Source organism: Humulus lupulus, chromosome X (assembly GCF_963169125.1).
Source record: "Humulus lupulus chromosome X, drHumLupu1.1, whole genome shotgun sequence".
NCBI lineage: Eukaryota > Viridiplantae > Streptophyta > Magnoliopsida > Rosales > Cannabaceae > Humulus > Humulus lupulus.
The window spans coordinates 2,934,519-3,078,697 of record NC_084802.1 but is presented as its reverse complement, the minus strand read 5'-3'; the positions used below and the strand labels follow the sequence as shown (position 1 = coordinate 3,078,697).

The window sequence follows — 144,179 nt, the reverse complement described above, 5'->3', positions numbered from 1 at the left end:
ACTTGGTTCTGCTTGTGTGGGAGTTCAAAACAGGTTTTGAGGTAAGTTTTGATCACTGAACTTAAGCTATGCTCTGTTTTCGTTTTAGCTTTTCAGTCATGGGTTTTGATGTGGAAAGTGTGAATCAAAGGGGGTTTTAGTGTTAGTTTGATTGGGGTTTGATGTGAGTAAGCTAAGGGTGTTGTTTGGGGGTTCAATTATATGTTTGGAAGAGGTTTTAAGATGGTTTGAGGGGCTGGTTTGAGAGGGAGAACGCAGGGTTAAAATCTGGTTCGTGTGTGGCCGACTAGCTGATCTGGGCTGGGCGCCGCGGTGCAGCAGGGGTGCGCCGCGGCCCTTGGCGTTTGGCAGGCAGGGAGCCTCTCTGTTTGGAGGCGCGCCGCGGCGCAGCAGAGGGGGGCCGCGGCCGTTAAGGCCAATTTTGCTAAAATATGGTTTTTAGCTTGGGGATTCAAGCCATAGGCCTCGGGGTTGGACCTAGTACCCGGTTGGGTAGTATTTGATGTCTCGGGGGCAGGGATTTGGTTTGGGAACCCTCGGTTGTCATTTTTATTAATAAATTCTATAATTTGGTTATGACCAGGTGACCGTCAAGGATTTTAAAGGTTGATCGTTCTCAGGGGTCGTTCACATAATATTCTCACTCGAACCAGAGGTAAGAAAACAGTGTATGAATACAGTTGCACCCTGTATAGAGATATGGCATGTATGGTTTGATATTTGAGGCATGCTGGTTGATATATGTGGACATGGATTGCATATTAAATGCTATTGAACGCTGATTACCTGCTTGAGACACTGACTAGTCAGGGACCGACTCTAAAGTCGAGAATCATGCATTGAATGGCTCTATAGCATTAATGCCAGACCGACCCTAGGGTCGAGAAACTTACAAGCGCTTGCCTGGTCTACGACCAGATGACTATAGCCAAGGTATATGACCCCGGTGACCGTTTGTCGCGTGGCTAAGGGACGCTGTCCATAGTCTCGACTCTAGAGTTGTGAGGAAGGTTATGTTGGTGACCAATCACCATGCACCTGTCCTGAACAAGCTTATGAAGGAAATCACCTATCAGTTAAGCCCTGGTGACCCTATCGTCACATGGCTAGAGGGAGCGATGCTCATTACTGTGACTTTTGGCTATTGTCACCTATTTGTGGGACTGATAGTCCTGAATGGTTATTATGATCGTTGTTGATATTATATCATGTTTTATTATGTTTTCTTGCTGGGCCTTGGCTCATGGGTGCTATGTGGTGCAGGTAAAGGAAAGGAAAAGCTTGGCCAGCCTTGAGTGGAGAGCTTGGGCGATGTAATGTACATACAGGGCCGCTTGACTGCCACGGTCAAGGAGTTCTTGGAGGGACTAGGGGTTTACCCTATTTTTGCCGCTTAGGGCGGCGGGAATTGTATATTTGGAACTGTAGCAACTTTTTTGTAATACGAACTTCTTGTAAACATTTTAAAAGGCTCATGAGCAGTTTATTTACTTAATGAAATGTACCCTTTCCTTTTTATCGGTTTTTCACCTTAACCTGTTAATGGTACCTAGATCACGTTTTTAACCAAAGGACTCGGGTAGCGAGTCAAATTTCCAGTTCACTGTTCACCGTAACTGTTCTGGGGTAACCAGGGCGTTACAATGGTGCTTGGTGTTTGAGGAATTTTTTGAAGAATTATAGGCCATAGATTCAAGGATTCAAGGCTGGAACTTGGGAGGCTAGAAGCTTGGAACTCAGGGAATTAGTTCAGAGGTTTAATTAAGAACAGAGGTAAGACTTTAACTTGATCATTAAGTTTGAATTTTGCTGGTTTCATTAGAACTTAAGCTTGCATGGGGTTTGATCTTGTTAGCTGTATTTGAGTTGAATTTGGGTGTCATGTGACAGTATGAGTTGTTTAGAGGTTTAGTTGTGATGATTAGACTGTGGGAATATAAATTCTAGACATAATTATGAGTTTAATGATGATTGAATTACGAGAATTGGGGTTTAGGCTCGAAGAAAACGTAGGAAGAATGGTGATTTTCTGGGTTTGGAGGCTCGAGCCACGACCCTGTTCTTCAGGCGTCGCAGCCCGTGTGTGTCGAAGAGGCTGGAAGCCTCTGTCTGCCCAGGCGCGCCACGACCCAAGGATTGGAGCGTCGCAGCCTGTGTACCTCAACAGAGAGGCATTTTGCCTCTGACTTGAGCTCGTTGTGGCCCTTAAGAACCTGGGTCGCGGCTCAAATTCAAAATAGTGGCTGTTTGAAGGTTTTTGGCTCGGGAACCCAAAAGTTAAGGCTCGGGAAGGATTTTTACCATCTGGATTGGTAGAATCCAAGGTCCCGGAGGCTAGAATTATGTTATGAAGTTATTGAATGGATTATAACTTGATGGATGACTTTTATGAATGTGTTGTGACTAGGTTTTCAGCGAGGCTCGGGTTAAAGGACTGTGCTCGAGATTGCAGTGCTCAAAAAGCTTGGGACACAGGTAAGAAAACGGTTGTACTCATAGAGCACGGTGTGGCCCTATTGTTTGTATTGCAGGGCCTGCCCCTATTGATTGGATTGCAGGGTGTAGCCCTATTGTTTATGTTTAGTATATGTTTAAATATTTGTTGATATTATGCTATGTAGTACATGTTTGTGAATGAACGTCGAAGGCCGGGAACGGCAGGAAGCCGAGTACGGTAAGGGGCCGGGAACGGCATTGAGCACGCGGAGTGCAGAGCCGAGTACGGCAAGAGGCCGGGAACACGAAGTGCAATCCATTAAGGCGAGACCCACCTAGGATGCTGAAGTCATCCTCTCGGTGAAGACCGCGAACCCAGGGCCTGGTAAAGCGTCTGGGACGGCATGGCCGCTATGTGTTTAGCATGTTGGCTGTTTTGTTATATGTTGTTGATAGATATGCATATGTTATTTGTTTTGTGTTGAGTTTTCTTGCTGAGTTTCGGCTCACGGGTGCTCTATGGTGCAAGTAAGGGCAAGGGAAAGGTCGACAACCATGAGTACGGAGAGCGTAGAGCGATGGGTACATGTCCAGCCTACCTGGCTGCCACTGCTGGGGTTTGGGAAAATGTTATGTATTGACCTGAATTTGTCGCCTAGTTGACCCTAAATGTATTTTGAGTTGTAAATATTTTCTAAACCGTATTTTGGGATCCCAGATGTTTAATTTTTAGTATTTCTAATGAATGACCACATTTTTATATTTAATGCTTGTAAATGATCTTCAACACAGTTTAGCTACTCTTTTAACCTAAAAGCTTGATTAGCAAGTTAATGGTACATTTTAAACTCACTTAGTAACAGCTCTAAGGAAGTAGGGCGTTACACAGGTGGTGGTAAGGACTGCAGTCGCAAGGGTCGTGGGGGTGGCTGGGATCGCGGAGAGGGTGGATGGAGACTGGGTACACAGGGGTTGGGGTCGCATAGGGTGGCTGGGGGCTGGGTACACAGGGTCGGGGTTCATAACAATTTTTTAATATAGCATTTGTGGTAGTTTTCCACTAATCGTTTGCGTCAGTGGAAAATTGCCACAAATGCCACAAATGTCAAATTGTTTTGCATCATAGGATTTCGCGTCAGTTTCAAAACTAATGCAAAAAATCAATTGTGGCAGTTAGGAACTGTCACAAATGACCATTTTTGTAGTAGTGAGAATTCATGAGTAATTACCACTTGACATCCAAAGACACCTTGTATTTTAAAATATAGTGCAATTACTTAGATATGTAATTACTACCCAAGTAATTACACGATTTAGTAATTACACAGTTGTTTTCAAACACGCTCGAGATTAGGCCATTTTGAAAAATAATACATAGATACTAAATAATAATTAGTTTCTCACAAGAATCATGAGGTTCCATTTAAAAAATAATTGATAATTAATTAGTGGAGTTACACGTGTTCTTATTAATGGCTTAATATTCTTTCACTTGTTTCATGTAGGACACTATACTGCAATATCTCCCCTCAAGACGATGGCTATTTTTTGCTCACCAATCTTGAATCACCGGATCACAAGTGACCCGAGCTTATGCCATTTTGAAAAATAGTTGAAATAATACATAAACACTAAATAATAGTTTGTTTTTTACAAGAATCACAAGCTTCCATCTAAAAACTAATTGGTAATTAGTAAAGTTACCCATGTTCTTATTAATGGGTCAATATTCTTACACTTGTTTCATGTGAGACACTATACTCCAATATCTCCCCTCAAGATGGTGGCTATTTTTTGCTTACTAATCTTGAATCACCGGATTACAAGTGACCTTTTTCAACTCGCACATTATTATTTTTGGATCTCAGGTGTCTTTTTGCACTATGCGCATCTCATGCAGCTTAGCTTGTTTGGATCTCAAGTATCTTGTTTCACTATGCAAATCCCTTGCAGCTTACTTTTTTTTTTTTAATTCAGCTCACTATTTGGATTGGTATGAATCGAATGTCCGCTAGGGATATGACTCATGATAACATGACAATAATCATGAGTTTCCATCTAAAAACCAATTTGTAATTAGTGAAGTTACTCATGTTTTTATTAATAACTCAATATTCTTACACGTGTTTCATGTGGGACACTATACTACAATAGTTTCCTAAAAAATTGGAGAATTTTAAAAATTATTATTATCTCAATTAATTAAAAGCTTAAAAAAATTATAACATTATTATTATTTTTTAATTTTAGGTTTTTAATTAAATAAAATTATTTATATTTTTTATTTTTATTTTGGTACTTGATCTAGCAGTAATTTTAAGAAAGTTAATATTAAATTTGATTTTTATTTTTAAGATATGATATATATATTATGTAATTAATAATTAAAATTAAAGTTGATGGGCATATGAATCCATGAATGATTATTCTAAAGTGCAATAATTAAAGTTGACTGGCACATGAATCCATAATAGTAAAAAATATACATATAATTTTCTTAACCTCAAAATCTTTGAACTATATGTATATATATTATGAGATTGATTCAATATTTATATTTATATATAGAGAGAAGTTCTTTGGTGCAGGCGTACGGAACAGGCGTACGGAACAGGCGTACGGAACACCCGCACTTACGATTTTTAATATATATTAGTTTATTATTATTATTGTTATCATTAAGGTTTTTAATATATATTAGTTTATTATTATCATTGTTTTTAATATATATTTAAAGTTTAAGTTTTGTTGTAGCCAGATTTTAGTCAGATTGTTGTCAGATTTTATTGTATCAATTAGTCAATGTTTTGTATCAATTAATCAATGTAGTCAGATTGTATTAATTAGTCGATGCTTCTATCTCTGCTTTTTTTTCTTTGATATATATGCTACATGTAAGTGAATACCTGTATAGCTCAAGCTGAGAAGAAGAAAATATCGCTAAATAGAAAAAGTCTGAAACTCAATACCTGTATAGCTCAAGCTGAGAAGAAGACAATACATTGAAAATGGAGAATGAGACCAAACCCATTTCTCCAGAGAACTTACGTTTGAGAACAAACAAAATCATTGCAAATTGTATCTGGGTTAACTTACGTTTTTGTCTCACGGCTGAACTTTGGAAAAACAAAATACAATGAAGAAGAAAGCATAACAGGGGATGGGGATCACACCCACTTGCACTTGGTTCTCTTACGTGTAGCATATATATCAAAGAAAAAAAAGCAGAGATAGAAGCATGGACTAATTAATACAATCTGACTACATTGAATAATTGATAAAATTAAATTTGACTACAATCTGACTAAAATTTGACTACAACAAAACTTAAACTTTAAATATATATTAAAAACAAGAATAATAATAAACTAATATATATTAAAAACTGTAATAATAACAACAATAATAATAAATTAATATATATTAAAATCCGTTGGTGTGGGCGTTCCTTACGCCTGCACCAAAGAACTTCCCTGTATATTGCGTACTTGGCAAAACGTTTATTTTCATTACTCATATATATTTAGTAACAAATAGAAAGACCGTTTTTTAAATAAATAAATTTGAAAACTGTATTTATGAAGAGAAACTTTCAAAATAATTACAAAAATTAATCATTTTTTTTTTAAATTTCCTTGGGATTATTAATTATGCATGCAAGTTTTTTTTTTTTTGCATTATATATTTAAGTTGTTGCCCATGTCCCAATGACAAAATTAACCATTACTAGGTTTACTTTTTACCATGCATGTAAAAAATAAAAAATAAAAATAAGAAAGACAAAATAACCGGTTATTAATGAAAAATAACAATAAATTGGAGAAATTTCTTCAAAAAGAAAAAGAACAAAAAAGTAGTTCTTTTGATAGGCCCTGAAACCACACTTAACACGATTTCTACTGTGTTAATTAAAATTGTATTTAAAAATTCATATATATTTTTTTATAAAACCTTTATTTTATGGAAGGTTTTTTTTTTTTTTACAAAAGAAAAAGAAAGAATCTTTTTATTGAGTTTTAATAATTAAAATTTTATATTTCTATATTATTGATATTTTAATAATTGATTTCCTATTTTAATAATTGATTTCCTATTATTGATATTTCAATATTTCTATATTATTGATATTTCAATAATTGATTTCCTATTTTATTTTTATTGTAATTAATAAAAATAAATAAATATATTAAAGTATTTTTTTACTCTTGAAAAGTCCTCTTAAATTATATAACAGTAACTTAAAAATTTTAAAATTTTACTTGTCTTCTACCCTCGAAAAATAAAATTAAAAATTATGTTAGCCCAATAATATAACAAATTATTTACATTTATGAGTTTTTAGAGAAACAAATTGAGTTTCTAAACTCTAATTGGAGTTGGGTTTAGTGGTGTTATATCAAGATGGTTTTCATGATGTGTTAGTCATAATTGTAATTAATAAAAATAAATAAATACATTAATTTTTTTTTTTCATTCTTTGAAAAATCCTCTGAAATTATATGTGATGAGAATTTAGATACATGTTATACTGATGTTTTGTATTTATTAGGAGAAAATAACTATTTGTGCCTAACATTATTGATTAACTAATAAATACTATATTCTATCTCTTTCAAAAAAAATAAAAATAAATAAATACTATATTCTAGATTCTAGAATATGCTGGTGTGTGCATGCATATGTATATATAATTTGAATATTATAAATTTTTATTTTTTTTTTTTTTTAAAAAATCTACAACTAGCTAGGTGATATGATATCCCCTGACACAATGTACCTAACCTTCTTTTGAGAAAAAAATAAATATGGCAATGTTTGAGAAGGACAGGTGTGACTGAACATATTCCCAAAATAATTAAACTATAAAATATTTAGTTTATAATAATACATTTGAGTTGATTTGATTTTACTACTTCAAATAAGACATGCAAATAATTTCAGATATTAATTATTGAAGTGGTACGAAAGCTCTGCCTACTTTGGATGGACAAAGAATATTGATGAATTTCATTAAAGTTTTCTCATATAAAATTAACTTTATTAAAGTTTTCTCATCTTTTCAATCATATAACAAAGTGAATTTAGTCACTTTATTATTATAACCTGTACGAACGATCATATACTTTGTAAATAAGTGTTCGATTGAGTTTATTACAGAAATTAACGTACGACGAAACTGTGACTTAAATAAAAAGTGTAAGAATGGGACTTAAAAGTAAAAAATAAATTTGATGGGGCCAAAAATATATTTTTTTAATAACAAAAATTGGGGACCAAGGTCTCCCTTTTTATGCAAGAGGATTCGTTTCTTTTACTTGAAATTGACAAAAGGCAAATTTGTGGAGAAAATTCAAATAAATATTAGTGTTTGTGTAGTATATCACATTCCACAATATATCAACATGTAAAGATATTCCTTAAAAAAAAACATGATAATATTCAATTTATAATCCATCGATGTGATAGGTCCCTTTTGTTTTTATTTTGTTTTGTAAAGATAAAAGACTTACTTAACTCAATAGTTAGAGTATTGTTTTAGTACGGCGAGAGTCATTAGTTCAAATCCAATAATATGTAGAACTTAATAGATAGCAACGTCACTAGTATATAATGAGCTTTTATACTTATTCGCTTTTATTGATTTTGTATATATCATCCTACTTTATTGAATTTTCTAATTTCAAATTAGTTCGTTGCATTAGAATTTGATTATACTTTATTGGATTTGATTCTTATGTTAATTAGATAAAATTGCTAGGATTTTTTAAACACTTAACCAACATGCATAAACAATAATATTTCATAGACAAATCCATAATCAAATCATACTGTAAGTGGATAATGAGAAACCCTAAAACATGTTTCTATAAAACATTTGTTAAATCAAAGAAGAAGATAAATATAAGAGCGGAAGTACTGACCTGATGTCATTGTTGGAGATTGCACAGAAAGTTTAGATCTTCTTATATGATACATATTTTTGTGAGAGAATAGTCTCTCTTTTCTTTTCTGTTAATGTGATTACTGACATAATAGAATAATACGTTTGTGTAGAAGACCACAATCTTAATAGATAATTAGTGGTTTCCAATTTTGCCTATTATAAAATAAAAAAATTCATTTTTCATTTTCTACACATAATATACCACTTACAAGTTTACAACCCATCACTTAACCTTGGTTAGATCCCTTTAATTTGGGTCAAACTTTCATTACTGCAAAATAAGTTATTGTGTCACTTCCCAACTGCCAAAATTGATCTTTTGCGTCACTTTTAAAAGTGACGTGGATCTCATGACGCAAATCTGCGAAGCATTTGCATCAGTAGAGAACTGCCACAAACGTAGCATTTGAGGCAGTTCTCCACTGACACAAATATCAAATAATAAAAAATTATTTTAAATGTCATATATCCTAGTTTTTGTATTAGTATAAGATATGAATATGAAAATGAGCTTGAACTATTTTCCTTATTGCCTAATTTTTATTTTTTTTGCAAATAAAAAATAAAACCCAAATTGGTACAAAAATACATATTCAAATTTTAACAAAGACCAATTTATATTTGGTTTGAAAATAAAAAATAAATCTCAAATTAGTGCTAAAATACATATTCAGATTTTAGCAAAGATGCATATCCATTTAATCACCATTATTTACAAATTTTATACATTAATTTGATACAAAAAAAATAGAGTTTTCTTATGCAAAAATTAAACAAAAAAAGACATAAATATTTACAAACTTATATAACACCCAAGTCATATCTCCACCAAGGCACCACAACAATGAAGAACAAACTCTCCATGGCAACCTGCAACAATCCCTCTGCAGCGTCCCAAATTTGGTAATAAGGCTTAGGGTCTTGATTAGCGTGTCGGGAGGACAATAATTGATTTAATTACGTTAACATATGAATTTGATGATTATGTGATTAAAAATTCATATTTAGGTGAATTAAATATGCATGTTGGTCTCATTTGGCTATTAGGGGAATATTTGTAATTTTAGCCCGTTAAGGGCATAAATGCAATATTTGTGTATATTATGATTGATACCACGAGTGAGTGATAATATATTTGTGATGCACGATCCGAGACGGTTCTAGAGAGCAGTTTAGCTAGATAGTCACAACGAGGTCGAATACCCGGCTCGAGAGGAGCCTGGAGGTATTTTGGGAATGTAATATGTGTTCGAGATTTATCGAGTAATGGGTAGTAATTTAGCAATGATTTGGACATGTCGGGATTAAACAGAGATTTATAGGAACACTCGAGGAACTAGCGGGACTTGACAATTGACGAAATTTCCCTTGGTAGCACTTGAGGATTAGGATAAGCTTAAGGGCATTTTAGACTTTTGACTAAGGTTGGATATACACTTAGATGGCTTGAGAAACCACTATAATTAAGTAAAGGACAAGCAACAACTCTCAACTCTTTCTCGCCATCAATTTTCTCTCTCTCTTGGAGACTTAAGCAAGCTTTGGGAATTCAAGCGGTTGAGGCTGAAGCTTTAGAAAAACTAAAGTTTGAGGCAATTGAAGTTAGCACAAGGTCGAATCTTGTACAGAGGTAAGCTCTTAAACTTGATCTTCGTAGTAAATTCTGCTGGGATTGGAGGTTTGCATGAGAGTTTAATTTTAAGTTTGATTTTGGATGCTTGATGAGTGTGAGGAGTTGTTTGTGTTTCTGCTGTGATGTTTAGGTTATGTGAAAGGGAATTATAGGCTTAAATCTAAGTTGTGTTTATGATTGGGGAGAGAATTTGGGGCTTAGGCTCGAGGAAAACACAAGAAATAGTTTGATTTTCTGGGTTTGGGGGCTCGGGCCGCGGCCCTGTTCTTCAGGCGCCGCGACCCGTGTGTGTCTAAGAGGCTGGAAAGCTCCTGTTTTCCTAGGCATGCCGTGGCCCATGTCCCTTAAAAGAAAGTCCTTTTGCCTCTGACTTGAGCACGTCGTGGCCCTTAAGGGGCTGGGCCGCGACTCAAATACAAACTAATGGTTGTTTGAAGCTTTTTAGCTCGGAAACTCACATGTTAAGGCTTGGGAAGGATTTTACTACCCGGATTGGTAGAATCCAAGGTCCCGAAGGCTAGAGTTATATTTCGAAGTTATTTATTGGTTTTGAAATTGATGGATGGTTATTATGAATACGTTGTGACTAGGTTTTCAATGAGGCTCGGGTTAGGGGACTGTGCTCGTGATCGCGGTGCTCAGATAGCTCAGGACACAGTTAAGAAAAATGTTGTACCCATAGAGTAGGGCGTGGCCCTATTGTTTGTATTGCGTAGCATAGCCCTATTGTAACATCCCCAATTTGCTAATAAGGTTTAGGGCCTTGATTAGCGTGCCTGGAGAGCAATAAATGAATTAACATGTTAATATATGAATTTAAATGAATATGTGATTAGAATGCATGTTTAGGTGGAACAAATATGCATGTGGGCCCTGTTTGTTTGTTAGGGGAAAATTAGTAATTTTAGCCCGTTAAGAGTATAAATATAATATATGATATTAATTATTGAAGTGGTACGAAAGCTCTGCCTATTTTGGATGGACAAAGAATATTGATGAATTTCATTAAAGTTTTCACATATAAAATTAACTTTATTAAAGTTTTCTCATCTTTTCAATCATATAACAAAGTGAATTTAGTCACTTTATTATTATAACCTGTACGAACGATCATATACTTTGTAAATAAGTGTTCGATTGAGTTTATTACAGAAATTAACGTACGACGAAACTGTGACTTAAATAAAAAGTGTAAGAATGGGACTTAAAAGTAAAAAATAAATTTGATGGGGCCAAAAATATATTTTTTAATAACAAAAATTGGGGGCCAAGGTCTCCCTTTTTATACAAGTAGATTCGTTTCTTTTACTTGAAATTCACAAAAGGCAAATTTGTAGGGAAAATTCAAATAAATATTAGTGTTTGTGTAGTATATCACATTCCACAATATATCAAATATATCAACATGTAAAGATATTCCTTAAAAAACATGATAATATTCAATTTATAATCCATCGATGGGATAGGTCACTTTTGTTTTTATTTTGTTTTGTATAGATAAAAGACTTACTTAACTCAGTAGTTAGCGTATTGTTTTCGCACGGCGGGAGTCATTAGTTCAAATCCAATAGTAGGTAGAACTTAATAGATAGCAACGTTGCTAGTATATAATGAGTTTTTATACTCATTCGCTTTTATTGATTTTGTATATATCATCCTACTTTGTTGAATTTTCTAATTTCAAATTAGTTCGTTGTATTAGAACTTGATTCTACTTTATTTGATTTGATTCTTATGTTAATTAGATAAAAATTGCTAGGATTTTTTAAACACTTAACCAACATGCATAAACAATAATATTTCATAGACAAATCCATAATCAAATCATATTACTGTAAGTGGATAATGAGAAACCCTAAAACATGTTTTTATTGAACATTTGTTAAATCAAAGAAGAAGATAAATATAAGAGCGGAAGTACTGACCTGATGTCATTGTTGGAAATTGCACAGAGAATTTAGATCTTCTTATATGATACATATTTTTGTGAGAGAATAGTCTCTCTTTTCTTTTCTGTTAATGTGATTACTGACATAATAGAATAATACGTTTGTGTAGGAGACCACAATCTTAATAGATAATTAGTGGTTTCCAATTTTGCCTATTATAAAATAAAAAAATTCATTTTTCATTTTCTACACATAATATACCACTTACAAGTTTACAACCCATCACTTAACCTTGGTTAGATCCCTTTAATTTGGGTCAAACTTTCATTACTGCAAAATAAGTTATTGTGTCACTTCCCAACTGCCAAAATTGATTTTTTGCGTCAGTTTTAAAAGTGACGTGGATCTCATGATGCAAATCTGCGAAGCACTTGCATCAGTGGAGAACTGCCACAAACGTAGCATTTGAGGCAGTTCTCCATTGAGACAAATATCAAATAATAAAAAATTATTTTAAATGTCATATATCCTAGTTTTTGTTTTAGTATAAGATATGAATATGAAAATGAGCTTGAACTATTTTCCTTATTGCCCAATTTTTATTTTTTTTGCAAATAAAAAATAAAACCCAAATTGGTACAAAAATACATATTCAAATTTTAACAAAGACCAATTTATATTTGGTTTGAAAATAAAAAATAAATCTCAAATTAGTGCTAAAATACATATTCAGATTTTAGCAAAGATACATATCCATTTAATCACCATTATTTATAAATTTTATACATTAATTTGATACAAAAAAAAAATTAGAGTTTTCTTATACAAAAATTAAACAAAAAAAGACATAAATATTTACAAACTTATACAACACCCAAGTCATATCTCCACCAAGGCACCACAACAATGAAGAACAAACTCTCCATGGCAACCTGCAACAACCCCTCTGCAGCGTCCCAAATTTGGTAATAAGGCTTAAGGTCTTAATTAGCGTGTCGGGAGGACAATAATTGATTTAATTACGTTAATATATGAATTAGATGATTATGTGATTAAAAATTCATATTTAGGTGAATTAAATATGCATGTTGGTCTCATTTGGCTATTAGGGGCATATTTGTAATTTTAGCCCGTTGAGGGCATAAATGCAATATTTGTGTATATTATGATTGATACCACGAGTGAGTGGTAATATATTTGTGATGCACGATCCGAGACAGTCCTAGAGATAAGTTTAGCTAGATAGTCACAATGAGGTCGAATACTCGGCTCAAGATGAGCCTAGAGGTATTTTGGGAATGTAATATGTGTTCGAGATTTATCGAGTAATGGGTAGTAATTTAGAAATGATTTGGACATGTCGGGATTAAACAGAGATTTATAGGAACACTCGAGGAACTAGCGGGACTTGACAATTGACGAAATTGCCCTTGGTAGCACTTGAGGATTAGGATAAGCTTAAGGGCATTTTAGACTTTTGACTAAGGTTGGATATACACTTAGATGGCTTGAGAAACCCCTATAATTAAGTACAGGACAAGCAGCAACTCTCAACTCTTTCTCTTCGTCAATTTTCTCTCTTTCTTGGAGACTTAAGCAAGCTTTGGGAATTCAAGCGGTTGAGGCTGCAGCTTTAGAAAAACTAAAGTTTAAGGCAATTGAAGTTAGCACAAGGTCGAATCTTGTACAGAGTTAAGCTCTTAAACTTGATCTCCATACTAAATTCTGTTAGGATTGGAGGTTTGCATGAGAGTTCAATTTTAAGTTTGATTTTGGATGTTTGATGAGTGTGAGGAGTTGTTTGTATTTCTGCTGTGATGTTTAGGTTATGTGAAAATGAATTATAGGCTAAAATCTAAGTTGTGTTTATGATAGGGGAGAGAATTTGGGGCTTAGGCTCGAGGAAAACACAGGAAATAGTTTGATTTTCTGGGTTTGGGGTCTCGGGTCGCGGCCCGTGTGTGTCGAAGAGGCTGGAAAGCCCCTGTTTTCCTAGGCATGCCGCGGCCCATGTCCCTCAAAAGAAAGTCCTTTTGCCTCTGACTTGAGCGCGTTGTGGCCCTTAAGGGGCTAGGCTGCGACTCAAATGCAAACTAATGGTTGTTTGAAGCTTTTTAGCTCGGAAACTCACATGTTAAGGCTCGTGAAGGATTTTACTACCCAGATTGGTAGAATCCAAGGTCCCGAAAGCTAGATTTATATTTCGAAGTTATTTATTGGTTTTGAAATTGATGGATGGTTTTTATGAATACGTTGTGACTAGGTTTTCAATGAGGATTGTTCTCGTGATCGCGGTGCTCAGATAGCTCGGGACACAGTTAAGAAAAATGTTGTACCCATAGAGTAGGGCGTGGCCCTATTGTTTGTCTTGCGGAGCATAGCCCTATTGTAACATCCCCAATTTGCTAATAAGGTTTAGGGCCTTGATTAGCGTGCCTGGAGGGCAATAAATGAATTAACATGTTAATATATGAATTTAAATGAATATGTGATTAGAATGCATGTTTAGGTGGAATAAATATGCATGTGGGCCCCGTTTGTTTGTTAGGGGAAAATTGGCAATTTTAGCCCGTTGAGGGCATAAATGTAATATATGTGGAATATATGATATAATGATGATATAATTGTGATGCACGTGCCGAGACGGTCGTAGGGAGCTAATTAGTTTAAAAGTCACAGCGGGATAAAATACCCGGCTCGGGAGGAGCCTAGGGGTATTTTGGGAATTTTGTAAATTTAAGTTTGAGAATTAATGGTTAGTGGTAATTGAGTAACTTGAGTGACCATTGGTAACCATTAAGAGTAACAATTTTAGATGAGAGAAATAGTAGATTTGTAAGAAAGGTGAAATGTCAAAAATGCCCTTGAGGTTTAGTTAAGAAATGAATTACATAGAAGGGTCAAATAGTCTTTTGGCGGAAATATAGATAGCTTCAGCTGAGGGAAAGAGTTTTCACGATGCTTTATGCTAAGTGTGACTGAAGTTAAGCTTTGGAAGGCTAGAAGAATCAAGAAGGAAAAGGAAAACTAAGGGCAAGAAGAAGAAAAGAGGGGAGCTGAAATTGGGGAAAGTCAGGAGGAGAATCAAGAGGCTTGAGGCAACTAAAATCAAGTATAGGCTAAGACTTGTTGAGAGGTAAGAGTTTATTCCCTGTTTTGTTAAGTTTCAAGTTTGATTTCTAGAAAGTAAGCATGAAAATTTAAAGATAGTTGTGGCTGGTTTTGCTTGGGAATTCAGCTTGGTTATCAGGAGGAATTGGTTTAAAGCTGGGATTGGAGAGAGTTCAAAATCAAATTCTTGATTGAGGTAAGGGTTCTAAGAACCTTTGAATTTTCGTTTCTGGTGTGGTTTAAGAATATTGAGGCGTGGTTTAAGTTTTTGGCCTACTGGTTTAAGTTTCTGAAGTTTGAAACCTAAGTGTGGATTTTGGGTGTGATTGTGTGTTTGACCTTGTTGTTGGTGTTTATAGGTTGTTAGATGGTTCATTTGGGGTTTTAAATTGATTTTGTGGTTTAGGTATGTGTTTGGGTTGGATTTGAGGTGTTTTGGCTCAGGGAAAATGCAGGGGAAAACCCAAAATTCTGGGTTCGCGAAGAGGCGTCGCGGCCCTGTTCATTGGCACCGCAGCGCAAGGCTGCATCAGGAGCTGAGGGATTTTCTGGGCACCGCGGCCCTCAAAGGGTAGTGCCGCGGCGCTAGGCTATTTCTGGGCAGGGAAAATTTGCATTTTTTTAGGGCTTTTACCCGAGGGCTCGGGGGATGTTTCCGTTGCATTGTTTTAGGAAATTGGAGGTCCCGAGAGTACGGGATTGATCCCGGGAAGTGGTTTTGGATTAGTTAGCATTAAAGAGTGTTTTATATGTGTTGTGACTAGGTGTTCAGAGAGGCTCGGGATAGAGGACCGTGCTCGTGACCTTGGTGCATTGAGAAGCTCGGGATACAGGTAAGAAAATTGTAGTACCCGTAGAGCGGGGCATGGGCCCATAGTGTTGTTGTAGGGCACGGCCTTATATTGTATTACCTGTTAGGGCGTAGCCCTTGATTGAATTATTATATGTTTGAATGATGTTTGAGTTATGCTATATGTGTTTATAGTAAAGTGAACGGCAATGAGCCGGGAACGGCAAGGAACCAAGAACGGCAAAGTGCCGAGAACGGCAGTGGGGCCGGGAATAACACTTAGCACGTGGAGTGCTAATTTTTAGGGTGAGGCCCCAATGGATACATGGGATATCCTTACGGTGAGAACCGAAATCTCAGACTTTGGTAATGCTTCTGGGACGGCATGGTCGTATATGTTTAGTCTGATGGACTGTCTGTTTATCTGTGGATTATCTGATATAATGATTATATAAGATGCATATGTTATGTGCTATATGAGTTTTCTTGCTGGGCTTTGGCTCATGGGTGCTCTATGTTGCAGGTAAGGGCAAAGAAAAAGTCAACCAGCCATGAGTATGGAGAGCGTGAGGCGGCGCGTACATGTTTGGCCTGCCCGACTACTTTAGTTGGGGGCATTTTGAAAGATGGTTGTATTAAACTGTGATTTTGATGGTTAATTATCTGTAAACCTATTTTGAGTTGTAAATATTTTATAAACCATATTTTGGGATCCCAAATGTAAAACACTTGAAACTTTCAATGAAATAGGGTATTTTCAAAGATTACAGCCTTGACTTTTGTTCTAAAAACCTCGTCTAGCGAGTCAGCTGCACATTTAAAACTCACTTAGTGACGGCTCTAAGGTAGTAGGGCGTTACACCTATTGTTTGTATTGCGGGGCATAGTCCTATTGTTTGTATTGCAGGGCGTAGCCCTAATGATTGTATTGCAGGGCGTGGCCCTAATGTGTTATATTCAGGATGTGTTTAAATATATGTTGATATTGTGCTATGTGATGCATATTTGTGAGTGAACGGCGAAGGTCGAGAACGGCAGGAAGCCGAGTACGACAAGGGGTCGGGAACGGCATTGAGCACGTTGTGTGCAGGTTGTTAGGGCGAGACCCTCCTAGGGTGCTGGAGCCACCCTCTCGGTGAAAATCGTGAACCCAAGGCCTGGTAAAGCGCCTGGGACGGCGTTGGCCTATGTGTTTAGCCTGCTGGTTGTTTTGTTATAAACTGTGGATTACTATGCATATGTTATATGTTTTGTATCGAGTTTTCTTACTGGGCTTCGGCTCACAGGTGCTCTATGGTGCAGGTAAGGGCAAAGGAAAGGTCGACCAACCATGAGTACGGAGAGGGTGGAGCGACGGGTACATGTGCGGCCTGCCTGACCACCACGGCCAGGGTTATTTTTGGGAAAATGTACTGTAATAGTTGTTTTGTCGCCTAAGTCAACCATATGTATATTTTGATCTGTAATGTATTTTCTAAACAGTTTTTGGGATCCCAACTGTAAAACTCTCTAAGATTTCAATGAACAACCAAATGTTCTATACTTAATGTCTTTAAACAAGTTTTGATACAGTTTAGTCACACTTTTAACCTAAAACCTCAATTAGCGAGCTAATAGTATATTTTTAACTTACTTAGTAACGACTCTAAGGAAGTAGGGCGTTACACCCTCCATAGCCTAGATTCGAGCCCCTCCATGGAATCCTTCTTTATATCAGCTTAGGGAGGTATTTCTTTTTCCCCTTATCCTTCTTGGATGGACCTTTAGGCTTTCCCTTAGTTGCTATGTGAGCATTTTGTCCTTCCTCCATCAACAACCTTTCTTATTTCTTGTACACACATGTTTATCAGTTCATTGATACTCCACTTGTCCTTATGTGTGTTGTAGGAAATTTTGAAAGGCGTGTATTGGGAGGGAGGATTGTTAAGGATGTAAAGAACCAAGATTGAGTCACGTATCACCACATCGAACTTCTTCAGTTGTCCAACGATGTCTCTCATTTTGGTGATGTGCTCACGTACGCCTTTAACTCCGGTGAGCCTTGATGATGAGAACTGCATGATGAGAGTGTTGCAAATGGGCTTGTCAAAGGTGTCGTACTGCTCGTCGATGGCCTTAATCAAGTCTTTGACTTTTTCATGATGCTTCATTGATCCACGCATTCCTACAGTAATCTTTGTCATAATGAACATGATACTCAGACAGTTGGATCGTTCCCATTTGTTACGCAGCGCGATCTCATCATCAGTGCTGGTCTCCTTGATTGTAGCAAGTTCATCATTCGTGTTCGCGTAGTTCATGTCCGTGCATCCTAAATGGAATAGAACTGTCTCCTTCCATATTTTGAAATTGTCACCCTTAAGCTCATGAACTTCGGTTAGGATGGCAGCAAAACTAAAGGTGGATTGAGAAACTACATGAATAGGATTAAAAACTTAAGAATATAAAGAATTGAGGCTTAATGAAACCATGTTTTTACCAATGTATAAACATGTTGGATATGAAATATAATTAAACAAAAATTGCATGTGAGCTAAAATTTTAATTTAATAAGATTGAATGTACATTATGTTAGATTGATCAAACAACGGAAAAACTTAAGGTTTGATATTTCTATCCAAATAAATTTTATGACAAAACTATTACATTCATTATCACAATTCTTGTGGGTAGATTAAGAAAAATTAATTTAATATAATATCCTAATTAATTATATAAACATAATAAAACCCATGTGGGGTAAAATTATTATATCTATATAACCAATCACAATTTATGTCCATTATGTGGTCCTAATTAGCTTAATATATAATTTTATATAATCAAAGATGTTGTGGCTACTCTTAATTATTTAAAACTATATGGTTCACTAGACATTATATTTTAGGCTCTACTTAATTCCTAATAACAATTATGCAGCAACATAATAGGCAATCACTAAGAGTGCTCCTAGTGTGGTTGTCCGAAGATCATTAAAAACTATTATAGATTGAGCATTGTCTCTGTTTCATGCTTTCCCATGTTAACCACAAAAATTGTTTGTGTATTATTCATAACTTAATTATTCCATCTAACTAATTATTCTAATTAATGAGAGAATATTTTATGAATCTTAATGTGCTAAATATTTGTTGACGCGATTCTTCGCCAACAAGTAATTATACGAATAAATGGGATGGATTAGTGCTAAATAGTAAACCGTAATATGAAAATATTTATATTCCAAACTGGCGAAATTAGTATTGTGGGAAGAATATCACTCATTTCATTTTAGGTGGTTCGAAGGTTAAAATCATTCTAGTCCACCAGTCAATATTATTGATATCTCTCGAGTATTCCTTACAGAGTGTTTCTTTACAATAAAAACGCCGTACCCCTTGCAACGCCCAGGGTCTCAATATTTATAGGGAAAGGATATCTGGGTGTTGGTAAAGGGGTTCATCCCGTGACCTTCTTACCCACCATGTCATCTCTGTGACACTTATGATTAATTTCTAAAACCTGACAATGAGGTGTTGTCTAATCAATAGGTAAGGGGAGATAATGGGCCGCATGGCCCAAACCAGTCGTGGCGTGCCTGAACACGTACGTTTATGCTGCGTGTCCGAGAATTCAGGAATGGAATAGACACGTGATGTCTGATATGTGCACGTTTACATTGTGTGGTAGCCTTTATAAGGACTCGAGTGTCAGGTCTATGTTGCACCTCGAGCTCGATATAGCGCCAACTCGTGATATCTACACTGCTGACCCACTGCCTTCGAATGGACTATTAACTCTCTGATTAGCTTCGGGCTAGGGAAGCGGAGACTTGTAATAGCAGCTCTGGGTGGACGATTTACACGTGCCAGACTGAATTATGCAATTTTCCAGCTCGCTAATAACTCGTGGATATTTAGGGCGTACATTAAACGACGGCCAAAGATAGGCTAGGCCATTTAATGCGATTCTCGGAAGCCAGACCGTCGCCAACCACAGTGTTCCACGTGTCTAGTACCAGCGCAATGGACAGGACATGAAGAGTCGAAAAAGAAACCTAAAAGCCCTCGATGTGGCCATAGATGACGTCATGTGTCACGAGCAGAGGCTTGGGGGGCAAATGTACGCCCTAAATATCCACGAGTTATTAGCGAGCTGGAAAATGGCATAATTCAGTCCGCCACATGTAAATCGTCCACGTGGAGCTGCTGTTACAAGTCTCTGGCTCTCTAGCCCGAAGCTGATCAGAGAGTTAGCAGTCCATTCGAAGGCAGTGGGTCAGCAGTGTAGATATCACGAGCTGGCGCTATATCGAGCTCGAGGTGCAACATAGATCTGACACTCGAGTCCTTATAAAGGCTACCACGCAATGTAAAAGTGCACATATCAGACATCACGTGTCTATTCCATTCCTGAATTCTCGGACACACAGCATAAACGTGCGTGTTCAAGCATGCCACGACTGGTTTGGGCCATGCGGCCCATTATCTCCCCTTACCTATTGATTAGACAACACCTCATTGTCAGGTTTTAGGAATTAATCATAAGTGTCATAGAGATGACATGGTGGGTAAGAAGGTCACGGGATGACCCCATTTACCAACACCTAGATATCCTCTCCCTATAAATATCAAGACCCTGGGCGTTGCAAGGGGTGGGGCGTTTTTATTGTAAAGAAACACTCTGTAAGGAATACTTGAGAGATATCAATAATATTGACTGGTGGACTAGAATGATTTTAACCTTCGAACCACCTAAAAGGAAAGGAGTGATAACATTCCCACAATACTAATTTCGCCAGTTTGGAATATAAATATTTTCATATTACGGTTCACTATTTAGCACTAATACATCCCGTTTATTCGTATAATTACATGTTGGCGAAAAACTGCGTCAACAATATTATTTAACTAATCTATATGTTAACTATAAGCTCAATATATCTAACACAAATATGGAATATATCATGCATTTAAAACCATACAATCATACATATAATATCTCAAAATTATTTGTACTAATAATAAATATTGCATGAATTAAAGCATAAATATACTTACAAATTAGTACAATAATCTACATTTATATATATGATAAAAATAAATCCAATAATTCCATACATAAATAAATGGCAGAATTAATTTTAAATACTTAATAAGGCAATAAATCAATTACACAATATTTGGTAAATTAATTTATAATTATACTAAAACTTAATTGTAAAACATTAAATGTAATTACATACACAAACTAGTACAATTATTATTATTGCATGCTTAATAAATAAAATAAATCATGCAATAAACATACCAAATAAAAAATTTACACATTTTAATTAATTTCCAAATAACAAATAAATTACCAAAAATATGCATAATTAAAATAAGCAAAATTTAACAAATTAAATTTATTGCCTCAAATAATGTAGAAATTAAGGAAAAATTAAATTCCAAAAAATATTTTACAAAACTTTTACTTTTTCGGAATTTTTCTTAATTGAGACTTTTTTTTAAATTATGCCTTGGGGAAAATGACATGACTCATCAAATGATGGGTCGTTTTCTTTGTTGTAGGAGGAAAACGACATGTCGTTTCCCCCCATCTCCTTCCTTCAACCGGGTCGAATTGACCCAATTTTCTGTACTCGGGTCAGACTAACCCAAAACCAAAACCCGGTCGGAAATAGTCATTTTTTACGTCGAAAACTTGAATTTTCAGCACAAATCAAACAGAAATACATGTCTAAAGAGATTCATGACATTTGTTTGGATAAAAAATAACTAAAATTTGATCATTAATATCAAAAATTAATTTTGGCTATAACCGGGTTCTAGAAGGTTTCAACGACTTTCAAAGGTTTAAAAACTCATTTTTTTTATGCATCAAAACATTAGAAAACATACACTAAAGAGTTTCTAATGATATTTAGATTGAAAAATAGTTTTGAATAAAAAAAAAATTATCGTGTGTCTATGAACGTAAATTCAGAAGTTTTCATGGGTGTATAAAATAATTTTTATGCAAAGATACATTATAAAACATAAAATGAAGGTCTATAATGTTAATTAGATTGAAAAAAATAGTTCTAATCATAATGAAACAATTTTTCAACTCATGGGCAATATATAGAAACCATACACAAATATATGTATGTGTATATATGAAGACAACATGCATATATAAATTACATATAAATATATATACCGAATATATGCATATAATAATATCAAGGGAGATGTAAGCTTGAGTCTTGATACCAAATGTTAGATAATTTATATCTTGATGCATTAACAATCCTAATATGCAGAATAAAATTGTATATGATTGTTATAAAATAAAAGAGATCGATAAATTATACCTCCAGTCATTGATTTGATAACCTCGATCTAAATGTTTTATACCTGCAAAAGAAAAAAGGAAAAAAGTATTAGAGAGGGTAATGGACTTCCAAGCTCCAAAGCCGGCCCTGGGCATAGGCAGGCCAAGCCTGTGCCTAGGGCCCCCAAATAAAAAGGCCTCAATTTTAAAAAATGCTATTTTTTTCTATACAAAAGGCCTTGTAATTTTACAAAAATACTATTTTATATATAAATATTGTAAAAATACCAAAATTTTCCTTGGCCCCCAATGCTCACGGGTCGATCCTACCAAGCTCTCACTATCTGTTTAGAAGGAGTATGAGAATGAGCAATGAATTTTGGGATCATAATCCTATATTTATTTTATATAGGTGAGACATTCCATCAAAGTCTGTGCCATTATTAATATCAGAATATTTAACATTCAATAGAATATGAAATATTTGGTAACTCAATATTGAGTAACTACTTTAAATGCTGACCTTATTGAGAAAATCTATCAATTAATCTCAATATTGACTTCAATTATAATTAATTAGAATTATAATTTTTAGTAATTCTAATAAATATAATAATATATTCTAACAAATTATACATTTAGTCACATATGTAGGCGTAGATTATTTTCTAATAAAAATAATAACATTGGTGTTAAAGTTTTAAGAGTTATAAAATCACTTTCGTATCTAAAAAAGATAATTATGTAAGATTATAGGATTTATACAATATATTGTGTATGATAAGAATTACACAAAAACAATTTTTGAATTTGAATATTGAAGACAAAAGAATTTATCATATTAATGTGAATTAGGTTACAACTAGAAAATATAACCGCATTCCGCGCAGTTTTTTGTAATTATTAAAACATATATATTTTAAAATATTTTTTGGGAGACTGTGGGGTGGTGATTCATTTTGACCATACTCGTACAACATGTTCTTTATATAGACACGTGAAGACATCTTGACCATAATTTTTTATTTCATGATGGTGTTCACTGTTATTGTATAGCGAACCTCCTGTAGATTTTTTAAAAATTCTGACAAATTTTAAAGTACTGAAAACAAAGTTCAAAAAGTTTGTTGTACATTTACTTTTATTTATTATTATTATACGCTTTGCGTAGTTCAAGTTTTGTCAAAATATTAAAATAGAAATAGATAAATCTATTTTTTGAACACTATATTTTGGCCGATTACTCATTTTGATTGTTTATTTTTAAAAATTAACCTGTGGATCATATATTTATTCAAAAGGTAAAATTATTTATAAAAAGTAAATTATATAAATATATATAATTTATGTTTTCTATAAGGGTTCACACCATTTTGAACATTGTATTTTAGTTGTTTACCAATTTTGACCATTAATTTTTTTTTTTAAATTAACTTGTGGACCTTGTGTTTTGTCAAAAATTAAAAAATAAGAATTGTAAAGATAGATTATTTGAACCACATATAATTTGGTTGATTACCCATTTGAATATTTTATTGTTAAAAGTTAACATTATAAATAGATAGATTTTATTATTATTATTATTATTATATGTAGATATTTTTATCTATTATAATTTTTATTAAAATAAAAATGAGAAAATAATTTTTAGATTGTAAAATGTTAATTATAAAATGATATAATAAAATAATTTTTTAATTAAATTAATATGTATATATATTGATATTTTCAATTGTTAAGATATTTTAGAAAATAGAAAATGAATAAAAAATTAGATTAAATGAGAAAATAGAAAAAGTGATTTGAAGAGATTTTAGAGTGCCACATACTTAGTTTTAAAATTGTAAATATTGTATATAATATTAATAAAATCTGGTTCACTATTTTTTTTAAATATATATTTATAATCGAATGAATTATAGTTCTATATTATATATAAATATTTATATTAATAATTTTTACATATATATATATGACATCTAAATATAACATTGACATAGTTATATATTTACATAATTACATGACATATATATAAAATAGAATAATATTTAAAAATAAATTGATAATAGAAATAAAATAAGAATAGAAAAAGTCAGTAGACAATAATATATCTGCATCAACTATTTTTAGATTCTAATATATCTCGCAATGTCCTTTGGTGAATTTGATGAAGAAAAAAAGCTCCAATCACTTGATAAAAACAAACTATCACACAAATTTATAAAATAAAAAATAATAATATGCATGTCTTTATTATTTTTAAATAAATACGATTTAATTATTTAAATTATCATAAAATATCTTCTTTTAATTAATTAATTAATTTATTTTTGTTTAAGTTTATGTTTGTTCTAGTTTTTTAATGTGGCAGTGACAACAAATGATTATATATTATATGTTTAATATAATATTAAGTTTGATTAAATTTTATTTAAGATATAAAATATAAGATTTTATTATTTTTAAATAATTATCATGGTAAAATATCTCTAAAATATCTTATTTTAATTTGTTTAATTATTTATTTATTTAAGTTTAAGTCATGTTTATAATCTACTGTTAAATATAAGAATATTATGTTAAATATAAGAATATTCCGTTAAAGTTAACTGAAAAAAATTAAAAAACTGTTAAAACCAAGAATTTCCGTTATCTACACACTTTTTATATAGAATAGATATAGATTAGTGCCAACCTTGTGGTAAGTGGGGCCTATACAAAATGTAATACTTATCTAACTAGTATATATCTATTTATAAAGGCACCATATTTATAAATGATTTTTTTTTATGCATATCTTTTTTTACTTTTTGTTTTTATTCTTTTCCATAATCTTAAAAAAATAATACGTAATATGCATGTTTCAAATATTTAGGCAAAAAAACTATATATAAGTAAAAAAAATATTTATACATATTAAATCTTAGAGGGATATAAACCTATGAGGATGAAAAAAATATTAAAATTAACTATAGTTGGGCCTTTCTTTCATTTTTTTAAAAATGCCATTTTTTAACAAACTTAACATGATTTATGCCACTTTTTTTGTTCTTTTTTAAACATACTAGATTCATTGATTAATCTCACAAAGCAACAACAATAACAAACATAAAATGATATTAACCCAATAAATTCCGAATTAGTAGAATAGAGATTTTAAAAATATACCTCAAGTTGAAGGTTAAAGTAAAACAATGTCATCATAAAAAACACTACATTTGTTAAGACTTGAAAATATATTATTTATTATCCGCAACCACTAATTAAACTTTTAATAAACATTAGAAAACAATACTTTATAGTTCAACAATATTATTCATAATAGTGTATAACGATATGAATAAAAATAAATATATATATATATTTGAAAAGCTATGCTTGAAAAGTATGATTGGATATGACTAACTAAGAAATAAATATAAAAGAATAATTGTGTTGATGATTTGTGAACAATAAATTATAAGAAAATAAATTAGATACAAACTCGTAACTTTTTTTTAGGGATATTTGTAGCGAAACTATATAAAGTTTGGAGTTTGTATGGTCCCAATCTTTTTTATTTCGGGGGAAAAGTATTCAATGTTAGTAAAATAGTAGTTTTGTCAATATTGAGCCGTTAACCATTGTTAAGAAGTGACTAGGACGACACATGTCACTACTTAATTGGGTAATCCCATTATTTTAAATAATTTTAAAATAGAAATAGTTCAAATGCATTTTAAAATACAAAAATGACTTAAATTGATTTTGAATTTTAATAAATAATTAAAAACTAAACAAAATCTAAACTAAAGCAAAACAACTTTTTAATAAAATAGATTAAAGTCCGTTTTTTAGAAAAAAAATTGTACAACCCTTCGTTCTTCTTCTTTTATTCTTCAAATCCAAGTCTGTATAATTCTTGTTCTTCTTCTCTTCTTCAGATCCTAGCCCGTAACCATCCTAACTCGTTCTTCTTCTTCAGATTCATTTTTAAACAAACAAAAAAAAATAATTAAAAAAAAAAACAAGATCTATGATCTCAAGTGAGAAAGGGAGAGATGAAGAGGGGACTCACAGTGGTCGAAGACTAGTTTGGGCACGGGAATGGTATAACGCTCCATGTCACTGTGGCTGCTTCTTGGAATGGCGACTGGCCCTGCAAACCAACACAAGTCTTTCCAGTATGCTTTGTCTTCACTCGTACGCTTCCTGGGAAAACTTCCTAGGAGGTCACCCATCATGAAACTACTCCAGGTCAAACACGCTTAACTTTGGAGTTCTCAAGTGATGGTCTACCGAAAAGAATATGCATTTTGTTGGCATAGGTAGTACCCATCAATCCATTTAAGTCATCTTCAACTATGTAATCTCATACCTACACAGTCTTAGAATCTTCACACTTAACCTTCCCCAGGCGGTGTGAGATTGCACAACTTTTTACCTGGTCTTTCTCCTTGCGGATCACGAGATTCTGACTACACAAATGGGGCTCGAGCGACATCGTCGATGGGGCTTGGGCTTATGCAAGGTCATGGCTCGGGGCTTTTGTGAGGTCGACGAGGCTTCTGCAATGTCGACGAGGTGAGGTTAGGTCGTTGTAATCGTGATAGATATAGGACGACGTCGTCAGAGGTCCGTGGAAGCTTGCCAGCAGCTTCAAATATTGGGTTCTATTTTTTTTTATTAGGTATGAATTTGGGTGTGTTAATGTTTGATTTTGAGTTTGAATGAAGATTAAAATATTGATTTGTATACATTGTGATGTGTAATTTTTATTTGGTTGGATTTTTATTTTCTGAAGAAAAAAAATTGTGCTTTGCTTGTGGGAAAGAGAAAATAAGAGAAGAAGAAGAATGAGAAGAACACATTTATTTATTTTTAATCGATTTTTTTAAAATAGTTTGTATTCATTTTATCTTAAAATGATTTTTTTATTTTAAATTATGAGATGGTCCAATTAGATGTTGGCACATGTCATCCCAGTCATCTCCTAATGCGGTTAACGACTCAACAATTATGGAATTACTACTGTACATACATTGAATACTTTTCTTGCGAAAAAAAAAAACTCTATGCGCGTACAAACCCCAAAATTAGAGAAGCTTTGCTGCAAATTTCTCTTTTTTATTTACTATATATTGGATAAAATAAAATTATCATTTCCATAACACCATGAAATTTTCCAAAAATTTCAATAATACCATTAAATTTGCCAAAAATTTCAATAATACCAATATTTAAAGAGTGTTGCTATTTGGCCCTTTAAGACGCCCAACACCATACGAGGTGACACCTCATAATTGATTAGCGATACTCTATAATACTTTTTAAATTTAAATATATAAAACCTGATATTAAATTACACCAATAACAATAGGTCACCTCCTTTGTAGTGTTGGGCATCAGTGTTGTCGCTTAGCAATTCTCATATCTAAACCCTTTTCAACTCGTGGTGCCAAACGCAGCCTTACAGTACTACGAGAGGAACAGTGTCGTTTCCGTTACTAACCGCCTTAATTAACTAATAATAATATGCTTATTATTATCACAATTATATCTTAAAAATCTTCTCATAAATTGAAATTTACTTCAAATATTCAAAACATTCTCTTCTCCCCAAGCCAATCCCAAAATTTATTATTTTCAATCTCTCTCTCAAATTTCATGATCCAATTTTCTTGTTGACTTCATCCATGGCGGTCCGCTTCAAATTCAGAAGCTCCTTGACCTTCGACACCGTCGATATCGACGGCCGACCTTCAATTTCTGTGCGCGATCTCAAATCCAAGATTATTCGCTTCAAAAATCTCAATCTTTGTCAAGACTTTGATCTTGTTTTATCTGATTCTCTCACTGGTCAAGGTCAATTATTAATTTTTGATTGTTTTTGTATTAATACATATCCAAGCCCTAGTTTGGTTCATAGGAATTTTGTGTTTTTGATTTGGGTTTTGGTTAATTGCAGAGTACATTGATGAGAACTTTCAAATTCCGGATGGTTCAAGTGTGATAATCAAGAGAGTGCCTGCGGAATCGGTTCAAGCAAACATGTACGATTTTGGGCATTCGATTAACTTTCTCCATTAGCTAATTTCTTATATTTTACTTTTCCTCATGATTGCCTTATGCTTTTAATGTTATCAGTGCTGGACCTCTCTCTAATCCACATGAGAATCTTCGGATGAAAGAAACCTTGAAGCTCAATCCATCTAATTCACAGGTATTTTTGCACATATGTGATACTATTTTGCCGTGTTCAAGTTTGACCCATTTTATTTCATTACTAGTACCACGAATTCGAATAGAATCAAACTTAGTATGAAGGCTGTGAACTATGAATTCGGGTTCCATTAGCAATTTTATGGCGATTTGAATACTTGGGATTCTCGAGCTGTTTTAGGAATTTCAGACGAATGTAGTACTGTTCTAGTATCTGAAACAGTAACAATTTAAGTCTAAGGAAATAAATAAGTGTCGATCTTTGTATTTTTTTTACAAGTTCGAGTAAACATGTCTGTCAAAGTGCAAGTTTCTTGCTTCACTTTTGATTTTGTTATCATTTTTTACTTTAACAGAATGTTGAGACACTCGACTTTGATGACTTTGGGGTTGATTTGTATCCTGTTGAGGCGACCTTATCTAGTTCTAATCTTGATGTGAAGAGGGCTTGCATCAATAGTGACCCTCCGAAATTCGGCACTGCAGCAATGTATACACACGCTTATATACACGTTTTGCGAATATTCTTTACTTGATATTTCAAACACAACTAAACTTCTTTTTTCTTTTTACTAATAAACTGTTTATTTGCATTCAGATGTTCTGAGTCTCCTTTGAGAGAGTGTCAGAAACTTGATGCAAGCGATCTCAGTGATGCTGTTCCAGGATGTATGTTATATTCTTATTTGTCTTTTGAAAATCTCTATTCTGGTACAGATCATTATTTAGTAACCTGTAAATTTGTTTTTAGGTCCTGCCAATGATGGAAACGAGGGGGATTCATTTCAGAAAAAGTTGGAGCCAAAAGTTCATAATGAAATGAAAAAGTAGGATAATTTTATTTGAATATTTATGTGGTCTTAGAAAATAACAATACAAATTGTTCATATTGTGTTTTTGTGTTAAGAAACTGATTATATGAGCCATTTGGAAATGGTAGGGTGGATAGCAACAAAGCTCGAGCTTTGCAAGATGCCAATCTGCCTTCAGAGCTTAAATGCTCCATCTGCAACTTATTTTTTAAGGAAGCAGTGATGATTCCTTGCTGTCAGCATAGTTTTTGTCAGAAATGTATGTGTATTTCAATGCCATTTGTCTTTTAATTGCACAATTTCAGTCCTCTTTCTTTTCATTGTCCTTAAATATACAGATTACTGCAGAATTGTTGAAGTTTTATATAACCCGTGAAAAATGCATGTGAACAATTGCTAGCTGAGTAATTAAAGTCATCTTTGTGATCTTTCTGAGTTTGGTTTCAGGCATTTATCAAGTGCTTCTTGATAAGGAAAGTTGTCCAAAATGTTTTTCTACCAAATATGGAGTACAAAATCTCTTGCCAAATGTTTCTCTTAGGCAAGCAATTGAGCATTTTCTTGAGTCTCAAATTTTATCCACTGATTCAGGCAACGAGTGTCAGCGATATGCTCCTGGTAAGATTCTTATACGTGTTGAAGTGCAAGTGTTGTCAAAGTCTGAATGGGAACCACAATAATAACTTACTGTTTAACTCTTGGCATGCAGATGGAGAGTCTGGAATTCAAGCCAAAGATGTCTCATGTGGTGTGTCCGTATTCCAAAGAGCATTAGAGTTGCCTCACTCTCCCTCTGAAACTGGGAGGGGATCAAATCATATAATTGTAGAATCCCCTAGTAAATCAAAATCACCATTTAAAATAAATGTGTACAACCGTTATGGAAGCAATGATACTTTGAAATCACCTCCTTTGTTACGCAAGATGAAGCATATAGATAAAATCGGACCTGGGGATGTGGTGGATTTTGATGATTTCCAAGGAGAAAGCCAGCCCGTGCTCGAGGAAGGTATCATGCTATGGATTGCTTTAGTTTATTAATTACTGAAATTGTTAATTGTCATATATTAGAATTTCTCATTATTACTACATTCAAGTGTTACCTTTTGCTCAGAATTTTCTCTCCGAATTATTTATTATTGTTCCAGTATTTGGCATATAGAACAATTCCACTTCATGTCTTTGAGCTCTAAGGTATAATTTTATTTATGACAGTGCCTGCAGCTAAAACTATGGTGAAGAGAAAGAGAGAAAGCTGGATTGATAATGAAGGTAGGATCTATATTTTTAGCGCTGCAGATAGAATCTTAAACCATTTCCTGTATGATGTAATAAATTATAACTTTTCAGGTGGACATAAGAGCATTGTAGAGTCTGCAAAACACAAAAAGGTGGGTTGACAATTTGTTTCTACACCTTACTTAAAAGTTACATCAACAACTAGATGTTATGTTTAAATAATTTCTAAAATTCTTTAATCCATATTCTCTCTATTTTTCTTATTTGCTTATCTTATGTTTCTGCTTTGTATGTCACGAGATTCACAACTTATGTGCTTAACATCAAAGTTACCTTCATGATTTTTTCTGTTATTTTAAGCGAAACCAGATATCTGAGAAAAGAAATCAATCTGTGTATTATACATTAAACTGATTCAAATCTATCTTGATAATATTAGGGTGCCCGAACATGCTACTTTTGTGGTTCACCAGACCATTTCATTAGAGATTGCCCAGCTGCTATGATAAGCGCACGTCCTATGCTTCAGACAGGTATCGAGTCGATACCTTGCTTGAATATCTCATATTTTAGACTTGAAGATTTGTTAATGCTCACCTATTTTGGAAATTGCAGGAAATGCCATGTTTCCGGGGGCTATGCCAAGCTCTATGCCATACTGGAATGGGTCTTCTGTGCCTTATGTGAGGCCCTATGGAAATCTCTATGGCAATGGTGGGATGGTACCTTTTAATGGGAGGTTTTTCCCATCTACCCCTTTTGCTGTTCCTACCTATATGTCATCAATGTATCACCCCATGCCTGCTTTTGGGTAAGGTTCTAATCTGTTCACTAATGTTTTTGTAAGTTGTTACTCATAACTATTTATTTTGAAATAAGACCACTTAAATAATTTTGCAGCAGGTGCATGAGGATGGGAGGTGTAGCACCTTCAGTAGGAACTATTGAAAACCATCGTGCAAGTCATCCTGAGTTTTTGGGTCTTCAAGAACATGAAAAGAGTCGAATGCTTTCAAACCATAATTTTAGGAGGTAAGTATTTGTGGTTCTTGGATGCATGCAATGCAGGTACCGTATGTGCTAAATGACTAATATTTTGAAATACAGTTGAATTCCATGGGGGCTATTAGGAAAATTTGACTCACTTTTGGGTTTTTGACATATTAAATGACTATTTCCCAAATTATAAACATGTTTCATCAAATTATCAACCTAGTTTGTTAACATGGTTTAAGATAGACCTTACCAGTTTATCAAATTTTAACTTAGTTTATAAATATGGTTATGATTTATCCAATTATGAACGCGTTTTGTTAATTTCGAAACTGAGTATCATTTACCATACCAAAAGTGGGTCTTTCCTTCTAATATCCCTTTCATATGTATTGAAATCCTTATAATTTATTTTAGTTTGTTGAATATATATGTTTTTTGTTAGTTTGGATTTGGGAAACATGTTATGAATTTCAAGATGTAATGTTATGCACTACCCTTCTCCAGAGAGCTGTCTCCAACTGGCAACCAAACTGGAGACTTTGATGAGCTGAGTCGTGTTGGTCACAAAGAAACACCCTATGATCATAAACCTCGTGAAAAGATATTGAGCTACTCTGCCGACAGCTCTACAAAAGGTTGTCAGAGGAAGCATTATCGCTGTAATCACATGGATGATGACCTCCGCTCAGTTGGTGAATATCACCAGAAGAACACTCATTCCTTGGTTCGTGGTAGAGATCAGAGGCAGAATCATCGGTCAGAGAAACTAAGTTCTGAAGTTGACAATCTGCCCTGTAGCTCCAGTTGGAATGGAGATGAGGGGGAAAAGCATCATTATAAGAGCTCGAAAAGGCATAGTGGGGATAGGGAGCACTCTAGCACCAGTCGGAATGATGATGAGGGAAAAAAACACCATCATAAAAGCTCTAAAAAGCACGATGTAAAAAAAGAGCATTCTAGTGCTGATTTTGGTCGGCATCACTCTCATGCTAGAAACAGAAGTGATTTAGATAAAAAGAGTAAAGAGCATGATGTGAAAAGGCACAATCATAAACATCACTACTTAGAATCCGAGTTGGAACAAAGCACTTCCGATGATCAGGTGAAGCAACAAAAAGAAGCCGAGCGAAGTTTGAAAAAGTCCAAGTACAAATCAAAGTGCAACAACATTGAACCAAGTAACGAGCGGTGGAAAATGATCAGCGGATCAGATGAGGATGGTTCGGAAGAATATCAATATTATAGGCGAAAAAGAGAACACTGAAGAAAGCTAGCTATAGGGGATGATGATCCCCAAGGTAATCAGTGTATATGAAGGACATTTTCTACAATTCCCTGATCTCTCTGGTACACTCTTTTCTGTAGGTATTTGTATAAATTTGGTTTTTCATCATCTCTTATGATTTTTTATCTCTCATTAAACTAGAAGGCGATGGATTAATTAGGGCATTTACTATATACAAAATTAGATTCTTTCTGAGCTAATATGAAATCTCTATTGGTTTTGGTGATACAGATGTAGTACAGCGGCTGTTGGACAATTAATTATTGCTTATGTATTTGTACTAACTTATTAGTCTTCACTTTTTTTTAGCTTGAGATGTTGAAGATAAGCCAGAATTAACCAGTGCAGCATTGATATGTTGTACCATTATTGGGTACGGATGCTTTATGCTGAGATCCTTGCACAGGTGAACAAGGTATGCTTTCTTTTCAGACCCAAAAAACACCAATTTCTTGTATCAATTTTATATGCCAACTGATGTGACCAAACATCTTTGACTTCATATAATATGGTTTACTCTATGAGATATAAAATCATGTTATATCGGTTGGTGTAAAAAAAATTGGTACAAGAATTGGTGTCAACTATTACTCTTTTCTATTTTATCAACTCATGAGAGAGTGTCGAGTCAACTGAAATTTTCATTTATGCTCGTCTTTACTGAGCTGAAAAATCGATGATGGAGACGAGTCTTCATATAGAAAGTGGCAGCAGTGAAAAATCCTCATATGAATCGGAAAAAAAAGTATATGAATGAAAAATCCACATAGGCACAACACGTGACAAAATATGATTTATAAGATAGGTTTTATAATTGGGTCTCATCTGATCTGACTTGACATGAACAAGTGCACGATAGTTGGAGATGATAATCACAATTAGGAATACTAATAACAGTAATAATATATTTATTTGTAAACTATATTTAAATATTTTTGAAATATAATATTACATAGTTAATCGAGTATTTGGGAGAACAAAAAATATGAAGATATTTTATGCAAAGCCAAGAGCAACATTTAGAAACAAGTTGTTGAAGGTTAGAGTTAGGGGTGGTTGTTTTGAGTAGTTGAGTTATCTTAAAAAGTGTAGAGGGGCTTAAAATGAAGGTAATATTAAATTCTTGTGTACAAAAGAGTTCACTTTATTTGGGACTTACACAAATTATTAACTTTACTCTCTTAAAATTTGAACCAAACATAGGAAGAGTTTTAGATTCTCATTCCCACTTTTACTTTACTTCATACTAAACATCCCTTAAGGTCTGTATAATACGAGGGTTAGATTTTGTGCGAATGTGAATGTCAAATTTTTTGTGAATTTATTTTTAACAGTTTGGGATTTGTGTTTCCAAGTGAGTCTCACTTTTTAGCTTGATTTGATGTACTTTCTAGCTTGATTTGATGGTAATCTTGATCCTTTTAAACACTCTTTCATATTCACTTAATCTAAACCTCTAGCATGTTTCTCTCGTGTGATCAACCGTCTTTGCTCGGATACTTCTTTTCTCTCATGCAAGATATAATATTGTGGCAATGTCTTGTATAAGGAAAACAAGAGACACAATTGGACTTTTGTGCAAGAAAATTTTGCTCTTCATGAGTTAGCACTCATCAATCATCACATGGTCATTCAATATAATATATGATAGGGCAACATTATGAGTAGAAGGTAACTTGTCGTGCTTTTGGTCTTTGATAAGCCATCCACATATTTTGGAACCCATTCAGGTTTGGGTTGAGATCGGGCTTTGCCTGTATTTTATGTGGGACGAGTTAGGCTGCCCTTTATCTTTCTTACCTAGAGATGCAAATAAATCTTTAAACGTGGGTTGGCCCAAATTCGTCCTACCCACATTTGAGGAAGACGTCCAGCACAACCCACAAATATGGTCCATTTGGGTTGTGTTGTACCTTACTCGTGCTGATTTGTTTTGATTTGTTTTTTAAATTTGAGTTCAGGAAAAAAAAAAACATAAAGATGAGAATTTGAATCTTCAAGCTTCAACATCATTTTTAATAGTTCAAAGTATAAGCATATATTAAATATATATTGGTTTAAATTTTTATACGTTTTTCAAAAATACTTTACACTTATTTATATTATTAATTATTAATATTTGAACAAACTAATAAATATTTAAATTTGTAACTAGTAAATTTTAAAATAAGTTACTATATTTTTAATTTATATTTATAATTATAAATATATAAATTCATAAAGTTATATTAGTTTTTTTATAACCATGTTAATTTATATATAAATAACAAATAAATATTTATTATTATTAATTTTAAATTATCGGGTTTGATTATGATTTTTTGTTATGTCGTGCATTTGGGTTAGTCCGTTTTCACTTACTTTTCGTGCTTGACATCTAGGGCTAGCACAACTTTCAACATTGTGTTGTGCCTTACTTAGACCTTTATATTTGTGTCGTGTAATGATTTTTGTGCTCGACATTTAGGCCTAGCACAACTTTCAACATTGTTTTGTGCCTTGCCTAGGCCTTTATATTTGTGTCGTGTAATGCTTGTACTTTCCGAACTCGCGCTAGGTTAAAAAAATGAGGAAATTATATTTTATATGAGTTTTTTTAATAGAGTTTGTAAAAATATAATTTTTTTTCAAAAAAAATTATTCTAGGATTTTTTTTTCTTAAGAGTTTTCACTTTTATGAGTTTAGTTTTTCATATTTTTGTATAAAAGTTGGTTTATGAGATAGTTTTACTCTTAATCAATTTTTTCATATTTAGTTAGTTAGCAATTGTATTTTCATAATTTGTTTTTTTCATTCAAATTATGAAAATTATAATCCCTACCAATGGCATAAAAGTCATTAAATATGACCTACATTTACAATTGTAGAAGTAATAACTTGACCCATAGTTTATTGGACCCATGTGAGGCTGGGTCGGGATCAAATATGACTTATCTTGTATTGTGGTTGGACTATCCTTTATTTTTATCACTTTTTTAAAAAATAGTTTAAAAAAATTAAAACAAGTTTATGGTGTCGTAAAAAAAAAAAATACAATTTTAATCTTGCTTTTAGCTAAATGCCATATTTGACTATTTTTTTTATAAAAATCCCTACGATATTTCTGTTTTATAAAGTCTATCATAATAAACATCTTTGTTTTACTCAATTTATTAGTATAAAACTTTTATTAACTCTGTTTTAATCAATATATTATTATTAGTATAATTTTTTTTGTAACTGTAATAAAATAAGGATAAAAGTATCTTATAGAATAAATATTTGGCCAAAACTTTAGTTTTGGAAAGTTTGTTTTTACTACAATCGATGGAACATTCTCAATTTACACACTAATTATATTTTATGATGTGTATTAAATTTCACCTATACAATTATAATTAATTTGATTCTCACTTAAGTTAAAAATATGTATAAATGAGATTTAATACACATCATACTGTATAATTAGAGATAGCGTGTAATTAGAGTTACAGTCTATAAATTGAGTGTGTAGAATTATTCTATTTTTTATTTATAATAAATTGCAATTATAGTTTGAAACATATACTAAATAAACATATATACTAATTCATGAGTAAATGAAATTAAAATATCTGGAATGTATACTGTTTCGGATTTGAAATTGTATTTTTGAAATAAAAAATTTAGAAAATGCATTTGTTTTTTTAATAAAAAAGTCTTTTTAAGATATATTTTTCAAGTATCTATTTTAAAAGTTATATTTTTTATTATTTATTAACTATTTCAATAAATTTTGCCTAATTAAAATAGTAGTATTTTGGTGTAATTTACACTGGATTTTTTTTTTTACTATGACAACTTAATCCAATTATATGATGGTCCTGTTTTGCTAAAAAAATTGAAGCTCTTTTTTAGCTTCTAGATTAAAAATCTCCATTTGGAGGTGTTTGGGTATAAAATAAAAAAGTCATTTTTAATAGGTTTATATTTTTTTGGATCATGTGTTTTGTTTAATTACTTGTTTGGATTCTGTGTTTTAATAAATTATTTTTTGGACTTTATATTTTATAAAATGGTTCAAATAGACTTCTAAATCTGATTTTGGTCAAATTTTTTTTAACTAAAATTATAAATAATTAATCAAACTAGTAATTGAGAACAAAATCACAATCATTCTGCTAACACAATTGAGTTGTTATATTCAATTTTTTCTTCGTCAAAATTGGGTTTAGGAGTTTATTTGAACTATTTTACAAAATATAGGACTAGAGTAATTTGTCAAGTCCAAACAGATAATGAGACAAGAAAATAAAATCCAAAAAAATATAATTTTTTTTAAGAATATTTGCGGCGAAAATACCTAAGTTTTATAGATTGTCACACTTTAATACCTAAGTCTTTTTTTTTTGCGGCTAAAATACATTCCGTCAACATTTCTTGGCACCCGTAGGTACCTGGCCGTTAAGTGCCAGGTAAACGTCTATGTGACGGCTTCTGATTGGTCCAATTGGATATTTTTTATTTTTAAAAAAATTATTTAAATATTTAAAAATTCATCTTTATATAATTAAAATTTTTAAAATTAATTTAATAATTAAATAAAATTAAAACTTCATTTAAGACTTAAACTATATAAAAATTACAGCGATTAAAAAATAGACAAACTCAAAATAAAAAACAAAATCCCTAAAAGCTCTCCCTTTCTTCTGTTCCTTCTTCCCCGTTCTTCTTCTTCTTCTTTTTCTTCTCAGGCAACGGTTGGGACGTCAAAGCCGCCGCCGACTTCAATGGCACCCAGCCACCGACGAAGCTTGCGACGAGACCTGAATCGATGCTCGGGATGGGATCTTGGTTCATAGGTCTTGGGACGACAGATCTACAACAGAGCTAGGGACGACGATGTACTTGGCAGTTACCTCAAAGGTGTTGTCGAAGATGTTGTTCTGGATGAATCTGCCGCCGTTGCTGAGGGTGGTTGGGATGTTGTCCATACCCATGGGTGGGTGGGGTTGGGGCTGAGGTTTGGGATGCGCCGCGTCGGACATGACGGTGTCCGTTGGGTGAGGTTGAGCTCCGTCCATTTCAGTTGAGAGTGTCCACACTCTATTCATTTCAGTTGACAGCAAAGATTGATGATGGTGTTCTTTGCATAAATTAAATTGGTTTGAAATCATCAAATATAATTTTGAGAAAAACAAAATAGTAATCATCAACTCTCATATGTTGGTTAACGTGATTTTCAAAAATCAGATTTGTTTTTGAAGATGTTTTAATTTTTAGATAGTTGTTAATCAGTTTTATTTTTAATTAGATTTTTATTTAATTTTTAAATATTTAAATGAATTTTTTAAAATAAAAAATATCCACTTGGACCAATCGGAAGCCACCACATAGACGTTATCTGACACTTAACGGCCAGATACCTACGGGTGCCAAAAAATGTTGACATAAGGTATTTTAGCCGCAAAAAAAAAAAACTTAGGTATTTAAGTGTGACAATCTATAAAACTTAGGTATTTTCGCCGCAAATAATTTTTTTTTTTAATTCAAAAGTCGAGAAGTTAGGGTACCCTAATTTCTCCCAAAAGGAACTTTGAGAAGCTTTTTTTTTTAAATTAAAGTAATATTTATAATTCCAAATTTACTCATAAACGATTTTTTTTTTATATCCAAACACTTTAAAAATAATTTTTCATTAAAAAGATCTTTATATGATAGTTATCTAAACATAAAAAATAAGTCATATTTTTTATTTATCTTATGATTTTAGCTACAAGTAAATTTTTAGCCAAATAGGGTCCATAAGTCAACTCATTTTATTATTATGATTCAACATTTGATATTAATTAAATTGATCATTAAAGTGGTAAACATTTCTTCTTCTTTTTTTAATTTTTATATTTGAACCTAGATCCCATTCATTTTTTCTTTTTAAAACATATTTCTTCAAAATATTTTGTAACTAAATAGCTAATCAAAACGTGTCTAATGATTGGGATGAATAAAATTTAAACTTCAAGTTTACACAATAAATGCTAAATATTTTGTAATATTTTTTTATAAAAAAAAAACTATGATTTATTTTTTTATGAATGACAAAAAAATAGAAAACAATGACCAAGTATATAGGGATTTTTTTTGGTGCAACTCAAAAAAGGAGGTGCATCGGTGCGCCTCTTTTTATTTGCACCTCGTGAATAATTTTTTGTGTGATTTTTTTTATGACCGTGTACATTGTAGTTATTCAGAGCATCTTGCAAATTTTCAGAAAAATCCGAATAATCTACACTAGCAAAAACAAGGTTCAAATAAGTTGTTGCATACGTAACTATTTTTTTATGGATGTGGAAAGCAATATGTTTGAACATTATTTTCAATACTCTAAATTATTTGGAATTTTTTTAAAATTTGCAGGATATTTTTAATAACTACAATATACACAATCATAAAAAAATTTCGCACCGAAAACTGTTCACGAGGTGCAAGCAAAAGAAGGTGCACCGATGCATCTCTTTTTGTGAGTTGCACCATAAAAATACGGTAAGTATATATATTTTCACAAGTACTTTTGTCCAAAAAAAAAAAAAGAAAAAATGAATAATATTTCCTAAACTTGGAAGTCATCCAACATATAATGTAGAATTCCTTGTCTATTGATTTATCAAATTTTAAAATCGCTATTTATATGAAGTTTTCTATAAACTTATAAATAATGTTAATATTGAGAAAATGGGTAAGAATATTTGAGCTGATTAATTAGTATAACATAATCCAAGATGGCTTTATACACATGAAATTATGAACCTTGTTATGGTTTATCGATTAAGGGCAATAGAGAAGACGAAGGACAATATTACCCAAAACAATATGAAGTATCCCACTAATCTTGTTGGCCCAACGTCCTCTGGTTCCTGCCAAAGTACCCAAAAATATACATATATATTTATATGAATTGTGGGAAAAGAATAAATTCGAAAGGGTTTTTTTTTTTAATAAAATGTTATGGAAAAGAACTCTCTATACATAAGATAGAATCATCAAATATTTGACCTTTTTAAAAATTCAATTTTATAAGGGAAATGTTTGTAGGACATAATATTAGAAGAAAAACAAAAGCAAATATTTTCTTAAAAAAAAATTATAATATTTTTCTTTCTCAATTGATCTATTATAAGTGTTTTAAATTTTACAAAGTACATTAATATAATATTAAATATTATATGTGGATTTTAAATTTAAGTTTCTTGCTAGTTTTAATAAAAAAACCAATTTGTTACTAATTGACAGTAGATTATATTATATGTTTAATATGATATTATTATAATAAGTGAGTTTAAATTTAAATAAATTTTATTTAAGTTATAAAATGTATGTTTTTATTATTTTTAAATAATTATTATTGTAAAATATCTCAATTTTTTTATTTTTTAATTATTTATTATTTAAAAATAATTATCATCATAAAATATCTGAAAAATATCATATTTTAATTTGTTTAATTATTTATTATTTTTAAATAATTATTAATGTAAAATATCTTTAAAATATTATATTTTAATTTTTTTAATTATTTATTTTATTTTATTTTATTTTAAGTGTTTACAAACTATCGTTAAATATAATAATATTTTGTTAAATATAAGAATATTCCGTTAAAGTTAACATTAAAAAAATTGAAAACCGTTAAAACAAAGAATTTTTCGTTATCTACACACTTATTATATAGAAGAGATATATATATATATATATTTATATGAATTGTGGGAAAAGAATAAATTCGAAAGTTTATTTTTTTAATAAAATGTAATGGAAAAGAAATCTCTATACATAAGATAGAATCATCAAATATTTGACCTTTTTAAAAATTCAATTTTATAAGGGAAATGTTTGTAGGACATAATATTAGAAGAAAAACAAAAGCAAATATTTTCTTAAAAAAAATTATAATATTTTTCTTTCTCAATTGATCTATTATAAGTGTTTTAAATTTTACAAAGTACATTAATTTTACTTTCCCATTTTGTTTAAATTGAATCCAAAAAAAAAAAAAATATTGAAATTCTTTTTTTTTTTCTTCCTTCCTTAAAATTCAATTCCAAACAAAGGGTAATTATCCTCACAATCATATATCATAACATGATTTTTCTTAAAAACAAAGATAAAAAAGGGTTGAGAAATAACCTGTTGAGGTGGGTCATCAAGAGGGGGTTTTGTTGAGTCTACTTCGAAAGGCCAAACATATCTATCTGGTTGCCCACTCCTGGCCAAGCTCCAGTCATATAGTCTTCTCTCTTCAACCGTTGACAAAATTGTGTATGATTCCTATACACATATTCCCACTTTTATCTTTGGAACTAAAATTAATCTTCTTTTTTATCTATTCCTTGAAAATAACTAAGCAAAAACAAGGTCAAAATAATGTGAAAATAACACATTGTTTATGTACCTTTAAGAGTGCAAGTTCTTGGTTGAGTTCTTCTTCTCCTAGGCCTCTATTCATTACTTCTTCAATCTTGATTTGATAGGCATCTATAATCTGGTGGAATTGTATAAATCAAATAAGAACATTGAGCTCAATTCTATTTTCAAAGGGGTTATAACACAAATAACAATTTAGTTTTTTTGCTAATAAATTAATAAAAAAAATTAGCTTTAAAAATAGTAGCGTTAGATTAAAAGTAATAAATGAAAATAGATTAACAGGAATAAAAATAGTAAAGCGACTAGGTTAGTCTAGTGGAGTTTGTGTTTCTAGGTAGGTCTCACTTTTTAATTTTATTTTGAGGTAATATTGGATAGGGTTGAGCATCGGTCGGTTTGGACGGTTTTTTCATATTATTAAATCCAGAATTCAGTTTTCAGTCCAGATTGGTGCGATCCAAAAACCGACCGACCAAACCAATTATTGAAAAAAACCGACCGTTTTGGACGACAGTTTGGTTGATTAAACCGACCAAACCGAAGTTCTTTTTTTTTTTTTAAATTCCATAATCTTTTAGAAAGTTTTAGTTAAAAAAAACTAAAAATTTTGGATTGTTGGAATCTATTTTTCTGTTTTTTTTAAACATAAATACATAGAACATAGTTACATTCACAAATTTGAAAGTTTAAAAACATAATTAAAAATCCATAAGCATAACATAACCTATATATATTTATAAGTTCGGTTGGTCGGTTTCGATTCAAACCGATTGGTCCACACGGATTTTTCAAACCAACCGAACAGTAGCGGTTTACGCCGTTAATGATTTTTTCGGTGTTCGGTTTAATTGGTTTTAATTTTTTCGGTATTCGGAAGGTCGGTGTACTCAATTTTTTCGGATTTTATGCACAGCCCTAATATTGGATAGTAGGTAATCTGAAACTCAATATTTCAAAGTAGTTGATATTACCCACTAAAACTATGTGGAACATGCCCTCTTAGTTTTTATATTACCTTAATCTAAACTCTTCTTAATTCTACTCTCATCAATCTCAACTCTCATACCAAACACTACCTAAGAACACTTCCAATGACTGCTCTACTTTATACTTCAAAATATTTCACCAAAACCCTACTTAGTCTATTTTACCTCAAACTTTTACATTACACCATATATCAGATTCTCTATATTTTTTCTTTACATCATTTAAATATTATATTTAAAAATATTATTTAGTTATTTAAATAGAAAAAAGATGAGTGAGAAAAAGAGATAAAAAAAATCAAAGTATAAATAAATAATTAAAAATATTTGAAGAATACTTTAACTTGTCTCTAAATGTGGAAATATACTATATAACATAGCTAAATTATGGAGTTATTATCCAACATCCAATGGAGCATGCTTTTGGTGATGATTCTTCAAAATTTTGAAGGATGATATATTATACATCTTCCATTGGGATTGCTCTTAGGTCTCAATTAGGCACCCAATAATAAAAAAATGAAAATAATAATAGAAATAAAATAAAGTTAGGAATACAACCAATTCACACATAAAATATATGCACATTAAATTGGGAATTCCCTAATATTACTAGAATAAAATTTAATATGAGTAAAAAAATTTAATTATGCATTTGAATAACTTTTTCATTTATCTTCTTAATTGAAAAGTCATTCTAATGCTTTATTTAAAGACAATGAAAATTTTTCCTTTCCTTTCCATTCTATTTTATTTATTTCCACGCAACCAAAAGTGTTATTTTTTTTTAACAAAATTTAAAAATTTCTTCGAAAAAAATTTGTATAGTTTTTGTTTTTTTTATAAATTGTATATAATAAAAATCATTCAAAAATTAAGAATTTTATGTTAAAAAAATTATAAAATAAAAGCTTAATTAATCACTAATTTGCAGAAACTCAATACTCAATTATCAAATTTCTTATGAATCAAATTACCAAACAAAAAACTCAAGAGTATCTATTATTATTAAACTTCTATAAACAAATACAGTGATTAAGTAACTAGGTTAAAAATATTAATTAAACAATGGTTGCGTTGGTAATTCTATTTTTATTTAATTAAAAATACACTTAAAAAAATTGTTTTTTATTTAATTAATTAAAAATTTGACAATTAAGTATAAAATGTGTTTGGTAATTCTATTTTTATTTATTATTTTTAAAATTTATTAAATTTTGAAAATAAATTTTGTTCATTTTCAATTTTTTTTAAACCGTTTTTTACTTTTTTTTTTATTCTTTCTTCAAATCAACACTTCATATTGTTAAACAAAAAATAAAAGTTATCAAATGCGTTTATTATTTTTTGTTTTTAAAAAACAAAAAACAGTTACCAAACATATTTTTATTTATTAAAAATAAAAAAAACAAAAATAAAATAATATTTCTATTTTCTTGTTTAAAAATATTCAAAAACAAAAATTTACAAACACAACCAATATAATCGACAAAATGCAACATAATTAATAGAAAATAAGATTATGTTATGTATGTATGTATGATGACCTGATCAGAAGAGCAGCCTCTTGTTAGTCCAAGCCTACCATAATGATCTACATCTGTAATGGCTGCACTCTAAAACCATTTCCATATTCAGTCCTTACTCACTAATTATAATCAAAACCCTATAATTAATTATAATTACCATTAATCTCAAAAAGGGCTCAAGTAATAATTATGATCATTACGTATTCCACGAAGAGCCCTTTCAACATTGAGAGTAGAAATCAAAGAAGGAAGCTCTTGGGGCACATCAATGGAACCTTCACCTTCACCATCAGAATCTTCTGCTTCTGCTGCGTCCTCAGGAGAAGTTACTGTGGTCTCCACTGATGAGGATGATGATGAGGCCTCGTTTGAGCTGCACCTGATACGAAACTTGGCTAGTAGTAATGACTGTTTTGATGCCAAAACGACGTAGTTTGATGGCTTGATGATGAACCTCTGTGGAAGAATAGGGAATGATATTAAAGCTGCTTTGGCCATGGCCATGGTGTGATGTGATACTATTCAAAATATTTTGGTGGTGAGAGGTGACCAACTCTTCTTTGTTATTACTTTTATTTTGTTTTTAGATAAGAGACCTACATAACCAGTGGAACGTTATCTCTTTCAGCTAAATATTTTGTAGATAAATAATAATATAAAAAAAAATCAAAATTAAATGTTTACTTAATAAATAAATTGATTTTAATTATGTTAGCAGAGAAGTCGTTGTAGTATAGTGGTAAGTATTCCCGCCTGTCACGCGGGTGACCCGGGTTCGATCCCCGGCAACGGCGCAAATTTTTTGATTTTTCTTTGGAAGGCCAAAACGACACCAGTGAAAGAATGAAACGACATGGGGTTATGGAGTTTAGTTTATTGTTAATATTATAAAGCTTCTTTGAACTATCAAAAATGTCGTTGTAGTATAGTGGTAAGTATTCCCGCCTGTCACGCGGGTGACCCGGGTTCGATCCCCGGCAACGGCGAATTTTTTTAATTTTACTTTTTAAGTTAAGTACGACATGTCGTTCTTCAAGCCCTTTAAGTGAAAATTATATGTCGTTTTTAAACAAACGACAATCTTCAAGCCTTTTAAGTGAAAAACGATATGTCGTTTTAGTTAAACGACAATCTTCAAGTTCAATTTTAGTTTGCTTTTTAAGTAAAAAAACGACACGTCGTTTATGATCTTTAATCTGCAGATTTTTTTTTTTGGTTAATTGATGAAAGGAACGAACAGAGAATAGAAGAAGCTTAGCGAAAGCTTTCTGGTGAGAGAGAGAGATGGGTTTGGGAAGGAGTGACGGAGTGGGGTCAGGCGAGGCCAGCTCGAGCGGAGGTGAAATGGGTACGAGCAGCTCCGAACCGTTGGTTCCACGGAGATTCCCGCTGGCTGCTCAGCCGGAGATCATGAGAGCTGCCGAGAAGGATGAACAGTACGCTTCCTTCGTCTACGATGCCTGTCGCGACGCTTTTCGTCACCTTTTCGGTAATTAATTTCATAAATCTTTTCATATCTTGAAATTTCAATTCTGGGTATGTCAGTAATCTCTCTACTTTACTGTCATAGGGACAAGAGTTGCCGTAGCTTACCAGAGTGAGGTTTGTTCTTCATATCTTGCCTTAACTTGCAATTGTTGAATTCTTAAACTAAACCAATTGGGTTTTGTTTTCTCTTCTTCAACAGTTCAAATTTTTCTGAAAAATGATTTTCTTTTGTACTTTGGTCTTAATTTTTAGTCTCTTCCTTCCATTTATGCCTTGTTTAAATGGTAAAACCATTAACTTGCAACTGTTGACTGTTTAATTCTTGAACTAATTTAGTTTTGTTTGTTCTTCTTTAACAGTTCAAAAGTGTCTGAAGTTGAATTCTTTTTGTGTGCTTTCTTTCTTAATGTTTACTCCATTTATGCCTTTTGTAAATCCTATAACAATTAACTGTTTTTCTGGTTATTGAAGACGAAGCTTCTGGGGCAAATGCTTTATTATGTGTTGACAACTGGTTCAGGGCAGCAAACTCTGGGAGAAGAGTACTGTGACATCACCCAGGTTTGCTTAGTTTTGTTTTTTTTTTCTTTTTTTTTTCTGGAAGAGATTATGCTTGATCCTGAGTGTTTTTTTTTATTGTGATTCAATTTACATTTCCGTTATGGTCCTTGTATCAGGTTGCAGGGTCTTATGGGCTTCCTCCAACCCCGGCCAGGCGGGCACTTTTCATTGTTTACCAGAATGCTATTCCTTACATTGCAGAGCGAATTAGGTTCAATACTGTGTTTTACTCTTCTGGGATTTTTTTTTAAGCACAGGTCTCTTGTAAAGGCTTCTGAAATTACTATTTCACAGCTCAAGAGTTGCTTCCCGTGGCATTGTCCTTGCGGATTCACTGTCTGAAGACCCCTATGGAAGCAATAGCGATCGTGTTAATTCATCTACAATGATTGATAGTTCATCTACTTCCACTTCGGAGCAATCTGTTTCTGTTTTAACTAGGTTGAAACAAAAAATCAATAGATTATGGCTCTCTGGAATTCAAAGATGGCCTGCGGTACTTATTCGTATTAATAACTGTATTTACTCTTTAGTTAATCTTCTCTGCCATGCCTTAATATTGCAGCTTCATGTTGATTTTAACTTCTTTGATTCACCTAGGCCAGTGCTTTTCTTTCTAATATATCCATATTGGTGTTGTGCTTAGGTGCTTCCTCTTGCTCGAGAGTTTTTGCTATTACTTGTTCGTGCAAACCTCATGTTCTTTTACTTTGAAGGTAACTAATCTTTTTCCTTCATGTTCATTGCGAATGGGATTTCAATTGAGGGTTGTGCTAGATGTTCTGATTTTGTTGTCATAAATTTTTGTGTCCAGGCCTCTATTATCATATATCAAAACGCGCAGCTGGAATTAGCTATGTCTTTATTGGAAAACCTTCAAATCAAAGGCCTAGGTATGTATTGAAGTTCAGAATCTCTGAATCAATAATTTTCTTGTCCTTTTGAACTTTGTATTGTGAAGTATCAGAATGACAGACTACTAGAGTCTATTTCCCATTTTCAGTTTGGTTATTGTGGCTGGTAATGAAGACCTGATTTTATGTGCTGCCCCTTATACACATCATCTTGGACAGTTTACTATTCCATATTTCTCATTCAATAATCCCAGGCTATCATTATGTTTTTATATTTGTTCATATTCTTCCAGATAACAAATATGTAACTAATACATACACTTTTTGCCCTTTTTGCAGATACCAAATTTTGGGAGTGTTTTTGCTAATTCAGCTATGTATTATTGCTGCTGAAGGACTACGGCGTAGCAATTTGTCCTCAATTACAAGTTCAGTCCGTCAGGCAACACTCGGGGCCCACCACTCTTCAACAGGTTAACAATGTCTTACCAAAGAAACTTTCATGTTGCAATACATTTGCTTCTATATTTCTTTTTTATACGAGTGAACTTGATGATATTGCTCTCCCCTAGCCATTGCTTGCTTTGTTATTATTCTGGAATAGGCTCTTTTTAGCTCTCTTTGTTATCAAGGCTCAGTTCCTGCATGTCATCAGCCACTAGAAATCGAAAAAAATAGAAATACTTCTTAATTTCTAACCATTCTCACATTCTAGGTGCATATGTAGCAAACTCAAATTTTTGGGTCAAAACTTAGTTGGCTAGTGATGAAGGCCTAGTTTCTTGCTTGTTTTTAAATAAAAAGAAGTTTAAGAAGTCTTATGCTACTCGAGTTTAGTAATGCCCTTTTACCTTCCTCCATGGGTTTACAGGTGGAGGTTTGCCTATTCTAAATGAGGAAGGTAATTTGATAGCAACCGACGCTGATAAAGGAAGTTGGGTGAACGATTCGTCATCAACTTCAGAGGTAGACTTTTTTAGTTTCCTCTTAATCTATCTATTCATCTTGTATTGAAATGAATATCTTGATTATTTACATCCAAATAAAATTTGTTCAAGTGACTCCACAGGATTGTGGGATTCTTATAAGTTGTCATTCAAAAGTTTCAAGTATGACTAATTTGGTGCCCATAACTCATGCAGTCAATTAGCAAATGCACGCTCTGCCTGAGTAATCGCCAGAACCCGACGGCCACGCCTTGCGGCCATGTATTCTGCTGGTACTGATTCTTGTAGGGTCATCTAATGGTCTTTCTTTCCTTTGATGTCATATAACTTGTTTGGTATACAAATTTGTAGGAATTGCATTATGGAATGGTGCAATGAAAAGCCAGAATGCCCTCTGTGCCGGACCCCCATAACTCATTCGAGCCTGGTTTGCCTGTATCACTCAGACTTCTAGCTCTTGATCTTTTCTACTTTAGCCTCCTCTGAACATAGGATTATATAGAAATTGTAGCCTAGCAATTTTATACAATTTTCACTCATTTATGAATAATACTTGAGCTACCCTCAAGACGAAAAAAAAAATATATGAAAATAATAAAGGAAATTGCTTGTTTTGAGCATGGACAGACAAGTATCCACAAAATAAAACATCTTCATCTTCATAAGGTTGGTCATCATTTTATCTTCATAGTTACTACTCTCCCTGTAATCACTTTCTTATTTGTGGATACGAATTGCAATTCATGTTATCTTATCGATTGAAACGATTATTATTTATTTTTATTTTTTGGATTTCGTGACAAGTCAGTCTCTAAGACCAATTACAATTTTTCTTCCTTGGAGATGGTCTAACAAAGATTGATCAAGCCAATTGAGCCTTTCGGTCATAGCTCCACCAATGCACGCACACACCACACCATCAATGCTCTGACCGTGTTTGGTATGAGGTAAAGTAAAGGTGGGAATGGAAATCTAAAATACTTTTTATGTTCTTTTTTAAGAGGTAAAGTTAATAATTTTTGTGGCCTCCATATATATTTTAAGAGTAAAGTGAATAATGTTAGTTTAATACAATTTACATTTTAAGTTTATCTACACTTTTTAAGGTCATTCAACTACTCAAAACAAACACCCCGAAGGGTTTAGTTGAAGATAAAGGAACCAAGATTTGAGAGATAACCTGGACCAAGCTAATTGAACTCAAAAAAATAAAAATAAATAAATAAATCAATTTCTTTGATTTTTTTCCCATATACTTGGATGTTGATAGGGCAAAGCTAAGAACGTTTCTAATAGAGTGTTAAAAAGGTTGTGTATTGTTATATTTAGTACATTTTAACAAAAGTATTACTCTAACGGTGATCTAAAAAGTGTGCCAAATTTGACAGATGCTAAAAATTGTGTTAAATTTGGCACAAGATATAGCATGGGTCAAGTTTGGTACAAGATATAGCATGGGTCAAATTTGGCCCAGCAATAATGCTACTTTTTTATTTAGTATATTGTCATTAATTTATTAGTTAATTACTAATCATATTACTTTTTTATTCAATTTTTCTACAATAAAAAATTATTTATTATTTTTTTTTGCATATTATCAACAAATATTAAATAAATTTTGTGATTTTTTTTGTTAATTTACATCTTGTACATTGGAGCACAATTGCAAATATTGAGCCAAATATAGTATAACAATTCATCACTTCACATTACAACCTGTTGGGGCAACAATTTGTCTTTCTATATCTGGAAGTAAAACCCAACGATGAATGCTGACTTGCAACTATTCCGGTGATGAGGTTTGCCTTTGACTCGTCGGGATCACCTGCAAAAAAGACACTCCGATGCTTAAGTCAGTTCAAAGTCCGATCCCTTTCCCTTCTACGAATCTTATATTTATAGGACAAAATATGCAAAGCAGTTAGTTGGTTCAAGCGAATCCTGGAACGGGGGGAAATAAATAACTGAATTTCCCTCCAAAAATACTGACTTTAAATGTCTCGCTCAGGGGTCAGACCCGCAGCTTCTGCCTTCGGAACCTTTTTTTGTCAAAACGTATGGTTTTGAAAATTTGATAAAATGAGGAAAGGGTTTTTGGGCCAAACATTTTGGGTCCACACACAACCATAACTCTCCTATTTGAACTCCAATTGAGATTGATTCAATATGGTATGAAATGATTTTGAAAAAACAAAAGCTTTATCGAGTCTTTTTGAGTATTGAGAAATACATGTTGCATTCAATGTCAAAATCGAGCATGAAGTTATGGATATTTTTTAATATGTTATTTAGTTTATGCATAGCATTACAAGTGAATAGAGAAATGAATGATTATTTATTGTATAAATATATATTTTAAATTATTAAAATTACTTAAATATAAATAAAAAAAATTAATTAACTCAATATAAAACTTGAATGAGGACTAATAAAACTGTTACTTTTATTATTATCTTATTTGAAGATTTAAAATAGAAAAGATAAAAATTTAGAATAATGATATGCACATATTTTTACACCAAAACATTACATATATTTATGTCAAAAAAAAAAAATTTAACCGATCACATTGATTTAAAATAGGTCCTACTAAATTAATATTTTAATATAAAATGTGTGCGCAATTATCATTACTCAAAAATTTATACTTTCATAAGTATAATTTTTTTTGTCTTTATAATAATAATTATTGTTAATTAAAATTTGAAGTTTATAACTAAAAAACAAAAAACTGAAACGACGTCGCTTATCTCCAATCCTCGTTCCCCTACTCCTACTATATATACCATCGATTCTCTCTCTCTTAAACCTTTATTAGGGTTTCACTCACTCACTCACTCTCGCCATAGCCAAAATCTGAAGTGAAGGAGTGCAGACGGCAGCCCTAATCTTCAATTCTCTCAATTTTTACTTTCCCCAGCGAAAATGGCGACTCAGATGAGCAAGAAGCGAAAGGTACATTATCCAATTACATCTCTAAATTTTCAATCTTCTTATGGCGAACGAATCCATTTCTAAATTTTGATACTGTGAACAGTTCGTAGCCGATGGAGTCTTCTTCGCAGAGTTGAATGAGGTTCTGACCAGAGAGCTCGCCGAGGATGGATATTCAGGCGTCGAGGTTAGAGTCACCCCAATGCGCACTGAGATCATCATCAGAGCCACTCGTACTCAAAATGTTCTCGGTGCTTCTCCTCTTTTATTTTTTATTGTTGTTCTCAAGTTTTCCCTTTTTTTAGCCGTGGATATTGAAATCAATATTGTTCTAGTTTGGTTTGGAATCTGACTCAAGTATAAAAATGGTGAATTTTTGAATGTGATAGGGGAAAAGGGAAGAAGAATCAGGGAGCTAACTTCAGTTGTCCAGAAGCGTTTTAAGTTCCCAGAGAACAGTGTGGAGCTTTACGCTGAGAAAGTCAACAATAGGGGTCTTTGTGCCATTGCTCAAGCTGAATCCCTGCGATACAAGCTCCTTGGTGGCCTTGCTGTTCGCAGGTATATGCCCTTTACTTCTTTATTTGAATCTGTAAAAATTTCTTTGTTCTCTGTTGAGGTTAATTTGCTAAAATAACAATATGAAAGTGTGAAATTGGCAAAATAATCTCATTGTTTTTACACTGAACAACTTAGTATAAGTGCCTAACAATTATGAAATTTGTTTTGCAAATATTTTTTTTTTCTCAAATATAATTAGTTATTAAAATCGTTATTACAAATGACTGAACTTAAGTCATCTTTACAGCGAGTAGGTTATGTAAAATACCTATTTCGTGTCTGAGGATGACGATATTATGTGATTGCCCATCTTATCTTTAACAAGTCTAGGAATGATGTCATGTTCCTTGCTTGCTTTCTAGATGGGGTCGAACATTTTGTATGATTTCATATCTTAGCTTCAACATTTTTTGGGCAAGGTGATTCATTAGAGCCAATAGTTAGAACTTAGAATTGGAATACTTATTCTTAAGGCCATCCCCAACCTAATATGAAGCAACTTTAACATCACTTTGGTGCAATTTTTACATTAAATCACCTTTTCACCTCCAATCCATTACGTCAAATATTATACCCAAAATACTATTCATTTAAAAGGCACTTTTACTAATTCTTAACAATTAATTTATTTAACAAAAATTCAAAATATATATTAATTATTCCTATTTAAATTATTAGGAGTGTTAACAATATTCTATTTTACCACCTTCTACACTCTCTTGTTTGATTCTAGACATGTGGATTTTATTAGTTTTTTATATTTTAATAAGGATTCAAATTTGTTGTCTAAAGTAGGCATCTTAATTGGTATCTAACTAGACATCAATTAAATTAAGACATGCATATTTAATTATATTGATTCAAATATTGGCGTCTTGGCAAAAGGTTATTAACAAAAGCTTAATTCTAATTAAATGTGTTAGATACCTGTCCTAATATAATAGGTTAGATACTAAGATACATATTTGGGACAGTGAATCTCAATCCTTTTAATAATAATATAAGTGGTTATTAAATCCACATGTCAAACCCAATCAATAAAAGAGTGCAAAATAAAATGGAGTGATGCATTACCAAAGTCAAAAAAAGAAGTTTATGTTAATAGTATCGAAATTATAAGCTTAAAGGGGGCTTGTATAACAGGGATTACTTTTCCCTATGGATAGGTAAAATCATTTCTAACCTTTGTGCTGCATCTTGTAAAATGCAACATATAAATTTTTAATTTTAATTATAGAAATATGTTGAAGTATTAATCTAATATAATGGTTTTAGTTTATTTTGTAAAATACAAATAATTAATACTAATGGTTACTGGTTAATATTTTGAAAATATGAATTTTCAATACCAAACTCCAAACCGATTATTTTTATTTATTTATTTATATTTTCAAAATATTTAATGTGAGACAAAATTTCTATTAATTGTTTGTATTTTAAGAAATAAACCATTATTATTAGATTAGATCAATGGTTAAAAAAAGCTTTTACATAGGGAAAAAAATTCCTACTTTACATGCCCCCATTGAAAAATTATAGCCACAAAAATATTTTGTTTGGTGTTGAGAACATTCTCACTTTGCCATCATGCACTTTCACAATTTGCTTCTATTCCTGCAATAAAGAGAAATTACATAAACATGTTTGATATTCTATTTGTGTAGTATTGAATGACACTTATGCCCTGTGCCTTTAGTGTTGAATATAAAACTATTTGTACTTTGCTGCTTCGCAAAACACAATGGAAGGAAATTAAATTTCTCCTTCTATTTTCAAACAATATTGTCTTTTTCATTGAATTATGCATCTGATTTTTTTTCTTCCTATTGTGATGCTTACAGAGCTTGCTATGGTGTCTTGAGATTTGTAATGGAAAGTGGTGCCAAGGGATGTGAGGTATTTTCCCCCATTTTACTCTTACTTCTATTATTGACATTTTCTAGCTTAGGCTTTAGGGTAACCATCAGTCTTGTAAATCTAATCTCTCTCTTCTCATTCAGGTTATTGTGAGTGGAAAGCTCAGAGCACAGCGTGCAAAATCGATGAAGTTCAAGGATGGGTACATGATCTCATCTGGTCAACCCGTCAAGGAGTACATAGACTCAGCTGTGAGGCACGTTCTTCTCAGACAGGTCTGTAAATCCTCTCTTCTTCTAATATGGTCAACTTACTAAGTTCTTTGAAATCACCAAGTTAAATTATCATGATTTTCAACCCGCGAGGGGTAGCGTTCTAGTCCTTCCTGGTACCTACATAATATTATTTAAAAAAATTATAATTATTTTTCTTCTTGTTTAATCTGATCTTTGTTTATATGGTGAGCCATATCAGGGAGTGCTTGGTATTAAGGTTAAGATCATGCTCGACTGGGATCCCAAAGGCAAGCAAGGGCCAACAACACCGTTGCCGGATGTGATCACCATTCATCCTCCAAAAGACGACGAGTACATTCCTGCAGTAGAGGTTGCCGACATTGACGTTGAGGTTCCTGTAGTTGCCTAAACTTTATTTCTTGAAACGCAGATTCTTGTACTTTCTTTTATGTAGGTTTTGCTGAAGCATAGTTACCCATTGCAGAAGAATATTAGGTTTTGATAATACTTTCTTGTTTCAGTAATACATGTGCTTTGGTTTTGTTAACGCCACTTCTATTTATTGGTGACTTGAATTTTTGGGTCATGCCAATTTTTTTTTAAATTAAGTCCTCTAGGTCGAGGGAGAACAGATTTGTAGCATTGAAGAGAAATAAATCGACTCAAATATTTTGTTGTCTTGAATTATTAGTAGTCTTGCCTTCTTTTTCCACTTTATCCTATTAGGGATTTAAAGGGGTTAGGTAGGTCCTTCGCTATTGTTCTCGCACTGCTCGAACAGCTTCAGATTGCCCAATTGAGTTCGGAGGAGACCTCGATCGGGTACCCATTTAGAAAGAAAAAATATGAAACACAAACAAAAAGAACAGTTGAATTATATAATAGTAAGAGTTGTTTGATATTTGTGGCCAGATAATTAACTTTTACCAGATTTTCCAGTGAATCTGACTGCCTCCCTGAGTGCCTGGATGCAATGATCTAGAATTCTTTTTCTGACTTGGTCTCGTTCAGTGGGTTCATGAGTTGTTTCAAACGAGTGCTAAAGAATAAGAGGACTGGTGGTGTCGTTAAGCTCCCATTTCATTACTATTTAAGAAATCTATTGGTGCCTCATGTGAGATGGTAGGGAAATTCTTCCCACATTCCAGCACTTTATAAGAAATCTATTAGCATCGTATGTGGGATTGTAGATAAATTTTTCTCACACTTTCTTGATGCACATCTAGAGAATCCACTAATTCTATGGAGGTTCATTGGAGAAGTAATGCTACAACCTCACAGCAACTAGTGGGATTTGATCCATAAATGGTCACCAGGAGAATTATTGTATGTTCATTACGTGCCATAGTGGCAGCGGTGGTGGTGGTGCAGTTGATTGTGGTACCTTATTAGATTCGGTGCAATCGATAGCGCTATTTTAGCTACTTTTTTTAACCGTGTGAATAAAAGATAACGCTATTTTAGGAATCTACTGACTTTCTCGAGGGACATCTTGAGAATATCCATGGCCTTCCAATGACTAATGGGATTCGATTCTTGAATGACCACTAGGAGAGCTACCGTATGTTCATCCTTTGCTATCATGTTACTTCCATCGATGCCTCGTTAGATTCAATACAATTGACTTGATTTTGGTCAAGCCCCAAATTTTAACTACTTCTTGAACTATGTGAAAAGAGATTTTGGAATACTACAGGTAGTTATATCTAAAATTCAATACATTCTCCCAAAGAGTGTTTGTTTTGAGTAGTTGAGTTGCTTTGGAAGGTGTAAAATGACTAATATTAAACTCTTGTGTACAAAAGAGTTCACTTTACCTTTAAAATACATGTGAGGTTCACACAAATTATTAACTTGACCCCTTAAAATTTGAACCAAACATAAAAAAGAGTTTCAGATTCACATTCTCACATTTGCTTTACCCCGTACCAAACACCTCCTAAAGTAAATTGTTATAGCTCATGCAACATGCATTAAGCACACAACTCAAAACCTAAAACATATTACATATAGTTATGATTATGAGAACAATCAAATCCTATAGAACATATTTCTAATACCCATGATGAATGCAAATATAATATATATATATATAGGTTGGGTGGGGGTGGAGAGAAAATGAACCATAGGGACAAAAACTTTTATATGTAAATATGTATATAATTAAATAATTATTGATATCTTTTAATTAGCCCCTCATCAAATTAAAAATATCTTATAGCATTCACACATTAAATCTATGATATTTTAACACCTAATAATCCACTTAAATGTTCATTTTTAATGGGTCAACCTTAAGATAACACTACACATATGTTGGCCACATATTAGAATTTATCCAACACAAGATAGACAACAAAATCTTTTATTATCTTATGACATTGTACAATCCTCATTACATTAAAACTCCTCCCATGAAACTCAAAAGTCTGTCTCAAACCTAAGTCTACAAGGAATTATTATGTTACATTCTATTAAATCTCAAAAAATTTACTAACAATCTTACATAGTGATTTCATAGACAAATAACCTTACTTATATCATATGTTTGTTCCACAAATAAGGGCTTGAGATTGGATATGATTGAGACTTTATTGTTTAGATCAAATGGAGGACAAGACTACAACCCTCCCAATTAGTCCTTAACTAGGGATATTGTAATTTTTTTTAACATACATTTTATATAGAGATATTTAGAAAAATAACATATTTTTTAGTCATTTTACATAATAGTCTCTCTTTTTTATAATTCTTTGCAAAATAACATGTCAAATACGCTTGATACTCTGTCAAAATTACTCGACACTCGTGTGGGTCATTTTACTGAAAATTATCAAAAGATACTATTTTTAAAAAAAATTATGAAAACAAAGTTATTATTATTGTATTTTCATACTAGTAGGAGTATATTTTTTTTACATTGAAAATTATATGTAATATTAATTGCAATAGATGATATGTGGATTAAAATGAGAGTAATAATTCCCATATATATTTATATCCTTCAAACAACTTTAAAATAAAATATAATTTTAATTTTAAAATGTCAACATTACAATTTTTATACTTTTTTTTTTTAAATATCATTTTTTAAAATCTTAATAAAATTATAAAATATATAATTTAATACATTATAATCTATTTGCAACTAATAACCCAATCAAATTCTCCTACCAAACAAACCCTTACCACACAACAAAAGAAGAACTAAAATAGACAACACCTAACTATTTGGATATGAGTTTCCAACAATATCAGATAAATACCTAAAGTCAAAATCAATATCAACACTGTCCTCCATTACAAATAAAAGATTAGTTTATTCCTCCACTACACTATTCTCCACCATGGTATTGGTGTGTCATTGTAAAAACTTAAAATAAATGTGACAAAAATCTAGAGAAAAGGGTAAAAAGTGAAATGAAATGCCAATTATTGAAAGAAAAATTAGAAATGGTTTCTTTTAATCCAAACATGTTTTTAATGTTCTATTGTGGAGAGAATTAGGAAAATGCATTAGTGGGAATGGTTGATGAGTCCAAATCATGGAAGCCAAATTGAGTTTTGGTCCCTCCCCTCTTCACTAATGGTGCATCAAATATTCTCTTTGTAATATTTTGTTCCTTCAATATTTAATTTGCATCTTATACCACCATTAATTTTTATTTTGTATTTTTGTGATTATATGTTAAGAATATAAATACATCACAAGTTTAGTTTAAGAGTCGTAACCAATGACTAATCTACCAAATTTTAAAAAAAAACACGATGCAGTAGTAAGTTATCAATTTTTTTTTAATATTTTGAAGTGGTCATCGGTTGTTAGCCAACAATAAAACCATAAAAAAAAACGAGGAATATCAAGTGCTTGGTTAAGAATTAAGGTCTTGTCTAATTTGGGTGTCATAATTCATGTCCAACCAATAAATACATACATATAGTGTCCAAAACTAGCATATTATGAATGATGACGATGAGGTATCAGATTTCTCAACTAAATTCAACTACTCATAATATGCTACCTCAAATGTACGGTGTCTTTGTCTTATAACAAAACCCGAGTTGAGTCGGTAGGGAAAGATAGTCTAACATACAAGTTAAGAATTCCTAGGGCATCAAAATCAAAATGGTACAAAGAGAATATCTTCAAGGAATAAACAACTCATATATTTATATATTAATAAAAATTCCCACTTGCAATGATGATGAAAATCCCAAATGAATTGATGATATATGAGCAAAGGAGATTCAAGTGCACCACTAAGCATTGAATCTCACTAGGGTTTTGGTCCGAGGAGAAAGATGTATCATGTAATAGTAGTGTAGTGAAGTGAAACCTTATCATAAAGTTTGACAATATAAATATATATATATATATTTATAAACCAAAGAAAGCACTAGAGATGAGAAGAGCACGTGTGGTCGACAAATTGACGGCCTCTCACTCGATGGCATTGCCCTTTTGAAGACACTACACTCATTCTTTGCCTCCCAACATCAACCAAAAAGTGATCCAAAATATGAGATTTTGTCTCCATTTTTTTCTCAACTTTTTTGGTATTTTTCTAAACTATAATAATATGAGTGTCATTACCTAACTCTTTCTTGGTACTACTAGTAGGTAGGTAGGCAATACCACGCCTCTTTGCACAAGTTATAATAAATGTGTCCCAAACCCCATTATGTATTGCATATCATCAATTCAATGCTTTCCAACTCTACCATTTATCCTTATAATGACTAGTGAGTGAGAGAGATAACAATGTCCCAAAAAGATTTTGTGCAAGTATTTTGGTTGTGGAGATATTTTGTCTTTCTAGATAAGAGTTTTAGAATAACTTTTTTTTTCGGCAATTAATTAGACTTGAAGAAAAGAAAAATAGATTTTTGAATTTTATAAATATTAAAAATTAAGTATTTATTAATTATTTTTAGTTTTTTTTTTTAAATTTTTGGCATAGCCTTTTTTTTGGCAAGTAGCCTTTTTAAGAAGAAGAAAAAAATCGATTTTTGAATTTTGTAAATATTAAAAATTAAGTCTTTATTAATTGTTTTTTTCTTTTAACAAAATTCTTTTTTCTGAATTTTTTTAGCATAACTTTGCTTCTTTTTTTTTGGCCAGTTAGCCTTTAAGAAAGAAAAATGGATCTTTGAATTTTTATAAATATTAAAAAATTAAGTCTTTACTAATTATTTTTTTCACAAAATTCTTATTATATTGAGTGAATTTGTTTTTATTCATTTTTAATGAACTTAGATGATTTTAAAAGTGAAAGTACCAATTTTGTCCATACAAAAATAATAAGAATTTTGTTGAAATTTATCTACAAGAACTTAATTATTCATATTGTTTTAATACTCAAGAGCTTGATTATCATATATATCTATATATTTCTAAGAGATTAAATTACAAAACAACAAAAAGCATTAGGAGGTGTTTAGGTTGAAAACCCTAATAAAAAAGATATAGGCCAAGTGAACTTTGGTTCAAGTTCAACCTTGAGAAATCAAGAGATTATAATAATAATAATAATAATACTTTTGATTAATTTAAGAGAAATCGATATATATATATATATATAGTGCAAGAAAAGTTACTACTTAAGCTAACCAAACCACTAATGAAGTTCCATCATTAATGGAAAGTCATTATACTTCTTCTTCTTCTTTTTTTTTTTGGAAAGAATGATACTTATCAAGATATATATACAAAAAGCCACATCTTTTTCAATAAAAATGATTAAAGGGAAAAGAAAAAGAAAAAAAAAGTGTAGGGTAATTATGTATATACAACATTACAATACAAGTCTTTAAATAGATTAATTATCAATGCAACAAGTACTTAGGCATGAACACTAACAGTGTTTAAGTAATTACACAAATTCAAAATATATGATTGAAGATAATAAACAAACCGCCAAAAAATATAATCATATACATATAAAGTATATAAATAGAATAATTTTTTTTATAGGAGCTTTACTTTAAGTCTTATCGGCGGGACTCTAAGTGTTCTCGACCCGTGAATAGTTTTCAGCGTGATTTTTTTATGACCGTGTATGTTGTAGCTATTTAGAGCATTCTGCAAATTTTTAAAAAATTCCGAATAGTTTACCGTACCGAAAACTAAGTTCAAACATGTTGTTGCACGCATCACTATTTTTTTTTTTATGCGCATGGAAAGGAACATGTTTGAATCTAGTTTTCGGTACTGTAAACTATTCGGAATTTTCTGAAAATTTGCAAGATGCTCTAAATAGCTACAATATATACGGTCATCACGCCAAAAACTATTCATGAGTCAAAAAATACTAAAAGCCCGAGCTTAAAATGAAGCCACTGTAAAAAAAAATTGTCCTATATGTACATATGTCGAGAAAAATATGAAATAAATGATTTGGGTTTTGACCGTTGTTTCTTTCTTTGAGGTTTTGACTTTGCAATTTAAGTCCCACTTATCAAATTTGACTTGACATAATATAAGCACATTAGAGGAAAAAGTAGATTAAATTAAACCCCTTTTAACTATATCACAAAGGACTTGATAGTGATTGTCATGAGCCGCCCTAACAATTAAAATTAAGACCAAAATTAATGATTTATATATATATATATATATAATATCCTTAATGACCCTTTGTCCCCCACTCAATTGCTAAAAAAGCTTTCAAAGTTCCCACCTTTGGTTTTTTTTTACAAGAATGCCCCTAATGAGTTTGCTTCAAAAAATCCCCTATATTTATTTAGCTTAATGATCAGAGAAGAGGGGTTCAAGTATATTGATTTATATATGTATGTACCTATAAATCTCAATGAAAGAATAATATAAATATATATATATATATAATTTGAATAATGAAAAAAAAAAAGATTTGAAAGCGATTTGGCTTTAGACAATGATTTGTTACCAACAAGACCAACAAAATGAGAAAGAAAAGACAAAGCTTTATTCATGGTTGTCGATTAATGTTGCTTCTATTAACTTAATTAATACCTTTAAGCAATCCTTTTTGATTCACTATTAAAAAAATATAATCTAATAATCAAACTCATTGAAATTCGAATATATATTTTTTTGAAATAATAAAAATGATGGCAAATTTGGAGCTTAGCCTAGCATGCGCAAAGATTAACCCTAACCCTAGAATGTTTGTTAATTATCCATTAATCACAATTATTGAACCATATTATCATAATCCAAAGGATTAATATAAAATGTTAATAATTTTATTTTATTTTTTTGAGTGGAGGGTAGAAAACAAAGACAAATGGGTCTTTCCCTCTTGAGAGATACCATGAACCAAAATCATAATAATAATAATAATAATAATTCATAAAAAAAAAGTGAAATTATGAGCATAGAAAGGATGACAAAGAAGAAGACATATAAAAAGTGGGTTTTCCACAAAATCTCAGTGGACTAAACTCACGCCCAATATTTATTTAATTATTTTTATTTATTTTTATATTTATGATATATTAGTGGGAATTGCTCCATAGAATATAGTATCCCCACTATAAATTAGTACCCATAAAAACCAACTTTGTGCAATTGTGATTGTGGGTATCACAACAACAATTAGCCTGTCATTTTTTCTTTTTCTTTTTAATATATGGGTTTATATTTTCCTAGACCTGTGTTTTATAAAATAGTTCAAATAGACCATTAAATCCGATTTTGATAAAAGCTTTTTTGAACTGAAATCACAAATAATTCATCAAGCTAATAACTCAGAACAAAAATACAGTCATTCTGTCTAAAAACTGTGTTGTTATACTTAATTTTTTGTTAATCAAAATCAGATTTAGGGACCTATTTGAATCATTTTACAAAATACAAGATCCAAATAAGTAATAAGACAAAACACATATTCAAAAAAAATATAAAAATTAAAAAATAAGACAAGTATAAATAAAAGTCATAATAATATCCATTCATTCATATCCCCAAGTAGAGAAGTGGCCCCACATTTCCCCACCACGTGTCAGTGGCGTGTACACTGTGGGACCCACCACTAAGCCACGCCAGCCCTTGTCCCACTTCTGTTCCTATACTGCATGCGCACCTTACAACATAACAAACACTCTCAAAATGCTTCATTGGATCTTTATTATCTTATCCATTTTTTTTTCAATATAAAATTAAAAATATATCTGAATAAAGTTTATGTGGATTATATTTTATATATTAAAAAACAAATCATAGAGCCCCCCAAAAAAAAAAAGTTGTGTGGGGTTAGTTCTATCCCCATTTGGCTGGTTCGGTTGAATAACAATTTAATTCGGATACAACTATAAAAAAAAAATTAATTTTAGCAGCGACATTATTAGTGGCGACAGAAACACTAGTCAAATAATAATTTGAATTTTATCAAGTTTTTATACTATATATCGGTTTAAAAAAAACTGCATTCCAGCTAGGTCAAATGCATCAACATATCCGCAAGACTACTGAAGCACTAGTTCTTAGGTTTATACGTTTGATCGAACTAGATTAAGGGTGTGTTTGGAAAGTTATTTGGTAATTGGAATTTGGTGTAATTCTGAGTAATTATTCGAATTGACGTGTTTGTCTAACTATGTAATTACACATTAACTATGTAATTAGAGATAATTAAAGAGTGTGAATTACACTTTTCATTTCTCATAACCCTCATTAGAATTAGTGTAATTACTATATATTATCAATTTTAAATAGTATTTATTAAATAATATTATTTTTATGTGTGATTACTAACTATTTTGCCAAATATGATAATAGAAATTTATAAGTAATTATCGTTTAACATCCAAATACATCTTATATTTTAAAATAAAGAATAATTATTAGGATATATAATTAGGATATTACTCTGGTAGATACCTAAAAAGGTATGCACCGGTGCATACCTTTTGTGACTTTTACTGTTTTTTGGCTCATAAATAGTTTTCGGTGCGAGTTTTTTTTATTATTATGTTTATTGTATTCCGAATAATTTACAATGTTGAAAACTAGGTTCAAACAGACTGTTTTCCACGCGTATAAAAAAAATTAATCACGCGTTCAACAACCTGTTTGAACCTAGTTTTCGGCATTGTAAATTATTCAGAATTTTCTGAAAATTTACAGGATGCTCTAAATAGCTACAATAAATACAGCCATAAAAAAAACTCGCGCCGAAAACTGTTTATGAGCCAAAAAACAATAAAAGTCACAAAAGGTATGCACCGATGCATACCTTTTTAGGTATGCACCGTAGCAATACCCTATATAATTATTACCTTAGGAATTATCTAATTAATATAATTACACTATTACTTCCGACCACACCCTAGATGCATCAACAGTCCTAATCCTTAAATTTCTTATAATGAAAATTGATATTTATGGAAGTTTAAAAGGATGAGTTGAGAAGACAAGACAAGTTTACGTGGAACTCATACCGACAATTATGCTATGTGTCCAAAGAAGAAAAAATCAACTATGACATGTGCTAGCATAGTTTAGTGTAACACCATTACTAATAATGCTGGTTTATTATTCAATTTTACCTATTATATTATTATTATTAAATTAGTGGGGCTTTTTTGTATTCTCAATTTGTGAACAGTTTTCGGTGCGATTTTTTTGTGACCGTATATATTATAGTTATTTAGAGCATTTTACAAATTTTCAGAAAATTCTGAATAATTTATAATGTCGAAAACTAATTTAAAAATAAATTGTTGTACGCGTAACTAATATTTTTATGCGCGTGAAAAATAGTAGATTGGAAATACAAAAGACCTCCATCGGTGGGACTTTTTTGAAGCCTCTGCCATATAATTTTTCATTATTATTATTATTATTATTATTTGACAAAACCAATTATATTATTTAAATGTCAACTAGATGGCTTGATATTTTTTAATGATTTTTTTTTACTTTTTCTTTTGGTTAATAATAGTAATCACCATTGGGTTATACATAGAATGTCTTAATTAAAACAATGCTCTCTTTTTATAATTATTATTTGTGCCATGATGATTGGCATATTCTACGCATGCCAATTTTATTTTAGTTTAAAGTTGTAAGAAATGGAAAAATTACATCAAAAGTGTTCCAATGTAAAAAAACACACTAATTATGTTTTAAAATTATAATTTGTGAACTCCTTTTTTAAGTATATTTGCATATTCATTTAAGTAGGACACTAATTAATATTATTTACAACTTAGTAGATTTGACTTCTTTTTTGTTTTCTTAAATAAAGAAAGAAGATTTTGACTAATCGCTTTTTTTTTTTTTATAAAAAAAATTGCTACAAGGCGTCTATGTGTATTCGAGGATACAATATATCATTATTGGTACAATTTAGTAGCGTATATTAAAATATGTGAAATTCAATATTTATTTGTACCAATAGCGATCTAGGATGTTGAACATTCTAGAATGCTCTTTAGAATTTTTTCTAAAAAAAATTCTATGTAATAAAGAATAGGAGCATTGCTATGTTGGAACACCTTAGGACATGACATATCTCTATTGGTCAAATTTAGTCGCGGATCCCATATATTTTAATTTAAATTCAAATATGTGAACTTGATATTCATTTACACCAATAGCAGTATAGGTTGTTGGACACTTAGAGTGCTTTTTAGCATTTCTCAAAGAATAATTCTATTTACAATCTCCTTTAACTTTTCTTGAGGTTAATTAATATTAATTACTCATCTCTTATATGGACACATAAATTAATTGATATTATGGATATTGATTTTCATGTGATTTATATATAGACTATGGATTTTGTCATTTGTTTTGTGCAAAGAATGCTTTAGTTATATATTGCAAATTTTATTTTATGTACTTAAATTAAAATTTAGGGTTTATACTTTTTTGGACCATGTGTTTTGTCTCATTACCTGTTTGGACCCTGTGTTTTGACAAATTACTTTTTGGACCCTATGTTTTGTAAAATATTTAAAATAGAACCCTAAACTCAATTTTGATGAAGAAAAAATTGAATATAACAACACAGTTTTTAAGCATAATGATTTTATTTTTGTTCTGAATTGTTAGTTTGGTAAATTATTTGTAATTTTAGTTGAGAAAACATTGACTAAAATCGGGTTTATAGTTCTATTTTAACCATTTTACAAAAAATAGAGTCCAAAAAATAATTTGTTAAAACACAGAGTCCAAACAGGTAATGAGAAAAAACACAGGGTCCAAAAAAATATAAACCTTAAAATTGAACGTATTTGAAGTATTTAAATTTTCAATAATTAATAACCGATGATTTATGAGATAAACAAAATGCATATCCTAACCGAACAAAATCCAATTCCTGTATAAATATTTGTTAAATGGCATCAATCAATTACTTCTAAGTGAAAGAAAAGAAAAAGAATAACATTTTTTAATAGAAATGTATTATTTTTTTTTTGACTTATTATGTGACATAAAAGGAATAAAATCAATGACATTAAATTTTTGATATACATACCATAATACAACACAACAAGGATCTGTTTTCTATAGAAGACTTCTTGTATCCAGATACTGTAACTGAAAATAAATCCTCTTTTTGAAAAGTTTTTTTTTTTTTTTTTACTTTTTCATTTTTGTGTCTCCTAAAAACTTAAAAATATTTATTAATATCTTAAACTTTAAATATTTGTCTTCTTACAATGAAGGGCTTAGCTAGGTGGCTTGGTAAAAGCTACAATATATATCCATGAGTCATAATTGAACTTAAAAAGTCTTCCTCACCTTTTTGCTTTTACATATTTATTAATTAATTTATTTATTTATATTAATTTAATTTTTTTAAATTAAAAACATATATTTTTATCACCAACACTACTATATAAACCACTCATACCTCACTAGCTTCTCCTCCAAATAATCTTCTTCCTCCTCAAAAATTCTCAAGACTATAATATTTCTTTTTCTTTTCTTTTCTTTTCTTTTCTTTTTTGTTTTCTCAAGAAAATGGGTGAAGCTGTTGAAATTTTCCTAGCTAATGGTTTCCCTACTTTCTATGAAAAAAAAGATAATAACCCTAAAGATTCAAGTTGGTATGAAGAAGTTATTGATGATGATCTCAAATGGTCTTTTGCTTTGAATAGGTTTTCTCACATTCACTCATCTAACTATATATTATAATTATTTATTTGTATTAATTAGTGTGATTTTTTTTTTATTATTAATTAAACTTTTTTTTTTTTTTGAATTTTCAGTGTTCTACATAAAGGGACTAGTGAGTTTCAAGATATAGCTCTCCTTGACACTAAACGTTTTGGGAAGGTCATTATTTTAATTTCTTTATTTATTTAAGGAGATTATATATATATATGAAAAATTATATATAATTTGTATTTAATTAAATTTAATAATTTTGTACAGGTGTTGGTGATAGATGGAAAAATGCAGAGTGCTGAAATTGATGAATTTATTTATCATGAATGTTTAATTCACCCTGCTCTTATATGCCACCCAAAGTAAGTCTCTTCATGTAATAAATATATTTGTTTATTTATTGTATTTATAAATTTTTTGCATCTAATTATGTTGGCAAGAAAAATAATATATTAAAATTTTCATTTTTATACTAAAGTTTTTTATATTTTAACATTTTGTTATATAATTTTTTTTTACTATTATATCTTAATTAATTAATTTAATATGTATATATAATTTTTTATATTTCAACTCTTCATTCAGCTTTTTAATTTATATATTCATACTATAATATTCTTATATAATTTTATACAATCAATACAAACATTTTTTTTAAAATCCATCTAATATCATAGTAATTAAGGAAATATTTATATATATATATATATATATTGTAATAGATTGTAATTAATAAATTTTTGGATGATTTTAATTTTAATGCAGTCCTAAGACTGTATTTATAATGGGAGGTGGAGAAGGGTCTACAGCAAGAGAAGCTCTCAAGCACAAATTGGTTGACAAAGTGGTCATGTGTGATATTGATCAGGTAATTAATTAATTAATTATCACTAATATATAATTTTTGTATAATAATAATAATAACAATTTAATAAAATTATTTAATTTTTTGGGTTGGTAATTAATAATTTCAGGAGGTGGTTGATTTCTGCCGAAGATATCTGACTGTGAATCAAGAAGCATTTCTCCACAAGAAGCTTAATCTTGTAATCAATGATGCTAAGTAAGTAATTAATTTTTTGTATAAATATAATTAGTGATTTAATTTTCAAATTAGCTAATAATTATTAATGTTAAATAAATAATACAGAGCTGAATTGGAAGAGAGGAGTGAGAAATTTGATATCATAGTTGGAGATTTAGCTGACCCAGTTGAAGGAGGCCCATGTTATCAACTCTACACCAAATCGTTCTATGAAAGAATTCTCAAGCCCAAACTAAAGCCCAATGGCATTTTTGTAACTCAGGTTCAAATCTTGACAAAACCCTAATCACAACAATTATTTATTTATTTATTAATTTTTTCCAATGAATTTTTTTTTTTTTTTTAAACAGGCTGGACCAGCAGGAATTTTCACTCACAGGGAAGTCTTCACCTCTATACACAACACAATCAAACAGGTCTTCAAATGTGAGTTTATTATTTAATCATAGCTTGTGATATGAAGTTGTGTTCCAATAGAAAATTGGTTCCCATATTATAAATGAAAATATAATTTAATTGCTGACAACATAATTTTCAATTGATTTTGTATATTGTCAAATTTATATTGTGGATATATAATTATAAGAGAAATGGGTGGAAATAACTTTTTTTTTAAGTGATTTTGTAATCTGTTGTACTTTTGATTATTTTTTACAAAATAGCTTCGGTCTAAAATTCGATCAGTTATCTAAATTTTTTGAACGGTTATTTGAATTATTTGACCACCTATCTTAATTTTTAACTAACTGTCTAACTTATGAGATGTCATTTTGACAAAAACCCTAATTATAATTATAATTATAGAAAAATATCAATCCTTAATTAATAAATATTATATATTTGTTTGCAGATGTAATAGCATACACAGCTCATATACCATCTTTTGCTGATACATGGGGATGGGTTATGGTAAGTGAACTATACATAAATATATATATATATATATATAGAGTATATGAACACTATAAATATAAAGCTTTATTATTATATTATGATTAAAACAAACGACGTCGTTTTGGGTCACTTATAACATAATTATGTATATGAATAAACCAGGCATCAGATCAGCCATTTTCGGTCAACGCTGAAGAAATTGACCAAAGAATCAAAGAAAGAATCGATGGAGAGTTGCTTTACTTGAGTGGGGCCTTGTTTCTTTCCTCTGCTACGCTCAATAAGACTGTTGCATTATCGTAAGCTAAAAACCCTAACCATTTTACTTATTCATTTATTTATTATTATAGAGATTTTGGTAAATTATATCATGTTATTTTGTCAAATATTGTCCTTTTATAATTCTTTGCACAACAATAATCTCTTTTCGATGGTTTTTTTACAAAATGACTTCCATACACACTCGATATCCTGTATTAAAGTTTCGATGTACTATCCGAAATTCTCGACGTCCTGTCTCGAATGTCAATTTATAAAAAATTATCAAAAGCATGTTGTTTTACAAGGTGCATTGTAAAAATGATTTATTTTTACCGATCACTCATTTTATAAAGATTTTTCAAAACTATCTATTTTACTAATGAGTATTGTTAAGTGTACCAGTGGTGTCCAATACCACAAAAAGACTGCATACTGTTATTGGCGCAATCCAATATCTTATCCCATATTTTTTAATCTAATAAGTATTATGAGGTATTGCTAACCAATCATAAGGTATCATCTCATGTGGTGTTGGATATCTTAAGATGTCAAATAACAACACTCTTTACTAATTACTCTACCATCGAAATGTATCACATAATATTATTTTATTATGAGGAGGGGCTAATTGGTAATTTTACACAGGCTGTTGAATGAAACTCATGTGTACACTGAAGAAAATGCAAGGTTCATCCATGGGCATGGCTTGGCTAAAAGTGTGAATAATGGGTTCTGATCCAAAGGCAAAGAGACAGAGAGAGAGAGAGATGAGTTTTGGGTTTGGGGGAATTGCTGTACAGAAAATTACCAAAAAAAAAAAAGAAGAAGAAAGAAGAAATGAAGGCTGGATTTTACAAATTCAAGAGCTACAGAAACTTTTCCAAAGATATCAATTGACAAAATTTGTTTGAAGCATTTGGTTTTAGAAATTACAAACAAAAAAAAAAAATTGTTATGTTATGTTATGTTAGCTTCATTGGGTTGTTGATAGGGATTTTAAAGTGGTAGACTATATATTATATATGTTAAAGACTTTTTATCTTATTATTATATATATGAATGACTTATATCTATATGATGAGGCATTCCTCCATTGGACTTGATTTTTATAATTTGTTTTTCTCTACATTTGTTTTTAGTTATTTTTAACTATTGGCTTATTGAATTAATCAAAGGGTTTATATATTTTTGGACTATGTGTTTTGTTCTATTACCTGACAAATTATTTTTGAACCCTATGTTTTGTAAAATTGTTCAAATAGAACCCTAAACCCGGTTTTGGTCAAAGTTTTCTCTAACTGAAATCACAAATAATTCACAAAACTAACACTTCATAATAAAAATAAAATTATTCTGCTTAAAAACTATGTTGTTATATTCAATTTTGTCTTCATTATAATTGAGCTTATGAGTCTATTTGAACCATTTTACAAAATATATGGTCCAAAAATAAATTTTGTAAAACACAGGGTCCAAACAGGTAATAAGAAAAAATACAAGGTCCAATAAAGTATAAACCCTTAATCAAATCAACTCACATCTTCTATAGTATTATGGAAATGCTATAAATAATGTGCCATCCATTCATAATTCAAGTTTTCTAATTGTCAAATAATTTGTGTGGAGTTAACAACTGAAACTTTAAGCCGACACACAATATAGAAATTTGACGAGATTTTTTGTATTCTGAGCTGGTATACACGAGATTGCTAAATAAAAGAAGTTGGACGAAAAGAGTAGCACCAGATGATTTTTTTTTCTTTTTTAAAAGTGGAATAATTATATTTCAAAATAATCGAAAATGATATGTCTTCAAATACACCATCATGGGCAGCATGCAAGTTTCTAAAAAAGAAATACACCAATTAATATAGATGATAAGTGGAATCTTAATCTATCTATTTTAAAAATATATATATTATGATGATTTTTTATTATTCTAAGATAGATAGATGTTAAAATAATCTTTCCACACGGTAGATTTGGATATATAAGACTATTGTTATGTCTCACTCATAAGTTTTTGAACAAGGTGGGACATGAAGATAAAGTAAATCTCCTAACAATAATCACATTGTGGTCTAAAATAGTTAGTCACCAAACCAATGGTACAAGAGAATTCTTCACTTCATGCTTCACATACATTAATCAAGAAGCTAAGTATGATAGCTTTGTTTATTGCACCAAATTGAATTGAATGATCTTTTTTATGTTTAGTGGTGGAGCTAAAATACTTTAAGTTGGGTAAAACAATAAGAAAAAAAAATTATACATATTTTAATTTTAATTAAAAAAAATTAGTAGGGCAACAATCCACACTCGCTTGAGTTTCTCTTCATCTTTATTTATAGCTAAGTATTATGTTTGTAGCATATATGTGCTTAGACACTTCGAAGTTAAAAATAAATTTGGAGTTTATAATACTAGAGATTCTCAATTTTTTTTTAAAGTTTGAGTTAAGTCTCTAAATTTTATTTTTATTAGTTAGGTACCCAAACTTACTAAATATGTATCACATAGATCCAATATGTTAGAAAATAGTTTACATAATGCACAACGGAATATAATTTATGACCTAGTTAATTACAAAAAAATTAAATGGGTCATAAATCACTTTCTACTGCGCATTCTGCAAACCGTTTTTTAACTGAAAAAACCTATGCGATACATATTTAATAAAATTTGTAAAATGTGATTTTAGAAAGTTTGAGAAATTGTATATGAATTTTCCTTGAGCAATTAGTCCATTAACCAAGAACAATGACAAAAATCAACTTATGTTGATTATACAATGAAATATAAACAACATCATACAAAGAATAGATGCTAATTATGTATATATGGATTGGTCTATAAAATTTTAGATCCAATCCAATTAGAATTAGATTATTTACCCATTTTGCAAAACCCTAGTCTTATGAATTGTAAACTAATATAAGATTTGAGGGACTTTGCTATGAATTTGTCATAAACAATATTTTCTCTTACATCATTTCTAGTTCTTTCTTTTCTTTAAACTTACAAACAAAAGTAAGAAGAAAAATAAAGGTTGCAATTTCAAGATATATAACCAATCTAGTTTTTTTTTTTTTGTCCAATCTTAGCGTTATAATATTATAAAAAATAATAAATTTAGTAATATGGTTTAAATAATTTGAAAAATAAAAGTCATTTAATAGATTTTTGTTATAACAAACATTCAAGAATTGGATTTAACTTGTAATAAATCATTTTAAAATGTTTTTCAATTAAATAAAGATGGCTTTAGTTCTTCATTTTCATAAGATTTTGACTCAATCAAATTCAAGCCATTAAGTATAGTATTATACATAACAGAATTAAACCAAGTCAAAATATACTATTCAATGAAAATTTAATCATACAGCTTCGAACATAGCGGCGGCGGTAGCGGCGGACACGGCGGCGGCGGACATTCCTTTCTCAGGTTCTCTTAACAGGGTCGAAGTTGGAGACACCAACAACAGCTCCGATAATGGCCGTGGCCACGACTCCACCGGCTGCGATGCTGAGCAAGAAGTTCTTTAACGATGGTGAAACGTCGTTCCCCGCTGCCTGAGCCACTTCCGGAACAACCATCGACGCCGTAAGCACCGCCGCGGTTAGGCCGGCCGTGGCCTTTTCTTTCAGAGACGAGGCCTGGACTTGGAGACGGGCACCGGAGTTGGGCTTGGCAAGAGGAAGTATTCTCTTGTTTGAAGGCCTTATTATCGGAATGGGGTTGAAGAAGGAGTCGGAGCTCGGCCGGTTTAGGGTGGCGCGGGTGGCTGAGGCGAGTGTGGTCATTGATAGGGAAGCCATTGGAGTGGAGTTTGGTTCTCTGGTTTTGGCTCAAATGAGGTCTCTTTGGATCAGTGGTGAAGAAGAAGAAGAAGAAGATGTTGAAAATTGGAGTGAAGGAAATGAATGGTGGGAAGTGAAGATTTTCTGCTGACGTGTCAGTTTTGAGGAGTCCTACGTGGCATGTTTTTTTTGTTTGAGTTTGTGGATAAGGTTATCTATATCTACTCATAGATTGATCCTCTGATTGATTTTAGTGATTTATTGTTTTATTTTTCAAAAAAAAAAATTCATTAATCCTTAAGAAAGATCTACATAATTAACATCGAAATTATTATTTATTATAATAAAAAAATTATGAATTCTCCATTTAAAAATACTATATTTATTGTGTGAATTAAAAAATACATAGCTAAATTTTATCAAATATTAAATTAAATTAAAATAAGGACATAATAATAAAAATAATGGAGTAAAATACAGATAAAAATATATATGTATATAAACTTTATGATTTTTTTTTTCCTTAAAATAATATATATTTTCTACATTTATGTATTTAAATTAAGATTACATTATAACTTATATTACAATAAATAAAATTACCCTAAATTTATATTACAATATACATTGTATTATATTATATTGTAATATGAATTTAAGGTATTATTATAGTAATTTATGATTTTATGCATTCTAGACTTAATTTGATATATGTAGACTTTTAATGATTAATTACACTAATCATATATATAACTAAATTAAATGAAAATTTGAGGTACCAACTTGGTGAAGCTCTAAAAAATAATTGAACATCTAAAATAATATAATATATATATAAATATAAAAATAAAAATAAAAATAAAGACATTCCATTTCATGGTAATAGCTCATAACTAAGTAGTTCCATTCATGCTTGTATCTTTAATAAAACACAAGCATTAAAAATGGCTAAAAATAAAAACTCATTAATGAACATTTCTCTCTACTCAGCTCACTATCATTATATGGTCTCAAAACCTAATAATAAAAAAAGAAGTCTTGTTTATGACTTGATATAAAGGAAAGCTCGAAAGAGATGAACATGCACGTAGCACCGAGTGCTCATATTTTTTGGTCCGAACCAACTTGGTTGAGATGGATAGTTTGGGGAAGAAGATAGTACTTGATATGAATTTCTTCGAAGATCCTTTTGAGCTCCATGACCAACTCGGTTCGACGTCTGTTCCTTTCGCCATATTCTTGGAAAGTTATTGTGTGGTTTGGATAGAGAGCCATCTTTAACTTGTTCACATTCTCAATCTCAAGCACCACCACACTGTGTGTTGGATGCCATGTTTGTGGGTTTTCTTCTAAGTACCTAAACAAAGTTACAACAGAAGATGAACAATTATTCATTAATATTGGGAAAGAAATAATTTAGAACAAGAATAAAGAATAATATCATTTCATTGTGTACTTTGTTTTTGAGAATTTTAATGACAACTTTCATTACTTAGTTTAAATAGTTTTTCTAATATCATATTTTTGATTTGTTTTTTTAGAATTAATAAAATTTTAATTAAAGTTCTTGACAAAATAATCATTTTATTATAGTCGTATTACATAATAGTATAATTTTTTACAAGTCATTTTATAAATGACCATATTAAAAATATATTTTCACAAATTACTCTAAGAAAAGGGTAAAAATATTAGATAAGTCTGTAGCAAATTATAGCTACCGATAAGGTACTGATTCTGACTATTTATTAGATCTAACTTTTCATCGAGGATTATGACTGTGTTATTCAATCTAATAAATGATCAGAATCTCTACTCTACTAGTAGTTATTCATTCCACTACCTAAAACTTTTCCGAAAATATTTTATTAAAGTAATTTGATCAAAATCAAGTAAATATTCAATTTAAAATTTAACTAAAAGACTAATGCTAAGCCACATGGCTCTTACTTATTAGGCCACGTGCTCGGCCCAATTAGTGAGAGCCATTGGATTAAAATGATATTTTTTTGAAAAATAAAAAAAAATAAGAAAATAAAAATCAGACAAGTAATCTCACTTTTTAATTCTTTCTTTGAGCAAGGCTATCTTCTCCACAGAAGTATTGAAGTCAATAGAAAACTCCACAGTATCACCCATATCTGAACTTCTGTAGTAGTTGCTGATGGGTTTTGTGGACAAGACTGCGTTTGGATAATACACCTTTTCATTGTTGAGTTTCAAGAACACAGTATTCAATATATTCATCTCTTCAACCAGCAGCTGTACAGTAAAAAAAAATAAAAAAATCATGGTTAAGTTAATGAAGATAACTTGTTCTTCATTTTAGTAGTGGACTAGAAATCCTTACCAGAACCCCATCGATCACGCAGCGATCGCCAACATCGAACGGATGCATAACGAAAATGAACACGAGGGCTTCGAAGATGGTCTTGCAGGTGTCTTTGAACATGAAAGCCGCAGCTAAAAGCTGTGTTGAGAGGAAGACAAGTACTTTTGTAGTGGCCACTTCAACCAGAACAAACCATAGTACAATTGTCACTATTGTGAGTATGCAAGTTACTAGTTTGTTCAATTGTTTCACAGCTGTTTTGGTGTCACTCAGTGAATGTGCTAGTGCTTTTCTGCCATTGAAAACTCTCACCTGTGATAAAATCCAACATCCAGAAAATAAAACACTTACAAATGTTATGTTCCCATATACAAACTTCACTAACTTTCATACTATGCACTATTACTTGGCGTATCAATACAAATTATGATATTTTTATGATAACTACATATAAAATGGTATTTTTCTAAATCTCGAGGTTGCATTTAGGTGCTTGAGAAAGACTCGAAACTCGAACCTTGTGGCTTCCTATTTACTTTCTTGATTGACAGAAGTACAATGATGAAAGATTTGTTTTGTAATGAAGTAAAAAAAGGACAAATTCAACCATATCAGTTTGAGATTTTCTGTCAATTCTTCCATTCTATGTTCCATACGAAGGAAACAAAAGGTCTATTTCTTCATTTTTTAGACTAGAATCTTTGTCTAATCCTTTAATATTTAGGAACAAGAAAACAGAAAACTATTGTAAATGAAAGAAGTAAAAGTACAAAGATAAAAAAAAGGACTCATACCACCCAATCAGTGAGAGCTTTTCTGTCAATTCTTCCATTCTCTGCTCCAAACATAGGAAAAACAAGATCCACTTCTTCCTTGATCATGAATCTCAGCAGATCATCCTCATCAATATACCTAGGTGAAGTCATGAGAAAAAGTTAAGACAAAATCAAATAAAGAAACTTAAAAAAGGTAATAAGGTAGATTATGTCCTCACTTGCAGCCAGGCTGAGCAACATTCCTGAAAATGTGATAAGCAGCAGCAGTAGCCTCCATCTCACTAGTAATCTCCTTGTTCTGCTCTGCAGCCACATTTTCCATTTCATCTAACTGATTAGAGATTGTTGAAAGCCCCGAACTCGAAACAGCATCAATCAAAACCTTCATGGTCCAAGCTGAAACCTTCTCTTGTTTCATCTTATGAAGTTTCGCCATGTCGATAACCTCTTTCGAATCCTTCTTCCCTTTCTTTGTGCTTGTGAAACTCAACTGCCCCATGCTTGGTGACCTCCCAACCCTCTCAGCGTCCTCCATGAGTGGAGGCCCTGAAAGGGTTTGCAGAACATACTGATGAAATATCGATTCTTGAATCCTATCAAAGAATGTGTTGACATGGAAATTCGAAGCTAAGATCTTCAACAACAGAGTCTTCACCAACCACAAAAATGCCCCAACGAGTAGTGTCACTAGTGTCCATGACAATATACGCAGAACCTTACTGGTTGATTTTGAACGCTTAACTCCATAATTAAACACAAGTACCCAAGTTAGAAGAACAAAACCCAACCATATAAAGATTTGAACACTCTTCTTTAGTCCATGAACAAAGTAAAGCACCTTCTTTTCAAGCAAAAAATTCCTCTCGATAACGAAAACTACAATATGCATAAACCAGTTTGTCATCAAATTACCACAGAAGATCACCATGACTAGAACACACCATCTCCATAGCTCCAAACTCCAAATTTTATAAGTCTCCAACTTCTTAACAGTCAAGCTAGCCGTTAAACAACCGAAGAGGAAAATAAACAAACACCACTCGATCAAAAACCTGGTGTTCATTCTCCTATGCTTCTGTTTATGCAAAGCAACCTTGTTATATATCTCTTCGGCCTCATCATGGCCGTGAGAAGCAGACGACTTCTGAGCCATCGAGATACTCCGACCGGTGGAGATGTTGTTCGGCGAAGCCCGGCTGAACGAGCTTCTAAAGGAGGAGCCAAGCCCAGCTTGCTCTGAGGCATGTTCTTCGAGCACAGTGGCGTCAATGGGAGCCGATGGCTCACCAAATCTGGACTTGGGTTTCGAAAACACACACCTGTTGAGGACGCTCCGGCGAGTGGGAGTCCCATTGGGAGTGGGGACCTTCGGAGGTTTGTTCGGACTTGGGAAAAACCTCGAAGCCTCAGGCGAAGGGCAGCTCGCTGGAACAGTAGAAACTTTCTGAGTCGAATCCATTTTGATCTGTTTCGGTTCTGAAGATTCTGAGACCTTCGGAACATACCCTTTTGCCTCTTCGTTCAGGATTTCGACAACTACCTGGCTGTTGTCTCTGGTTTCGGCTTTCTTCTCCGACATGCTTATTTCGCCATTGCCGTTTGTTGCTGAAGCTTTCTTCTCTCTGGCTTCCATGGAAAAACCCTACCAAAGAAAAAAAAAAACTTTAAAAGCTTAGATTTTGATATGAAAAGTGCGAACATTCCAGATCTTCGATTTTATTATTATTATTATTTTTTTTCGAAAGATATGTAAAAAAAAAAAAAGCAACTTGACAAACAGAGTAATATTTGGCGCCAAAAAAAAACCATAATACCTGAATATATGTTTATGTTACCAACTTAGCTAAAAGCTTAAGCTTTGAAGAAGAAGAAGAAAAAGACCATTAATGAAGCTTCAATCTAGAAAGATAACAATGTATATATATATACATATATATATATATTGGAGTACGTACAAACTGATCAGAGAGCTTGTGATAAGAGCAAGCTATATCTATATAAATATATATTGTGATTAAAAAGAGGTTACTTTACTATTTTTCTTCGACATACTGAAACAACAAGTACAGAGTTTCTCATATATTTATGTGTAATGTCAAATTTTGTGAGCTATTTATTTATTTTATTATCATAAGTACACATAATCATATATTTTTTTAAATAAATATATATATATTATTTTTGTCTGTGTCTTTTGTCTTTGGTTTACAACAATACTGAACAACTCCATTGAATTTTTCTTTTTTTCAAGAACAGTTGTAAATTCATAGATGACTACTCATTTATTGGGTATTATGACTCATTTTCATAAAAAAAGAAAAAAGTTTGTGAAATAAATAAGAAATGGACAAATTTTGTAGCTGGTAAAAAAATTTGTCCATAAGAAGAAAAGGAATGGATAAGCATTGGTTATGGGACCATTGGTGTGAAAATGGTGTTGATAGTTAAAAAGGAAAGAAAAAAAGTTGGTTGTTGTAGTGTAATATATTGAAGAGAATTGTTAAGGGTTACTAGTGTTGTGTTGACATTATTGATGCAATTTAATATTTAATATCGTGTCTTACATATTTGAATTTAATAATTATTATGTAATATCGGTAATCAAACATAGAATGTTACCTTATGTGTTGTTGAACATTCTGAGAGCATCACTAATGAAGTACCAAATTGGTGATGCATTATTAAAATATAGCTTACTCTATAAAAAAACTTGCTTTAATAGTGTGTTAAAACTTAGATCAAATTTGTCACACAATATAGCATGGTGTATATTTTGCATCACTATAAATATAAATTTTTTTTTTTACTCTTATGTCATTTTTATTAGTTTAGTATAATTTTTATCTATTTTCATTAAATAATATATTTTTGCTTTATTATTTTATTATTATCGTATATTATCAATAATAAAATATAAAAAAATTAATTTTGTGTATATTTTCAATAAATATCAAATTAATATTAATGAAATATTAAATTTTACAACTGTCTTTATAATTGTGCATTGAAACATAACATTAAAAATTATATTAAATATATAATATATTAATTTTTGTGTCAAATATAACACCTTATTTACATCTATCGTCAAGGAAGATTGTATAATGTGTTAAATAGCAGCATTCTATTTTCACCGTATTCTATTTTCACCATATTAGCGCAGAAGTAATATAACAAGGACAAAATTTAACAAGGACAAAATGTATTAAAGAAACCACATTCAATTCAATTCAATTCAAATGTACATTACATTTATATGACAAACGAAGCAGCTTTTATTTATTGTTCCGAAGAGGTTGTCGTCTGTCTGTCTTAAGCTGTGTTTGGTAGGCACAAGGGATGGGTTTAGGGAGAGATGAAGGGAAATCCATAGTATTTATTCTAGAGACAAGAGTAACTCTAATTTATACCCGAATCATGATTTCATTATCTTTAATTATCTAGAAAACTGTTGTTGTTGCACGTGTGACTCTAGTTGTTGCACGCGTGACTAATTTTTTTTATGCGCGTGGAAAACAACATGTTTGAATCTAGTTTTCGGTACTATAAACTATTCGGAATTTTTTAAAAATTTGCAGGATGCTCTAAATAGCTACAATATACACGGTCATAAAAAAAGTCGCACCGAAAACTGTTCACGGGTCGAGAAACACTAAGAGTCCTACCGGTAGGGCTTAAAGTGAAGCCCCTATAGAAAAATTATCCTACATATATATATGTATATATAGAGGACTTATTGTGTTCTTCCCCTATATATATTTACGGGAAAATATCAATTTGACTATTGTGTTTTGAGTGAATACTCGATCAACCTTTATGTTATGTTAAATGATATTTCGGATTTGTGTTTTGCAAAACAGAACAAAATAGTACATTGACCACGATTTTGGTCAAATATTTAAAAAAAAAAACCAAAATACCTTTAAATTAAAATAATTAACAATTATAAAATATATTTTAATAGATTTTAAAATAGGAAATAAATAGAAAAAAAATAATTGATGCTTGAATCTAGATCAAAAGATGAATTGAAGAACATACTTTGATTTGACTCTATGTTTGAAATTTGGATTTCAAGAATGAACTCAAGAACATGTTTTGTTTTGAATCTATATTTTGGATATAGGTTTTATGGATGAACTTAAGTTTGGTTTTAGTTTAGATTTAACCACTATTTTTTAATAACTATTATTTTAAAGTTTTAATGAATTAAAAAATGTTCTTTTATTACTTTTTTAATTTTTAATATAATAATAATTTATTTAATATAATTCATTAATTAATAAAGATGAGAGAATTGGTCTTATTGAGAAAATATTTGACCAAAATTACACTTATGGTATTATTTTGATCTATTTTGCAAAATATAGGATCTGAAATATCATTTAACAAAACATAGAGGTCGATCAAGTATTCGGACAAAACATAGAGGCTAAATTGGTATTTTTCCTATATTAAATGTCATGATTTTTTAAATGGTAAAAAATTATATTGTAAAGGTAATGTAATAATTTAACTTGAATAATATGATAATTTGTTCGTTTATAATCAAGCTCGTCTCTGATTTAGGATCTCATTCACTAAAATTACAAATGTATTTTTATCGATTAAATTAAAAGTGTTTAAAATTATATTTGAAAAGACAAATAGACAGTCTCATTTGGCACTTGAGATTAGAATTGGGATAAAGAGGTTTATTTATTGTGTTTAGTGCTAAGTAAGACTATGAAAAATAATTATCTCACATATATATACAAGAGTATTTATCTTAAACCAAAAATATATATGATTATTAATAATATTCCTACACTCACAAATAGAATGTCTCAAGTTCAAATCCACCATCCCTCAGTATCGAAAAATATAGCAGGAGGCTAATATTTACGATTTAGTTCAATTATTTTAAAATATATATAATATTTTAAAATATAAATATATTTTATGGGGAATTGTCTTATAGGGGCTTCACTTTAAGCCCTATTGGTGGGGCTCTCAGTGTTCTCGACCTGTGAACAGTTTTCGGCGCGATTTTTTTTTATGACTGTGTATATTGTAGCTATTTAGAGCATCCTCCAAATTTTCAGAAAATTCCGAATAGTTTACAATACCGAAAACTAGGTTCAAACATGTTATTGCACGCGTGACTAATTTTTTTTATGCGCGTAGAAAGCAACATGTTTGAACCTAATTTTCAGTACTGTAAACTATTCAGAATTTTCTGAAAATTTGCAGGATGCTCTAAATAGCTACAATATACATGGTCTTAAAAAAAACCGCGCCGAAAACTATTCAATGGTGGAGAAACAGTGAAAGCCCTACCGGTAGGGCTTAAAATAAACCTCCTATAAAAAAATTGTCCTATATTTTATATCTTTTTATATTCTTAAGATGTTAAAGGGAAAAAAATACAAAGGTTTTAAATAATTTTTTTAATAAAATAAAATATAAGTTTTTTATTCACAATTAAATATATATACCAAAAATATAGTAATTCACAGTTTTTTTTTAAATTATATAAATATAAGAAGGGCAATTAACACATATACGGCAAATTTGGAAAAAAATTCTAAAAATACGGTATTTTAAACTAATTACAATATTACGGTAATCTATGCATATTATATAACCCACAACCCATTATTATCAACATTTACCCAGATATCTATATTACCCATCCCATTACATGATGAATATCACACTCCAAATTTATATAAAACCATTACAAATATTATCATGGACAACATATATATATATTAACATCTTCAAATAAGTTTTGAATTACTTATTTGTAAATTTACAAAATTGTAATCAAAGTTTAGACTTGAAAAAACCATATTGTTGAAAGGTTATAATCATAAAATTATTTTAAAATATAGCAATAAATTTGTAACAAATTTTTACAAACAACATTAGGGATGCTCAACATTTTTACCACTAATCAATCCAATTCAATTAAATGTTGGATGTTGGAAATCATCATCCAATCCAATCCAATCCGTTTTGGCCTACAAATCCAATCAAATCCATTTGTAATTGAATTGGGTCAATTTATTTTTATTTTTTTTATCTTTGAACCTAAATGTTGATATTAAACAAATTAACAAGGAAAACAAAAAACATACAAAATACTAGACACTATGGAGTAATAATACTAATTTAAGTCCTTACAATTGTCACATTATAGTCCTTTAAATATTAAGTTTACAACATTAAGTCCATTAAACATCATGATAGAGAAAGACTAAGTTTACAAATCCAATCAAATCCAATTAATTGTAATTGAATATCTAATTTTTTATTGTTGGATTGGTTTGGATCTTGAGCAACCCTAAACAACATGATAGAGAAATGCTAAATAAGAACTTACATGTTACAAACATGTAACAAGCTTTTACAGACAACGACAACTATGAATTTACATGTTACAAACCTGTAACATGCTTTTACAGATGCGTAAACCAGTTACATAAAAACATTTTTGTAAACAATATTTATAAATATATAACCAAGTTTTACAGATTTGTAACACAAGTTTTATATTTTTGTAGACAACATTTATAGAATAATTCCTTGCTAATTTTTTTTAATTTTGTAACAATGGTTTACATAACTAATTTTATAACTAAAAAAATTATATTTGTGACTAATATTTTCAAAAAGTAAGTTGTAACCCTAAACAACATGATAGAGAAATGCTAAATAAGAACTTACATGTAACAAGCTTTTACAGACAACGACAACTATGAATTTACATGTTACAAACATGTAACATGCTTTTACAGATGCGTAAACCAGTTACATAAAAACATTTTTGTAAACAATATTTATAAATATATAACCAAGTTTTACAGATTTGTAACACAAGTTTTATATTTTTGTAGACAACATTTATAGAATAATTCCTTGCTATTTTTTTTTAATTTTGTAACAATGGTTTACATAACTAATTTTATAACTAAAAAAATTATATTTGTGACTAATATTTTCAAAAAGTAAGTTGTAAATTTAGTTAACATATTTGTAACAAAAATATATAAAACTAAGTTTGTAACTAAAAGAATATTATAATAAGTATATACAAAAATGTTAAATTGCATTGAACAAGGAACATAAATATATATATATTTTTAAATTGTAACAATTAATAAAGAAATAGATTATATTGATTAAATATATAATATTTTATGTAAGTATTATACTAATAAAGTATAATATTTATTTAATATTAATAATTATATTTTAAATATTTATAAGTAAAATAAATTTATTTGTAATTATTATTATTATTATCATACCAAAAGTATCTATGAACTAATGACTGAAGAGAAAAAGATAAAAAAAATAAATAAAGTATTGAGATTTTTTTTAAAATATATAATATGAAAATTGTAATATTTGTATTATAGGAATTAATATAATTAAAATAGTTTAAAATATAAGATTAAAATTGTATTGATTTGATTAAAAATATTAAAGTGATTTGACGTATAATATTTAAAAAAAAAGTTGATTTGACAAAAAAAAATGTTAGTTCAAAATTATATATTAATAGGATATAGATATGGTGAAAAAAAGCATGTGTATATATATGTTAGTTCAAAATTATGTATTAATAGGATATAGGTACCACACCCATTAACCACCTCTTGCACTGCCGTATGCCACAAATAAAAAAATACCATATATTTGAAATATGGAACCGTATAAATGTAACATACCGTATATTTTAAATTTTTTTGCCACATGCGGTGATGTGTGTAATTTTCTCATATAAGAATAAGACCACTTTATTTGACCAATAAAAGGACAGTTCTTTACTGTAGTGATGAGTTGTGTAAGTAAGAGTATATGCACTTTATTTGACTATAAAAATCCACAGTTATATTAAATCAGAACAACTCGAAATCGTAAAAACAGTTTATTATAATTGATATAACCAAGATCTAGGGTACAAATTCACTCCTCCCAAATACTAAAAAACAAGAAAAATAACAAAAAAAAATATTGCAGGGGAAGAAAACAAAGAATTTTGTAATTTGTAAATAAGTTATTTTTAAATTATATTATCATGAACAAAACATATGTATACAAGCAAAAAAATCGCAATCTTTGGATTATCATTTTAGAAAGAAAAAAATAACACTCTTATCAAAGCAGAAACTCGAAGTTGGAATCAAATTAAATCTGTCCATAGATTTTGTTAGGGTTTCTATTATTATTATTATAGCTATCTATTTTAGCACGTGATAAAAACAGACACACAAAGCAGGTTTATGAGTTGTATTCCACTATATATATTTCTGGTTTATGATCATATCGAGACCAAAAACAACTCTCTCTATCTTCGTTATTATTGATATTTAATAATATATAAGAATATTGGACAATTTCTCTTAGTCGGGCTTCATTTTAAGTCTTATTGGTGGACTCTCAGTATTCTCGATTCGTAAACAATTTTCGGCTCGATTTTTTGTTATGACCGTGTATATTGTAGATATTTAGAACATTCTGTAAATTTTTAGAAAATTCTGAATAGTTTACAGTACCGAAAACTAAGTTCAAACATGTGAAAGTGAACAATGTTTGAACCTAAGTTTCGGTAATGTAAACTATTTTGAATTTTTTAAAAATTTGCATAATGCTCTAAACAACTACAATACATACGGTCATAAAAAAATTACGTCAAATACTGATAACCCCACCAATAAAACTTAAAGTGCATCATCTAAAAAAAAAATACAGTCAGAATATATAGTAATGAAAACTAATATATATATACATACATAGAATTGTCTTGATGCTAAGTCTACACATCACCTCATGTGTTCGACATTATTTTAGGACAAAATAACCCATAAATATATGCTTCTGTTTTATATATTATAATTATGGTTTGGTGGTCGTGGAATACATAATTATTTAGTACTGGTCTAGATGAAAGTGACATATATATTTATTTATATATATATATATACCTATCAATAATGAGAGTACTACCGGTAGAATTCACTAGATTTTTGTCTTTTTCGATCATAATCTTAAGTACAAATATATTTATATAAAGAAGTTTATATTTTTTTTATATTGTGTTGTATTTTATTATTTGTTTCAACTCTATGTTTTAAAAAAAAAAAATTAGGCTCTATATTTTGTAAAACTAATAAAATAGAACTCTAAATCCGATTTTGGTCAATATTTTCTCAACTAAAATCACAAATAATTTACTAAACTAACAATTCAGAACAAAAATAAAATTATTCTGCTTAAATATTATGTTGTTATATTCAATTTTTTCTTTATTAAAATTGAGTTTATGGTTCTATTTTAACAATTTTACAAAATATAGGGTCCAAAAAATAATTTATTAAAACACAGAATCTAAACAGGTAATGAGACAAAACACATGGTCCAAAATAATATAAATTCTATAATGAATAATAATTCTTATGCAGTCCTCTCCTTACAAGATGTACTTATGTAGAAATTAAGATTCAACACTTGTATGACTTGAAGATCATTAATCTTATGTACTTACAAGGTATAATATAATAGTTGATAAGAGAATATGGGTTACTTTAGAGAGTGAAATTACTTACTACTTGATATTTACATATATAGTTTATTAGTCTTATATAGGTGTGTGTTTTATTATATATTTATATATATGAACCATAAAAAAGTGATGCATGTCAATTAGCTAGATAGTTATTTTCTCTTCAACTATTACAAATTATTAATAGAATACATATATTAAAAGAAAGGTGATCTATGAGATTGAAAAAAAATACATTTGATATTATTATAACAAGGGTACAAAAATTTATGGTCATAGCCATAGCATAGTGTTGACAACTTTTCTCCCATCAAAATATGGAGAAGTTATGTATTTTAATTTAAACATATAGTGTGAGTTTAGTAAATATTTAGCTCGAAATTTGGGGCGTAACACAAACCATCTTCCTTAATATATAAATATATAAAAAAGTAAAAAAAAATCAATATGTGTTTACCAAACTAACAATTCAGAATAAAAATAAAATTATTCTGCTTAAAAACTGTGTTGTTATATTCAATTTTTTCTTCATCAAAATTAAGTTTAGGATTCTATTTTAACCATTTTACAAAATATAGGGTCCAAAAAGTAATTTATCAAAACACATGGTCCAAACAGGTAATGTGAAAAAATACAGGATCCAAAAAAGTATAAATCCAACATTTATTGTACCCATTCCCTATAGAAAATATAGAGGATATGAGATTTTTATTAGTGTGTGTAAAAATATGGTTTTTTTTTTATATTTTAGTAAGTTATTAATTGTGTTTTTCATACTTTAATTTTTTTCTTTAATAAATTTTCTAATACAAATTAAAAAAAAATTATAATTTTCATAATTTTGCATAAAAGCCATATTTTTTAAAAAGTTCCCAAAATTCTAATACCATCTATTTTTTTTTAGAAATGTTGCCACCTATTAAGCGATCACTTCTTCTTTTTCTTTTTTGCTTTTTTAGTAAGCGGTCACTTTTTAACATAATTAATTTAATTTAAATAATTATTAAGTAACCAACTCACTTGCAATCAGATTGAGATGTAAGACTAAAGTCTAATAATAACAAACAAAATTAGTAAATATTATTCATTCCTTACTTGATAAATCTTTCGACCAGTCCAGAACAATTTCACAACATTTACCATAGAATCCTTTTAAAAATATATAAATATATATATATTTGAAAAGATAAAAGTAACTTTAAAGTAAGTGGTTTATATATTTTTGGACTATGTATTTTGTCAAATTACCTGTTTTGATCTTATGTTTTGACAAATGATTTTTTAGACCATATATTTTATAAAACGGTTCAAATAGAACCCTAAACTCGATTCAAGTCAAAAATCTTTTAACTAAAATTATAAATAATTTGCAAAACTAATAATTTAAAACAAAAAAAAATCATTTTTCTTAACAATTATGTTGTTATGGTCAATTTTATCTTCATCAAAATTACGTTTAGGAGTCTATTTAAACTATTTTATTAAAATACAAGTTCCAAATAGGTAATAAGACAAAACGTATAGGTAATAAGACAAAACGTATGATGAAAAATAAAAATATAAAACATCAAAGTAATGGTGTGTATTCAAAGCATTATATCAATATTTTATAAAAATCTTTATTTTTTATTATTTTTTTTATATGTAATTTTTTTTAAGTCATCAAGGAAAAACATAATTAAGTTTTTATTTACTTATTGTTGATGACATATTTCGTCAACCAAAAATAGAAAGATTGTTACCTATAACTGGGATTGAAAATTTAAGAAATTTAAGATGGAAACACGTGATGGCTTACATTTACTGAGAAAGTATTATTTTAATAGGTATTTTCACATAATTTCTACATACAAAAATCACAATGCCCACTTTTGTTCATGGAAATACTATTATTTATAGTGGTGAATACTCAAACAATTTATTTTAAAAATCAAGAAATAGTTCTGGTTATAACTGCATTTATTTAAATTAAAAAATTAGCCATTTATCACCATATATATATGTTGTATCTTGTCTTTGATGGGTTGGAAATATGAGCTTCACAAAGATGATCTTGTCATGATCTTCAATGTCCAACCTACCTACTTTGAGTGAACATAGCTTAACACGATTATCTTAAAATAAATTCGAGTACTTTGTATGACTTTTACACGGGTATTGTTTGATTGGAGAGAATGAAAATAGAGTAATAAGAATGAAATCGAATGGAATAAAAATTAATATAAATTAAAAAAATTGATAAAAAATTATTAAATTTTTTTCAATATTGTATTGGAATGGTATTTCCTTTTATTTTCAAATGAAATAGTCATTTCATTAAAATAGTGGAAAAATTATTCCAATACTCTAAAATGCAACCAAACAAAAAAAATGAAATGTAAATTGATCCCTTTCCATACCGTTCAATTACTCCCAACCAAATATTACCTAAATTAGGAAATAAAGAAAAAATTAAAGAAAAATAAAATATTTAAGATGGAAAAGAAAGATGATTTATACTCTAATTGTTTGATAAAGATGACGGAAAGAAAACTTATTTGTTTTATAATTACTTTTATACCCTTAAAATTGTTAATATAAAATTAATAAAATAAGAGCACATTAGTAATTTAATATTATCTTCTATTTGAAAAAAAATTCCAGTCACTTTTCTTCATTATTTTTGTTGGGAATCTGCAGCTTCCAACTCCAAGATACAAATTAATACACAAAAAATGTTTATGGTATTTTTGCAATTAATTCATGCGTCCATGAAAAATGGCAAAATTGAAAAACCAAATATGTTTAAGGCCCAGTCCAGCCCAACACAGATTTCACAAGCAGAATAAACACTGAGTTTATTAACTCAGAAATTCATAAATCGATAAAACCCTTTATATCAAGAACACGGGCACACACATAAGGATAACAAAAATTAGGGCTAGAGTTTAAGAGAAACAAACAGAGAGTGAGAGCCGAAAACACCAGAAATTGATCTCGGAGTTCACCCCAGAACGATGGGCTACGTCTCCGTCAAGCTACCTCAGAATGCTTGAGTATTCACTAATCACAACAGGTATTACACAATATTTACTTCAGATTTCATATCATAATCTTTGATTGATAATCTGATCTTTCTATCTCTCTGATTTTTCTTTCTTTTCTCACTTTTTCTAACTTTGTTTCCGTTCTCTCTTTTGCATGTACAAAACAACTGAGCTCCTTGGAGCTTCTCTCTCTAGACTCTCTCACTAGCTCAGCTCAAAGGAATGGACAAAAATGTAGCTTCGTATCTGGTAGTCTCTCTCTTGACTTGATCTCCTCAATATATAGATGTGTATACTGAAGAGTTAGTTTAAATTGCCAAGTTGTAATTAGTTAGGCTTTCTTGATTCTGTTGATTCTTGTTGTAACTGAAAACTGTTGATGTTGTCCGAGTCTTTGTAATGAGTCTGTACTGATATTTGGCCTATGGGCAAACTTGTAATTTTCCTGTTGTATCTTGTACTGAGCTTATAAGGAGATTTACTTAACAATTTTACATTCACTTTTCTCTTCTACTATTTTCTCTCGTACCAAACATACAATTTTTTTTCTCTCCTACATGATTTGATTACTCACATAAAAACTATTTCTTCTCAACTTTGTCATTTTTCCTCATTTTATGTGCCCCAAGAGCAAGCACAACATATAAATTTCTTTGAAAAATATTATACATAAAAATAATAAGAAAATAATATTTGGTTAAGATTGAGTTACAATGGCTCAGGTTGACACCAATTTTCAACTCATCCAGGTTGCATTTTCTATTTTAGTTTTTTCGAGTTAAAAATAATCCAATTATTTGGGTTGCAAATTTTTTTGGACAGGTACTCGTAAATTTCCGATTAAGTATTTTTGTCACTTAATCAAGTTTATTTAGATTAAAATTATTTATGTTAAAAAGACATGTGATATTGTATAAATTTAATACACCACCTTAAGATGAGACCAAGCACCATTAGTCAATTGAAATCTTGGAGAAAAACAACCATAATTTACCTTACATATTACAAAGAATGTATAATAATAATTAATAATAATAATAATAATTTCAATGTTGATGATACAATCCCTAACTATTTATATCTCTAAAATAAAAGAAAAAAGGATAAATAACAAGAAGCTTCCAACTTGAACCATTTTACAAAACAAATCACTTTTGAACAAAAGCTGAGTCTAAACCAATGGGATTGACATGAATTGTTTGAGGTAGAAGATAGTATTTTATACCCAGCTCTTCAAAAACCCTTTTAACCTCCATAACCAGCTCGGTTCGCCGTCGATTCTTCTCGCCGAATTCTTGAAAAGTTATGGTGTGATTAACATAAAGAGCCATCTTTAACTTGTTCACATTTTCAATGGCAATCACCACCACACTGTGTGTGGGATGCCAGTGTAATGGGTTCTTTTCTATGTACCTGAACATAACATAACAAAACAGAATCAAAATTTGTAAAGGGCAAAAGAAAAAAATGACAATGAAAAAGAAATTATTTTCAGCAAGTCAGTCAAGTAAACTCACTTCTTGAATTTTTCTTTGAGTTGTCCTATCTTCTCCACTGGTGTCAAGAAATCAATTGAGAACTCCACAGAATCACCCATATCTGAACTTCTGTAGTAGTTGCTGATGGGTTTGGTGGACAAAACTGAGTTTGGATAGTATACCTTTTCATTGTTGAGTTTCAAGAACACAGTTGTTAAGATGTTCATTTCTTCAACTAGCAGCTATCAAAATTAAAAAGGTAGGTTAATATGGAGGAGAGAAAATTTTCCGCAGAAATAGTCATCGTAACAAAATAGTAGAAAAATCGTTCCATTAATGCTTTAGTAAATTGCGGCCAAACATAAAAATGGAATGAAAATGTCCCCTATTAGGCTTGTTTGGTTGGAGAGAAAGGAATCTATTTTCATTCGATCTCCTTCGTTTGATCGAATGAAAATGTTCCATTCCATTACTCGAAACCAAATGTACCCTATTAGGGTTGTTTGGTTGGAGAGAAAGGAATCTATTTTCATTCGATCTCTTTCGTTTGATCGAATGAAAATGTTCTGTTCCATTACTCGAAACCAAATGTACCCTATTAGGGTTGTTTGGTTGGAGAAAAAGGAATCTATTTTCATTCGATCTCCTTCATTTGATCGAATGAAAATGTTCCATTCCATTACTCGAAACCAAATGTACCCTATTAGGGTTGTTTGGTTGGAGAGAAAGGAATCTATTTTCGTTCGATCTCCTTCGTTTGATTAGAAACTAAAATATTGAAATGACATTGCCACCACCATTCTACCTCAAAATAAATGGAAAGGCAATTCCAATGCATAATTTAAAAAATTAATGAACTGAACATTACCGGAACGCCATCAATGACACAGCGATCCCCAACGTCGAAAGGATGCATTATGAACACAAACACAATGGCTTCGAATATGGTCTTGCAGGTGTTGCCGAACACAAAAGCTGCAACCACAAGCTGAGATGAGAGAAAGACGAGTACTTTTGTGGTAGCGATTTCCATCAGCAGAAGCCATATAACAATGGTCACTACAACGAGAATAACGGTCACTAGTTTGTTCAGTTGACTAACTGCTGTTTTAGTGTCACTTAGAGCATGTCCTAATGCTTTTCTGCCATTGAAGACCTTCACCTGCAATAAGATCAAACACCAGCAGAAGAACTCAAAAACACTATGACAGAGAACCTAGTTTTTCTCCCAATAACAAGTTTTGATTTAATAGCTCGGATACTTAGAAAACATCCTAATACAATTGTCTATGAAAGTGCTCAAGAGGGACTTGAGTCTCACATGGCTGATCATTTGAGATATACCACTTTATAGAATGTCTGAATAAACTTGATTTCTCAAAAGAAAAGAAAAAAAGACTACTAGCGAATACTCGAACCTCAGACTTTGCGGAGCAAAGCACATGTCTGACCATCTGAGTTAGCCCTCTTTAGTATGGATAGTTTGGAAGCTTGATTCCTCAAGACTAGTCTAGTAGTCTTACTATTTTCTCTTAAAGAAAATGAAACTGAAGTCATCAATGGCTAATGAGTTCCAAAGACTTACCACCCAATCAGTGAGAGCTTTTCGGTCGATTCGACCAATCTCTGTCTCAATCAGAGGGAGAACAAGGTCCACTTCTTCCTTAATCATGAACCTCATAAGATCATCCTCATCAATGTACCTATATATATCATTACAAAAGCTAAGTTAAAAAACAAGACAAAAAACACAAAGCAAATAAGGTAATAATCATAAGTTAGATTAAGTCCTCACTTGCAGCCAGGCTGAGCAACATTCCTGAAAATGTGATAAGCAGCAGCAGTAGCCTCCATCTCACTAGTAATCTCCTTATTCTGCTCTGCAGCCACATTTTCCATCTCATCCAACTGATTAGAGATTGTCGAAAGCCCCGAGCTCGAAACAGCATCAATCAAAACCTTCATAGTCCAAGCTGAAACCTTCTCTTGCTTCATCTTATGAAGCTGAGCCATATCAATAACTTGAGTCTTTTCTTTCTTCTTTCCCTTTTTTGTACTTGTGAAACTCAACTGGCCCATGCTTGGTGACCTACCAACTCTCTCAGCCTCCTCTATGAGTGGAGGCCCTGAAAGGGTTTGCAGAACATACTGATGAAAAATCGATTCTTGAATCCTATCAAAGAATGTGTTGACATGAAAACTCGAAGCTAAGATCTTTAGCAATAAAGTCTTTAACAACCATAAAAATGCCCCAATGAGAAAAGTTACAAGAGTCCAAGTTATGTACTCTAGAACCTTGGTAGCGGTTTTAGACCTTGGAACACCATGGTTAAAGACAAGTACCCAAGTTAGAAGAATAAAACACAACCAAATAAAGACTTGAACACTCTTCTTTAGCCCATGAACAAAGTAAAGAACTTTCTTTCTAAGCAAAAAGTTTCTCTCAATAAAGAAAACTACTAGATGCATAAACCAATTGGTCATTAACAAACCACAGAAGATCACCATAAACAGAACAAACCACCTCCATAACTCCAAACCCCAAATGATTGTCTTCTCTAATTTCTTGACAGTCAAGCTAGAAACCAAGCAACTAACTAAGACCACAAACAAAACCCACTCGACCAAGACTTTGGTCTTCACTTTCTTACGCTTCTCTTTGTTCAACTCAACCTTTTTATAAATCTCCTCGAAGTCATCACGCCCCGGTGAAGCCCCCGCAGACTTCTGAGCCATCGAGATGGTTCGAGCTGTCGATATGTTGTTCGGCGAAGCCCGGCTGAATGAGTTCCGGAAAGGGGATCCAAGTGTGGAAGCGTGCTCTTCGACCATGGCGGTATCAATGGGAGCTGAGGTCTCACCAAATCTGGACTTGGGTCTGGAAAACACTGACCTGTTAAGGGTTTTCCGGCGAGTAAGAGTCTCGTTTGGAGCTGGTGATCTCGGAGGTTTGTTGGGGCTTGGACTGAACCTCGAAATCTCCGGCGAAGGACAACTCACATGGGGAGGTTTGGATATGGGGGTCACAGACTCCATGGAAGCTTTCTTTGGCGATTCTGAGAATTTTGAAGAAGACCCTTTTGGCTCTTTGGCTTCTACGTTTCGAATATCAACCACGAACTGATCTCCATTGCTGGCTGGTTTCTTCTCCGGCGGGGTTATATCGCCGCCGTTTGATGAAACTTTTTCCTTCACTTCCATCAAAACCCTACTAAAATACAAAGAGAAAAAGGAAAAAGCTTAGTTTGGAGTAAAGATAAAATAGAAACTGAAATGCCCAGAAGCATATTCTGATATATTCATAATTAAAAATGGAAACTTTGAACTTTCCAGATCTTTTTTTGTTCTCCTTTCTTCCATTTTTTATTAATAATAATAAGATTAAAAAAATTGCAGAAGGAACAAAGTACTGAACTTTGGCGCGAAAAAAGAGTTCACATATCATAAAGTATAAACACTAGACTACTAAAGTACTGAAGTACTAAAGTACTTGTCTTTACAAGTTTACCTGAATGTGAACTCAACCAAGAACACGAAGAATAAGAAGAAGATGAAAGATCATATATATATATATATATAAATTATTGAGCTAGTATAGTGGTAGTAGTCTAATTAATCAGATCAGTTAGTTATAAAAAAGGAGATCGACAAATAAAAAAAAATGGAGTTGTTGAGAACTTGAAAATGGAGTTCAAATGACTCGATTGTCGTTACTTGTTATGTCTTGGGCATATGTTACTTTAATGTTATGTCATGTTTATGTTTTCTTTTTTTTAAATGGATTGTGTCGTGTAATTTGATATATCAATTTTTTATTATAAAATATTATAAATAAATTAAAATTTTCAATTTTACTAAATTTGAGGAAATAGAACTGTTACTATTTAATATTTTAAGTTGTCTAATATTACATGATGGATGTGTCACTTTATGGTTGGTTATTGATATCTCATAATACTTATTAAATTCAAATGTGTGGGACCCGATATTAGATTGCACCAATAGCAATATGTCACCTTCTTGTAGTGTTGGGTACCAGTAGTGTCCCTTAGCATTTCCATTTAAAAAAATATATCTAGTTCTCTAGTGTACTCCAAAATTGGGCACCAGTCCAACCTTCTTCTTCTTCAGTTTTTAGCTCAAAAAGTATTTTTTGTGTGAATTTTTTTATGGCATGTATATTGTAGTTATATAAAGGATTCTGCAGATTTTTTAGAAATTTTAAATAATTTATATTACCGAAAATAAAATTTAAATAAGTTATTTTCTACCCGCATAAAAAAAATAGTCACGGGTGCAAGAAATTATTTGAACTTTGTTTTTCGTGACCATAAATTATTCTGAATTTTCTAAAAATTTGTAGAATACTCTAGATAACTACAATATATACGACCATAAAAAAAATTTGTGCTAAAAATATTTCCTAAACAAAAAATTTGAGAATGGTGCACCAATATGCCATTTTTTTTTAGTTGCACCCAAGATTATTTAATATTAAAAAAGGAAGAGAGCATATTGCACATAGTATTCTCAAATTTTACCAGTTGTATCATTTAGGTCCATAATCTTTATTTTGTAACAATTAGAACTCAATTTTTATATTTTAGCTCACTTAGGTCTCAAAATTATATTTTATTAAATAAATCCTAATTTATAATGATAAAATAAGATTTAAAAAAAACAATTTTTTTCTTTAACAAGTAATATCGAAAAGAGAGCATATGTGTGTGACCGTACTTATTATAGTCCAATTTTTTTTATCGGAAAATACTTTTTTATATTAAGATTGTAACGGAACAATGTTATATATATATAATAATAATAATCTAAACTTCTAACACATCTAGTATATTATTTGTATTCAATTACATCATTAATATTAAGAAAATCATTTTTTATCCATCTTTGATTTTACCAGTATGAAAGCTCAATCCATTTTTATATTACTAATGAATTTGACTTGAATGAGATAATTCTTTTACTTTAATACTATTTATATTTATTTTTTGTTTATATGGATAAAAATTAAAAAATTCTTAATTTTTTTACTAATAGAAAAAAAAAATAGTTTAAAAGGTGATCATTGCTCCTAAAAATTAGAATTTATTTTTAGGTAAAACAGTATATACACTTTCCTTCTAATATAAATAATACCATGACAGATAAAAAGTGACATATTTCTATAATGATAAAAAGTGCAGTGAAAAAAAAAATTAAAATTAAAATAATAAAAAAAATAAAGAAAGGTAAGTATTGTCGGGACCAGTGTGAAAGTGGTCAATTTAATGGCAGAAGTCAAATTGTTTATAACTAAGTTTTTTTTTAAATAAGATTTTATTAGTTTGAAATTTTACAATTGCATTCATACATGGTACATAAAAATTGTACATATAATATGTATTAGACAAAAAAAATTAAAAAAAAAGATTCGAAGCTATCCAAGCAATATTATTATTATTAAAAAAATGAAGTGAAATGAAATAAAATAATTAGATTAGGAGGATGTCATATTATTTGTTGTCTTGGATGTCATATTATTTGTTATGTGGATATCATCAATAAATTGGATATATTCAAGGAATGAATAATTTAGTTTTGGATTCTTATTTGATTTATTATGTGATTGTGTGTATTTTTGTTTGTGTCATTTTCTTTGTGATGTGTAATTTTATTTTTTTTATTCATCACATGTGACATTCAAATATATATCATTATTGGTATAATCTCAGGGAAAGGAGTATCGAAACATCTTCACAATGAGGAGGGATGATAGAAAGAATAGTAATAACCACTACTAATTCGTGGGACCAAAGAATACCACACGCGAAGTACAATTAGACATATATATCTATATATATAAATATGTACAAATAGGTGTTTGGGGATTTGATCCTCTAATCTTGGGCTTAAGACCCAAAGCCCCCACCACCCCACCTAAAGGTGATGGGCGATATGTAATGCTTATTAAATAATGTGTTATTACAAAATAAGCTTAGTCATTTCTCTCTCATCATCGTATTCTCTCTAACTTAGCTGAGCTTGTCGCCATTTTTTTTACTCTTTTGTCAATTGGAGTTGTTGTTGTGGCCTTGTGCTCACCAGTCGTGCTTTGGCTTATGCCTTCTATTTAGTTTTCGGATCGGGTGCTTCCTCCTTTGGTGTCTTCCTTGGCTGCAGCTTGTGGTGTGCATGGATGTTCAGCATTTCCTCACTTCTCAAGAACCAGATTCGTCTATGAAGGTGTCAATTTATCAAATGCAAGCCCTAAAATCAAATAACATGGCTTTGATACCAATTGTTAGTTTTAGAATTACACTATGAGCATTATAGAATCACTAATCAGATTCAACAACAACAATCAATGCTTGTTTAACAACCAAGTTCACATTCTATTCAGAGCATTAATTGCACAATGATAAACATATTTCCTAAGCTTGACATTCAATCTCCAATGGTCATCCTTGAGCACTATAAATTTGTCAAAACAACAATAATACCCAAGATCAAAAGCAAAATCCAATAGAGAGCTTATGGAGAGCAAACCCTTACCAAAACCACCTTACAACCCAGCTACACATGTGAGCTATATGTATATCTTATGCCTTTCTACTACCCTGAGTGGGATATTGGGCCTATTGGACTCATATTGTTAGTGTGACAGTCAGAATACCGTGATTCGCAGGGGGAAAGACGGGGTAAAAAGTTGTGCAATCCCACATCGCTTGAGGAAGGTCAAGCGTGATGATTCTAAGACTATGTAAGTATGGGACTACACAATTGAAGAATGCTTAAATGGATTGATGGTGTAACGCCCCACGTCTGCTTCCTGGAATGACGACTGGCCCTACAAACCAACACGAGTCTTTCCAACGTGTTTTGTCCTTACTCGCACGCTTCCTGGGAAAACTTCCCAAGAGGTCATCCATCTTGAGATTACTCCAGGTCAAGCACGCTTAACTTTGGAGTTCTCAAGTGATGGGCTACCGAAAAAAAGATGCATCTTGTTGGCATAGGTAGTACACATCAATCTATTTAAGCATTCTTCAATTGTGTAGTCTCATACCTGCACAGTCTTAGAATAATCACACTTGACCTTCCTCAGGCGGTGTGGGATTGCACAGCTTTTTACCTAGTCTTTCCTCTCACAGATCACGAGATTCTGACTGTCACAGATAGGTACTACCTATGCTAACAAGATGCATCTTCTTTTCGGTAGCCCACCTGTAATGCCCTACTTCCTTAGAGTCGTTACTAAGTGAGTTTAAAACGTGCATTTAACTCGCTAATCGAGATTTTAGAGATTAAATCATAAACTGAGTTATAAACTTTGAAAATAATTTCATTTACTGAAATACATAAAGTGTTTGACATTTGGGATTCCAAAATGCTGTTTAGAAATATTTACAACATATAAGTAAAAATCAAGTCGACTAGACGACAAAATCTAGGTTTTAATACAATCATCTCTCAAACCACTGGCTGTGGCAGCCAGGCAAGCCAAACATGTACGCGCCGCTTCACACCCTTCGTACTCATGGTTGGTCAACATTCCCCTTGCCCTTACCTGCACCACAGAGCACCCGTGAGCCGAAGCCCAGCAAGAAAACCCCCACAAACAGATAACATAAGCATATCAAACACTTAGCATAAAGAAACAGACCATCAATAGGCTAAACACATACGGCCATGCCGTCCCAGGCGCTTTACCAGGCCTTGGGTTCGCGGTCCACACCGTGAGGATATCCTAGGTATCCTTTAGGGTCTTGCCCTGGCAACTCACACTCCGCATGATAAACGCTGCTCCCGGCCCCTTGCCGACCTCGGCCTACGCCGTTCCCGACTGTTGCCAAGCATTTACACATATGCATATATAGCATAATAAAGCAAATACTGAACATGAACAAATTCAATCAAAGGGCTAGGCCCTGCAACACAATCACATAGGCCCCTGCCCTACATACAAACTCTATGGGAACAGTGGTTTTCTTACCTACGTCCCGAGCTTTCCAAGCACCGATATCCCGAGCACAGTCCCCTAGCCCGAGCCGGTTTAGAGAAGTCTGGGAGTTTCCTATTTTTTATTTATTTTATTTAACTTAAGTCTATGTGGTTACCTCAAGACTCGGGGTACCAAAAACGTCCCCGAAGGCAAAACGACAAATTTTCCCAATATTCATTCATAGACATTCTAACCTCAAATATATCTCTAAATATTTATTTCCATAACCTGGAAACCCCAAAAGATATCTCATACCCGGTATACCCCTTGACTCACCCCGAGTCGGATTCTCAACCCCGTTGTGACTTCCTAACTAACGGCTCCCTAGAACTGTCTCGGATCGTGCCACGCAGTTATATCTCAAACATATCACATTTATGCCCTCAGCGGGCTAAAATCACAATCATGCCCCTAATACCCAAACGGGACCCACATGCATATTTAATTCAACTAAACATGCATCTCTATCACATATTCACATATTATGACAATATTTCACTTATTGCCCTTCAGGCACACTAATCAAGGCCCTAAGCCTTATTAGCAAATTTGGGTCGTTACACCATCACTTGAGAACTCCAAAGTTAAGCATGTTTGACCTGGAGTAATCTCATGATGGGTGACCTCCTAGGAAGTTTTCCCAGGAAGCGTGCGAGTGAGGACAAATACGCTGGAAAGACTCGTGTTGGTTAGTAGGGTCAGTCGTCATTCTAGAAAGCAACTATAGTGGCAACGTGGGGCGTTACAGTTAGAGATGATGAACTATGGTTTAATGGGTCAACCTATAGTCATTAGGGTATTAAATACAATTAGTAAGTGTTAATCATCCCATTATGATTATTAACAATTAGTAGGCACTCTAATTAATGGTTGTGATTATGGAATTATGTTTGTGATTATATTAGTTCATATAATAATTCTAACAGTTCATAGATTGGTGGTGGCTAAGGGAGCTAAAGGTTTCAAAAAACCAAATGCATATTTGAATTAGAGCAGTGAAAGTGCAATTGTTAAGCCTCTGCTGATAAAAAAACGGAATGAAGGTAGGGTAATAGGCTAAATAGTAATGGAGAATTATCGATCATAACCAACATTTCTGAGAATTTGTTGAGCGAAAGGTGTTTTAGCAGGAGGGTCCAGCACACCGATGACGATGACAGAAGGGCTTGGCAATCTAGTGGACAGGGACAAGTAGGAGTGTTCGTCATGGAGGCGGTGCAGTTTTTTGCTAAATTATTGGGTCGCACCGCATATGCGATTTGAGCAATTTTTCAAACTGAAACTCGCATCGCATAGACCTCAAACCGTATAAACTGGACCACAAAAATGCAGTGCGGTGTAGGTGTTTTATATTTATCACCAAATAATTTAACAATTAAATATTATAATTAATAATGATTTATAATAAATCTTATAACTAAAGGTTGTAAATTGGATTTCAAAATACATTAGTCGTGACGATAATATCTAACAACTTTATATTATGGTGATTTTTATATTTTATGTTGTGTAATAATGACATATTATAATGTTCATATATTATGTGTGAATTGAAATTGTCTCAAGCGTTGCTATTTTTAAATTACAAGAAAATAGTGGCTAAGTATATGGTGAAAAAACATCACTTTTATTATTTGCGTATTAGCTAAGTTTCAGATTTCATGTACAGCAAAAATAAAATATCATTTAAATTTTTATCATTTATCAATAATTGTATTTGGTATTTGTCAGAAAAACAATAATTGTATTTGGTATTATTTGGAATTTATGTAGCCTTTAAAGATTTTCTTAGAGATTGTAGATTTTGGTATTAGCTTGATCTTGATTAGTCATAATGATCATTAGATACGGTATTTAGTTAAGAGAGTCTTATTTTTACTCTTTATTGTATCAATTCTCATATTTCTTTTGATTACATTAAGTTAATGTTTTATTGGTTAATTGAAGAAATAGAAATCACATACCTACTTTTTTTTTCTATTACTTAAAGAATATAAAAAAAATTATACCACAAAAATAAAATAATAATACAATATCGCACTATACAAATTTGCATGAATAATTTGTTCAATTTGAAAAATAAAATAAAACTACTAATATATAGTCACACCATCTAAAAAAATAAAGATTAGCATCAATTATTCAAAAGTGATACCTCTTTATTTGACCATATATCTACAATTTTAGCAATTTGAAATTATAACGGCAATAAATAAATAAAAAATTGGTGAGAATGACCTCTTTTTTAAGTGATTTTGCATTCTAACTTATTTTTTATATTTTTTTTTGCAAAATGATATTTGTCTAAAATTCGACCAGTTGCCTAAATTTTTCGACCAGCTATCTAAAATTTTCGACTAACTGTTTGAATTATGAGAAGCAATTTTGCAAAAAATTATTAAAACTAGGCTAGAGTAAAAATAACTTTAAAAAATATGTCATTTTGCCAAGAGACCCAATAAAGTTGTTTTGGTCTACATCATGCTTTTCTTTTACAAACTTTTTTAAAGATTATGATAAGAACAAAACTAAAAAGAAGAAATTAAATCTTCATAAGATGCATTAGGTATAACTTTATAGGAGTTATAAGATTATTTCTTCCTAAATTTGTTGTTTTGCAAATTAGTCATCAACAATTTTTATTTTTGCAATTTAGTTATTGAGTTTTAAAAATTAAATATTTTGTAAAAAAAAATTGTAATGAACTAATGATCAATAAATTGGACTTAGTTATGGTTATTTTTAAAAGAGTAAGGATTTGTTTGGGAAAGAAAAACAAAAGAATAATTTGCTAAAATTCCTAATAAATTTTGTGTAGTTTGCTCGATCTAATAATGTTTTAACTAGGTACAAAGAAAGGGTAATTGTAACGCATTGGTTACCCCATAACAGTTACGGTGAACTGAAAATTTGACTCGTTACCCGAGTCCTTTGGTTAAAAACGTGCTTCTAAGTGTTATTAACATGCTAAGGTGAAAAACCAATAAAAAGGAAATGATATATTTTATTTAATACATAAAACTGTACATGGGTCCATAAAAACATTTACAAGTTATTTATCATTCAAAATGGTCATTACTGTTTTAAATTTACAAACCCGCCGACCTAAGCAGCAAAAATAGGGTAAACCCCATAGTTCCTCTAAGAACTCCTTGGTCGTGGTAGTCAAGCGACCGCATATGTACACATCACCACCTAAGCTCTCCACTCAAGACTGGGTGAGCTTTTCTTTCCTTTAACCTGCACCACATAGCACCCATGAGCCAAGGCCCAGCAAGAAAACACAATATAGCATGATATAATATCAACAATGATCATAATAACCATTCAGGACTTTCAGTCCAAAACAAATGAGTGACAGTTGCAAAAGTCACTAAGGTGTGTTCAATTCCCAATAGCCATGTGACAATAGGGTCACCGAGACTTTAGAGATAAGTGATCCTTTCACTAGCTTAAACAAGTTAGGTGCATGATGACTAGTCATCAACATAACCTACCTCATGACCATAAAGTCATAACCATGGAACATCGTTCCCTAGCCATGTGACAAGCAGTCACCTAGGCCTTAGGCCCTGACCTTGGTAACTAGTCCTAGACTAGCCAAGCGCTTATAAGTTTCATCGACCTTGGGGTCGGTCCAGCATTAATGCCTTAGAGTCATTCAACGCTGATATTAATTAGATCTAATCTTCATTCAGCCCTGCATTCAGGACGCTTATGCTGTTTCTGACTCTTAGGTCAGTGATACGCGACCAGTGCCATCCCTGACTAGTCAATGCCATACACAAGTAAACAATATCTACTAGCATTTAATATGCAATCAATGTCCATATTTATCAACCAACATGTCTTAACAACAATTATGCATGTCATATACATAGGGTGTAGTTTTCTTACCTCTGGTTCGAGCAAGAATGAATAAAAGAACGACCCTTGAGAACGATCTGACTTTTAGTCCTTTAGCAGTCACCTATTCATAACCAAATATGGGACACCATCAAGAAAAGGATTAACAAAGGTTCCCAAACCAAGATCTAGCCTCCGGGACATCAATCCCCACTAATCCGGGTAGTAGGAACAATCTCGAGGCCTAAAACCAAGTTCCTGAGGCCAAAACACTCAAACAGGCTCAAACCTGCCCAAGGGCTGCGGCCCTAACACCTTGAGTCGTGACCCCTAGCCACTCCAGGAGGAAGGGCCGCGGCGCCCAGCAAGGCAAAATCACTCCACCAGCTTCTTCGAGCTAGGGCCGCGGCCCCTAACCCAGAACCATCCTCAAACTCGTTTTCCTTCATCCCAAACCCTTAAAAAACATACCTAAACACTTCCAAATCATCAAATCAAAGTTCTCAAGCTTCTTAATAATCCAAAACCATCAAATCCCAAGGCTCAAACGAACCAAAAACTCGACGATTCACACAATCCAATTCTAAGCTTAGAAACTCTAAAAACTCACAACTTAAAACTTAGATTACCTTTGATTGGGTTGTTTCTCGTCAAATCCTTCGGTCAAGATGCTTCTAACCTTTCCTAGGATCGCTAGGCCTCGATCCTCGCTTGATTCCGACTCCTAGAACTCGAGATTTTATTCGAAAATGCCTCGAACGGTAAAAATGAACTAACGGAAAGAGAACGAGAGGTTTTCTAATGTACGGTTCTATCTGACAAGCTACTTCAAGCTTAAGTAATCTCAAATAAAACCTAGTGCTCGGGACCCCAAAAACCTCCCCGGGAACATTATAGTCAAAACTCTCTGAATTTCCTCTTGATCTCAATAACTCCCAATTTATCATCAAATAACATTCTCATAACTCAATATCTCAATAAAAGACCCCCGTTATGAAAAAACCGCTAATTCATAATATAAGACCGTCTCATGCCGAATAGCTCGAATATATTTCCATAATAATGAGATCTCATTCACAAATCACAATATGCACTCAAATATACAAATATGCCATCAACGGGCCAAATTACCAAAATATCATAATAATCAAATGTGGACCCACATGCATGCATATAACATCATATTATAATATAATTCACATAACATATGCATATATTCATTTAATGGCATAATTAAACAGTTATGGCCCTCCCGGCCTACTAATCTAGCCATTAAACCGCATTACAGATTTCAGGACATTACAGTAATTACCTGATTTAATAGTGTTTAGACTAAGATAGGAGGAACCAATGACGATTCCAAAAAAATCTTGTAAGGAGCTATTATCCAACTACCTCTCTCAATTAACATATTTTTTTAATATGTAAATGTATATAATCATTTTAATTGAAATATAAGTTTATAACTATATAAATTTATATTATATTATTAGAGAATGGTGTCTCAGGAATAAATATAAAAATATTGAGTCATTAATAAGAACATGAATAACTCCACTAATCACCAATTGATTTTTAAATGGAACCTCATAATTTTTGTCATATATCATAAATACTATTTTATGTGGTGCGCTGCGAGATGATAGGTCGAGATTGGGTAATATGTTTCTCTGCCACTTACACTCATTCGGTTCAGTCCCCTTTGACGACAGGGTTTGGAAGGATTGAAATGGTATCACATGTAGGGTGTGAATGAAGGTTCATTCCTTGGAGAGTGATCGCAAGAATGTTATTCGAGCCATACAAGAACGAGGCAGTATCTCGATGGATGATCTTATTGTTGGAGATATTCACCATTTTACGTTCCTTTGTCATGTTGGTACAACTTATTTTGTTTCGCACTTGGGGAATCAAGTGCCCCATACATTTGTAAAAATTAGTCTCGGAGCAATGATTTTCAACTTTTATTATAATTAGTTGTATTGTCCAATGAGTTGATGATGATTTAAATTATTAATATATTAAACTTTATTTTTTTTTTAAATCAAATAATTTTTATATGAGAAATTAGTGAAAATGATATATTTTTTTTAAGTGATTTTGTAATCTGGTGTACTTTTGATAATTTTTTTCAAAATGATATCTATCTAAAATTCGATCAGTTATCTAAATTTTTAGTTATCTAAATTATAAGAGGTCATTTTGCAAAGAATTATTAAAACTAGGTTAGAATGCAAAATAACTTTAAAAAATAGATCATTTTCGCAAATGACTCTTTTTTTATATACATATAAATGATAAATATTATATCACTTCATATCATCATATTATTTTATATTAATATTTAATTAAGGTAGGATTACTTGTTGAAACCCTATACCTATTTAAAAAATATTATATATCCTACTCTCTAAGATATAAGTACAACCTTTTTTAATAAGATAGATAGTCATATTTTATCTGAATTGTATCTATTCAATGAATACAAAAATAGCAGTGAAAAAATTTATAATTTATTAATTAATTGGTCAATGCCTCTAAAGAGATGATATGATCAAATTTTATTTTGGAAATAATTAGGCACGTTTTAAATTTAACTCAAGACTCTCTTCTCTACTACGTTTTAATATATTTTTTTCTATATTAAATTAGTGACGTTTGTAACGTCAATCACATCGATAAACAGTGTCATTATATAGGTGTAGTATATTTTAAATTAGAACAAAACTATATAAATGATATTTCAATTTAATAACTTAACTTTATGATTAAGTGTCACAAAATTAGTGACCTTCAAAATTTTGTAAAAAATTAAAATAATTATTGTATTGATCGATTTTGAAAACGTCATTAAAAAAAAAAAATTGTGGGAAAAAACGTCATCACAAATATTGATATGTCTATATTATATTAAATATTTTAAAAAATTATCAATACATTTTTTTAATATATGAGCCACCTCAAACCAATTGCATGTTCATATTTTTTAATTGGTAATATCTATATATATATATATATATATAATCTGGGAGGATTCAATGGTAGGATATTAAAAAAGAGCATATCGGTTATGTTCTTTTGTATTTTCGACTAGTTAATAGATTTTTATGCAATTTTTTTTATATCCGTGTAAATTGTAGTTATTTAAAACATTTTGAAATTTTTAAAAAAATTATAAATAATTTACAGTATCGAAAATTAGGTTCAAACATATTGTTTTCCATGCGCGTAAAAATATTAGTCACACATGCAACAATATATTTTTTAACTAGTTTTCGACACTGTAAATTATTTGAAATTTTCTAAAAATTTATAAGATATTATAAATAATTACAATATACACGGTCATAAAAAAATCATGCTAAAAACTATTCACAGATCGAGAACACAAAATTAGTCACACATGCAACAATCTATTTTTTAACTAGTTTTCAACACTGTAAATTATTTGAAATTTTCTAAAAATTTATAAAATAATCTAAATAACTACAATATACACGGTCATAAAAAAATAGTGCTAAAAACTATTCACAGATCGAGAACACAAAAGGGTCTTTTTGAATACTGTACATTAGAAATTTCTATAATCTAAATAATATATAGTCTTATTATATTTTAATTTTATTTCATCATAAAATTTACAAAATATGTCTTCTTGATAACTCCACTTTCATCATAGTCACGTTTGGAAAATAAAATAATATTTTGATCAAATTTGATAAATTGTATGATACTACGATGATCTTTGGTTAAGCAACTAATTAGACATAATATTACAAAAGTTGATCCGACAATCTAATTAATCTTTTATTAATTATGAGATAATTTAGTCATATTAAGAAATTTAAGATAATAGTTCTATAATAATGATGTTAGATAAGTGATTAATTCATTCATTATTTTATCTCTCTCTTTTCTTTTATTGTTAAATATAATATCCAATGTATACTATTTTATCTCCAATGCATGGTGTTAATAAATTATTTTTAGTTCATTATTAAAAAAAAATATTTTAAAATTTAAAATATAAATAATTACAATAAATTTTGTTTTCACTAAAATAATAATAAAGTATGATTTGGCAATCCATAAAACTCTATTTTTTTCAAACTAAAGAAACTCTATATTTGGAAAGCAAAAAGGTAAATGATAAAATAGAAATATAGCTAGTTCATTAAAGTAATTAAAAATAGAAAATAAAAAATAACTATTTTAAAACAAGAAAATGTTGACTCTTTTTTCCACTTTTTATCATATTTTCAAGGACACACTAAACTTTTTTCTGGCCATAAATAAAGAATTCATACCCTAATTTGTTTGCTAAAATTTTAGGGATCAGTTTGCAATTTTATGAATAATTCAAATAATATTATTTATGCTTCAATTTAGATAAGAAAAAAAAATCATATTTTAGTGGGCAGAGACAAAATTTTGGGAATGTGACATGTCACACAAATATTCAGGAGACTGTACCTTTCAGGATCTTCTCCAAAACATTTTTTTGTTTTGTTTTTTTATCTAAAAAATAAATGTTTTTGTATTTTTACTTTTTGAAAAACAAAAAAACAAAAAACTTGAATACTAATATCACAATGAATTTTTAATATTTATAATTGAAAATAGCATAAGCAAATGATTTAACACTCTTACATTTAAGCTATTTTCACTAATTTAATCACAGCATAAGCTAAAATATATGCTGTAATAAGTGATAACTAGAATAAGATTATTATTTCTTTCAAAAAAAGAAAGAAAAAAAAAGAATTAAGCTTATTATTAAGAAAAACTTTTGGTATAAACACCAAAATTTAGACATCTAATAATAATGTAAGATTTATATATATATATATATGCATTATTTGATATGCTTGAAAACCCTTTATAGCACTATTTTAGCACGTGACTAGCCACTAATTAGGGCACGTAATAATGTGAGTTGTATTCCACTATGTGTATTTGTGAGGTGTGTATCATTTCGATCCATATATATATATATATATATATGAATAAATATATAGTTGTATTGGAGCTAAAGTGTAGAACTTTAATCATGATATATACATGTGTTCAAACTTAAATCTTCCCACTCAATATGACAACCAAATCTAATACACATGCATGGCCATGACTTTAGGGTTTCTTAAGTCATTTAAGATTATACAAATAATATCATGTATTATAAATAAGCCTTTTTTTTTTTAGATTTTCATTATTAGTTATAGATATTGTGTATATCATTGTAAATTAAAATATGGTAATCATCCTCATAATTTATTTACAATTCTTAATCTGACATAGTCTACCATAAGACATACATGTACACTTTTGGAGGAAAAGAATGTCGAACATCGTCACGAATAAAGGGAACAACATCATCATAACAGGCACCATACGAGTGGACCAGCAACTTCACCATTTTGGGATACAAATCTATATGTAGGTTTATAAATATATATAATTTTTGTTCTAGTTCGGTTTGAACCCATGCCCTTTTAGTTACGAAGCTAAAGGGGCCACCGATAGGCTAAGCAAATGGTGGTTATTATGGACAAGTTTGATACGACTATCAAAAAAAATTCCGAGCTTCTTTTGAGAGTGTTTGGATACAAATTTTCAAAAATAAATATTTATATATTTCTTGAAAAAATAGTTTTAATAAATAATTATAGTGTTTTTATTGAGTATTTTTTTTAAAAAAAAGTTATTATATTTCTAACTTTATTAATGTTCCAATAGTAGATTTATAATACCTAAACAATAATTGATTTTTTTTATATGTTTTTACTTATCCTTTTCTACTGTATAATATAAGAAAAAGAACATGAGCTATATACATATATATAAATATTAGTTTCCAACCTATATAAAATAGAAATTTCACATACCTAAAATAAAATAAAAAATTGTTTGGTGCTCTACAAATACTAATTTTAATATTGATATAAATTTAATAAAATAAAAAAATTATAACTAATTGGGGTTATTTTATTATTCAATCACTCATAAAAAAAAATACTAATTGTTGGACAAATCAAATTGAATGAAAAAATACTTTATTTGTAATGTACAATAATTTGTAAAGCATATGAGATTTTTACAAAAAAAAATTATTTTTTAACATATATAAATAAAACTCAAATTTACTTAAATTATAACAAAATAAAAAAAAATAATTATAAAATATTATAGGATGGCAGGTCACCTCGATAAAAATTTATTTTATAGATATATAGATACTATTATTTTGAATATGTGGAAATAAATATATATATATATATATATAGGGAATTTATTTATTTGGTACTCTATGTTTTTGTAAAGTATCATTTTGATACTTTCTGTTTTCAATAATGCTCATATAGTACCCTGTATTTTAAAATTATACATATTTAATACCCTAGACTCAGATTTGATAGATAAAATTTTGTCAATATGATCAATCTGTCATCATCAGTTATATGTAATTAAGTAATTAAATTTAAATTTGGAACTTACATAATTGACAACAGTTTGATTAAATTGGTAAAATTTTATTAGTTAAATTTGAGTTTAGGGTATCAAATATGTATGATTTTAAAATACAGGATACCATATGAACATTATTGAAAACAAAGAGTACTAAAATGATAGTTTATAAAAATACAGGGTATCAAATGATTACCTACCCATATATATATATATATATATATAGAGAGAGAGAGAGAGATAGAGTATACTAACACTATTATCACGTGCCACCTTTGAAAACAACATGTCATATATAGTGCTTTGTGTATTTATGGCTTTGAAATCTATATAGTGCATTCATTAATCATTATGATATGGAATACGATTGGTTTTTTTGTTTTTGTTTTTTCGAATATGGAATACCATATTCAAAATTGAAAACGAAATTACATAAACTTTTGTGAGTTTCAACTTTGTACTATTATTTTCCAATTGATTTTGTCCTTTAGTAAGATGACATAAATGAAAGTCTTTAGTGAGTTTTGGAGTTTTGGGGTTTCGTCTCAATTATCATTACAAGGAATAATTATCTCTAAAAAAATTTGTTATATTTTCATTATATACCTATTTAGTAGGTTGTGTTTTAAGATTATCTATTTGGTATGTTGTGTTTTAACAAACAAAGATTTGGACTATCTATTATGAGTAATTTTAAATTTATTCAAGAAACTTTTTATAATGACCAAATTATTTTTAATTTTTATAAATAAATTATTTTTAATTTTTATATTTTTACAGGTCGAAATTAGTGTTTGTATGCTCTGATAGTTCAGATTTATCTCTTTATTAATGAAATTCTTTCTTTTGAAAAAATAAAAATAAAATATTCATAAAAATAGGAGGATTGTGTTTTACTCCAACTTATAATTTTTTTTTAAAATTTACTTTAAATTATAAAAATAATAAAAAAGTATATTTTGATTAGTAAAAATTAATAAATAATAAAAAAATATATTTTTCTTAAACAATTTAGTTTATCTAAAAATATAAAAAACAAATTAAAATACTTAACTTGTTAAAATTGAGACAACAATCTAGTCATTATAAAAATTTTGTTTGACTAAATTCGAGCATAATGTACTATATAATTTCTTACTTCATAACGTAACAACTGAGTGTTATTCGTAAAAGAAAGTTCAAATTAGTATTTTGTTAAAACACAAATTATTATATAAAGAAAGTTTTTACGGTAGGAACCCTGAAAAAGTTCTTATCGGTAAGAATTTATTCTATTTTTAGCACACCGATAAGTTGTAGTCTCATTTTTTTATTTGACGGTGTATATTATAGATATAAAATACCTCCCGCAAAATTTTAGAAAAATCTGAATAATTTAGAGTTATCTGAAATCAGGATTCAAACAGTCTTTTTCACGCATGCATAAAAAAACAAAATAAATACGCACGCAATAAACTATTTATTGAATCCAAATTTCAACACTCTAAACTATTCAAAATTTATTGAAAATTTATGGGATGTCCCCTAAAACGACAATGTACACCTCCAAATAAAAAAAAAATTAAAATTACAACTTATTTAAGTACCAAAAATAAAAAAAATTCCTACCGATAGGTACAAAATAAAGGCCCCACCGTATGTGTGTTTGTGTTCCACACCCTATAAAATAAATATATAAATATCTTTGGGCTTTAATATTGTGACTTTTGATATTAGTCTTATTATTGTTGTAAGAAGACTTTATTAAAATTTTAGGTTACCTATGCATAATATAATATTGAGTATTTGACCACCTATGTTCCCGGCACTAATACATAAAATCATATATTATTTCTCGGCAGAAGTTCCAATCTTAATTAATGCTATTGTTGTTAAACAAGTTGACCTACAAAATTAATTTTTCAACGAACATGACTTTTTTTCTCAAAATTTTGCCATAGATTCCGATTAAATAATAAATATTCAAACTAGAACTAAAAAATTCTATCAAGACAACTCAACCCAGCTTGAAAATTCAATTGGGTCGAATAGGATTTTTGTTTTTCTAAAGAGAATTTACTTATTTGGTACCTTATGCTTTTGCAAAGTATTATTTTAGTAACTTCTGTTTTCAATAATGCTCGTATGGTATCCTGTATTTTAAAATTATACATATTTGATACCCTAGACTCAGATTTGATAGATAAAATTTTGTCAATATGATCAAACTGTCATCAGTTATATGTAATTAAGTAATTAAATTTAAATTTGGAACTTACATAATTGACAACAGTTTAATTAAATTGGTAAAATTTTATTAATTAAATTTGAGTTTAGGGTACCAAATATATACGATTTTAAAATACAGGATACCATATGAGTATTATTAAAAATAGAAGGTGCCAAAATGATACTTTGCAAAAACACATGATACCAAATAGTTACCTACCCTTTTCTAAATTACTTTTATATACTTTAATTATAAAGAACTTAAAAGAATAAAAAGAACAATTTTTTCGAAATAAAAAAAGAAAAAAAGAACAATTATATCCCTATACTTAAGCATACTATTTTTTTTATTATGTATATTTCTCTAAAATACTTAAACAAAAAAATTTAATCACAAAAAATATTTTTTGTTCTATTAAACATAAAATAAAAATAAATAAGATTATCTCATTAGAACTAAATTTATACTAAGATCAACTTTTCTAATATAATTTTTTTTAATATTGATAATCTAATTGTACATTAGGGATGAACTATGTGCTAAGAAAATTATTTTTATTACTTAATAACTAATACTAATAAATATGTAAACTTGAAAAACATATAAATACAAGAATTAATTAATTAATTAATTAAAAAAACATGAAGAGAAAAAAGAAACTAAGAATGCCAATAAAAGTACCTTTACTCATTTGCTTTTTTTTTTTTTTATTTTAATTATTGTAGGGATTCAATTAAATCCTCAAATATTGAAGATATATAGTACATATATATTAGTTGTTTGTGACCATAATTTTTTAGCACATGCAACTTTGAACATGGGCAATATAACAAGATTGTACATTAAAGTTACTACATAAATATATTATATAATCAATCAAGAATAGTACTTTCCATAATTGTGTTTTGAATAATAATCTTTTTAAGAAGGCAAGTGATTGTAGCAAAGGATGGCCTTTTAGAAGGGTCTCCATTCCATGATAGGCAAATCAACTCAATAACTTCTCTAAGTGCCCCATTTTCATCTTCAGGTAGTCTTGGCCTTAGATCGCTTTCTACTACTTCCATGGCGATCTAATATAATTCAACACAATCATCAACAGTTAGTTATTAATTTGTTTACTTAATTATTACATAAATTTTAATAGTTAGTCTTTTATTCAATAATTATGATCAGGATAATGATAATTGCACTAAAATTATGTACTAAACCATTACACTAACTGATGTGACTCTGTTTTAAAAAACTGTGAATCCCGATTAAAATAAATTTGATTGGTTAAATAAAATTAGCATGTCAGTTGATATAATGTTTTCATGCATAATTTTAGTGCATATATCATTACTCTTATGATCATCATTGACAAAGTTAAGATTTTTTTTTCTTAGGGTTAGTAATCTGTAAAGGGTTTCCTTATAATTTTACTTTCAAATTATAAACTATAATTTGTTTTCACTAAAATGATTAAAAAAATTAAATTGACAAACTTGGATTTAGGCCCAAAAAAAAATTGGATATTTGGAAAATTATCATTTTGTATATAATAATGAAAAAAATAATATATTTTGTATTAAGCAACACTCAAATTATCGGTTCTGATTTCCAAAAACACAATATAACCTCAACACAATATTTAAAAATTGTGACCAGAGTCAATCCTGAGATATTATAGTCCTTAATCTCATTTTTATTTAGGAGCTATAATTATTTCAATAATGCTTAAAAATTAGAAAAATTACACCTAGCACTACAAATTTCAATTTTTTTTGAAAAATACGAAATTTTACAAAAATTACAAAAATACGGATAACAGTTTGTTACGGTATTATAATTGCTTGCTACAATTTTCTATTTAGTCTGTAAATGTTGTTTACAAAATTATAAAATATTTTTACAATCTTATAAATTTTAATTACGAATTTGTAAATTTTGGTTACAAAACAAACTGTTGTGTTACAAATTTGCAAACTTTGTTTACAAAAAAAATTCCGTATTTACGATTATGCTACTCTATATTTTTGTATTTTCTTACAAATTTTGTAATTTAGTAATTTTTTTTAAAACCTTAGATATTTTTGTGAATTTCTCATAAAAATTTAGGGTCCTCGATTTGACTCAGTTCGAGAGCCCTAAACTTGGGTCAGCCCGTCTTAGCCCACGGTCGATTTTGAATGTGACTATCGAAAACTCTCATTCTTTGTTATTAATCTTTATATTCTCTTTTTCTTATTATTTTTGGACCAATAAAAATGAGATTTTTTATTAGGGAGACATAAATTTTTTGTATTTTTGTTGCTGTTGTATAGATAGATTTGGTTGAAGAAAACAACATGAGATGTAATATAGTATTAGTATTAGTACCTTAGGGGGACCATAGTCGATTTGGATGTAGGGATATTCCCCAGTCATGAGCTCATTCATAATAACACCAAAGCTATAAACATCACATTTTTCATTATATGGCTCACACTTTATAATCTCTGGGGCCATATACACATAAGTTCCTGAAAATACACCATACATTATAGCATGACACTAACATATACAAACATATTATATATATACACACACAAGTAAATTAAAAAAAATAAAAGTATTCAAGGGTTATAATTTTCGATATTTACCGCGAAAGTACTTAAATTATTGTGTTTGTAGCACTTAAGTACTTAAGTTATTATTTTGGCGGTGAAAGTACCTTATGTTCGTGTTTTAGTGCATTTTAGTACAGTTGTTTGTTTCGTCGTTAAGTTTTTCTACATTATGTTAAATTTGTTTATACACTTGAGTACTTTTACCGCAAATATTTATTAAATTAGGTACTTTTGCCATAAATATCTTTTAAATTAAGTATTTTTACCACAAATATTCTTTTAATTGTGTACTTTTGTGTACGTTTTACAAGCGAACTTAATGGTGAGAGTTGACGGCTGTACCAAACTGCACCAAAATATGGACAGAAAGTACTTTCGTCAATAATTTAAGTACTTGAGTACTACAAATGTAATAACTTAAATACTTTTGCCACAAATAACCCTATTGAATATATAAATTGAAATTTTAAGTACATAAATAGTATGATAAATAAAAATCCAAAATCATTGGTAAGATATATATTTTTAATAATTTCAACGGTTATTCTTTATATTTTTTAGAAAATATAATTTATTTGACAAAGAATACTCTAAGTTGCTGAGTATTCTGTAACCCTAAGCATCTTTCAGATACCTTTCACTTAATTCTGGGTTTTCAGATAATTTATTTATTTTTTGTAGCAATTAACATTTGTTTTTTTTTTAAATAATTCTAAACCATATATTAAATGGTTTTTTCTTTCCAGAATTAGAAGTTTAAAAGGTTGAAAACTAGACATTATGTTACAATTTTAATAGGTTGTGATGAAACATATTTTCCAAGAAAAAAAATGTCCAATTATATAATTGATTCTTGTTAACCTATATATATATATATATTCTATTAGTTTCTCTTCAAAATGACATATTTTTTAAAATCATTTTGTACTCTAGTCTAATTTTAATAATTATTTACAAAATAATCTCTCATAATTTAGACAGCTAGTCAAAAATTTAGACAGATAGTTGAAAAATTCAAACAACCGATCGAAAATTTTAGATAACTGGTCGATAAATTTAAACATCTGGTTGAATTTTAGACAAAAATTATTTTGTAAAAATATTATCAAAAGTAGACCAGAGTACAAAATCACAAATAAAAAAATAATTTTCACCGATTTATCTAAATATAATTATAATAAAATAAAACTCACCTGTATCACCAGAGAGGGCCATCTCTTGATCGTATAAGAACATGGCATGACCAAAATCTGCAACTCTCACATGCAAAGCATCGTCCAGAAAAATATTACTGGGCTTCAGATCTCTATGAACCACCTTGGGCCTTTGCTCATGGAGATACTGCATGGCCTGGGCTATTTCCAGGGCCCTAGTCAGTCTCAGGCCCAATGGAGGAACAGGCCCATCAGCTCTTATCGTCATCATCCGTTTGGGCCTTCCCCCGGGTCCATGGAGCCACTCCTCAAGAGTCATCCCCAGCAGCTCGGTCACGGCCCACGCGTGGTTCGGCGGGTCGAGACACGCGCCCATCAGTTGCAGCACGAAACGGTGTCGTTGCCGAGCTAAGGTCTCAAGCTCTTGCGCGAAGAAGGTCACGGCCTTGTCGTTTGAGGTGAAGAAGTGTGGGTTTATGCACTTCACTGCCACGTGGCACCCTCGCCATGTTCCTCTGTAAATATCGGCCGTACTTCCTTGCCCTATTTTCTCATGAAATTCAATCTGGTCCGTTGATAATTTTTATTTATTAATTCGTACGAAAAAATATAAATAGAAAAATAATGTTAGTTATAGTAAAACTCCACGAAATAATATGTTATAATAACCTTTGTCATTAGTAACTTTTCTTTGATTAATAGTATTGTTACGTGGCCAATGGCCATGCATGATGCTTTATTGCAAATATTATAGTCATTTTTCCTTTTTTCGTTTGAGCTTTCTATATATAAATATAGGCCAATTTTTATCGAGGGATTTTACATTGAGCTCTATCGGTGGGGTTCTTTAGTGTTCTCGATCCGTAAACTGTTTTCGACTCGATTTTTTTTATGACTGTGTATAGTGTAGTTGTGTTAGAGTTTCTTACAAATTTTCAGAAAATTTCGAATAGTTTACAATACCGAAAACTAAGTTCTAACATGTTGCTTTCCACGCGCATAAACAAAATTAGTCACGCGTGCAACAACATGTTTGTACTTAGTTTTCAGTACGGTAAACTATTCTGAATTTTCTGAAAATTTGCAGGATGCTTTAAATAGCTACAATATACACGGTCATAAAAAACAATTGCGCCGAAAACTGTTCATAGGTCGAGAATACTAAGAGTCGCACTGGTAAGACTTAAAGTGAAGCCCCTATAAGAGAATTGTCCTATAAATATATTATGGTATTTATGTATCCCAAAAAATACTACTATTATGCAACTAGCTAGATTGCATATAATAATGTGTGTCCAATCTTATTATTTATAGTTACTATTAAAAATATGAAAATTAAAAAAAAAACATAATATTACTAATCATACCAAAGAAAGTGCATATGCTAGGGTTTGAATTTTGCCAAATAACATGACGAATTTTATTCGATTTCGAATCGTTCGTGCAATGAATAAATTCATCGATCAGTCATTAATAATTTGTACGAAACATTACAAATAATTCATAACTAAATACACATACATAAAATGGTTAGTACTACATATTAATATTATAGTGCATGTACCTCATTTGGAGCGATGTACCATCCGTTTCGATTTGCTGTATCAACTAGGGCAACTAGTTCGGAGTGGTGTTGCGAACAAGGGGTCCGAGGAGGAGGAGGATCTTTGTTTTGGCAAATAAGGTCTAAGAATCCATTTTCTTGTGCTATTTGAAGACAGTGTCTCAAATAATCTTGTGTTCTTTCCATCCTTCTCTTCAATGTGATTTGAAGTTCCTTGTGCTTTAGGACTTGTCTTTCTAGGTCTAATACCTTTAACAACCAAAAACACATCAATATAAATATATACCATAGAAAAAAAATGTTTGGCAAAAATAACAATTTCTTTTATCATCTTGTGAGGAAGATTTCCACTCTGTTGTATAAACTTAGTGCTTTATCAAGAGGACTACTTTGTAAAAAGTTACCAAAACAAAGTTATTTTTCAAGATGACATTAGAAAAATCTATATTTTCATCAATTACTCTACGAAAAAAAAAGTTACATTGCATAATCAGAATAATCTACTAATTTTGTTTTAGTTAGGCTTTTAAAGTCGTATTAAGGCACTCCTATGTAAATTGGGCCTTTTTTGGGCCCATTACAAGTATTGATATGAAAACACATTCAGGGGATTGGCCCAACACAACACCATACATGCATATGCTTTGCCACCAATTTAATTATGAAATTTGTTTTGATTTTTATAGTTTGCTTTTTAAATAGGTTAATAGATTTTTTTTTTAACACGTTTTGATGTGAAATTTGAAGAGTTTTTATGCTTTTTTTTTACTCATAGCTTCGTCCCATAAAGAATTTTTTTATCATCAAAATTTATTAATAATTTCGACATATAATTTTTATGTTTTACTAAATTGTAGCATATAATTAGATATAAGATAATTTCTTAAATAACAATACACTAAAAATAAAGGTACCCTATAACATTTTAGTCACAATATATATTTTGTGCGACTAAATACCACTTTAAGTTGTCACAAATGTATTTTTAGTCACAATTTATTATTTTTAGTAATAAAGTTCGTTGTGACTAAAAATACATGTAGTGACAACAAAGTGTGATTTTTGTGACTAATACTTTTAGCTACAGACTTTTTGTGTAATGACACAGGTAAAATAATTTTTCTTTAATTAAATTTTTTTTTACTTGTAATCACAAAATTTATTACGACTAAAACTAACACTTTTTAGTAGTGATAGATTATGCCTATTGTTATCGATCACCTACCACACTACAAATATAAGTAGAGGATTTTAGCTCTTTCATAAAAACATAAATAAATAAAATAAGAACTTAATTGTTATTATTTTTAAACTAAAAAACATGGGTGTTGTTTGGTAAATTTTAAAAAAATAGTTTTTTATTTAATTAATAAAATATTTGAAAATTAAACATAAAATATGTTTGGTAACTCTATTTTCATTTATTATTTTTTAAAATTTTAATTAAAATTTAATAAATTTTGAAAATTGAATTTTTTCACTTTCAATTTTTTTTTTAAACAGTTTTCAATTTTTCTTTTTTTTTTTCTCTTCTTCAAATCAATACCTTATATTGTTAAACAAACAATAAAAATAAAAGTTATCAAACGCATTTATTATTTTTTGTTTTTAAAGACAAAAAACAAAAATAGCTACCAAATAAGAAACAAAAATAAAATTATATTTCTATTTTTGTGTTTAAAAAATTCAAAAACAAAAATTTTACCAAACGGGCTGATGATTATCGAAAAATATATTTCAAAAGCTAAATTTCCAAATAATAAAACAAATACAAAAAGTATGTATGCTCAATGCTAAAGGGTTCAATTGAATTCTTATCACGAGTTGAGATAATGACGGAGCTAGGGAGTCTGGGGTGGCCATGGTTATTCCTATTTTTTTTTTCTATATTTTTGTACAATATATTTAAGAAAAAATTATGCATTTATATATTTTGTATATAAATATATATACCCCTTCGATATTTTAGTCCTGGTACCGTTACTGAGTTGAGACAACAATTTTAGATTTGGTTGCTCGATGTAATTTAACATTTTTGAATTGATCGGTACCCAGTCACTAAAAACGAAAAATGCCCGAAAGACAGTTTCCCTTGCCATAGAGGGACCAACAGGTCGACGCCAGAAGGTGCTAAAAAAAAATAATTTGGCTTGTGATGTTGCTCGTCCTCGGAACAAACATAGATTGCAAGCACTCATGCTAAAAAAAAACCTAAATTAAAAGGGACCTAAGTGCAATATTATGATCACCCTACACCACACTAAAGTTAGTAGAGTCTAGTAGACCTTATTATGATAAGGCTACTTTACAAAGCCCACCACTACTCCTATCTCTAGTCTAGTATGAAAGCCCATCTACACTTGCTTTTATACTTTCTTTCGAAGACTAAAAAAAGTGATCAAGAACAACTCACTAGAACAAACATAATAGTTCTTCTGTCTTGATCTTCGACCAAAAAAAGCCTATAGACAAATTTCAAAAAGTTGGTCCACCGAATCTACTTTTATTTCACTCTCAAAAATCTAAAAATAAAATAAAAATAACCCTACTTTATTTTCTATAAATATATTAATTTTTTTTGGCATGCTTATAAAGAAGAGTGGTTTGAATTGAATGTGGTACACAAATTCGTACACTAGCTATAGCCCTCTTTCAAAATTTTTAATAATGCCAAATTTTGGTTCACCTAATTAATCATTTACTCGAAATAATAATTGTGGGGACTGATGAGGAAAATAAATGCACAAACACACACTCGTGAACCCTAATTTGCATGCATGCACACAACTACTACTCCTCTCGTGGTCCAAAAGTATGGTCAGGCAAATGAAATCAATTAATTTAATTTAACTTACAACTAATAAAGTCTTAAAAAAATGTGGTCCAAATTTTACCTGTTGTTCGAGTTTGTAAATGGGAAATTTCTCTCGTTGGTTGGTGGAAACATTCGAACCCATTTTGAAGCACTTATTAAGCCCTAGCTCGAAGACATCCACCGACGAGCGGTGGCCGGGCGGCGGCGGTTGTGGAAGATTGAGCAGCCTTCTCTTGGTGATGGTTTTTTTGATTGAATGAGGATATATAGAGCGTGATGATTTTGTTACTCAATTAGCTCAAATAAATGACACTTTTGGGCGTTATTTTCAATGTTTTCATTAATAAAAATGGTTGTGTTTTAGTTTATATATGTATTATTATAAGGGTTTGATGGAATCAATGGTGCATATATATATAATTAATTGTATTCTATAATGTTAGGCGATGTTGTCTATGAAGTTTTTTTTGTTACTTTGGGATTTGTCTTTATTTGAGAAATAATTAAGTGAAATGAATATATATATACATGTATATATAGACAAAATTTATATATGTATATTTAGCTGGGTTTTCTACTACGTGAAACGTAGTTGGGTACAAATTATATATATATATATATTTATTGGACCACATGCCATGCCCATCTTCATGTTGTGGTCCTATATGTATATATTGTTTGTATGTATGTGTATTTATATATATTTATGAATATAGCCGAAGTATATAAATATTGGTCCAACAATAGCTAAAGTCAATTGGTTAATGTATTAAAGTTTGAGCATGTGGTCAATCTTAAAGGTCAGAAAAAATATGATTATGAATTACTTGAAGTGGTTTGTAAAAATTATCTTTTTAATCGATTCTATGTTATATATTTGGTTTAAAAACCTAACTATATATTGGTGGTTAGTATGGGAAATTAAAATCAAAATCTAAGAAACTATTTTTTTTTTTTTTACAAACCACCAAATTAATCCGCTTGATATTATATTAGATGGCAAGCATTAATCACCAACTCTATTTTTATACTCATCGCATTATGTGCTCTTAAGAATTTAATTATTAAGTTATTTCTTAAAAATTATTATATATAAAGTAATAATCAAGATACTTTTTAAACATAAATTATGCCCACATGACAATCTTATATTAATTATCCATTAAAAATCACATAGTTCCATCTTAAAACACTTATTAAACATTACCAAATCAATGTGATTTATATTTTATATCCAATTTTTGCAACACTAATCATCAGTTTGGATTTTAAATTTTAGAAAGAAAAAAATATATAAATTTCAAATAATTTTATTTTCTCTTGTTTGGATTCAAGTAAAAAATTAAAAATTTCTTCTTTAGAAAAAATAAAACTTGAATGTAGAATAATTATAATTTTTTAAAAATAATTATATATTATCCAAAAAAAGTTTCTTATACAATTTTATAAAAAAAATATTTTCCTCAATTCTTTTTCCACTCTTTTTCACCACATTTTTTTTTCATTTGTAAAATTCAAAATCCAAAGAAAGCTTAAAAAGTTCCTTGTTCTACTTTTTTTAAGATTTTATATAAATATGGGAAAATACGAGTTTGGTTCCTTTATTTTTCCTAAATATGCGATCGACCCCTATATTTTGTTAAATGACAATTCGGACTTTGTGTTTTACAAAATGGATCAAAATAGTACCTTATACCCAATTTTGCTAAAAAAAATTCAAATATAATCTTTCATTTTTAGCCTCGACTATTTTCTCCACTTCTCTGAACCCATCACATCGCTAACGACTCGAGAATTGATCTTATAATTGAAAATATTTTGACAAAAATCAGGTCTAGGGTACTATTTTGATATATTTTGTAAAACACAACGTCCAAATTATCATTTAACAAAATACAGGGGCTAATCGCATATTCAGAAAAAATATAAGGGTAAAAATAATATTTTCCTATATAAATATTAATGGTATACATATACAAAACTACAGCTTTTTATTTAAAAAGAAAATTCCCTCAAAAACGGCTAATTAAAAACATTGATTTTACTTGACTTTTTTTTTTTTGCCCCAATTTTTTTAAAATCGGACTATAACTTCAAACCCTAATGTATGCTCAATATGGATAATGAGACAGAGATGGAAATTTATTATAAACTTTTGTACAAACCGTTGAGTAATTAAATTATAATATATATTATTTACATAATAAGTCTCTAGCTAGAGGTTGAAACGCCACATCAATAGGGTTGGGTTTCCTTTTATTAAGCTGACTAATTACCTCTCTTGATCCAATTAAATGTTCTTAATTAACTAAGATATTTCTGGATGTGGTAGCTATAAATATATATATATATATATATATGTGTATGCATCGAAAAATAATGTCACATACTATGCAAACACTATAGTGGGTTGTCTCTATAACTATATATATCACTTTCAAAGAAGATAAGATTTCACATTCAGTTGCCTCTTTATTATTGTGGAAAAAGAAGGAAAAAAAAGGAGAAAAAAATAAAAATTAAAGCTGCTATGGATGATCAGTTTGATGTTATATATGTACCTAGGGATCGACAAACATTCAAATCACTTGCATATGAAGCTTAAAAAAATAAAGCAAAGCAAAAGTGAAGTTAGCTATATATGGTTGGACCATACTTTTAGTGTACGAATAGTATATATATATATTTATAAGACAATTTTTCTATAGAGGTTTGACTTTAAATTTTATTGGTGGAACTCTCAGTGTTTCTCGACCCGTGAACAGTTTTCGATGCGATTTTTTTTTATGACCATATATATTGTAGCTATTTAGAGTATCCTGCAAACTTTCAGAAAATTCCGAATAGTTTACAGTACCGAAAAGTAGGTTCAAACATGTTGATTTCCACGTACATAAAAATAATTAGTCACGCGTGCAACAACATGTTTGAACCTAGTTTTCGATACGGTAAACTATTTGGAATTTTCTGAAAATTTGTAGGATGCTTTAAATAGCTACAATATACACGGTCATAAAAAAAAATCGTGCCGAAAACTGTTCAAGGGTCAAGAACACTGAGAGCTCCACCGGTAAGGCTTAAAGTAAAGCCCCTATAGGAGAATTCCCCTTTATTTATATATATATAATATTTTCATCAGAATCGAATTTTCTTTCAGTAAGAGATGCATTCTCTTCGTCACATTGAATTAATGATTGAATTGATCGAACGGTTGATAATTATTAGAAATTTAATTACATCAAACTAAAGTATATTAAATTTTTATTACCCTATGTTTGGTAAAAGAGAAAAAAGAAAATTTTGAAGAGAAAAGTGAAGAGAAGAAAAACAAAATATTTGTTTGGTTGGAGAGAAAAGAGAGTGGTTGAGAAAAATTGGTAGAAAAAATATTAGTGAGGTCTACCAATTTCAGTTCTTCCAAAAATGGGGAGAAAAGTGGAAATAATTTTTTTACTATGTATACAGTAATGAAATTACCAATTTAACATTTTTTTTAATTCAAAAAAATTTATACAAAATTAATCAATTATAATTAAAATTTTACTTTTATTTTATTTTCTTTCTATCTATCTCATTGTTCTTTCCTCCATACCAAACATATGATTAAGTATGTAAAACAAAGCATATAACAAGATGCATTTTACATTTTTTTTTGTTGAAAAAATAGAGACAAAATCCATTGCCTATTTTCATATGGGTTGGCTATATATACTTGTCAAGAGACTATTGATTATTACGCACCTTCTTAAGAAGATAAAAAAAATGAGGATCAACTGGTTTTTTCACTCACTAATTTCATTAATTATTGGAATATATAAGAGTTTAATTTAAAGAAAATTGATAGAGCTAGAAGAATTTGTGAGGTGGTAGGAACATATCTAATATAAATATCTGCAATTGTTATTATAGGATATTAATTATTGTTCTTTAATATTTTTCTATAAATATAAGACACATAATAATATATTCCGCGATCAAAAAAATTCTTATTAGTGAATTAATTAGTGTTTCCTACCACTTTTGCTTCTACTATGATTGTCTTTATTTTCGACATGTGAAAAAATTATATATTATTTTTATGTAATGATGTATTTTGTAGTTAAATATGAATTCCACTAATTTTTAGAAAATTTTAAATAATTTATGGTACTGAAAAATAGAGTTAAAAGAAAGTATACACGAATGCAACTGACTGTTTAAACCATGTTTTCGACACTGTAAATTATTTAGAATTCCGTGAAAACTGGTGAGATGTCTGCTATAGCTATAATGTACACTTTCATATAAAAAAAATTAATTCTAATTTTTCCATGTGCTTAAAACACAGATGCCCCCATCGGTAGAAACAAAAGGAGGGCTTCCACTATAAAGTTGTTACGGAAACTCTCTATTTGCACCCTCTTTTGCACTCCTTCATCCATGAATGACATATAAATATTATTCAATTTTTTATATTTTAATTTAATTTTATATCATTAGTGGAACACATATGTGTCATTCATTAATTTAAGAGAGTGGAAAAATAAGTGTAATATAGAGTTTATATTTAGCATTTCTATGTATATTTATAGAGATAGAAATGCTAAGAGACACCAGTGGTACTCAATACTCTATACCGCTACTAATGCAATCTAATATCGATACTCACACACTTTAATTTAATAAATAATATTGAACATCACTAACCAATTGTAAAGAGACTTATATATGGAACCCATATAATTTTTTAGTTTAACTAAGAAACACGCACTAAAACTAAAATAGTACTTATTGAAACAATAATAATGATGATTTACAGTACATATATATATAAACCATTCACATAACATAATTAAGTGCTTTTTTTTAATTAATTTTTACTTTTCTCCAAAGGGATTCTTCTTTGAGTGTCTTCGTTCAAACTTTATTGCTCTCTCTCTCTCTCTATAATATATATATATATCTATATGTGTATAGATTTTATCCTATGTATGGATAGGAACGTAATGAATATTCGAGAGGATAGGATATTAATTTCAAACTAGCTAGTTTGAAGATATATAAATATATATGGCTTAAATATGGAATGTGGAACCCTTTATCGTTGGTTGCTTTACTTTAACACAGCATGCCATGAATGGTTTTATTTATTAATTTATATTATATGTTTACAATGTTTATATTTATATTTATATTTATTTAATTTTAAAATACAACTTTCGTATAGATAGAACATATACAAAACAACTGAAGAAAAATACCTTATAAATATCTGTCCAGAGATGAAAAAAAAATACTTAAATAAAATGTCGTTTACTTTCTTATTTAGTTTTATAAATATATAAAATAACTTTTCCTTTTTGAAAAGAATATATGATTATAACTTGAACGTATAGTTTTTTTACAACTATTTTTGATCGTTTAGTGTTTATGGGATTGATTATTTATAATATTGTTTTAGATAGGTAATTAATTAATAGTTTTGTATTATGAAATCATTGTTGAGGATCAACCATATTTGCTGAGAAAAGTCCAGGTTAATTTTTTTAGATTTATCATTTTTATGAAATTTAATTTACTTTTGTTTTTCTTATTCTTTCCATAACGATCGATCGCCTTTCACGTCATTTGAAAAGATATCGATTTCAAAAATAAAAAAATTAGCATATTTTTAACATAAAATACCTATTTTCTAGTAGTGTCATGATTTCAATCAAAAGTGTTTCATATGTTTTCAATGTCTATTTTTCTCAAGTTATTAATATTTATGAACATTCATCAATCTAAGTTGTCATATTTTTCTCAAGTCATGATTAAGTGCATAACAAAATATACTTTTGGTTTTTTCATAGTTTATATGTAAATTATTTAGTGATTAGTAGAGTTGGCAATGTTCTTATTAATGACTCAATATTTTTACATTTAATCTATACGGGAAACCATATATATAATCCAATATCCCCGGTAGCGATTTTTTTACCAATCTTGAATCACCTTATCACAAGTATCTCAAGTATGGATCTCAAGCAGTTTTAAAGTTGACTCACTCTTTGAATCGGTGTGGATCGAATGCTTACTAGGGAATAATTGACTCATGATACCATAATAAGAATCGTGAGGCTGTATCTAATAACCAATTGGTGATTAGTAGAGTTACATATGTTCTTATTAATGTCTCAATATTGTACACTTATTCCATGTGGGACACCATACTCTAATATCCCTTCAAGATGATGGTCACACCAAGTTTTATCATTATATGAAATAAGTTAAATTTTTTTTAGTAACAACTTATCATAAAATTTTAATACTGCGATACCAAATAATAACATTTTTTGTAATGTTTGTGTCTCTCACACTAATTTATTATATATAATAGGTGCTGGTTAAAACTACATTAATAACACCTTGCAACTAAAAGTGATAATTAGTTTAATTTTGTGTTTGTGACTAAAAAAATTTCACGAAATGATAACCATTTTTTTTGTAGTGTTTGTGTCTCTCACACTCAAATTATTCATTATTTATTAGTACATAGGATCAATTAATAACTAGAACACCATCAATTGCTTTCATATGATAATCATCTTCTCCAAAATATAATTATTTATTATTAAAGCTCAATTAGTGACTTTTTGTACTTCTTCTATGCATATATATATATATAGAGAGCATTGGTGTCCCACCACACAATGAGATGGAACCTTAAATATAAGTACGTGGTTAGCGATTTCTAATATCACTTATTAAATTAAAATATGTAGTACTCGATATTAAATTGCATCAATAACGATATTGACACATTGTCCCTTAGCATTAATTCTCATATATATATATATATGCAGTGCAGTGATTATATATGTTAATAATAGTTACTTATACCCCATACATCTAACATTTTTTTTGAAGGGTTTATATTTTTTTGGATTCGGTGTTTTGTCCGATTAATTTTTTGGATCCTGTGTTTTGACAAATGACTTTTTGGACCATGTCTTTTATAAAATGGTTCAAGTAGAACCCTAAACTCGATTTTGGTCAAACTTTTCCGAATTAAAATTACAAATAATTCACCAAACTAACAATTCAAAACAAAAACAAAATCATTCTGCCTAACAATTGTGCTATATATTCAATTTTTTCTTCATCAAAATTGAGTTTAGAGGTATATTTGAATTATATATTTTACAAAATACATAGTTCAAATTTTTTTTTTATCAAAACATAAAGTCCAAGTACGTGTAATGGGATAAAACACATTTGTATAAATAATTTTTTGAATGATTTAAGTCATTAGTTGGTTGATATAGCCAAGGGAGTTAGCTAGGGTTTGCTCTTTTTATTATTATTCAATTTATCTAATCGATCATAATGGCCGCTGGCAACTTCCCCACCCATACCTACAGTACGGTATCTTAATTAATTTAACTAAGAGAAGGAATATTATTAACCCTAATTAATAAACAAATTAATTAGTTCTTAACCTCATCTTTAATCAACAACTTTTATTTCAATTAATAAAATAATATTTTTAACTTTACGTACACGAGACTAGTTCAAACTAAAAAGTACCCAGTTTGAACTACATTTTATTGAATAAGTTAAGAATCCACCATCCCCTTAAATTAATATATTATTATAGTTTTTTCTTTATATTTCAATATATATAAATAGTTTTATTAGTTTATACTAATAATTAATCATATAAGATCATTATGTTAATTATTTTTTACTAGATATCAGTGAAAGTCTTTTTAAGTGGGTCTATATTGTTATTAACTCTACTAACAAATGAGCCCTCTCTTAGCTAGCTATATATACATATATATATATATATAGATACATTATTTTTCTATGTGAAGCATGTTTAATTATGTGATATCTTACATTTATAATATTCAGTTCGTATTAGTCTGCTCGAGGCTCATTAGTTGTTCACAAAAGTCGATTTTTTTCGGCTGGTAAAAGTGTTGTCTATATAAATTAATATGTATATACATAATTATTGGGAATTTATAATATTATCGGTGAGACTCTTAGTGTTCTCGATTTTTGAACAGTTTTCGGCACGATTTTTTTTATGACCGTGTATATTGTAGCTATTTAGAGCATCGGCGCGATTTTTAGAAAATTCTTAATAGTTTATACTAGGTTCAAACATGTGTGTTGCACTCGTGACTAATTTTTTTTGTACGCGTGGAAAACAACATGTTTGAATCTAGTTTTCGGTACTATAAACTATTTAGAATTTTCTGAAAATTTGCAGGATACTCTAAACAACTACAATATACACGCTCATAAAAAAATCGCGCCGAAAACTGCTCACGAGTCGAGAACACTGAAAAGCCCCACCGGTAGGGCTTAAAATGAAATTCCTATAGGAGAATTGTCCTATAATTGTTATATATTATTACAATGGTTCATATTGCATATTAATACTACAAATAAAGGTATCCTTTAGTAACAATTTTTTAGTCATAACATATATTTTGTGTGACTAAATGCTATTTTTAGTCACAACAAAAAATTATCAATAACTAAAAATTCATACTTAATCACAAGTTGTCACTAATATATTTTTAGTCACAATCTATTATTTTTAGTAATAAAGTTTGTTGTGACTAAAAATATATTTAGTAACAACAAATTGTGATTTTTGTGACTAATACTTTTAGTCACAGACTTTTTAATGATGACATAAGTAATGTGATTTTTCTTTAGCATGTAATCACAAAATTTATTGTGACTAAAACTAAAATTTTTTGTAGTGTAATTTCGCGTCATCGGTTGAGAAAAAATGTTGTTTTGTTTTGTACTTTAGTAAGTAATTAAACATGAAATTATTACTATAATATATTAATGGAACGAACGCAATTATGATTTAGTCAGTACATTTTATATAAATTGAAATTAGATCTCTTTATTAAGTATAGACATATATACATATAAAGTAATATATACGATAAATTTACCTGATTTTGACTAATATATATATTGCTTATATTCATGCAGTTTCACTAGAATTTGCATTAATATACTAATTAATTAAAACATTATATATTATATACACACAAATTTCATCTATATATTTAAGATCACCAAGAGCCTTATTAATTCTTCTATATCTTTCTTATTTTCTCGTCTCATCTCATTATTAATTTGACTAATTAAATAGATATTATATATATACAAAGCTTCTTAATTTATTGAATTAATTTTGAATTCTAAGGAATATCCATGCATATTTATATTTTATTTATATATATATATCCCTAGATAGCTAGTGTGTTATCAATCCAACTATATTCTAATTAATCCCCACAAAAACTCACCCTATTCCTAACTAATCATTTCCTAATTGATTTAATTAAAAATATAATGAATGCATTCAACAAAAAAAATTCAGTCTTGATAGAAAAGCAAGAAAAACATAATTTAATAATTAATATATATATAATTAATGAAGAAAGCAATAAATTAAGTAAGCATTAATTAATTAGCATAGCTTAATAATAATTAATTAATTAATTAATTAGTTCCACTATATAATTGTAGACTTATTGTACTAAAAGTAGACAAACCGATCATTACCATAAGTGGCATGAAATAAATTTAATTAATTAATTGTACCTTTTAATATGTTCTCATTATTCACAAACTCTCTCTACTATTAGTAATTAATTTGCCTTTTAAAAAGCCTAAACTTATTATATAATCAATCGACGCGTATTAACATCTCTCTCTCTCTCTCTTCATCTTAGTGATAAATAGGTTTTGAAGAGAATTAAATTATAATAATATATATGTTTATATATTATATATATATATATATATATTAGCAGATGGTACAAAATGATACGATACATATTAAGATATAAAGCTTTGATGGTTGGCATATTCAACGATGCACATGGTGTGAGATTCCTTTTCAACCAGAAACTTCACGTAGCTTAGCATATATTCTTAATATTAAAAAAAAAAAGAAAAAATATTCCAAGTTACGTGAAATTCAAATCTTATTTTTAGTTATTTAATTAATACATAAAATAAAATAAATAATAATCACCTCCATCCCACTATCAACCCCAACCCTAACTCGAGTAATAACGAGACTCACATCACTGTGTATAATATTTGAGTGCACATATCATTACTCACCTCATCCTCAAAACAAAAATGCTAATTTATGATAGTGTTAGTTGAAATTATTATGTGTTGGCACACGATTTCGTCAACGAACAAATATAAATATAAGAGCAATTGAACAATTTAGATAAAATAAAATAAAGTAGGGTTTTACGTACTTGATTCAACTTAAGGGTGTTTATCGGTCCATATCCAATATTTTTAGTCTTATCTTATCATTAATTGGATCAAGAATTTTTACGAGTAATACAATCTAATTAATTTAACTTGACTTAATCGTTCTAATCCAACCCAATCAAATTCATTGAATTGGATCGGTTATGTCCATTGGATTTTTCCCACACTTATCTAATGGATTAGATTAGATCCTTCAAAAATGTTTTGGTGGAGCCTTTATTGAGGTCGGTTTTATTTTGTAAAAAAAAAGTTAAGTAAAAGTTTAAGCCCAATTTTCATATATACTGTCTATATACTTCACACTAAAAGTTTTAATTAGTTCAAAATGATACATAAATAATATATATATATATATGTAATTGGATTGTATTGGTCGGTTGGATTGAATTTTTACACACACCAACTGCCAACTGGCCGGTCTAATTTAGATTTTCAATAAAGATTTGATCCAATCCAATTTACAATTGGATATTCAATTTTTGGCGGTTGATTTTAATTGGATTGATCAGTTTGGTAAGTTTTCTACAGATTCTACATACTCCTAGTTCAATTATTAATTAAGTCTAATCCAGGAGGAGTCTCTTATATTAAGGATTCTAGAACCAACTATTACATATATCTAAATGTCTAGAGTAATCGGTGAAAATGACATATTTTTTGGAATTACTTTCCACTTTGACTTAGTTTTGATAATTTTTTGCAAAATGACATTCGTCTAAAATTTCGACCAGATGTCTAAAAATTTCGACTAGCTGTCTGAAATTTTCGATTACTTGTCTGAAAAATTTCGACCACCATTGTCTCGAGTGTTGAAGACTATTTTGCAAAAAATTATCAAAACTAGACCAAAGTGCAAAATGATTTCAACAAATAGTTCATTTTGTCAAGGACCCTTATATCTATGAGTGTTGCTATTTGACACCTTAAGGTGACCAACACCATAAGAGGTGACACGTTATGATTGGTTAGCGATACCCCATAATACTTATTAAATTCAAATAAGTGGGACCCGATATTGGATTACCCCAATAGTAATATGCCACCTAATTATGGTGTTGGGCACCAGTGGTGCCCCTCAGCAATTCTCTATATCTATACATTCGTATGTATATTTTTCGTAAAAATATTCCGAAACCTAGTCAAGTACGTTGGAAATTCATTTCTTGCTTAATTCAGAAAGCCCTCTCTCAACTAAAAAACCAGCTCACAAATTTTCAATGTCACAATTATAGAATTGTTCTAGCACTTGAAGACAAATGAATGAGGCCTTTTACTATTTAAGAAGAGTTTAATTCACTTGTTTATGTCAATATTGGTATAGTACTTAATTATTTTTCTAGGACCACAACCAACTTATTTTGTGAAGCTAACAAGCTATAATGTGTCTCATTTTATATTACTATACACTATTATGTTCAACATTGAATTGTGATCTACCCTAGATATACTTACTAAATAATTTTAAAATTAATTACCATAAATCAAAACAATATATATTATATACTATATATTAGAAAGATATGTAGGAATGTAGTGATAGAACTAGAATTTTGTTTCAACGGGAACAAAAAATAAATAATTGTATTGATCATTAAAATATGTGTATCTATAGAGATAGAATAGTAGAAATATACATATGAAGAAGCAAAACATAAAATATTATATATAAAAATTTAATTTATATTTTTTTAACTATAACATGTTTGTAAGAATTTATATAAAATAAGGTTAAAAATAAAAATTTATTGTCTGCTAGTGTCGTTGCAGAGGAGTTTAAGCATCCCTCAATTTTTTTTTTTTTAATTTTATTATTATTATTATTTAGATTTCTTTTCTTCAGAATTTAGAAAAATATAGCATTTTAACTCCACTTAGATTAAATAAATAACCTCATCATTATAAATTCTTTGGCTCTGGCTTGACTATATCTACAAATCCTATATTAGAATTTAGAATAAGATAAAAAATAGTACATATATATGAGAAATACTCAACCAATTGTATTATTTATATATAAATATTTTTTTCGAAACACTACAACCATATTTGTCCAATTATAAACTAATTAACCTCCAAAAAGAATATAATGACAATATATAAAATTAAAACTTTTTGTTTGGAGGGATAGCACCCAAATCAAAACAATGTCTTTTTTGCAGTTTTTTTTCTTTTGCAATTTATATAAAATTTGTGTTGATTGTTTGAATTGGTATATAAATAGTGGGAGAAATTTCGGTGCAGTCATTTCTTTTTACTACACTAGTGCAGTTAAGTGGTTTCTTTTGGTACTTAAATATTTTTTTAAAACTTTTTTCAGAATAACGTATATTGTAGTTATTTAAGATATTTTACAATTTTTTAAGAAACTTGGAATAATTTATAGTGCCGAAAACAAAATAGCTTATAGTGCCGAAAACAAAATAGCTTATAGCACGTGTCTATTATTTGTATGAACGTGTAAAATTTAACTATTTTGACCATTATTTTTTAATACTGTAAACTATTCCAAATTTCTTAAAAATTTGCAAGATATCTTAAATAACTATAATATACATCGTCATAATTTAAAAAAAAAAAGTTAAATTAGGTGTCGATCGAAAGAGTAAAATAACTGCACCTGCACCGAAGTCGCCCCCTATAAATATAGGGTTTATGCCTTTTTAGACCATGTGTTTTGCCTCATTACCTATTTAGACCCTATGTTTTGACAAATTACTTTTTAGACCCTGTGTTTTCTAAAATAGTTTAAATAGATCCCTAAACTTGATTTTGATCAAAAAAATTTGAACTAAAATCACAAATAATTCATCAAACTAAAAACTCAGAATAAAAATACAGTCATTCTACATAAGAACCGTGTTGTTATATTCAATATTTTGTTAATCAAAATCGGGTTTTGGTTCTATTTGAATAATTTTACAAAACATAAGGTCTAAAAAGTAATTTATCAAAACACAGAGTTCAAACAGATAATAGAATAAAATAAAAAGTCCAAAAACAAATATAAACTCATAAATATATATAAGGTGGTGGTCTTAAATAAATAACTATAAGGTAACTCAAGGTTCAAGTAAGGGAGTGTTTGGGGGGCCAAAATAATATATGCAAAAAAAATATTAATCTCCAATTCCAGAAAAAGAAAGAAAGAAAGAAATAAAAGAAAAGCAAAAAATGCTTTATTGGGGTTCATCACTTTCTCTATTCCCATGGGCGAAGATCTGCCTTTCTCTTTATACCATGATCAAAGACCATATATATATACATATATATATAAATTGTATATATATATATATATACAGATATTTATATATCTTTTCTCATCATCATCACCATCTTTGCTTGTCATTACGATCTCGAATCTTTCATTTTCCTTCCCCTTACACCCTCTTTTTCTCTCTTTTTCTCCGATTCTTTCTCTCTATTATATATATATACATATATATATACTCTCCTATATATATATATATATATCTGTCAGTATCTATCTGAATGTTACGTTTAGATGATCAACACTTAACGCATCCCCACTCCTCTCTTTCTCTCTTTCTTTTTCAGTTATCAAAACTCTCACTTTTTCCTTTTCCTCTCTCTTTTGAACATCTCATCTACATTTATACACCTATATATATATATATATATATATATAGTATGTATATAACTATGTATAAATTGGGCATTTTGGTTTCTGAATACGCGGTGACTCGTATATTTTGTTAAAGGATAATTCAGATTTTGTATTATACAAAATTAATTAAAATAGTATAAAAACTCTATTTTAGTCAATTTTTTATTTATTATAAAATCAATTTTTGAGTCGTTGGCGATGCAATAAGTTTAGAGAATAAAAAAATATAATCGAGAAGCTGAAAATAAAATATTATATTTGAAATAAAATTATGTTTAAGATATTATTTTAATTTGTTTTGTAAAACATAAAATCTAAATTGTCGTTTAACAAAACTTATAAATTTACCGCATATTGAGGAAAAAAAAAAACCAAACTATTATTTTTCCTATAAATAATGAAAGAATCATAACAAGTACTACAAAACACTCTTCATCAAATTAAACAAAATTATTTATATTTACTAATTTTGTAACTAGAGAGGAACATGGCCCCTAATTTTTTGTAAACATTCTAATATAATATATATTATAAAAATATCAATTTATATATATATAAATTTATATGAAAAATATATATTTATATAGGTTGTATATAAATATATTACTATGATCTATACTTGAAAAAAAAAATAGCATCTTCTATAAAATAATGCGACTCCCTCCGTAACTATAATTTAGTTATTTTTTAATAACATGATTATTGATTAAAAATTATATTATTTTTCTATTATCAAATTTTAACACATGGAAAGTAAAATATAATTTAATTTTAACACAAGCCACCATTTTAGACTTTTATGCTCCATAACCCATAATTGTAATCATTTCACATCCTAGCTCTATAGAACAACATATTTGGAAGCTATATAATATTATGGAATTAATGTACTTTTTGCATACAATAACATAGACACATAAATTTGTATCCAAATCCAACTATATATAAATAAATTCAATCTTGATACAAAATGAATATATTTAATATGAATAATGATTTTTGGGATATGGAGTATTTAAAACAAAAATCAATACCATTTATACAACATAAAATCAAAAAAAGAGAGAGAGAACCAAAACTAATTTTATAGAACAATAATGTGTCTATAAGACTATACCATATGATATATTGATATTTAATAACATTATTAATTTAATAAAATTAAATTAAATAAAACAACATTATTATATTTTTTTAATTATAATTATAATTATAATTATTATTATTATTATCGGCCATAAGAAATGACTCGATTTTTATTAAAACGAGTAGTTTCATACACAGGAAGCTCTTCACGATACCTATCTTTACCGATCACAGCCAAGTGATCAAGCTCGAAAAGGTCGGAACTTGAACAGCTAGCTCCGTCGTCGTAGGCGGCGCCGTCGTCGTCAACATCGTCGTTAGCGACAACGACGTCGTTTCCTCTCTTGACAATGTCGTTTTTCTTTTGGTTTTGTCGGTAATCTCTAAGAAAATCCTTAGCCACTTCTCCAACTCTTCGCGTTTTATCCACCTCCGCCTTCTTCCCCGGCACCGGTCCAATCTTCCACGCCGTCGGAACCCTGCCCGGAATAACAGTAGCCGCAGACCTTGCTTCTTCTCGTTCTTTTTCTCCGTACAAGCATTTCTGACCAACAGGACGGCATTCTTCGTCGACTATAACGCTCACAGGACAGAATCGGACCGATCTCTTGTCACCATTTCGGAGCTTTTCTCTCGTCGACGGCGAGTTCTTGCTCAGACACGATCTCGAGAAGGAAGAAGCGGAAGAACACGTCGTCGTTTCGTGGGGTTGTTGTACGGGTTTCGAACTCTTCTTAGCGTTACCGGACGTGAAAAGATTGTTGATGAAACTGGCCAGCCGACCTCCCGGCGAGATTGGTTGCTTCACCTTCTTAAGATTACTGTAAATCCTCAAAGCTCTCGACTTTGATTTGATCAGAACATCGTCTTGGAGTTTTGGAGTGTTCTCTTTCTGATAATCATCGAAGATATTGAACTCTCTCTGTTCGTACAACAAAGTGCTCTGTTTTCTCTCAGTCTTTTCTGGTCGAGCTTTGACTACTCCGGTTCGAACCGGCTTCGGTGCCGGAAGAGACACCGCCGACCTGGCACCGTAGATGGAGTCGGTATCGGAGGAAGAGAAGCCGCCGGAGCTGGAATCTGAAGAGCTCGAAGTTGAACTAAAGAAGAGAACATCTTGATCGTTGTTATAGCTAGTTTGGTGGTCTAATCTTCTACCGAATTCGGAGTAATTCTTGTAATCTCTTCTTCTCTGATTAGTAGTTCCGACCTTTTTCTCTATCCATTTATCGATCAAACAAGCTCGACGAAAGCTAGCCATTTCTTCATCATCATCATCATCTTCTTCTTCGGCTCTGTAAGTGTTTACCTTGCTCTGTTTTTTCGCCATTGTTTCTCTGTAAAACTTCAAATCACGATGATCGGACTTCGTCTCTGTACCCTCGTCGATCGAGCGGTAAATTTTGTCGAGAAGACTCGACGAGAAAGATGGGGTCTTTTCTTTCTCACTGTGTTGCTTACTGTATCTATACATTTTCTGCATATATATATATATAAAACACTGTATATATATGTACAAAATCTGGAGCAAAAACAACAGAGCCGTACAAAATCTCTCTCTACAAGTTCTGGGTCTTGGGAATGAAAGAAAAAGGCTTGAACAAACAGAGAAAAAATCGATGATTGTGTTGTATATATATATAGAGAGAGAAAGTAGAGAGAGAGGCTAATGAGAACTAAATTGCACGCCTTTGAGATGAAGCGAAGTGAAACAGGGTAGAGAGAGAGCTTTATAAAGGGGGAGAGAGAGAGAGAGAGTGTGTCAAATCTCGCGCGTGCATATACATGTCCATCCTAGTTGGAACCGGAGCCAGGTTGTCATCTGATGACGTGGCGTTTATTTATTGATATGCCCCCTGGGTCTGTCGTAAATTGATTTCCGGTCCCTGAAGTTCGAATTTTAAGCCGTTGGATTGTTATTTTTTTTAAGGGGGGTTGGGGAAGAGGGGATGGGTTTTGATTGGGTGCGGTTGAGGAGTATGGAAATATCTGGACGCGACGAAATCGCTGTAATTATAGCTGGTCCAAATGTCGGCATGAGATTCGTACCTGGCTCGAGTTAGGGGCATTAATTGGGGGAGAGGTTCACAGAGGAATTTTACTCTCTTATTATTATTATTTTTTTAATTTTTTTTTATGAGATATTTATAGTAAAAGTATTTAAATTATTATGCTTATTTTTTTTTTTACGGTGAATGTAATTTTCGTTTATATTTTGGTGTAGTTTGGTGTAGCTGTTTATTTTATTGTTAAATCTGCCTACATGTCGTGACATTTACTTTTTTTGTCACAAATATTTCTTTAATTTGGTACTTTCACCGCAAATATTTATTTAATTTGATATTTTTGTCTACGTGTCACAATTGAACTTAACGGTGAGAATTGACGGCTGTACCAAACTACACCAAAACATAAACAAAATGTATTTTTCCCGCAAAAAAAAAAAAAACTTGAATACTTTCAGCGCAAATATCACTTTTTTTAATTAAAAAATTTAATATTATTTTAGGAGGTAAAATTAGCTTAGCTAATGGTGGAAGAAATTGGGGAAGTAATTAATTGTGCTATATTTATTATTGTTAGCATTAGTTTCTAAATTATTGTTTTCAATAATTATATGTAAAGTAATTTTTTCACTTGTAGACAAAATATATAGTATATACGATAAGATCTTGAGTGTGTCGAACATGACTTGGTAAAATTGTAGTTAGGGACAAACCCCACCCCTACTCTTCAAAATAATTTAAAAAAAAAATTAATTATACCTAGTTTCTTTAAAATTTGTATATTTGGCCCCCCCTAAAAAAATTAATTTTTGGCTACCTTATAAACCATTTTTAAAATTTCATTTTGATTATTTTTATTTAAATTTTAACTAAGTTTTTTTCAATTGAGGTAAGCTTGAGTCATGGTTGTAAAGAATTGTTAAAATAAATTTATTTTGTCAATCAACCTTTATTATTATATTTGGGGAAGTAATTAAATGTGATTATTGTAAATAGGTCATAAATATAACAATTACTATGATTTGTGAGGTAGTTGAATAATAATTATCCAACAATTTTTTTTCTTTATTATTAGGTTATAATAAGATGGATTGGAATGTTCAGTCGAACTAATTGTTCCTTCAATAAAGACTGTGTATTAAAAAAATTATAATAAAAAAATATGTATAGTGGATTAAAATAACAATCCCAACAAACAAATTAAAATGGTTTTTTTTTTTTTTTTTGTATTATAATATTTCAAGAAGAGAGAGAGAAAAAAAAAGTAATTGCTTTGCCCAAGTTCAGCGTTTTTAGGTTTAAAATTCCAATTGAGCTGGCTAATAAGTTGAATATTTTTTGAGTATATGACAACCAATTAATAATACATGGTAATATATAAGAGTATATTAAATTAGATATACACAATATATTTATATAAGGAAATATTATTTGGTATGGATTATTTTTAATTGCTATTTATAATACGTACACTAAACAACTAGTGATTTTTTTTAATAATTTTTAAAATTGTTGTGGCAAATTTTGTTAAAAATATACAGGATATCTCCGGCAAAAATACTCAAGTTACAGCAGTTAAGTATCAAAATTATTTTTTTTATGGCAAAAATATCAAATTTTAACTTTTACTTGCACTGTTAGTGGCCGCCGTTACCATCTAACGACAAAGTTAACGGTAGGCACTAACGGTGCAAGTAAAAGTTGAACTTATGTACTTTTGCCATAAATTTTTTTTTTGTGTAAGTGCAACATTTTGTATAACTTTGATACTTTAGCTGCAAATATCATTTTTTTATTACTTTTTATCTTAAGCTTATAAATTCACAATCTCAAATGAAATAACAAACCATTAAAATCAAAAGAAAGATGTCCAAATCTTTTTTTTTTAAATATTAAATATAAATTTTATTTATTAAAATTGATTCATTTTTACCAATTTTTTAAAACAAAGTTAAAATTTTGACATATTGATTATATCCTAAAATATCAATTTAATACAATTAAAATAAAATAAAAAATTGGATATATTTTTTTAATGGTTTATAATTCTATTTGAGATTATGCATTTATAAATAAAAAATAATAATATTTGCGGCTAAAGTACCAAAGTTGTCTGAATTTGTACTTAAGTGCCAAAGTTATTATTTTTTTGTGGCAAAAGTACCAAAGTTTAACTTTTAATTCCACCGTTAGTACCCGCCGTTAACTTTGTTGTTAAATGATAATGTCAGATACTAGCGGGGTAAAAGTTAAATTTGAGTATTTTCGCAGCAAATATTAAAAAATATAATAATAATATAGTATTTTTTTTGACAAAAAAAAAAAAAAATATATAGTATTTAATAATATTTTTTTAATTATTTATTTTAAGAATTTGTTTTTCATTTATATGAATATGAATTTATATGTTTAAAAAAAATGAAGAATGTAAATTTAGAAAATATTAAGAAAAACAAAAATAATTTTTTTTTCTCAATATTATTATTTATTAAAAAAATAAAAGAGTGTTTATGTATATAAATTTAAAATTTGATATCTTGAGATGGAGAGTGAAATATTAATATGTTATATATATTTAAAAGAAAAAGTGAAGAATAATTTTATGATTATATATTATCTTAAAAACAACCAATTATTTTTTATAAAATTAACTATTATAATTATCATTTGATAATATATTTTTTTATCCATATATAAACTAAAACAAGTGAATACATATAAAGATTTTTTTTTCAATAACTACTATAGAATATAGCCCTCTTTATATATAGATACCAGAATGATTTTCAACTACAATATTTATTATTATTTTTTTACTTATTTTTTCTCAAGTGTATAAATGTCGATATATAGTATATCGACAAATTATTAGCTTTTAGTATATATGTATAATAGCTTAATTATATTTAGGTACACTATATTAATTAATTAATAGTGTACACTATATTTATTTCGGTAGGTATACAAATTAATTTTGAGAGGCTTTTAAAGCTTTTTAAACTTATTATACAAAAATGTTGAAATTTATGTATATAATTCCATGTACATAGTATGTTGAACTTTCTATCATATCTAATTAAACTTGCCAATTTTCAAGAATAATTTTTAATTTTTTTTAAAAGAAAAATCCTTAATAATAGGAAAAAAAAATCAGAGAATTAAATCAATTACGTGTGGACTCAAATTTTGCAGGATATATAATATATTGTGTACTAGTTTGTACTAAGTGATAAGTCAATTTGGTCCCGGCTGATTTAAAGGGAAAATGTTATTATGAATATTTTGAATTTTGAAATAAGAAGCTCTATTACCCAAAAAAAATAATTAAAAAAAAAACAAAAATATATTGATCGAAATGACAGTGTAAGTATTAAAAAGAAAGACCTTTAATCATGGAAAAATTAGAAGAGTACATCCCTTCTTTTATTGTTTTTTACCTTTTGGGGTAATTTAATTTATAAATCCCAGGGAGCCTGGAAATTTATAATTATTTTTTGGAGCTAATCATGGAGATTTTAACAAGGGAGCCTCTTATTGTCTCTTTTTATATCTCTAACTATGATTTTTACATTTTGCTAAAATTTTATAAATAGTTCTCATATGCATGAATATATATTAATTGGATACTTATAAGGGTTTTTATATTTTTAGACTCTTTATTTTGCTTTATTATTTGTTTAAACTCTGTGTTTTAACAAATTACTTAATTGACCCTGTATTTTCTAAAATAGTTAAAATAGATTCCTAAACTCGATTTTGATCAAAGTTTTTTGAACTAAAATCACAAATAATTCATCAAACTAACAAATTAGAACAAAAATACAGTCATTCTGCCTAAAAACTGTATTATTATATTCAATTTTTTGTTAATCAAAATCAGGTTTAGGGACCTATTTGAATCATTTTACAAAACACATGGTCCAAACAGATAATGAGGAAAAACAAAGAGTCTAAAAATGTATAAACCCTACTTATAAGTACTATGTCTAGCTAATATTTATATATATTGCGGCCAAATTTTGTTCGATTAAGAAATGCATTTCATTTATACACGATCGTTAGATTCTCAACATAATATTTTGTCATAATACAAAAAACCAGTAAAATGAATACTCAATAGAATATTTTGCCATATTACAAAAAAACGTTATTCAGATTAATAATTGAATTAATCTAACAGTTAATAATTATTAAAAATTTATATATATCAAATAATAACGAAATGTGTATTTCTTTTTCTTTTCAATGACTATATATTGGCTTTGGATTTTGTTATTTTTTCATAAAAAAAAAACTTATAATGCATCCCGTTATGTACTGCATTATTTGTTTTATGAACTTAAATTAAAATTTAATATTTACTCATGTGATATACTTAGATTTTTAATAATTAATAATTTTCGGATCAATCATTGTCTTGACAATTCGAGAATATTTATGCAATTTTCTATACGCACACAGTTTTAAGAAAGCCCTCGATTTTGACTTCGAATTAAAATATATGAATATGAGAGTATGATGACCATGATAAGGGAGAAAATTGTGTGCATGTATTTATTATTATTGCTGAAAGGTAATAATAATAAGGTACGTACGTACGTAGGTGAACAGTTGAAAATATATGTGTGCTAATTAATTACACCCATTATTATATTTTTACTTTTATATTCTGTAGTAATAAATATATATACGAAAGACTTTTTTTTAATGATTATTACTCTTGGTTACTATAAATTATTAAATAAATTTTTGATGAATAATAATTATAATAATAATGAAAATAAATAAAATTAAATATATAAAATCAATAATTTTGAATTTTTTAAATTAATTAAGCAATAAATATTAATTGGAAAGATAATTATTATACTAGTTATTTCCATTAATTTCAAAATAATTTTTTTTCTCGTGGAAGGGATAAAATGAATCAATTAATAATAGAGAACAAATGGAGAACGAATATTAAATAAGATTTTTTATTTATTTTTATTTAATAAATATGTGATCGTCATGTCATGAGGGAGTTCTTCCAAACGTTTGAAAAAATCAAAAATTATTTTCAAAAATATTAATTAACAATTATAAATATTGATCATTGATCTTAATCTCATAATTAATATTAAAGTAACCATTTATGTATAGTAACTATTAACAATGCCTCCATGTATATATATATATATATATACTAATTAAGGTATCGAGTGAGGAATCGATATTTTTTTTATTTTTTTAACAATGAACATTTGATTGAAAATAAATCCAATAAAAATGATAGAAACTTTTCTTTTCATACAAGTTTATCATCCACTAGGGATGCACAGCCAATTCATGAGTTGTTTTACTTACCCAACGACTTACATATAAATAGCCAACTAAATATATATAGGATAATTTTTTGATAGGGACTTCACTTTAAGCTTTACTGGTGGGACTCTCAGTGTTCTCGACCCATGAACAGTTTTCGGCACGATTTTTTTTATAACCGTGCATATTGTAACTATTTAGAGCATCCTGCAAATTTTCAGAAAATTCCGAATAATTTACAGCACCAAAAACTAAATTCAAACATATTGCTTTACACACACATAAAAAAAATTAGTCACGTGTGCAACAATATGTTTGAACTTAGTTTTCAGTACTGTAAACTATTCGGAATATTCTGAAAATTTGCAGGATGCTCTAAATAGCTACAATATACATGATCATACAAAAAAATCGCGCCGAAAATTGTTTACGGGTTAAGAACACTGGGAGCCCCACCAATAAGACTTAAAGTGAAGCTCGGAGAATTCCTATATATATATATATATATGTTTGAGAAGAATATATAAAGCTTAAAGGTTATTATATGCCAGTGAGGAGGGGAACCAGTAGTAGTCCCTACCAAAAAAATGGTCAAGACTGAAAATAACTGAACAAAACTCATTCTGCTCCAATATGTCCAAACTGCAGTTACCCAAACATGGTCTCTCATCTACATTAACTGTATATACATATACATATACAATATACATATAGCCAAGTTGATATATATATATATTTATATAAAAGAAACAACATTATTAACTCTCCTGAAAAGGATTTGCCTTTTGGAGTTACATCAAAGATCCAAAGCCAACCCCACCAACCTGCCCCCCCAAAGACTCGTATCACCAAAAACTAGCTAGGGTTTGCCCTTTGTGCCCCCATAATCCTAGCCAACATCACATGCATGTTTGCCCTATTCAAAACCCTAGTTTTCTTGCTTTTGTTCTTCCAATCCAAGACATGGGTTATGATTTTTGTGACCCAATAATATGCTGAGTGTGATGATATGAGACTATCTTTAAATTTTGGTTCCAACACTGTGCCCTAGTTATTACTTGGATTAAAACAATGCCTATTCTCCATTCCAACAGTACTTAGACAAATAATCCTAAACATGTACTTTCCAAATCTGATGCCAATGGATCTTTGGAGAGAGATTTATTATTTGGTAGGGCCATGTTTGGTGCTGTGTTCAGAGTTGGAGACCATGCATTTCTTAATTTACATAAATATATATAAAAAATTATATACGAGGGTAGTACTGTTTTTTTTAGTGAGACCCACTTATTATGAGCTTTAATTTTTGGTCTTGGTCTTGTGTGTACAACTTTTCAATCAAAAGAAATTAAAATCCCGTTTCGAATTTATTTTTAAAAAAATGGTAATTAGTTTAGTATATATACTTTTATTTTTCATCTGAAGTGTAGTTAATTATTAGGTCAGTGGGTACGGACAATATTAATCTCTATGGTTATTTTTTTCACCCACTATACGTCTGGCACTGAATTTCTTAATTAATTTATATATATTAATATATGAGAATTCTCTTGTAGGGGCTTCACTTTAAGCTTTATCGGTAAGGCTCTCAGTGTTCTCGACCCGTGAACAGTTTTCGGCGTGATTTTTGTTATGACCGTGTATATTGTAGCTATTTAGGGCATCCTGCAAATTTTCAGAAAATTCCGAATAGTTTACAATACCGAAAACTAGGTTCAAACATGTTGTTGCACGCGTGACTAATTTTTTTTATGCGCATGGAAAACAACATGTTTGAACCTAGTTTTTGATACTGCAAACTATTCGAAATTTTCTGAAAATTTGCAGGATGCTCTAAATAGCTACAATATACACAGTCATAAAAAAAGTCGCGCCGAAAACTGTTCACGGGTCGAGAAACACTAAGGGTCCTACCGGTAGGGCTTAAAGTGAAGCCCCTATAGAAGAATTGTCCTATTAATATATATAGTCATAAAAAAAAATTAAACCGAAAATCATCCAATTAAATACCGAAAACATGAAAAGGGTGCACCATGAACCCCTTCTTTTGGGTGCACTATAACAATACCCTATATATTTATATATTTATGCCTAATGAAGTTAATTTTCATATTTTAATAATTACATGAATCAATGTTACCTATATATGGCTTGAAAATCTCAGTGCATTCACTCTTTTCGACCCTAATTATAAGATAATTTATGATTGTGTGTATTGCTCATCCGTTGTATATAAATGAAATTGGGGTTTTAGTTTAATGAATATATACATATATAATATATTTATATAACATATGTATATTTGTATTACTCATGATTTTTCTTCAAAGTTGTAACGCTTTGTTACTCTAAGATCGTTACTGTGAGCTTTGAATCATGATTAACTCGCTAATCGAGTCATTTGGCTATAAATATGCATCTAGATGTTATTAATAGGCTAAGATGAAAAACTCGATCAAAAGGAAATGATATATTTTATTTAAAACATAAAACTGTACATGGGTCCATAAAAACGTTTACAAGTTATTTACAAACCAAAATGGTCATTACAGTATAAAATTACAACCCGCCGACCTAAGCGGCAAAAATAGGGTTAACCCCTTGTTCCTCTGAGAAACTCCTTGGCCGTGGTGGTCAAGCGGCCGCATATGTACACATCGCTACCTGAGCTCTCCACTCAAGGTTGGGTGAGCTTTTCTTTCTCTTTACCTGCACCACATAGCACCCGTAAGCCAAGGCTCAGCAAGAAAACTCATTACTGCATGTATATAATATCAAATGATGATCATGAAAATCATACAGAGCTTATAGCCCTAAACAGATGAGTGAATATCACTTCAAGATTCTAGTAACCATGCTGGGGCTTGTAGCCCTAATCAGATAATATCGAGATTCTAATAATCATGCTGGGGCGTGTAGTCCTAATCAGATGAGTGACTGATGAGTAAGTCACTAACTTAAACCAGATGTGCGACTGATGAGTAAGTCACTAACTTGGGCTCCGTACCCTAGCCATGTGACGATGCAGTCACCTGTGCCTTCTGGCCCTGGCTCTAAGTAACTAGCCATTAGACTAGACAAGCGCTTTTGTTTTTCATCGAACTTAAGGTCAGTTAGGCATTAATCCTCATTATGAGTCATTCAATGCTTATATTGATTAGATCTAATCTTTTCGGCTTGCGTTAAACACGCTAATACCGCTCTTGACTCATAAGCCAATACCATACGACCAATGCCCAGTACTACTGCCGAACTTGACTAATGAGTCAGAACTTCATAGTTAATACTGACACCATTGCCGATTCCTGACTCATAGGTCAATGCCATACACAAGTAAGGAAGATTTGCTAAGCATTTGATTTGCAATTAATGTCCACATACACATAACTACACATGCCTCATGAATAACCTGTTGGGTTTTATGCCCTTAATAAAACCATATTTCTTATGTAACACGTTATTATTATCAAATAAAAGAAGTAGAAATCATTTTATTTATTCAATTGCATTGTTCGCTTGTTTTATTACATGTTTATTCAATTAATACAAACATTCATAAAATCCTGAACATATGGATAGTTACAATTATGGTGACTAGGTCACAGTGGATTATAGTTGTAATTATATGTTCAAAAGAACAAGTCCTAGATTAGATCAGTGCATTGGATTTTCATTGATTAGGAAATCTACGATATGATCTACTTACACATTAGGAGTGTGATGTCTTGTCCAAGGCATTGACCAAGTAGATATGATCGGATGTATTTGGTTACATCGGACTAGGACCGATATTGATTATTGATTGATAAATAAGTATCGTTGTTATCGAATCTAATCAATATTACAACGTTGACCATATGTTAAGTCGATCTTAATTCTGAGTGATAATATTCTTCTAATTATATTATTTAAATATTTTGACTTGTTCGTTACCAGCTTACCCTACGGTCTAGCCCATACTTACATCTTGGAGATTTAGTAATGTAATTGAGTGGGAGTATTATTCATAAATATGAAATCTATAACTTCTGTATGAGAAGTGAAAATATGATTTCCTTAATTGCTTTGTTCAATAGGTTAAATGATTGAGATCTCATTTCTGTGATTAAGTTCACGGAAATATCATTTATAAGGAACTTAGTGGGAGTTAAGGATAAAATACTGATGAGGGGTAAAACGGTAATTTTCACCCAGCTTGTTAGTAAGTCATCGATAGAGGATTGACTAACTGTAATGGTTATAACAATGGATAACGTATTTATGGTTTGGAAAATACGTTCTATGAATTCAAGAGTTCAATTCCAAGTCTATAGTGGAGTCACGAGGAATTAATAAGGTAGTGAAATTATTCGTAAATAAATTCACGGTAACTTATTAGAGCTTGATTTCATGGATCCATGGTCCCCGCATCACCTTTGAGTAAATCATCTAGAATGTCTCAATTAATTGATTTAATTATCAATTAGGATTTTTTAAAGTTGATTAGGTCAGTTTTGGAAAATTTATAGAGATATGAGATTCAGATAATAAAAGAGAATCTTTGGGTAAATTTATTAATATTGATAAATTTGTGTCAATATAAATAAATAAAATTAAATCAAGTTTCAAATTATAATTAGTTAATTTGAATAAGGATTTAATTAATTAATTAAGATAAATAAATAAAATGTTTTGAGTTTAGACCCAATTATGATTTAAATTCAAAATAAAGGTATTGGGCCTAAGTCCATTTGTGGGAGCCTAAGGCTTTTATCTTTTTGTTTATTATTTTAATTAATTCAAAATTTAAATTTAAATAAAGCCCATTAAGTTGTCTATATAAGGAATATGATATCTAGGGTTTTCAGATGTCAGTCTCAGTTGATTCATTGGGTAAGAGAAAACCTAGACACTCTAATCCTTTCTTAGCCACTTTCTCTTCTTCTTTTCTAGATATCTATCTCATGTGTTGAGAACCAGCCCACACTAGTTCTAGGTT

At 30.0% G+C, this 144,179-nt stretch overlaps 10 protein-coding genes and 2 non-coding genes across 14 annotated transcripts; 6 read left to right on the top strand and 6 right to left on the bottom strand.

Moving 5' to 3' along the window:
- The first annotated feature begins 27,658 nt into the window (after positions 1-27,658).
- LOC133805390 (E3 ubiquitin ligase PQT3-like) lies at positions 27,659-32,859 on the top strand. 2 transcript variants are annotated; one of them, XM_062243563.1, is made up of 15 exons: positions 27,659-27,944; positions 28,048-28,132; positions 28,227-28,302; positions 28,658-28,791; positions 28,900-28,970; positions 29,053-29,128; positions 29,242-29,372; positions 29,561-29,731; positions 29,823-30,122; positions 30,329-30,385; positions 30,464-30,504; positions 30,792-30,885; positions 30,968-31,163; positions 31,256-31,384; positions 31,853-32,859. In XM_062243563.1, the coding sequence occupies exons 1-15, from the start codon at positions 27,776-27,778 to the stop codon at positions 32,610-32,612; spliced, it is 2,490 nt and encodes an 829-aa protein (XP_062099547.1). In that variant the 5' UTR covers positions 27,659-27,775; the 3' UTR covers positions 32,613-32,859. The 2 variants fall into 2 exon arrangements, with proteins under 2 accessions (XP_062099547.1, XP_062099546.1); XM_062243562.1 differs by having other exon boundaries at positions 31,253-31,384.
- Positions 32,860-32,911: 52 nt separating this feature from the next.
- On the top strand, positions 32,912-48,164 carry LOC133805391 (peroxisome biogenesis factor 10). Its single transcript, XM_062243564.1, has 12 exons — positions 32,912-33,048; positions 44,762-45,020; positions 45,102-45,133; positions 45,491-45,580; positions 45,697-45,791; positions 45,875-46,076; positions 46,227-46,296; positions 46,395-46,473; positions 46,774-46,907; positions 47,306-47,400; positions 47,577-47,653; positions 47,733-48,164. Exons 2-12 carry the CDS (start codon positions 44,816-44,818, stop codon positions 47,833-47,835), a joined length of 1,182 nt encoding a protein of 393 aa, XP_062099548.1. The 5' UTR covers positions 32,912-33,048; positions 44,762-44,815; the 3' UTR covers positions 47,836-48,164.
- On the bottom strand, positions 39,317-44,107 carry LOC133805393 (NAD(P)H-quinone oxidoreductase subunit U, chloroplastic). The gene is made up of 5 exons (XM_062243566.1): positions 43,732-44,107; positions 43,550-43,611; positions 41,042-41,131; positions 40,777-40,917; positions 39,317-39,506 (listed from the first exon to the last, which is right to left on the bottom strand). The coding sequence occupies exons 1-5, from the start codon at positions 44,033-44,035 to the stop codon at positions 39,411-39,413; spliced, it is 693 nt and encodes a 230-aa protein (XP_062099550.1). The 5' UTR covers positions 44,036-44,107; the 3' UTR covers positions 39,317-39,410.
- Positions 44,254-44,325, top strand: TRNAD-GUC (transfer RNA aspartic acid (anticodon GUC)). The gene has a single exon. It is a non-coding gene; the product is annotated as a tRNA-Asp (tRNA).
- TRNAD-GUC (transfer RNA aspartic acid (anticodon GUC)) lies at positions 44,446-44,517 on the top strand. Its single transcript has one exon. It is a non-coding gene; the product is annotated as a tRNA-Asp (tRNA).
- A 2,014-nt stretch (positions 48,165-50,178) lies between the features above and the next one.
- LOC133805392 (small ribosomal subunit protein uS3x-like) lies at positions 50,179-53,653 on the top strand. Its single transcript, XM_062243565.1, has 6 exons — positions 50,179-50,336; positions 50,419-50,566; positions 50,705-50,876; positions 52,718-52,772; positions 52,877-53,008; positions 53,208-53,653. The coding sequence occupies exons 1-6, from the start codon at positions 50,307-50,309 to the stop codon at positions 53,376-53,378; spliced, it is 708 nt and encodes a 235-aa protein (XP_062099549.1). The 5' UTR covers positions 50,179-50,306; the 3' UTR covers positions 53,379-53,653.
- An 11,190-nt stretch (positions 53,654-64,843) lies between these two features.
- On the top strand, positions 64,844-68,295 carry LOC133806463 (thermospermine synthase ACAULIS5). Its single transcript, XM_062244561.1, has 10 exons — positions 64,844-65,062; positions 65,174-65,240; positions 65,340-65,434; positions 65,838-65,940; positions 66,047-66,135; positions 66,223-66,379; positions 66,468-66,543; positions 66,968-67,026; positions 67,174-67,310; positions 67,918-68,295. The coding sequence occupies exons 1-10, from the start codon at positions 64,926-64,928 to the stop codon at positions 68,006-68,008; spliced, it is 1,011 nt and encodes a 336-aa protein (XP_062100545.1). The 5' UTR covers positions 64,844-64,925; the 3' UTR covers positions 68,009-68,295.
- Positions 68,296-70,567: 2,272 nt separating this feature from the next.
- Positions 70,568-71,160, bottom strand: LOC133806464 (uncharacterized). The gene has a single exon (XM_062244562.1). The coding sequence runs from the start codon at positions 71,089-71,091 to the stop codon at positions 70,714-70,716; it is 378 nt and encodes a 125-aa protein (XP_062100546.1). The 5' UTR covers positions 71,092-71,160; the 3' UTR covers positions 70,568-70,713.
- A 752-nt stretch (positions 71,161-71,912) lies between these two features.
- LOC133803139 (mechanosensitive ion channel protein 10-like) lies at positions 71,913-76,210 on the bottom strand. The gene is made up of 6 exons (XM_062241097.1): positions 75,996-76,210; positions 74,400-75,823; positions 74,200-74,317; positions 73,424-73,717; positions 73,133-73,335; positions 71,913-72,430 (listed from the first exon to the last, which is right to left on the bottom strand). The coding sequence occupies exons 2-6, from the start codon at positions 75,812-75,814 to the stop codon at positions 72,175-72,177; spliced, it is 2,286 nt and encodes a 761-aa protein (XP_062097081.1). The 5' UTR covers positions 75,815-75,823; positions 75,996-76,210; the 3' UTR covers positions 71,913-72,174.
- Positions 76,211-87,719: 11,509 nt separating this feature from the next.
- On the bottom strand, positions 87,720-91,908 carry LOC133803138 (mechanosensitive ion channel protein 10-like). 2 transcript variants are annotated; one of them, XM_062241095.1, is made up of 6 exons: positions 91,747-91,908; positions 90,034-91,449; positions 89,824-89,941; positions 89,107-89,400; positions 88,278-88,480; positions 87,720-88,173 (listed from the first exon to the last, which is right to left on the bottom strand). In XM_062241095.1, the coding sequence occupies exons 2-6, from the start codon at positions 91,437-91,439 to the stop codon at positions 87,909-87,911; spliced, it is 2,286 nt and encodes a 761-aa protein (XP_062097079.1). In that variant the 5' UTR covers positions 91,440-91,449; positions 91,747-91,908; the 3' UTR covers positions 87,720-87,908. The 2 variants fall into 2 exon arrangements, with proteins under 2 accessions (XP_062097079.1, XP_062097080.1); XM_062241096.1 differs by having other exon boundaries at positions 90,034-91,446.
- Positions 91,909-109,629: 17,721 nt separating this feature from the next.
- LOC133804497 (serine/threonine-protein kinase STY46-like) lies at positions 109,630-117,023 on the bottom strand. The gene is made up of 5 exons (XM_062242652.1): positions 116,961-117,023; positions 114,067-114,315; positions 112,542-113,067; positions 111,119-111,261; positions 109,630-109,830 (listed from the first exon to the last, which is right to left on the bottom strand). Exons 1-5 carry the CDS (start codon positions 117,021-117,023, stop codon positions 109,630-109,632), a joined length of 1,182 nt encoding a protein of 393 aa, XP_062098636.1.
- Positions 117,024-131,815: 14,792 nt separating this feature from the next.
- On the bottom strand, positions 131,816-133,598 carry LOC133804304 (protein BIG GRAIN 1-like B). The gene has a single exon (XM_062242465.1). It carries the CDS (start codon positions 133,372-133,374, stop codon positions 132,034-132,036), a length of 1,341 nt encoding a protein of 446 aa, XP_062098449.1. The 5' UTR covers positions 133,375-133,598; the 3' UTR covers positions 131,816-132,033.
- Positions 133,599-144,179: the final 10,581 nt, after the last annotated feature.

Coding starts and splice junctions, on each gene's coding strand:
- LOC133806464 (XM_062244562.1), bottom strand. CDS start 71,091: ATGGCTTCCCTATCAATGACCACACTCGCCTCAGCCACCCGCGCCACC.
- LOC133804304 (XM_062242465.1), bottom strand. CDS start 133,374: ATGCAGAAAATGTATAGATACAGTAAGCAACACAGTGAGAAAGAAAAG.
- LOC133804497 (XM_062242652.1), bottom strand. CDS start 117,023: ATGGGTTCGAATGTTTCCACCAACCAACGAGAGAAATTTCCCATTTAC. Junction 114,316..116,960: donor TTTACAAACTCGAACAACAG/GTAAAATTTGGA, acceptor TGGTTGTTAAAG/GTATTAGACCTAGAAAGACA. Junction 113,068..114,066: donor GGTACATCGCTCCAAATGAG/GTACATGCACTA, acceptor TCAACGGACCAG/ATTGAATTTCATGAGAAAAT.
- LOC133805390 (XM_062243562.1), top strand. CDS start 27,776: ATGGCGGTCCGCTTCAAATTCAGAAGCTCCTTGACCTTCGACACCGTC. Junction 29,732..29,822: donor GTGTCAGCGATATGCTCCTG/GTAAGATTCTTA, acceptor CTTGGCATGCAG/ATGGAGAGTCTGGAATTCAA. Junction 30,123..30,328: donor CCAGCCCGTGCTCGAGGAAG/GTATCATGCTAT, acceptor TATTTATGACAG/TGCCTGCAGCTAAAACTATG.
- LOC133805393 (XM_062243566.1), bottom strand. CDS start 44,035: ATGGCCATGGCCAAAGCAGCTTTAATATCATTCCCTATTCTTCCACAG. Junction 40,918..41,041: donor AAGAACTTGCACTCTTAAAG/GTACATAAACAA, acceptor ATATGTGTATAG/GAATCATACACAATTTTGTC. Junction 39,507..40,776: donor TTGATGACCCACCTCAACAG/GTTATTTCTCAA, acceptor GTACTTTGGCAG/GAACCAGAGGACGTTGGGCC.
- LOC133805391 (XM_062243564.1), top strand. CDS start 44,816: ATGGGTTTGGGAAGGAGTGACGGAGTGGGGTCAGGCGAGGCCAGCTCG. Junction 45,134..45,490: donor CCGTAGCTTACCAGAGTGAG/GTTTGTTCTTCA, acceptor TGGTTATTGAAG/ACGAAGCTTCTGGGGCAAAT. Junction 46,474..46,773: donor CCTTCAAATCAAAGGCCTAG/GTATGTATTGAA, acceptor CCCTTTTTGCAG/ATACCAAATTTTGGGAGTGT.
- LOC133805392 (XM_062243565.1), top strand. CDS start 50,307: ATGGCGACTCAGATGAGCAAGAAGCGAAAG. Junction 50,337..50,418: donor AGATGAGCAAGAAGCGAAAG/GTACATTATCCA, acceptor TACTGTGAACAG/TTCGTAGCCGATGGAGTCTT. Junction 50,877..52,717: donor GGTGGCCTTGCTGTTCGCAG/GTATATGCCCTT, acceptor TGATGCTTACAG/AGCTTGCTATGGTGTCTTGA.
- LOC133803139 (XM_062241097.1), bottom strand. CDS start 75,814: ATGGAAGCCAGAGAGAAGAAAGCTTCAGCAACAAACGGCAATGGCGAA. Junction 74,318..74,399: donor GTTGCTCAGCCTGGCTGCAA/GTGAGGACATAA, acceptor GACTTCACCTAG/GTATATTGATGAGGATGATC. Junction 73,336..73,423: donor GCGTGATCGATGGGGTTCTG/GTAAGGATTTCT, acceptor TTTACTGTACAG/CTGCTGGTTGAAGAGATGAA.
- LOC133803138 (XM_062241095.1), bottom strand. CDS start 91,439: ATGGAAGTGAAGGAAAAAGTTTCATCAAACGGCGGCGATATAACCCCG. Junction 89,942..90,033: donor GTTGCTCAGCCTGGCTGCAA/GTGAGGACTTAA, acceptor TGATATATATAG/GTACATTGATGAGGATGATC. Junction 88,481..89,106: donor GTGTCATTGATGGCGTTCCG/GTAATGTTCAGT, acceptor TAATTTTGATAG/CTGCTAGTTGAAGAAATGAA.
- LOC133806463 (XM_062244561.1), top strand. CDS start 64,926: ATGGGTGAAGCTGTTGAAATTTTCCTAGCTAATGGTTTCCCTACTTTC. Junction 66,136..66,222: donor CTTGTAATCAATGATGCTAA/GTAAGTAATTAA, acceptor TAAATAATACAG/AGCTGAATTGGAAGAGAGGA. Junction 67,311..67,917: donor AATAAGACTGTTGCATTATC/GTAAGCTAAAAA, acceptor AATTTTACACAG/GCTGTTGAATGAAACTCATG.